General features: G+C 39.2%; 1 protein-coding gene across 1 annotated transcript; it reads right to left on the bottom strand.

Moving 5' to 3' along the window:
- Window positions 1-45,744: 45,744 nt before the first annotated feature.
- On the bottom strand, window positions 45,745-83,949 carry LOC128638704 (galactoside alpha-(1,2)-fucosyltransferase 2). Its single transcript, XM_053690826.1, has 3 exons — window positions 83,858-83,949; window positions 63,693-63,791; window positions 45,745-48,993 (listed from the first exon to the last, which is right to left on the bottom strand). The coding sequence occupies exon 3, from the start codon at window positions 48,977-48,979 to the stop codon at window positions 47,930-47,932; it is 1,050 nt and encodes a 349-aa protein (XP_053546801.1). The 5' UTR covers window positions 48,980-48,993; window positions 63,693-63,791; window positions 83,858-83,949; the 3' UTR covers window positions 45,745-47,929.
- Window positions 83,950-144,179: the final 60,230 nt, after the last annotated feature.

Here is a 144,179-nt window from a genome sequence, read left to right as displayed (position 1 = left end):
ACCTGAGGATCTCTCACGGCACACTAGTGGGCCACGGCACACTGGTTGAAAAACACTGCACTACTGAAACAGGAAAGGATTACATTTAAAACAAACGGCTAGATTACGAGTTGTGCATTAGGCTTAAAAAGCAGCGTTGGCCGGTCCCAACGCTGCTTTTTAACGCCCGCTGGTATTAAGAATCTTGCAGGTACAGGTTTACCGCTCACTTTTTTGGCCAGACTTGGAAATACCGCAAATCCACTTACGTCAATTGCGTATCCTATTTTTTCAATGGGACTTGCATAGTGCCGGTATTACGAGTCTGCCAAAAAGTGAGCGGTTCACCCTCTCCTGTCAAGACTGGTACCGTATTTTAAAGTCAGTAGTTAAGAGTTTTACACTACAACGCGGTAGCATAAAACTCTTACCTAAAGTGCTAAAAAGTACACTAACACCCATAAACTACCTATTAACCCCTAAACCGAGGCCCCCCCCCACATCGCAAACACTAAAATATTTTTTTTAACCCCTAATCTGCCAAACCGGACATCGCTGCCACTATAATAAATATATTAACCCCTAAATCTAAGTCTAACCCTAACACCCCCTAACCTAAATATAATTTAAATAAATCTAAATAAAATTCCTATCATTAACTAAATAATTCCTATTTAAAACTAAATACTTAACTATAAAATAAACCCTAAGCTAGCTACAATATAACTAATAGTTACAATGTAGCTAGCTTAGGGTTTATTTTTATTTTACAGGCAAGTTTGTATTTATTTTAACTAGGTAGAATAGTTATTAAATAGTTATTAACTATTTAATAACTACCTAGCTAAAATAAATACAAAAGTACCTGTAAAATAAACCCTAACCTAAGTTACAATTACACCAAACACTACACTATAATTAATTAAATTAACTAATTTAACAACAATTAAATAAATTATCTAAAGTACAAAAAAAACCCCACTAAATTACAGAAAATAATAAACAAATTACAAGATTTTTAAACTAATTACACCTAATCTAATCCCCCTAACAAAATAAAAAAGCCCCCCAAAATAAAAAAAAGCCCTACCCTACACTAAATTACAAATAGCCCTTAAAAGGGCCTTTTGCGGGCATTGCCCCAAAGTAATCAGCTCTTTTACCTGTAAAAAAAATTACAAATCCCCCCCAACATTAAAACCCACCACCCACACAACTAACCCTACTCTAAAACCCACCTAATACCCCCTTAAAAAAACCTAACACTAACTCCTTGAAGATCACCTTACCGGGAGAAGTCTTCATCCAACCGGGCCGAAGTCCTCAACGAAGCCGGGAGAAGTCTTCATCCAAGCCGGGCGAAGTGGTCCTCCAGATGGGCAGAAGTCTTCATCCAGATGTCATCTTCTATCTTCATCCATCCAGCGCGGAGCGGGTGCATCTTCAAGACATCCGATACGGAGCATCCTCTTCAATCGACGTCTAACACAGAATGAAGGTACCTTTAAGTGACGTCATCCAAGATGGCGCACCTTCAATTCCGATTTGCTTATAGAATTCTATCAGCCAATCGGAATTAAGGTAGAAAAAATCCTATTGTCTGATGCAATCAGCCAATCGGATTGAAGTTCAATCCTATTGGCTGATCCAATCAGCCAATAGAATGCAAGCTCAATCCTATTGGCTGATTGGATCAGCCAATAGGATTGAACTTCAATCCTATTGGCTGATTGCATCAGCCAATAGGATTTTTTCTACCTTAATTCCGATTGGCTGATAGAATTCTATCAGCCAATCGGAATTGAAGGGACGCCATCTTGCATGACGTCACTTAAAGGTACCTTCATTCTGTGTTAGCCGTCGATTGAAGTGGATGCTCTGCATCGGATGTCTTGAAGATGGACCCGCTCCGCGCCGGATGGATGAAGATAGAAGATGCCGTCTGGATGAAGACTTCTGCCCGTCTCGAGGACCACTTCGCCCGGCTTGGATGAAGACTTCTCCTGGCTTCGTTGAGGACTTTGGCCCGGTTGGATGAAGACTTCTCCCGGTAAGGTGATCTTCAAGGGGTTAGTATTAGGTTTTTTTTAAGGGGGTATTGGGTGGGTTTTAGAGTAGGGTTGGTTGTGTGGGTGGTGGGTTTTAATGTTGGGGAGGGGATTTGTAATTTTGTTTACAGGTAAAAGAGCTGATTACTTTGGGGCAATGCCCCGCAAAAGGCCCTTTTAAGGGCTATTTGTAATTTAGTGTAGGGTAGGGCTTTTTTTTATTTTGGGGGGGCTTTTTTATTTTGTTAGGGGGATTAGATTAGGTGTAATTAGTTTAAAAATCTTGTAATTTGTTTATTATTTTCTGTAATTTAGTGGGGGTATTTTTGTTCTTTAGATAATTTTATTTAATTGTATTTAATTTAGGGAATTAATTTAATTATAGTGTAGTGTTAGGTGTAATTGTAACTTAGGTTAGGTTTTATTTTACAGGTAACTTTGTATTTATTTTAGCTAGGTAGTTATTAAATAGTTAATAACTATTTAATAACTATTGTACCTAGTTAAAATAAATACAAACTTGCCTGTAAAATAAAAATAAACCCTAAGATAGCTAAAATGTAACTATTAGTTATATTGTAGCTATCTTAGGGTTTATTTTACAGGTTAGTATTTAGTTTTAAATAGGTATAATTTAGTTAATTATAGTAATTTATTTAGATTTCTTTTAATTATATTTAAGTTAGGGGGTGTTAGGTTTAGGGTTAGACTTAGGTTTAGGGGTTAATAACTTTAATATAGTGGCAGCGACGTTGGGGGCAGCAGATTAGGGTTAATAAATGTAGGTAGGTGGCGTCGATGTTAGGGCCGGCAGATTAGGGGTTAATAAAATTTAACTAATGTTTGCGAGGCAGGAGTGCAGCGGTTTAGGGGTTAATATGTTTATTATAGTGTCGGTGACGTTGGGGGCAGCAGATTAGGGGTTAATAAATGTAGGTAGGTGGCAGCGACATAGGGGGCGGCAGATTAGGGGTTATTAAATATAATGTAGGTTTCGGCGATGTTGGGGGCAGCAGATTAGGGGTTAATAAATGTAGGTAGGTGGCGGCGACATAGGGGCAGCAGATTAGGGGTTAATAACAATAATGTAGGTGTCGGCGATGTTGGGGGCAGCAGATTAGAGGTTCATAAGTATAATGTAGGTGGCGGCGGTGTCCGGAGCGGCAGATTAGGGGTTAATAATATAATGTAGGTTGTGGCGATGTCGGGGGCAGCAGATTAGGGGTTAATAAGTGTAAGATTAGGGGTGTTTAGACTCGGGGTTCATGTTAGGGTGTTAGGTGTAGACATAAAATGAATTTCCCCATAGGAATCAATGGGGCTGCGTTAAGGAGCTTTACACTGCTTTTTGGCAGGTGTTAGACTTTTTTTCAGCCGGCTCTCCCAGTTGATTCCTATGGGGAAATCGTGCACAAGCACGTTACACCAGCTCACCGCTAACGTAAGCAGCGCCGGTATTGGAGTGCGTTAATGAGCAAAATTTTGCTCAACGCTCACTTCTTGTCTGGGTTGTAAAAACCCATAATACCAGCACTGTCTGTAAGTGAGCGGTGAGCATAAACTGCTTGTTAGCACCGCACAGCTCAAAACGAAAAGGTAATCTAGCTGAAAGTGTTCTTAGAGCTTTAGGAATCTTTGCCTCCTCCTAGTGGCTAGGATTTGAATCCCAGGAGTCATGGTTTGTGGACTTTCATCACCTAATGAAAGAAATAACATTACATTACATTAGCGCTTATTTTAAAACTGAGGAGATTCTTTTAGAGAAAAAATAGATATTCAGAATACAATAAATATAACAGAACACATTATGGATAATGGTTGCCATTCAGTCTTTGTTTGACTGTTTTTTTTAGAATCCAGGTAGATTATAATGTATAAATACAGACATAAATATTCTAGGTATGTAAGAATCTCATTTTAAATAAATGCTAATTTAAATTCAGTATCATCAGATTAATATGCTGCATAATATATGCAAGTATGCTAATTAGCATGGTAGATATTTTTGGCCATAAAAGGTGACACCCCAATTATAGATGGATTCCAGAGTTTAAGTACTTTAAATAACTCTGAGGGAAATAATGTAAATTGAAAGTACTAGCATCATTTCAGATGAGGGCAAAATATTATTCTGAGCATTCTGGCAAAGTTTGTTTTTCTTCAATATATAAAGACCTTTAATTATTAGGGTTTATGGAAGCAGACAATGGGTATATTTATGTAAGTGCGAGCGGACATGATATGATGTAGCGTATCATGTCCGCTGCACATCGATAAATGCTGACTGCATACACTGTCTGCATTTATCATTGCACCAGCTGTTCTTGTGAACTGCTGGTGCAATGCCGCCCCTGTAGATTCGCCGCTAGCAGGGGGTGTCAATCGTATGCAATCAGGTTGATTTCTGTCCGCTGCCTCAGAGCAGGGGGACAAGTTATGGAACAGCGGAAACAGGTGCTTGATAAATTGGCCCACTAGTCTCAACATAAATAATGTGCCTGCCCACTGCTATACGGAGCTTGATTAATTGGCCCCAAAGTGTTAGTCGGCAAACCATAATTCACACCATGATACATAATTAAAGGAACACACAGTTTTCTCTGTTGAATCAGATAGTGTTTTCAGATATATTGTAATTTTTTATTGTTTTAAAATAGATATTCTTATACTGAAAACAATGTTTATATTTAAGAGGCATTTTACTGCCCACAAATAGAGCAGCCAATAAGTATTCAGTCCTAAAGGATCAGTTATAAACAGATATGCACTTCTTATTAGCTTCAAGATCAAAGGAAATGGCACAGGAACAACCTGTCATACATTGCTCTTTTAGATGCAAGGAACTAAAAAATATTTTTTGTGCTCTTTTACTATTCTAGCTATTCACTTTGTTAAAAGACAAAAATATTATACAGGGTCATGTAAATCATAGCATAAATTGTAAAATCAGCAAATATGAATAATTTATGTTATTCACGTTTATACATTTTCTAGCTGAGAAACGTGTTGCATGATGTTTTTATAGCTTGTTGGCTTTTAATTATGTTTAATAGACATTTGTTATACTACATTCTGGAGTCCTGGTATACAAGCAAGTTGAGGCCAGTCGATGGTTTTCTGTGCACATGTCTATTAAGACCCCCAGTTTGTTTAAGAGCATTGAATGCACCTGTGTTTCTTTGACTTGGATTTAGTGAGCTGAGCCATTGAGTGCTCAGTCTGCCCCATCCAGCACAGTCATATAGTGCATTCTGTAATTTGTGTCTTGTGGTTTATCTACAGAAAGCCTATGCTAATTGTCCTCATTTCTGCAAGCCTTTGCTAGGTTATCTCATTGCAGCAGGCCTGTGCTATTTATGACTACTACATCAGACCTGTGCTAGTATACCTATGATTACTACATCAGACCTGTGCTAGTATACCTATGATTACTACATCAGACCTGTGCTAGTATACCTATGATTACTACATCAGGCCTGTGCTATTATACCTTTGATTATTAAATAAGGCCTGTGCTACTTCACAGTAAATTTGTCTATCCACAGTAAAAGTGTGTTACCTGGCCTGTCAACAGTATACCTGTGCTAAAGGACTTGCTATAGAACGCCTGTGTTAAAGGTCTTACTATAGTATGCCTGTGCTAAAGGTCTTGCTACAGTACTCCTGTGCTAAAGGTCTTGCTATAGTACGCCTGTGCTAAAGGTCTTGCTATAATATGCCTGTGCTAAAGGCCTAACTACAGAATGCCTGTGCCAAAGGTCTTGCTACAGTATGCCTGTGCTAAAGGCCTCGCTACAGAACCCCTGTGCTAAAGGTCTTGCTATAGTATGCCTGTGCTAAAGGTCTTGCTATAGTACTCCTGTGCTAAAGGTCTTGCTATAGTACGCCTGTGCTAAAGGTCTTGCTATAGTATGCCTGTGCTAAAGGTCTTGCTACAGTACGCCTATGCTAAAGGTCTTGCTATAGAACGCCTGTGCTAAAGGTCTTGCTATAGTACGCCTGTGCTAAAGGTCTTGCTATAGTATGCCTGTGCTAAAGGTCTTGCTACGGTACGCCTGTGCTAAAGGTCTTGCTATAGTACGCCTATGCTAAAGGTCTTGCTATAGTACGTCTATGCTAAAGGTCTTGCTACAATACACCTGTGCCAAAGGTCTTGCTACAGTATGCCTGTGCTAAAGGCCTGTCTACAGTATGCTTGCACTAAAGGTCTTGCTACAGTACACCTATGCTAAAGGCTTCTCTACAATACCCCTGTGCTAAAGGCCTGTCTACAGTACGCCTTTGCTAAAGATCTTGCTACAGTACGCCTGTGCTAAAGGCCTCTCTATAACAGACATCCCAACTCTCCCTGAAGTTCAGGGAGTCTCCCTGATTGTAATAGCGGCTCCCTGAGGCCAGCAAATGGAATGCAATCTCCCTCTAACTCCAAGTACCATGATCCAATGTGGCCCAAACCCGGAAAAGTGTTTCTTTAAGGAATGCCTTTAGTTGCTGGGACGTTATAGAACTCTCAAAGCATGCATCAGTAACCAAAAAGCCCCCACTGATTTTAATAAAATAAAACACAAATACTACCTTATTTACTGCACGCAATTAAACTTCGTATTCTAAAATATTTAAGCATTCAACAAGCGTACGATTACTGGAAAAAAGGTTTGTTGTATGTGGCTGTGCAATAAAGCTACTTTTTTTAAATGTGACTTTAGTGGGAAGCTACTTTAATGATAAGTCCCTATCTTATTTAGGGTTTCAAGGTTTCCAATATATAACTGGGGGGAGGCGCGGTAGCGGGTGAAGCCACCTCCCTGAAATTAGTTTTTGCAGGTTGGGATGTCTGCTATAATACCCCTGTGCTAAAGGCCTGTCTACAGTATGCTTGCACTAAAGGTCTTGCTACAGTACACCTGTGCTAAAGGCCTCTCTAGAGTATGCCTGTGCTAAAAGTCTTGCCACAGTACACCTGTGCTAAAGGCCTTGCTACAGAACGCCTGTGCTAAATACCTCACTACAGAATTCCTATGCTAAAAGCCTCTCTACAGTACACCTGCACTAAAGGTCTTGCTACAGAACGCCTGTGCTAAATACCTCGCTACAGAATTCCTGTGCTAAAAGCCTCTCTATAGTACGCCTGCAGTAAAGGTCTTGCTACAGTACACCTGTGCTAAAAGCCTTGCTACAGAATGCCTGTGCTAAAGGCCTTGCTACAGAACACCTGTGCTAAAGGCCTTGTTACAGAATGCCTGTGCTAATGCCTCGCTACAGAATGCCTGTGCTAAAGGCCTCGCTACAGAACGCCTGTGCTAAAGGCCTCGCTACAGAACGCCTGTGCTAAAGGCCTTGTTACAGAACACCTGTGCTAAAGGCCTTGTTACAGAATGCCTGTGCTAATGCCTCGCTACAGAATGCCTGTGCTAAAGGCCTCGCTACAGAACGCCTGTGCTAAAGGCCTCGCTACAGAACGCCTGTGCTAAAGGCCTTGTTACAGAACACCTGTGCTAAAGGCCTTGTTACAAAACACCTGTGCTAAAGGCCTTGCTACAGAATGCCTGTGCTAAAGGCCTCGCTACAGAACGCCTGTGCTAAAGGCCTTGCTACAGAACGCCTGTGCTAAAGGCCTCTCTGACTGACTGCTGAGAAGAGTCCGTCCTGACTCAGACTGTGTTGCCAGGGAAGCTGTTGTTGTTACCACTACCAGCCCGTTGAGGCTGCGAATGGTTTGCTGGCGCTGTGATGTTACCAGGGAAGCAGCTGAGCTGTGGAGGCTGCGATGATTGGTTTGCTGGCGCTGTTACAGGGAAGCAGCAGCTGTGGAGGCTGCGATGATTGGTTTGCTGGCGATATCATCTGTCACTGTCAGAGTCTCTGACTTGTATCTGGGTCGGAGTTTTTTCACTCACGCAAAGGCACAGTGTCACTGTCAGAGTAGTTGGCTAAATTGCAGACAGTCTTCAGAGTCAGAGAGAGTTGCTTGTCAGACAGTTGCACTGCGCGGCACCGCACAGCACTACTTGCATATTAGCTGTCTCAGCCTCTCAGTCCTACTAAGCCTCCTATATAGTAGCAGCACGGTAAGTTAGTCGGTGGTAGTTAGTTACCTGAGGCACACACGACACACCTGACCTGCTGCTGGCATCCCCTCCCGGGCCCTCCTGTGTTGTCAGCTAAAAGACAAGTACTAATACTTATATAACTAGCACTGATGATCACATAGAGATCTATTACACAATCAGTTCTGATGCTCAGCAGTGCGTGCTATAAAGTACTAATATAACTGTAGCACTGATGATCACATAGAGATCTATTACACAATCAGTTCTGATGCTCAGCAGTGCGTGCTATAAAGTACTAATATAACTGTAGCACTGATGATCACATAGAGATCTATTACACAATCAGTTCTGATGCTCAGCAGTGCATGCTATAAAGTACTAATATAACTGTAGCACTGATGATCACATAGAGATCTATTACACAATCAGTTCTGATGCTCAGCAGTGCGTGCTATAAAGTACTAATATAACTGTAGCACTGATGATCACATAGAGATCTATTACACAATCAGTTCTGATGCTCAGCAGTGCGTGCTATAAAGTACTAATATAACTGTAGCACTGATGATCACATAGAGATCTATTACACAATCAGTTCTGATGCTCAGCAGTGCGTGCTATAAAGTACTAATATAACTGTAGCACTGATGATCACATAGAGATCTATTACACAATCAGTTCTGATGCTCAGCAGTGCGTGCTATAAAGTACTAATATAACTGTAGCACTGATGATCACATAGAGATCTATTACACAATCAGTTCTGATGCTCAGCAGTGCGTGCTATAAAGTACTAATATAACTGTAGCACTGATGATCACATAGAGATCTATTACACAATCAGTTCTGATGCTCAGCAGTGCGTGCTATAAAGTACTAATATAATTAGCACTGATGATCACATAGAGATCTATTACACAATCAGTTCTGATGCTCAGCAGTGCGTGCTATAAAGTACTAATATAACTGTAGCACTGATGATCACATAGAGATCTATTACACAATCAGTTCTGATGCTCAGCAGTGTGCGTGCTATAAAGTACTAAGACTTATATAACTGTAGCACTGATGATCAGATAGAGCTCTATTACACAATCAGTTCTGATGCTCAGCGTCACTCACCAGCATTACCGTTAGGACTTTAAGATGAGACAGGATTTGTCAATCATTGTGTACAGTGGCATGATGACATTGAATGATGTGACAAGACACAGTGGCAGCATAGATAGTACAGTTACAAGATGTGGCAAAGTGTGACAAGAACATGGTGTAACAAGATAGGATATGGTGTAACAAGATGTGGCATGTGTTTTGACAGAATATATGGTGACAGGATTCTTCTTTTTTTTTCCTTCAACATAAATGTTGTGCACAGAAAAATTTCATCTCGTCTATTTTCTGGTAGAACAGTTGAATGACACTACTATGTATCTATAGATATATACTTTAGTACTGTGCTATATTACTTAAGATTCCTTATTCTATCTGATGAAGTATGTCCCAGAAATTTCTCCTTTCCATCCATCTGATGCCTGATATAAACTGGCTGTTAGTATAAATCAGCTAGAATAAGGGATCTTAAGTAATAGCACAGTACTAAAGTATATATCTATAGATACATAGTAGTGTCATTCAACTGTTCTACCAGAAAATAGACAAGATGAAATTTTTCTGTGCACAATATTTATGTTGAAGGGAAAAAAAGAAGAATCCTGTCACCATAACATATTCTGTCAAAACACATGCCACATCTTGTTACACCATGTTCTTGTCACACTATGCCACATCTGTAACTGTACTATGCCACTGTCTTGTCACACTATTCAATGTCATCATGCCACACAATGACAAATCCTGTCTCATCTTATCACATCATCAGTCATCATCATACCTCTTTAGGCAGGGCAGTCAGCTAAGGAGCAGACATTTTCACGATCACCTCTGAATTCAAGGCACACACACCTGACCTGCTGGCCTGGCACCCCTCCCTCCCCGGCCCCTCCTGTCCTGTCACCATTACCGTTAGGAGCAGAGCTCCTTCCATAGCATGCTCGTTACCGTACCCAGGCTAGCTGTTATGCCTCGCCGTCCTTCATTTATTGCTTTGGCGACCAGAGTCACTTAATTGAACTGTCCAATATTTGTGCATTTCTTTCATTCCATATAAAAAACAGTTATACATAACCTGTTCAGTATCTATATACAATGTGTGTGTAGTAACTATATATATATATATATATATATATATATATATAATACTGTGCGCAGGTGCTTGTAATTACCATACCTATAACATGTAGATCAATAGCCATGTATAAGTACACAGTGTGTTGTGTATATACAGTCTGTGTAATAACTATACATTACCGCTAGGAGCTCCTGCCATTGTATGCTCGTACCCAGCTGTTATGCCACCCAAAAGGCATTATTCATAACAGTTCTTCCCACTCAAATACAGTCTGTGACACATTTTGACCTAGTGTCAAAGGACCAGTAAACACAGTAGATTTGCATAATCAACAAATGCAAGATAACAAGACAATACAATAGCATTTACTCTGAATTTCAAATGAGTAGTAGATTTTTTTCTAACAAATTTTAAAGTTATGTATATTTCCACTCCCCCTGTACCATGTGATAGCAATCAGCCAATTACAAATGCATATACGTATAGTCTGTGAATTCTTGCACATGCTCAGTAGGAGCTGGTGACTCAAAAAGTGTAAATATAAAAGACTGCCCATTTTTTTTAATGGAAGTAAATGGGAAAGTTGTTTAAAATTACATGCTGGCCTGTATCTGAATTATGAAAATTTAATTTTACCTGAGTGTCCCTTTAAGTGACAGTAATAGCCATAGAGCACCGCCCTACACATCCTCCTTTGTCAATAAGCTGCTGTCATTAGTTTGCAAACAAAAGATGCAAATACTCAAAGAAGCCCACACAGAGGTTAGTATTACAATAGAACTAACCATAACCAGCCTGACACAATTTTATACTACATTGTCTACATACCATCTATTTACTTGTAGTATATACATGGATAGTCTGATCTCCCGAGAGCGAGGACGCAGTGCTTCATATACATGTTGTTAACCCTAGCTCAGCCTCTAACTATTCTGTTTATAAAAGAAGGTCATTTCATAGCTCCAAACATACAGAGTAATGCTATGTGGCACCCCTTTGCTTTGTTTAAATTTAAAGATTATTATTCCATTATCTGGACGGAGTATTCTGAGATTGATGGGACTACTTAAACCTATTCTTTCAGGTTCACCTTTCACGGCCAATCAGAGTTAGAGGAAAGTGGGTCTCTTGGCAGAGAGTCGATTTGAAAGAATGGCGGAGGCAGCTCCAGATACCCCCCCCCCCCCCCCCCCGCGCCCAGCTCTGAAAGTTTCAGAGCTGAAACGAAAGCGGATGCAGAAGTACAGACGAGAGTGGGAGGAATCAAATAGTTGGCTGGAAAGTGTCAGTGGAAAGGAGTATCAAGCCAATTGCACAATTTGTCGATGAGTGTTCTCTGTGTCACACGGTGGCCTGTCAGATGTGCGGCAGCATGCCTCGGGAGAGCAACATTCCTGCAACACTAGAGCTCACAGAAATCAAAGCACCGTCTCACAGTTCTTCATACCTCAATCATCTCCTGAGGCAGATAGTGTAATGACAGTTTTTTAATCACCTCAATAACTTTCTGATTGATTACGTTAGATTTCATAGGCTGCCTATTTGTTACGAAATAATGTTAAAAATATAAATGAATCATGTTATGGTATGATTTGTTTATTAAAGGGACAATATACACCAATTTTCATATAACTGCATGTAATAGACACTACTATAAAGAATAAGATGTACAGATACTGATATAAAAATCCAGTATAAAACTGTTTAAAAACTTAATTAGAAGCAATCAGTTTAGCTCTGTTGAAAAGGTAGCTGGAAAGCCCACTGCAAGTGGGAAATATCAGACCCTCTCCCCCCTTCCCCCTTCTTTTTCATATGAAAAGACCCTTTACACAAACAGGAGCAAGCTGGAGTAGGTATCTGACGTATTCTCCTTTGGGGCTTGGTTAGGAGTCTGAAAATCAGAGCAATGTTATTAAAAAAAAATTTTTTTAAAGGGCTATATAAATAGATCATTTACAAAACATTTATGCAAAGAAAAAATGAGTGTATAATGTCCCTTTATGGTTAAGTTGTATACAGTCAGACACATAAGCATTATTTTAATAAGAGATAAGAGAGAGATATTTAATACATATTTAATATTAAAAATATAGTGCCTATGTGAAGCAAATAAATAACTTAGTTATGCTTCACCAATTTAAATGATTGCATCCTTCAATACTATAGAATTAACAATAGACTACATAAAATATATTAACTTGTGTGTGGTTTCACTGTTTGGATGGTGTTACTGCAAACAATGACAAATATTTTAGCCAAAATCTGTGTTCACACCACCCTATACAATTACTCAAGTTCATTAGCAATTTCTGATCCTTCTCCCATCTAGGTTACAGCAGCGGAGTTAACGCAGGTGTACCACACGGTTAAACACAACCTCAGCTATAACAGTGCTGACTGTGGACACAAGCTCAACCAAAAGATTATGCATGACTCCAAAATCATAAAGAAAATGTCTCTTGGGAGAACTAAGGCAGAAGCAATGGTTAAAGATGTCCTTGCTCCAAAGGCAGAGGCTGATGTTGTTGACGTCTTAACATCAGGTAAACAACCCCTCCCATTCTCCATACAGATGGATGCATCAAATAAAGGGAACAGGAAGATGTTTCCCCTTGCTGTACAGTATTTCAGGCCAGAAACTGGGATCTGCAACAAAATGCTTGATTTTGGAGAGAATGCAGATGAGTCAGCTGCTGGGATTATGGATTACATAGAACAATCCCTTGATAAATTTGGCTTATCGTTCGATCAAGTTACAGCATATAGTGCAGACAATACTAATGTAAATTATGGAATCCACAACTCTGTCTTCACCAACCTAAAGAAAAAGCAAAAAGATCTGCTGCAAGGAAACTGCCATGCCCATATTGTGCACAACACAGTGAAACATTCTCTCGACCAGCTTAGTGTAGATGTTGAAAATGTTGTGCTGAAGGTCTATGGCCACTTCTCCACATCTGCCAAATGAAGGGAATCACTCAAAGAGTTTTGCCAGTTCTGTGATGTGGAGTTCCGCGAGATTCTGCGACATGTTTCAACAAGGTGGCTGTCCCTCAATCCAGCCATCTCCCGGCTTATGCAATCCTGGACTGCTCTCAGGTCTTATTTCATCAGCCTGGGGGAAGAGTGTCCCAGACAGATCAGAGCTTTGTTAAAGCTCAGTGAAGCCTCAACTGAGGAAGATGCTGATAATGTGGAAATTTACCTCCTTTTCTCCAATAACATCCTCTCCCTCTTTGAGGATGTTGTAAAGAAGCTGGAAAATGATTCAACCACCTGTGTTGAGTTATATTCCATCATGTCTACCTTCAAGCTAAAAATCACGCAGAGAAGAGATGACCAGTTTTATGGCTACTTAACAAAAGTGAAGCTGGAGCATCTTCTCCCACATGATGCAGACAGGGCAAGGGCAGATTTCACAGCATTTCTCAACACAGCAATCTCATACATTGAGAAATGGTTTGACTTTTCAGAGGACAACTGGCTGTTCTCCCTGCAACCTCTCTCTCTGCACCATGGCATGCTTTCCTTCTGCGACACTGAGAGGATCACTACTAAGCTCAACCTCATCCAAAAAGTCAGCATGGATGAACTTTATGATGAATGCACCACAGCAAATAGCATTCTGAAGGGGCTTAGAGAAGGTGCAGAGGATGAATGGAAGTCCAAAGGCGTGGCTGCCAGGTGGATGACTCTCTTTCAAGTAGCTAACCTGCCTAACATGCTGTACATCATTAGCCACATCTTAAGTATCCCAGCATCTACTGGTTATGTGGAAAGGATCTTTTCCAGAATGGCTAACAAATGGAGTGACAGCAGGAACAGGTGCTCTGTGGAGCTTATTAGGAGTGAGCTTTTGATCACTCTCAACTTTGAGCAGTCATGTTCAGACTTTTACTGTAGCTGTTTTAAAGACAAACGGCTTCTCAGTGCTGCACGGAGTGACAAGAAGTACACTTATAAAAGGAAGTAGGCTTGACTTGCTCCAATACTGCACACTACTACTTCTGGTCTACTGATGTTATAATGTTCATGATGTTCATGGAAGATCCTTTGAAAGTCTCCTGCACTATATATATATATTTTTTCCAATACACTTTTTTGAGTATCAAAGCATTTGTTTAATTTAAAGTTAATACGTTATTAATCTGTTAATTTAATAAGTTAATAAAATATGGTTCACATCTCACAAGTTCCTCTAAAAGCCCATTTGTTGGCCTATGTATATTATCGTCATAGCTGTGTATTCAGCTATGACGACGATATGACCAGTGATAGAAAGAGACTGAGTGCATCTGTTCACACTGATTTCAGTAGCAGATATCTTTTTATAATGTCCATGTGTATCAATCTTAATATTTTTATGAAAACATGTTTTAAAGGACCAGTCAACACAGTAGATTTGCATAATCAACAAATTGAAGATAATAAGACAATGCAATAGCACTTAGTCTGAACTTCAAATGAGTAGTAGATTTTTTTCTGACAATTTTAAAAGTTATGTCTATTTCCACTCCCCCTGTACCATGTGACAGCCATCAGCCAATCACAAATGCATACACGTACCATGTTACAGCCATCAGGCAATCACAAATGCATACACACTTATTCTGTGAATTATTGCACATGCTCAGTAGGAGATGGTGACTCAAAGTTTAAATATTTTTTTTTGTGTTCACATTTTGTTAATGGAAGTAAATTGGGAAGTTGTTTAAAATTGCATGCTCTATCTGAATAATGAAAGTTTAATTTGATTAGAGTGTCCCTTTAAGTTGTGATTTACTACTGGCATGTCATTGTCATCGGTCCTGTGATCATCATCGTGGTCCAGAGGGGTGTGGCCCCCGCTGCGGCAGGCGTCCCTTATTTTTTTGTATTGAAGGTGGCAACCCTAGCTACAGAATGCCTGTGCTAAAGGCCTTGCTACAGAACACCTGTGCTAAAGGCCTTGTTACAGAACGCCTGTGCTAAAGGCCTCGCTACAGAATGCCTGTGCTAAAGGCCTTGCTACAGAACACCTGTGCTAAAGGCCTTGCTAGAGAATGCCTGTGCTAAAGGCCTTGTTACAGAACGCCTGTGCTAAAGGCCTTGTTACAGAACGCCTGTGCTAAAGGCCTCGCTACAGAACGCCTGTGCTAAAGGCCTTGCTACAGAACGCCTGTGCTAAAGGCCTTGCTACAGAACGCCTGTGCTAAAGGCCTTGTTACAGAATGCCTGTGCTAAAGGCCTTGTTACAGAATGCCTGTGCTAAAGGCCTTGTTACAGAACGCCTGTGCTAAAGGCCTTGTTACAGAACGCCTGTGCTAAAGGCCTTGCTACAGAACGCCTGTGCTAAAGGCCTTGTTACAGAACACCTGTGCTAAAGGCCTTGTTACAGAACGCCTGTGCTAAAGGCCTTGTTACAGAACACCTGTGCTAAAGGCCTTGTTACAGAACACCTGTGCTAAAGGCCTTCCTACAGAATGCCTGTGCTAAAGGCCTTGTTACAGAATGCCTGTGCTAAAGGCCTTGCTACAGAATGCCTGTGCTAAAGGCCTTGCTACAGAACGCCTGTGCTAAAGGCCTCGCTACAGAATGCCTGTGCTAAAGGCCTTGCTACAGAACGCCTGTGCTAAAGGCCTTGCTCAGGGGCGTAACTAACAGTGATGCGAAGGGCGCCATTGCGACCGGGCCCAGCAGGTCTCCCAAACAGGGGGGCCCAACAAGGCAGGTGGCTGTATTTTTTTTTATTATTTTTTTCCTCACACAAAACTTATTATGAACCTAATCGATTCACTAATATCACATATTTATAATATTTGTAATGACCAGGGGGCACTGGGGCAGCCAGGCGCAGCAGCACAATTGTCACTTTATTGATGTCTGGATGGTGGCGGGTGCTGTCTGCTGCCGGCTGCCTGCCCCGGCCGGAACTTTCCATTTTGGCGCGCACACTGATCTCTTCTCCCTCTTCCTCCCTCCCTCCTGACTGGCTGCACGCACGTTCTCAACAATTGAATCGTGACTGCACGTGCGGTGCAGCAGTCAGTAGCAGGAGTCGACCGAGTCTGGAGTGTGGTCTGTGGAAGTTCAGGGGAACATCTCTGGGTTCAGTGGGAGTCTCTGGCTAGCGCAGCAGGTTGGCAGCAGTGTCACAGCCAGAGTGGAGAACGGAGTGGGATCCGATTCCGAGGTAAGTTTAAAGCTGCTCAGATTGAGGGAGGGGGGGCCGCGGGGGCACACTGAGCTCCTCTGAGTCAGACTGAGGGGGGCTGCGGGGGCGCACGGTCACTCATGGTGAGCTGACACACACACACTGGACGAGTGGGGGGAGGATACAGCAGGGCAAGGAACCTGTGTATGTTGGGGGGAGTCAAACAGAGGAAGCTGGAGAGCAGGAGAGTGTAGAGGTCCATTCTGAGCAAGCAGGGACTGAGGGAGGGGGGGCGGGGGCAGTAAAGGTAACAGGAGAGAGGGATAGGGATGAATGGGGGATATATTTGTGTGTTGGAACTTGGAGACATCCCAGTGGAACAGCTCCAGAAAGATGCTACTAACCCATTCGCTGCAGGGACAAGTTATTTACTGTTAGGTCATTGCAAAATATATCATACAGCCATTCACTACCCTAACTTGCAGACTATCATGCTACTTAGTTATTTACTAACTTCCCTTTAATAAAGCAGCTTATGTGTAGCATATCAGTATATTCTAATGCTCTGGGCAGTGAGGTGCATATTACCATTTAAGACAAGAGATATGCAGATATATACAGAGGCTGTAAAGGGATTTGCTCAAAAGTATACAATCTACAATCATTTATTTACTAACTTGGACACAGAAAACCTTGCTACTTCTTATGTGACTGCCTGGTTATCCCTAGTGACAAACTACAGCACCTGGTATTCATCCATGTATCTCTACTGTGGTGATAAGCATTTCTGATATACAAGTTTGCAGTGTATTTCATTAACCATTTATTTGTGGGATATACTATAGCACATTTCAGTATTTGCAGTTGAAGTGAATTCCACCATTCAGCTTTAGAGTGTATGTTGTAGATTACATTATATTTGACCAATTTTGTCATATTCTGCTTACATGACAACATACTTTATTCCATTTGCTTTTGAAACAAGCTGCATGGTATTTGCAGCTTGATATTTCTTGTGTACTTCCTGTTATATGATGGCATTACCCATTTTATTTCAGACCAGCAGAGACCGTCTCTAGGTCTATTGGGCTATCAGTAGTCCTAAAAATGAATTGGTATACTAAAGCTCTTCTGTCTTGATGCAATGCATGTGCATTAAAAAAAGCTGCCTTAGCCTTTCTTAATTTTGAGATTGACATCTTGTGCACACAGCTGGTGCTGATGCTAGAGCCTAGCAGCCACTGATTGGTGTGTATGCAATATGCACTTGATTGCCTGTCAATCAAGCCCATGAAAGGGTGCATACTTACCAAGCAGCTGCTATGTAGGCTTCTAAATCAGCAAGGGGGGGGGGGGGTACACAAAGATGCTGATTCCACCAGAGTACACTTCTATGTCCCTTTAAGGTTATTACTTTGCAACTATAGAGAGCAGGTGGGACAATCTTTTTGTGACTTTCTCCAGTTTCACCATTTCCTATTTTATTCTGCTCCACTCATTCACTAAGCAATAGAAACTGTGTGTTTTTAGGGAAGGGGCTCCATAAAATAACACATGAATCAGAGAGACTAGAGACATTAGATATGTTGTTACTGAATCTAGTTCTCAGTCACAGTGATCAACTTACATGTGTTTGAGTGTGATTGATGCCCTTCCTTATCCTGTTTTTAGTAATCTAGAGCAGGGATGGCCAAGTAATGTCCTGAATAACTCATGTGGCCCTCTGCACTAGTTTTTGTGGCCCCAGGAAAAAACAAACAAAAAACATGTGCTTTGGGGTAGCCTCAACTCAAAACAGAGGGGATTAGTACCCTGCAACTTTACCTAAATTTGGCCTTGTGGCACTGGACATTTTTAGGAAATATATTTTTATTTGTGTGTTTAATAGCCATTAATGTATCTGAATCTTTTAAAAAGTCTTCTAAAATTTGATCTGACTGTATCTCCAAAGTGTTAGTAAGCTGCTTATAACTGAACTAGTGGAATGGAATACCACTGGTATCATTATTAATATTATCAGTATTTGTTTTATTTTAAGCGCAAAATGTAGTTTGGTACAAAATAAAGAAAAAAGTTTTCTATCCAACTATCCCACAGAACCCTCTGCTGCTCTCCCTACTTATAAACATCCTGGTATAATAAAATTACACCAATTCAAGCAGGGGTGGAACCAGGGGTGAAACTACAGGGGGTGCAGAGGTTTCAACTGAGGGTGGGGCCCAGCTTAAAAAAAATAGTTTCCCCCCCCCCCATAAAAAAAACGTTGACCTTCCACTGCATGCACTAACATCATGTGAATGTGACATGATGCTTCACTAGTGTCTCTGACTACATGGGTTAGTATTTCAGTTTTAACCATTGGTGTTTATGTGTATGTGTGTATGTATGTCACTATACAGTACCACTATATACAGTTAGGGATGCCACCTCAGCCATGTTTTCCTGGACACTTATGAGATACACATGCTGCAGGGTGTGCAGGGAGGAACATGTATTGTGTTTCTGGACAGCACTATTCATATTCCATCCTGCACACCCTGTAGCATGTGTAACTTATAAGTGTTCTGTATTTTAAGGGATGGGTGGCAACCCTAATATACAGTACGGGGGGGGGGGGCTGGACCATGTCACTGACTACTGTGGTCACTTTACAAAGTACTGGGGCGGGTAGGGTCAGGCGAGCTATCTCACCGGCAGATTACAGATGTCACTAACTCGCTTTATACAGTACTGGTGGGTTAATCAGTGTCACTATGTACAGTAATAGGGGTCAGACCATCTCACAGACTGTTGGCACAGGGTACCTCCTTTTGCAGACATGTAATCTGATTCACATTTTTTTTCTGAGTTAAATGTAAAAAAAAAAAAAAAAAAAGATATGTATCAAATTCACCTTTTTTTTTTTTTGGGGGGGGGGTATGGGGGGCCCTTCTTATATTCTTGCACCTGGGCCCTGTGGTTTCTAGTTACGCCTCTGGCCTTGCTACAGAACACCTGTGCTAAAGGCCTTGCTACAGAACACCTGTGCTAAAGGCCTTGCTACAGAATGCCTGTGCAAAAGGCCTCGCTACAGAATGCCTGTGCTAAAGGCCTTGCTACAGAACGCCTGTGCTAAAGGCCTTGCTACAGAACGCCTGTGCTAAAGGCCTTGTTACAGAATGCCTGTGCTAAAGGCCTTGTTACAGAACGCCTGTGCTAAAGGCCTTGTTACAGAACGCCTGTGCTAAAGGCCTTGTTACAGAACACCTGTGCTAAAGGCCTCGCTACAGAACGCCTGTGCTAAAGGCCTTGTTACAGAATGCCTGTGCTAAAGGCCTTGTTACAGAATGCCTGTGCTAAAGGCCTTGTTACAGAATGCCTGTGCTAAAGGCCTTGTTACAGAATGCCTGTGCTAAAAGCCTCTCTACAATACGCCTGCACTAAAGGTCTTGCTACAGAACACCTGTGTTAAAAGCCTTTCTGCAGTACGCCTGCACTAAAGGTCTTGCTACAGAACGCCTGTGCTAAATACCTCGCTACAGAATTCCTGTGCTAAAAGCCTCTCTACAATACAAGACAAGTAAGAACTAGAATTATGGAGCATAGTAGGAACATACGAAATGTTAAGAAAGACCTGGAAAAGGGAAGAATTATAACAAGTGTGGCAAAACACTTTTCCCTGAAACACAATAGCAATGACCAATTGTTAAAATTTGCAGTACTACAACAAGCAAAACTTGGAATAAGAGGAGGCAACATAGAACAATGTCTCCAAAAATGGAGTGTAAATGGATACACCTCCTACAAAGCGTGAAACCACATGGAATGAATGACTATAATAATTTCAATATATATCTTTAAATAAATAAATATTCATTCAATTCATTAACAATACAAATAATAAAATAAACCAAAAAAGACTTAATCTTCATAGTAATATTATGTAACAATTTGATAATCAAATAATATGTTCATACCAATAGATGTACCAATTCACAAAAAAAGTTTTTTTTATTATTCAGAAAAATAAGGACACAGTCCATATCATATTCACACCATCATGAGTAATATAATTTCCTAAGTTTTATTCACAAACAATAAAAATCTAAAATAATTTTAGCTTTAATAATAGTTAATAATAATGTACAAAGTATATCTAGTTTAGATGATAATTTAGTATCAGCACAAGTAACAAGCAATAGACAATAAAAAGGTATCTTATAATATATAGAACATCACTTATATCCTAGAATTTAAAGCACATATTACATTAATTTTTAATTTTTTTAGTTTTTAAAAAAAATATTTTTATTTTTAGTTAGTTATTTTAGTTTGTATAATCCTGCAATAATGCAGGTTATGATAAAAACTTTTAAATCAGCACTGTTTTTTCACTATGTCTATATCTATACACAACATATAGTTTAGTACCATCAAAGGACTTACACATAAGCATGAAATTTAATCAATCAACCTATATATTTCATTTTATCACACACAGCTCGATCTCTATAGTAGATGTTGTTCCCTTAAATTTTAATAATCTGTAATCACTTTCAACATGATATTTGATAGACTTTTGAATTTGATCTTTGTATCACAAAATTAATATTTTTTGCCACATCACCAATCTTTTGATATTTTATTTTTTCTTCTTTTTTAGTTTTCTTCATGCCATTCTCAGATTCAATTTTCTTACACTCTCATAACAATTAAAATGGTTAACGCAGGATTCCATTTTTTCCTAACTAATAGACACTCTGTTTTGCTGCACACAGTTTTATTATGAGCAACACTTATTTAGCAAAATGGTTAGTTATACCACAACGGCAAATAAGTATAAGTAAAACATCTCAAATCAAAGGGAAAATCATTTAATCAAACTGAGTGCATCCAAGAGACAATACGTTAATAACACTGAAACTGTGGGTAATGTTAATTAAAGAACACTTCTAACAGTAAAATATGCCATTGATATGATGAAGAGGAACCTAACCGGTCTTATGATTGACACCCGACTGAACCAATGAATAAATTGATAAGAAACCTATTTGAAAAATAGGCGTGCATCTTGAACCAATAAAAACTAACACATTTGCTGCCTCCCGTAACCCCCTCTGAGGAAGCGTATGTGAAACGCCACGTCAGGGGTTTCCTATTTTTAAACTTTGCTCTCCTAAGTTGAATGATAAAACAATAAGTTAAAAGTTGGTAAACTTAAATTATTTATGTTAACGGAAAGCAAAATATTATCGATCAATAGAAGTTAATGGCATGGAAGTGCTCATAGCCTAATAGTCAGCAAATGCGGCATAGAAATTAGGAATAACAGCACAAAAAACATAAGTAAAGAACGTACGCAATTTAGAAGTTAAAGTTAATATCAAGAACTACTTCTGAGCAAATTGCTTAAAGGAAAAGAGACTTTAATTTAACCGAATCACATATGATAGGTAAGAGAAAATAGAAGAGCTGGAAATTTGTTTTGCATACCGCGCTTTAAATACTATGACAAATACAAGCTGCCTTGCTAATAACAGTAAATATACATGGAGTGAATAATCTCCTTAGACTATAAAACTGTCTAGCAAGTGCAAAGCAAATAAGCAATCTAGTTGAAAGCGGATACATTAACAAATAGAACATAAGAGTAAAGTTGCAACACTTTGTTTCGGTCTGAAGCTATAAATATAACAGCATAACTAAATATCCAGACAATCACAACCAGCAATTTAATAACTATCTCTGTGGTACTAACAGTTCAGAATTCAAGATCAAAACAAAGGCTTTAAAGTAATAAGCCTACTATTGATCCATTAAAATAATAACTATGCACAAGTTATAAGTACAAAAAAAGAGAAAAAAAAACATATGTACAACAGTATTTAAGATATTAACATTTTTTTGTCATATAATCTGACGAAAATATTAAATCAATTTGTGCCTAAGTGAAAATACATGAACTCATCTTTTACTAGCTCCTTAGTAAGCAACAATTTATAGGAATATGGATATATTCTTAGCTTACTTTAAGATTTAAATAACCAAGTGTGCACAAACGTTATACCATATAGAACAATTCAAGTTGAAGTTCAACACAATTTACTCTATATTTATATAGCTACATTAGCCACCTTACCATTTCCTCTTACCTTTTTAGCATAAATCATATCAATGATACAAGTAAAATATACAGAAAGCTAAAACTATCTATAATACTTATGACCAGTACATAGTGACTTCTAAAAAACAAGCCATTTATACAGGCCATTAATAATTTAGAAGATACAACCCAAAAGGCATAAGGCTTTAAATGTTATATTTTACAATCCCTATGATGAAAACCAACTGAAGATTAGAATTAATAATAATAATTGTCAACTTAAAGGAGAAGTGTTTTTAACAAAACGAGTGAGGACAGCAACACAATATTAGCTGTCTATTTTAATCAATAAAAATAAAAGTTATATTTTATAACGTAATCTATTTCTTTGACATATGATGACAACTTTAATACAGTGCATAAAAGCATAACCTTTTCTAACATAATTCACACACCAGTAATAATTTGCATTTAATGCTTAAGCACTGCTCCTATAGGTTACCTACTTATTTCTATATTTTAGTTTGACAAGGTACCTGAGGAGAAAACAAGTTCCCTAACAAAGAAATAATAACTACCTATTTTTGGTTTGCTCCTAATTTCTTGACTCTCTACAGAACGCCTGCACTAAAGGTCTTGCTACAGAACGCCTGTGCTAAATACCTCGCTACAGAACTCCTGTGCTAAAAGCCTCTCTACAGTACGCCTGCACTAAAGGTCTTGCTACAGAACGCCTGTGCTAAATACCTCGCTACAGAACTCCTGTGCTAAAAGCCTCTCTACAGTACGCCTGCACTAAAGGTCTTGCTACAGAACGCCTGTGCTAAAGGCCTTGCTACAAAATGCCTGTGCTAAAGGCCTTGTTACAGAATGCCTGTGCTAATGCCTCGCTACAGAATGCCTGTGCTAAAGGCCTCGCTACAGAACGCCTGTGCTAAAGGCCTCGCTACAGAACGCCTGTGCTAAAGGCCTCGCTACAGAACGCCTGTGCTAAAGGCCTTGTTACAGAACACCTGTGCTAAAGGCCTTGTTACAGAACACCTGTGCTAAAGGCCTTGTTACAGAACACCTGTGCTAAAGGCCTTGTTACAGAACACCTGTGCTAAAGGCCTTGTTACAGAACACCTGTGCTAAAGGCCTTGTTACAGAATGCCTGTGCTAAAGGCCTTGTTACAGAACACCTGTGCTAAAGGCCTTGCTACAGAATGCCTGTGCTAAAGGCCTCGCTACAGAATGCCTGTGCTAAAGGCCTCGCTACAGAACGCCTGTGCTAAAGGCCTTGCTACAGAATGCCTGTGTTAAAGGCCTTGCTACAGAATGCCTGTGCTAAAGGCCTCGCTACAGAACGCCTGTGCTAAAGGCCTTGCTACAGAATGCCTGTGCTAAAGGCCTCGCTACAGAATGCCTGTGCTAAAAGCCTCTCTACAGTATACCTGTGCTACAGAATGCCTGTGTAACCAACTTTTCTACAGCTACCTTTATTAATAGAACTCTGTGAAACACACCTTTGCTATGAACCTCTCTGCAGCATGCCTGTGCTATTAACATGTCTACAGCATGCCTGTGGTACGACCTCTCTACAGCATACCTGTGGTACCAACCTCTCTACAGCATACCTGTGGTACTGACCTCTCTACAGCATACCTGTGGTACCGACCTCTCTACAGCATACCTGTGGTACCGACCTCTCTACAGCATACCTGTGGTACCAACCTCTCTACAGCATACCTGTGGTACCGACCTCTCTATTGCATACCTGTGGTACCGACCTCTCTACAGCATGCCTGTGGTACGACCTCTCTACAGTATTCCTGTGGTACCGACCTCTCTACAGCATGCCTGTGGTACCGACCTCTCTACAGTATGCCTGTGGTACCGACCTCTCTACAGCATGCCTGTGTTACCGACCTCTCTACAGCATGCCTGTGCTACCGACCTCTCCACAGTATTCCTGTGTTACCGACCTCTCTACAGTATTCCTGTGGTACCGACCTCTCTACAGCATGCCTGTGGTACCGACCTCTCTACAGCATGCCTGTGGTACGACCTCTCTACAGCATACCTGTGGTACCGACCTCTCTACAGCATGCCTGTGTTACCGACCTCTCTACAGCATGCCTGTGTTACCGACATCTCTACAGTATTCCTGTGGTACCGACCTCTCTACAGCATGCCTGTGGTACTGACCTATCTACATGCCTGTGGTACCGACCTCTCTACAGCATGCCTGTGGTACCGACCTCTCTACAGCATGCCTGTGTTACCGACCTCTCTGCAGCATGCCTGTGGTACCAACCTCTCTACAGTATTCCTGTGGTACCGACCTCTCTACAGCATGCCTGTGGTACTGACCTCTCTACAGAATTCCTGTGGTACCGACCTCTCTGCAGCATGCCTGTGGTACCAACCTCTCTACAGTATTCCTGTGGTACCGACCTCTCTACAGCATGCCTGTGGTACTGACCTCTCTACAGCATGCTTGTGGTACCGACCTCTCTACAGCATACAGTACCGGTATCAGGCGCTCAGCGGGTGTGAAGATGTTTCACTGTGTATGGCAAAAATAATGAATAAAAGCCGGTTTCACCTGATGGTGAGGTGTAGGGAGCTGATGTGATCTCCAAATAAAATGATCCTATGCTGTTTGTAAAATCCCACAAGGTTGTTTGCTGCCCGCAGTGGAGCGTGTGTATTTTGACATTAGCACCCAATCAAGGAGAAGCTGAAAAAAACAAGAGAAGACAGGCGCAGCCCGACTCAAGTGAAAGACATTTAATAAGCAAATGCACATACAGCTAAGTGGCAACTTACAGGAATAAAAAGAATAATGAGCACGTCAATGTATCTGCTCATGTAGCGGTTCCGGAATACTCGGGATCCAAATGTTTTCCACCACCTCGGTCGATGCTGTACCAAGTCTGGGGTTTGAGCTGGGATCGATCAGTATGGAGCTGGTTTGGAGAGTGCAGAGACACAACGTGAAAAATCTCTACGCGCTTTTCTTCCGAGTTTGTGGTGATCTCAATAAACTAATTTACCCATTAGGCAGTGTAGCTCATGAAGTAAACAGAACAGCATATAAGTCAGATCCCTGTGGTACTAACCTCTCTACAGGACACCCGTGTCACTGACCTTTTCTACAGCACACCTGTGTTCCTGACCTCTATACAGCACACTTGTGTTACTGGCCTCTGTACAGCATGTCCGTGTTGCTGACCTCTCTAAAGCATACTTGTGTTACCTAATCTCTACACAGCATGCCTATGTAACTGATCTCTCTACAGCACACCTGTGTTACTGATGATCTCTCTACAGCACACATGTGGTACCAACCTCTCTACAGCACGTCTGTGTTACTGATCTCTCTACAGCACATCTGTGTTACTTACCTCTCTACAGCACACCCGTGTCACTGACCTCTCTACAGCACGTCTGTGGTACTGATCTCTCTACAGCACATCTGTGGTACCAACCTTTCTTCAGCACATCTGTGTTACTGACCTCTCTACAGCACACTTGTGTTACTGACCTCTCTACAGCACGCCTGTGTTACTGACCTGTCTACAGCACAACCGTGTCACTGACCTCTCTACAGCACGTCTGTGTTACTGACCTCTCTACACAGCACACTTGTGTTACTGACCTCTCTACAGCACACTTGTGTTACTGACCTCTCTACAGCACATCTGTGTTACTGACCTGTCTACAGCACACCCGTGTCACTGACCTCTCTACAGCATGTCTGTGTTACCGCTTGCAAATTTGATCAACTGAAGCTTCATTCTTAAAAGCCCACTAAGTGGCGACTGAACTAGTAGAATGAGCTGTAATTCTCTGAAGCGGGGCCTAACCCAACTTCTATAAGCTTGAAGAATCAAAAGCTTTAATCAACAAACCAAGCAAATAGCAGAAGTTTTTCTGACCTTTCCTAGGACCAGAAAATATAACAAATAGACTAGAAGTCTTCCTGAAATCTTAGTAGCTTCAATATAATATTTCAAAGCTCTCACCACATCCAACTAAATGTAAAGATCTTTCCTAATAATTCTTAGGATTAGAACACAAGGAAGGAACAACAATTTTCTCTGCTAATGTTGTTAGAATTCACAATCTTCGGAAAAAATTTAAATGAAGTCCGCAAAACCGCCTTATCCTGATGAAAAATCAGAAAAGGAGATTCACAAGAAAGAGCAGATAGCTCAGAAACTCTTCTAGCAGAAGAGATGGCCAAAAGGAACAATACTTTCCAAGAAAGTAGTTAAATGTCCAAAGAATGCATAGGCTCATTATGGAGGAGCCTGTAAAGCCTTCAAAACCAAATTAAGACTCCAAGAAGGAGAGATTGATTTAATGACAGGATTAAATACGAACTAAAGCCTGAACAAAACAGTGAATATCAGGAAGTTTAGCAATCTTTCTGTGAATAAAACAGAAAGAGCAGAGATTTGTCCTTTCAAGGAACTTGCAGACAAAACCTTATCCAAATCATCCTGAAGAAACTGTAAAATACTTACAACTCTAAAAGAATGCCAAGAGAATTTATGAGAAGAACACCATAAAATGTAGGTCTTCCAAACTCGATAATAAATAAATATAAATAAAGGTCAGAGAAACCTCTATGACTTAGCACTAAGCGTTCAATTTCCATACCTTCAAATGTAATGATTTGAGATCCTGATGGAAAAACGGACCTTGAGACAGTAGGTCCGGCCTTAACGGAAGTGGCCAAGGTTGACAACTGGACATCCGAAAAAGATCTGCATACCAAAACCTGGGGGGCCATTCTGGAGCCACCAGCAACACAAACGATTGTTCCATGATGATTTTGGAAATCTCTCTTGGAAGAAGAACTAGAGGCGGGAAAATATAAGCAGGTTGATAACACCAAGGAAGTGTCAGCGCACCCACTGCTTCCGCATGAAAATCCCTGAACCTGGACAGGCATCTGGGTAGTCTCTTGTTTAGATGAGAGGCCATCAGATTTATCTGTGGAAGACCCCATATCTTGAACAATCTGAAAAAACAGATCTAGATGGAGAAACCACTCCCCAGGATGTAAAGTCTGACGGCTGAGATAATACGCCTCCCAATGTCTATACCTGGGATATGCACCGCAGAAATTAGACAGGAGCTGGATTCTGCCCAATCAAGTATCCAAGATACTTCTTCAAAGCTTGTGGACTGTGAGTCCCACTCTGCTGATTGACAAATGCCACTGTATGTGATATTGTCTGTTTGAAAATAAATGAACAGTTCTCTCTTCAACAAAGTCCAAAACTGAAGAGCTCTGAGAATAGCACGGAGATCTAAAATATTAATTGGTAATCTCGCCTTTTGAGATTTCCAAAACCCCTTGTGCTGTCAGAGATCCCCAAACAGCACCCCAACCTGAAGACTTGCATCTGTAGAAATCATAGTCCAGGTTAGCCGAACAAAGAAGCCCCTTGAACTAAACACTGGTGATTTACCACCACGTCAGAGAGTGTCAAACATTGGGATTTAAGGATATTAATTGTGATATCTCAGTATAATCCCTGCACCATGGATTCAGAAAATAAAGCTGGAGAGGTCTCATGTGAGAACAGGCAAAGGGAAATGCGTCCAATGCTGCAGTCATGAGACCTAAATTTTCCATGCACATAACCACTGAAGGGAATGACTGAGACTGAAGGTGCCGACAGGCTGCAACCACTTTCAAACGTCTCTTGTCTGTTAGAGACAGAGTCATGGACACTGAATCTATCTGGAAACCTAAAAAGGTGACCCTTGTCTGAGGAATCAAGAAACTTTTTGGTAAATTGATCCTCCAACCATGTTTCCAAAGAGACAACACTAGTTGATTAGTGTGATATTCTGCAGAATGGAAGGACTGAGCTAGTACCAAAATATTGTCCAAATAAGGAAACACTGCAATACCCTGCTCTCTGGTTTCTATAAAACAGGGCACCAAAAACCTTAAAAAAAGATTCTTTGAGCGGTTGCTTATCAAAAAATGGAAAAGCAAAGAATTGGTAACGCTTGTCTAGAAAAGAGAATCTCAGGAACTGATAATGATCTGAATGAATCGGAATATGAAGGTATACTACCTGCAATCCATTACGGACCTAAAATGTCCTTGCTGAATAAAAGGCAGAACAGTCCTTAAAGACACCATTTGAAAATTGGTACTCTTACATAACGATTCAAAATTTTCAGATCCAGAATTGGTCTGAATGAAATTTCCTTCATTGAGATAATGAATAGAATTGAATAAAAACCCCAGACCTTGTCCCTGAAAAGGAACTGGCATGACTACCCCTGAAACTCCATGTCTGAAACACACTTCAGGAAAGCCTGAGCTTTAACTGGATTTGCTGGGATACGTGCGAGAAAAAAATCTTCTCACAGGAGGATTTACTCAGAATCCTATTCGAAACCCTTGAGAGACAATACTCTGAAACCATTGCTTTGGACCGAATTATCCAAAACATTCTTGAAAAAAACCTTAATCTGCCCCCTACCAGCTGAGCTGGGAAGAGAGTCGCACCTTCATGCGGACTTAGGGGCTGGCTTTTTGGTTTCTTAAATGGGTTGGATTTATTCCATTTAAAGAAGGTTTCCAATTGGAAACAGATTCCATAGGGAAGGATTAGGTTTTTGTTCCTTATTTGAGAAAAAGAACGAAAATGATTTAGAAGCTTAATATTTACCATTAGGTCTCTTATTACCTTGGAAAGAAGAGATAGTAATCTAGACTTAAAAAATCATATCAGCATTCCAAGATTTAAGCCTCAAAACTCTTGTAGCTAAAAATAGCTAAATACATAGATCTAACATCAATCTTGATGATAACAAAAAATGGCATCAGAACTGATTAGTATGTTGCAGAAAGAGAACAATACTAGATAAATCAGAATCCAATTCTTGTTGTGCTAAATCTCCAACAAAAAAGTTGATGCAGCTGCAACATCAGCCAAAGAAAATGCAGGCCTGAGACGACCTGAATATAAATAAGCTTTCCTTAGATAAGATTCAAGTCTCCTATGTAAAAGAGCTTAAGTACTTATCTTCCATAGGAATAGTAGAAATAGCCCCAACAAGTTGAGGATCTTTTCCCAAAACTCTATAGAAATTTCTGGTAAAAGGATACAATTTTTTAAACCTTGAAGAAGGAATAAAATAAGTACCCGGCTAATTCCATTCCTTAGAAATCATAAGAGAAATAGCATCATGAACGGAAAAAAAACTCTGGAGCAACCACAGGAGGTTTAAAAACAGAATTTACTAGTTCTAATATCAAGAGGACTAGTTTCTATAATATCCAAAATAATAAACACTTCTTTAACAAAGAACGAAAATACTTCATTTTAAATATGTAGATTTGTTAGTGTCAATATCTGAGGAAAGATCTTCTGAAACAGATAGATCCTCATCAGAAGAGGATAATTCATTATGCTGTCGGTCATTTGAAATTTCATCAACCTTATGAGAAGTTTTAAAAGACCTTTATATTAATTAGAAGTCAGATAGCAGACAAAGCCTTCTGAATAGAATCAGAAATAAATTCTTTAAATTTCATAGGTATAACATGTACATTAAAAGTTGAAGGGACAACAACAGGAAATGCACTATTAACTGATGGATACAATATCTGCATGTATCCATATGGTTTAGTAAGTATACTTTTTATAATTACTGTAGACGAGCGAAATTAGATTGATTGAATTAATTCATTTACCAGTGCTAAACTACGCAATAATGGCTAAAAAAAATATATTTAATATTTGTTAAGACATAGAAAAAAAAATATTTTTATTTGGAAATGATATTATGATCTCAATAACGCTGTAATATAGGGGGTGGAGACGATGACTAGTAATAGAGGGGGTGGAGACGATATCGGGGGAAAAAAATATCCAGGAAGTTTTAAGGGGGCGGAGCTTTGGTAATACATAACTAAAATTTAAGTTTCAAGTTTTTTTGAAAAGACGGTTAGAAAATAAAATTATAAGTTAGCGACTATTAACAACATCTATTGATAAACGTTAATTGTTGGTCTGACTTAGTAAAAATTACCATCCCTTTAATATCTCTTTAGCCTAGATTTTCTTTTTTCTCTGCATCTCAGTTCTACGTTTATATTTCAGTTTGAGATTAAAGAAACTATTTAGGGGCAAAGAAAACAAAATTCAAGGCAAAAAGTTTATTAACAGGAGATATGCAGAAAAAAATAACCAGTCAACAAAATTATTGCAATCAAAGTCCAAAATTTTATGAGCTCACTGTATTTTTTTCAGTAGTATTTCAGATTCACAGAACATTGTTTACAAAGGGTTTTCTTTGTAATGTCCTAGCAGTTGAGACTTCAGGAGACTGAGCTGAAAATATTGTTCCACAATACTGGAAATAAGTGAGTGGGACCTATTACTTATATGACATAGCAGCTCAAATGCTTTCTCTCTACTATAATGCATTGATAATATACAGTATATGGGAAGCTTGATTTCATTTCATACAACAAAACCAGTCAATAAAAACTTTAAAAGTGATAAAGAAAAAGATTTTTTGGACCATAGGAGATAAAAAAAGTCAGGAAAAACATTCTATTCAAATAACAATGCTCAAAGAACTAGGATTTAGGCAACTATCAAAGAAAGGACACATTTAATTGGGTTTGCAATTAAATAAAGGTTTTAAGTTCAGCTATAGCACAATATTAGGTTAACTGTTATTTTGGTACATGTAGTGAAGAGAACATCCAAGTAATTTTAGCTTTTATAAATTCATAGCATATCAGCATTTCACTTTGCTTAATCATTTCTCTCGCTTGGATTAAGCAAAAGCTGACACCCATGGCTGCCCCCCTGGCCCCCCTGGCATGAGCTCACATGCTGGCTTACCGACCGTTGTGTGCACCTTCAACAGTGACTGTCTGTGTGGACCGGTGCTGCTGACTGAGTCTGATCTTGCGGGCGTGCAGTGTTGTGCTGCTCCTCTCTGCGGTGGTTGCCACTCAGTCTCTCACTCACAGTCTGCATCCTGCCACGCTGTAGACGTCACGTGACTCACGTCTCCCAGACCCAGTCCCAAATGTCCCAGACTCACATTCGACTCCAGTACTGACTAGACTGCACGTGCAGTCACGAGCCAATACACATGCAGTCTGGGCTGCTCTAGGATCTCTAGCCTATCTGCTCGGTAGTGCATGGCGCACACAAAATGGGAAGCCGAAGTTTAATAAAAAATAAAAAAAACTGTCTTCAGACTTGGAACCTCCTTGGCCCAGTCGCAGTCGCGATCGTCGCATCACCGGAAGTTCCACCCCTGCATGCACGCACATGTGAAAAGTTAAGTTTTTTTGCGCTATTCGGGTTACTGCTTGTGCAAAATACTTTTTTGGAACTTGTAATATGAACGCAACACTACTAGCGCAAAAAGCTTAAATTCGCGATCTCAAAAGAAAAAATACAGCGCCACAAAACACAGCGTAATCTAGCTCCTAGTGAAAGAGAAAGATGAGTTCTTCTAATTTACATTAAAAAGGAAGCAATAACAGTTAGGATAAGTAAAATGTATTTGCCTTTTCCTAATTTACATCCTTGAGCCATCGTTTATGATTACATTTATCATTGTACTTCACTAGATACAGGCAATTTTATTATATAAACGGATGGTACATGCATTAGTTAAAATGTCATAATGCCTGAAATCATTAAAATAAATAAATTAGGAACCAATTATCATATTTAATAAATAGACATAAGCCGCTGTACTATTAACAGCATAATGAAAACACACTTGTGTTTAACATAAATGCTGATGTTACTCTTCTGGGGGGGAAAAGACAAAACTATTTTTCACTTGTCTATGAATGTGCCTGCTTGCTCCTAATCTGCTGCAGGCATGCACTTAGCCAATCAGGAGCCTGTATAAAAGCAATTAACAGGATTTAACTATTGAAGGGCAGTGGGAAATTTAGGGCACCTTCAGTGTTTATATGCAGACTGAACAGTGATGACTTGTCTCTCAGTATCCCCATACATATTGCTGCATTCCTGAACCTTCCAAAATTTATGTTATCCAAACAAATATTAGATAGATAGAAAGAGGTATACTCTTATAATAAATATTTTCTTTTACTGGATTTTTAACATTATTTACATTATTTAACCCTGCAGTCTTAAAGTACTGGCCCCGGGGCCATATGCGGCCCTCAAGATAGTTTTATCTGGCCCTCCCTTGTTTAGCAGTTAAATCATAAATTGGGGCCTGTATTTTTTAAAGTGAAGGTCCATTTTGATGAATCAGTGCCCGGTTTTTAATAAACCGGATGGATAAATGCCCTATTTAAGATGTTATACAGTTCCAGTATAATCATTTTACTTGGCATTCACAATATAAAGATCACTGTGTGTGTCTGTTGTGAGATACAAATCCCACCATGCCATGTTACTACTTGAGTAAATGTCACTTCCAGTAAGTAGAATATCCAGTTCCAGAGCACTTACCCACGGGAGAAGAATACTTTGCCAGTGGCCCCCAGGTACATTAAGCTTGATACACCTGATTTAAACTGTATATTGTGAACCTGCTACCTGGCTACATTGTATCTGTCTAGGAGACCCTTAAACAAGATTGTGCCTTTGTGGTTTTTAAAGGGGACATCCCTCTATGCAAACTTATTCATGAAAGTCCAAACATATTAATGCAAGTGCCTTTCAAAATGCTTATGACTACATTAATCAACTTGTAAACTGGAACAAGCATTTCTTACCGTGAGTCATCAGTTATTCTGATTTCACAAGATGTAATTTAATAAGCAGTTAGTCAACTATAATTTAATATGATAGTTAAGTGATAAAATGAATGTATCTTGAGTGAGACATGAATGGCTTAAAGGGACATTAAACTTATGGGTACACGTACAGCAGAAGGGTTACTATTAGACATACAATATGCATAAACAGGGGAGAGATGGCTACATTGGGCCCAGGGGGCAAGTACAACCCAAGGTATAACTTTGTTCCTTTCAAGTTTTGAAAAATAAGAAATCTACAAAAAAAAATAAAGCCACATAAGATAGATACATGGGGGTAGATTTACCAGCATACGCGGTAGGCATTTATCATTGCACAAGTAGTTCTTGTCAACTGCTTGTGCAATGCCGCCCCCTGCAGAGTTGCGGCCGCTAGCGGGGTCTGTCAATCAACCCGATCGTAAAGGATAGGGCAGATTGAAGACCGCAGCCTCAGAGGCAGCGGACAAGTTATGGAGCAGCGGTCTTTAGACCGCTGCTTCATAACTGCTGTTTCCGGCGAGCCTGTTGGTTCACGCGAAAACAAGGGGAACAAGGGCCATTCGGCCCTTGTTAAATCTACCCCATGATCCCTATGTACCTTTTCTCAAATTTATGCCACATTAAATCCCTGTAATGTGTGGCTCTTATACCAAGTATATATTTGCATAAGACTCCAAAAGCGATACATGGTTTACTACATTTGCTTATATATATATATTTTATATTTCATATAAATACGTGATACTGATAAAGGACCTTCATTGTTCAGGGGTAGCATGGTAGCTCTGAACTCCAAGGTAAAATAAGAGAAAAGTCTCTAACTTTCCAAAACCTTACCCCATTCCTTAAAAAATAAAAGCATGCAGTAACATACAGCCCTAATACACATAATGGGGTAGATTTATCATAGTGCGAGTGGACATGATACGATGTAGAGTTGGACTTCGTTTGAAGAGGATGCTCCACGTCGGATGTCTTGAAGATGGACCCGCTCCGCTCCGGATGGATGAAGTAAATTTATTTAATTATAGTGTAGTGTTAGGTGTAATTGTAACTTAGGTTAGGTTTTATTTTACAGGTATATTTGTCTTTATTTTAACTAGGAAGTTATTAAATAGTTAATAACTATTTAATAACTATTGTACCTAGTTAAAATAAATACAAAGTCCTGTAAAATAAAAATAAACCCTGAGATAGCTACAATGTAACTATTAGTTATATTGTAGCTATCTTAGGGTTTATTTTATAGGTAAGTATTTAGTTTTAAATAGGAATAATTTATTTAATGATGGAATATTTATTTAGATTTATTGTAATTATATTTCAGTTAGGGGGTGTTAGGGTTAGGGGTAGACTTAGGTTTAGGGGTTAATAAATTTAATATAGTAGCGGCGACGTTGGGGGTGGCAGATTAGGGGTTAATAAATGTAGGTAGGTGGCGGCGGTGTAGGAGGGGCAGATTAGTGGTTAATAAATATAGGTAGGTGGCGGCGGTGTAGGGGGGGCAGATTAGGGGTCAATAAATGTAGGTAGGTGGCGGCGGTGTAGGGGGGCAGATTAGGGGTTAATAAATATAATGTAGGTGGTGGTGGGCTTCGGGAGCGGCAGTTTAGGGGTTAATAATTGTATTTAGTTGCGGTGGGGTCCGGGAGCGGCGGTTTAGGGGTTAATATATTTATTAGAGTTGCGGCGGGGTCCGGGAGCGGCGGTTTAGGGGGTAAACAGTATAGTATAGTGTGGGTGCTTAGTGACAGGGTAGCAAGAAAGCTGTGAAAAAGCCAAATAGCAGCGAGATCGATGACTGTTAGTTAGCAACAGTCCGCTGCTCATTGCTCCGTACTTGGTGCGCAGATTTTTGACAGCTTTTTTGATAATTTTGGAGAGCGTATTCAGGTCCGCGGCAGCAATGTTAGGCGATCTTAGGCGAGCGTATTGGTGCCGTCGAATGCAGGTAAGTTGACAGGTCATCATGCCCTAGTTCTGAATATAAAATATATCTCCTAACTTTCTGAACCAGATTCTGTCTTATTAGCATTTGTAGCAAGTACAACCAAGGAATGAGCTGAGAAAATAATAAACTTCATTCCTTTTTTTATGTATTATTGATATGACAATTCAGCATAAGGAACAAGAATAAGTTCCATTTTATATATTTCCCTGAAAATCATTTAACTGAAAAGCAAGCATTGTCCTTGCTTCTATGGAATTTATTGGTTTTGCCATATTGTGATGCAATGCTGTTCACAGTTCATCCATTGGCTTATAGACTACTGGCATTTTCCATAGATATTTCCCATAACTCATTCCTTTAAGAGGTGGGTGATCCAGATTCCAGATAGTATGTTTTAATCTTTCTTTGTTAAAACCAATTAGGATGGCACAACCCACTAACCACTAATGGTAAAATCACATATCTTATGGTGGTGGCCGTGGCTAATACCATATGATTTGACAGCTAAATAGCTAATATATACATATGGTGGCTAATACTCTGATATGACAGGCCAGCTAATATACACATATGGTGGCTAATACAGTAATAATGTATTAGCCCCCATATGTGTATAATTGCTGTCATGTCATATATGAGTGTATTAGCCAGTGCCACCATATGTGTGTATATTAGCTAAGCTGCCATAAATGAGTAGGGTTAGGGAAGTAAATATTAGCTAGTTTTATGCTAAAAAAAGTTAAACAAATAATAATACGGTCAGAGCCAGGAATTCTGTTATATATAATTAAATAAATCCGCCATATTTACCAGATCTACCTCTAACTTCACTAGTACCGCCGCCGATCTGGCCATCTGGGTGGGCGTCACTGTCAGTGACGTGACAGTTACTAACAACTCACGAGATGCCAGCATCCGACCACTGGTCTGCACGTGATGTTTATTTCCAACTTTTCCTCAGAGTCGGCTCCTCCACGCTATCAGTCTGCCCCCTCCAGGCTCCATGACACCACTGACTAACAGTCTCTCTATGTCAGATAGGCATAAGCGTTACGCACTGCTGATGCGCAAGTTAGAAGAAGTGAGCTACTGAGCTGCCAGCCTGCATGTCTGCCTTGTTCCTGTGACTGTCACTCCGCACGCTGCACAAGCCCTCCACTGCCCAGCAGCAGCGAGCAGCCCGTGCTGCATAATAGCATTGCTGCTCAGTGCGTGCCCAATAGCATATATATTAGCAAAAATGCTGCAAAATAAATTAATAAAATACAATTACACAGTTAGCAAGTATGGTTTATGTAGGAAGAAGTTTCCTGACAGTGTGTTATTCAGTCAATGTGCCGTGTGCACTGTGCACACACAAATTTTTCACTACTCAATGCCGGCAGCCAGGCAGATCTGGCGCCCCCCTGCTAAGGCCGCTCTAAGACGGCTGCCTAGTCTGCCTTACACAAGCGCCGGCCCTGGCTTGCATTACAGATAGTGGAAGCTTTACATTTGTGCATTTTAAAAGCTAAATAACACACACACAGTAGTGTTTGCTAATTGCTCTAAACAATTATTAAAAGGACATGCTTGTCAAAATCAAACTTTCATGATTCAGAGAGGGTATGCAGTTTTAAACAACTTTCTAATTTACTTTTATCATCAAATTTGCTTTTTTCTCTTGGTAGTCTTTGTTGAAAGCTAAACCTAAGTAGAAGAATCCAGGGGCTCTCTGGTGCAGCAGTGTATATAACACGCCAGTGCTTAAACCTTAAAATTAGCACAGCTTACGATAACCAAAAATCACTACCTGTATCCTTCTAATACAGGTGTGTGTTATCAGGCAACAGAAAAAGTTAGTGACGCAACAGTGGGAGTCGGAGGTATTTACTATAGTACAAAGTACAACTATTAGAACTCAATCCAGGTCTGTACAATTTTGTTTTTTACAATATCATTTAATAAAAGTTACATTTTAATAATATAAGCTGGATGGGACTTTTGTTTTCTACAAGGAAGACTATCTTTGTTGACCGCCATATATCTGTATATATAAACCTAAGTAGACTCATATGCAAATGTTTAAAGGGACAGTCTACACCAAAAATGTTCTTATTTAAAAAGATAGGTAATCCCTTTATTACCCATTCCCCGTTTTTGCATATTAATATGCTTTTTACCTCTGTGATTACCTTGTATCTAAGCATTTGCAGACAGCCTCCGTATCTAAGTGTCTTTGACAGACATGCAGTGTAGTCAAACAGTGAAGACTCCTAAATAACTTCACGGGAGTGAGCACAATGTTATCTATATGACACATGTGAACTAGCACAGTCTAACTTTGAAAAACTTTCAAAATTCTCTGAGCTAGGAGGGAGTTTTCAACTGTTTAGAAATCAGTTTGAGCCTAGCTAGGTTTAGCTTTTCAAAAATACCACCAAGGGAACAAAGCAAATTTGATGATAAAAGTAAATTGGAAAGTTGTTTAAAATTGCATACCCTATCTGAATCATGAAAGTTTATTTTTGACTTTACTGTCCCTTTAAGCCCTTAAAGACCGCCTGTTATTTCAGTATATTTTACAGTTTTTCACAGCTATGTTATTTCAGTATATTTTACAGTTTTTCACAGCTAGACATCACTAGTTCACGTGTGCCATATTGTGCTCACTCCCGTGGGGTAACCTAGGAGTCAGCACTGATTGGCTAAAAAGCAAGTCTGTCAAAAGAGCTGTATTAAGTAGGCAGTCTGCAGAGGCTTAGATACAAGGTAATTACAGAAGTAAAAAGTAAATTAATATAACCATGTTGGTTATGCAAAGCTGGGGAATGGGTAATAAAGGGATTATCTTATCTATCAATTTAAACAAAACCAATTCTGGAGTAGACTGTCCCTTTAACTGTTTCACTGCTGGTCTGCTCACAAAACTGGCCTTAGAGGGAACACTGATATATATATACATATATATATATATATATATAAATCCCTCGTAGGACAATATACAATGTGCTTCAAAAATGTACAGCTCCCACTCTGTTATTTGCTTGCTAAAGTGTACAAAATGGCTTGCCAAAGATACATCACTGTCAATAATCTGTGAATATGCACCACTCCAACAAGGGGTTTGAGAACACTTAATCACCAATGTGGCGGATCCCAGTGTAAAGATGCAGTTCTTCATTAATGATATGATGAAATTTAAGGGGGCACTTATATGACAGGATAAAGGTGTTAATAGTTAACAATATACCATATACAGACAACTATGTTAGGCATACATACAAATTTCTAGAAATCCAAAAGTCCAAAAATCAATAGGATGCACTTCTAAGGTGTAGTAAAAATCCTCCTCAAAATGGATTATCATATGTTGGCTGACTCCTCCACACAGACTGATCCGGATAAACTGCAGAGTACAAGAAAGAACAGAGGGGCGCCTCATGTGCGGAATCATCAAACATATGTATGAACTTGATACAGTATGAGCCAAATGGATACTCACATGTTACTGAAGCACCCTGGTATGCTAGTAAATGCAGGCTGTAGAATTATAGGGTGCAACAGCTCAGCCACAGCTGGAAATCCCTGTGTGCTGCAATGAATATATAAAGCAAAGAAGAAAAGAAGAGCACTACATGTGCAGATCAACCTGAGTATAACCATATGTAAATTATCAGTGCCAAATGGGTACTCATATGCTGACCAAGCACACCTATGTGCTGGTAGAGGCAGGCTGACAGATTTATATAAGGCATATCAGCTCACCAATTATGGTTCTCCCAATGATCAGGTCCAGGTGCAGGATTATACTCCAGTAGGTAGTCAGTATAAACAAGCAGGTAAGGTGTTTCCACTCAACTTGAATTTTTTAAAAAAACAATATTTATTAAAAAGGGTTTTAAAACAAGTACAAGTAGTGGAATAGGGGTATTCAAATACCCCCCTACGCGTTTCTCTGCACTATACGGCCATTTCATCAGGCATTCATACAGTTTCATATATGTGTTTGATGATTCCGCACATAAGGCGCCCCTCTGTTCTTTCTTATACTCTGCAGTTCTTCATTAACCAGCACTTGTAAGAGGGCAAAGAGGCACTAAAGTTAGAATTAAAGTTTCATGATTCAGATAATGCATATAATTTAAAAAAAAATCTGGTATACTTCCTTTATTAAAACATGCACATTGTTTTTATATGCACAATTTGTGAGGCTCCAGCTTCTATTGAGCATGTGCAAAAGTGAGCAGTATATACATATATGCATTTTGTGATTGGTTGATGGCTGTCACATGATACAGGGAGAGGGAAAATTGAATTAATTTTGAAAACAGAAAATATTATACTGCTCATTTAAAATTAAAATTAAGTGCTATTACAAAGTAGAGATGTGCAGCTGCGAAAAATTTATTTTGTCTGAATTTTTCGTAATCAATATTTGTTGTCTGTACTATTCGATATTCGTTTCATTTAATACTAAACAAATACTGAACATTCATTAAACATTACATTTATTTTCAGTAAGCAAATATAAATGTTTAAAAGCTACAGGGGAAAAAGCTCACCTGTAAACAAGTTTATAGTTAACTTTTGCACGCTGCAAAGTCGCGCTTAACCGCTCCTCTTCTAACAGAGCCCAGGCCACACAACTAGGAGCCTTAGTGCGGCCAATTTCAAAAGCTTGCACTAAAGGACCTTCTCCTTTAGTTCAGGACCTGGGAGCCGCAGCGCTCCCCAGCGCAAAAAGGTACGTTTTAAGTAATTTAAAGAAACTAAATTAATGCTGACGAAATTTGTCAATAATTTTTAATTTTCATTCATTTTCATTGGAGCATTCATTCGGATATTTGTTTCATTAAAAGGAAATGAATATCTGATTTTCGTTACGAATTTGCATTTGTAACAATACAAATGTATATCTCTATTAAATAGTCTTTTTATTTGTGTATTTGTCAGTTATTTAATTATATTGTATTTAGTGATCCTTTATAATAAGTAAATAGCTTTGAAGACAGAGCACAAGAGGAATATCAGTAGCATGGCAAGTAGAACCATGCTAATGTAATTGTACCCAGCAGTTTAATTTCCCTTTAACACAATTGTTTTATATAATCAACAGTAATTAAAATGTTCCAAACATGTATAAAATAGTTATCTGCTAATAAAGTAAAAGCAAGTATAACTGGTTTGGTTCATTTCCAACTCAACAGGTTTTTAAGTATTACCTAACCCTTTTAGTTACTGGAATGAGTTGTAAATGCAATGCTAGGCCAAGTTCTGTAGTGAAGAATCATGGGTAAAGAATCATGTAACTATTAAAACCATATAAATATTCTTCAAACAGGGGTCAAGTGAAGCGGGAACGCATGGGAACGGAGTTCCTGCACTATTTGTGCAGGAGGAACTAAGTTATCTCTGGACAGAAAACAGAAACACTTCAGTAAATACTGCTGCTGCTGCTGGTGGGATTAGCTGGAGCACAGTCTGGTTAGAGGGATAGTGAAATCCTTTAGTAATTGGCAGTAACACTTCTTACAATACACTAATTGTAAAACTGTCAGCGGCCCTGTTGTGTTATCACCCCTGTTATGAATATTATCTTTATTATCTTTTATTACACATGGTTCTTACATTTCTGTGTGGCTTGCTCTGGGGTTATTTAGCTCCCCTCAGCAGAAATAGGACTATTGCGCTTTAAATGGGTGAAACTCTGTGACAGAGGAGGATTCTCAGGCACAAAGGCAAATATTCAACCCTTCAATGGATTTAATTTCCTTTCATTAACCAAAGTGTATAGATTATATACATATAAATACAGTGTGTGTGTGTATGTGTGTGTGTATATATATATATATATATATATATATATATATATATATATATATATATATATATAAAACAATATTAATCCTGGGGGAGTTTCCACACTTTTTTTGTAGGACTTGACTCCTGGGTACCCTTCAGTAAACAAAGAATGCAGCATGGGCTAAATATTTTTTCAGTAAAAAAAGCTTTTCAAAAGATTTGTAATAAAACATGTTCATAGATAAGATTTTTTTTTCTCTAGCTAAATCAACATTATTGTCTCAACACTGTAAATTCCTTTTGAAAATGCAAATAAATGAGTCAGTCAAGTGTTTTGGGTTTCTCCCTATCTTAAAATTATTGTGCCAAGATGCACGTATCTTAAAACGCAATGAATATTTTATTGAATTCTATTGGTAAACAATAGTAGTTTAATTATGAACTACAATTTTCTAAATTAATTTCAAGTTGATAAAGCAAAATAAGTACAATTCTTAGCTTCCTGACTAAACCATTTTAAAACATTGTTAGCCTTTACCTACCATAGGAAGTTGCAATACACATCAATGTGAAGTGTTGCAGCATTGTCTAGCAGTTATGAGGTTACATAAATATTGAATAAGACACTTAAAAAGGAAACCAAACCCTTTTTTCTTCTTTAGTGATTAAGATGTAGCATAAAATGTTAAAAAAAACAGTTACAGTTTACTTCTATTATTAAATTTGTTTAATTTGTATGGTATTCTTTGATGAAGAGAAATATACGGCTAAATTACGAGTTGTGTGTTAAGGTAAAAAAGCAGCGTTATCAGGTCCTAACGCTGCTTTTTTACGCCCGCTGGTATTATGAGTCTTGCAGGTATAGGTGTACTGCACACTTTTTTGGCCTTACCGTAAACCAACTTACGTAAATTTCCTAAAGCCTTTTTTCTATGGGACTTCCATAGCGCTGGTATTACGAGTTTGTCCTGGGAGGCCAAAAAGGGAGCGGTACACCCTATCCCGTCAAGATTCGTAACGCATTCTAAAGTCAGTAGTTATGAGTTTTACGCTACAATGCTGAAGCATATAACTCATAACTAAAGTGCTACAAAGTACACTAACACCCATAACCTACCAATTAACCCCTAAACCGAGGACCCCCCACATCGCAAACACTAAAATACTTTTTTTAACCCCTAATCCGCCACTCCGGACATCGCCGCCACTATAATAAACATATTAACCCCTAAACCGCCACACTCCCGCCTTGCAAACACTAAATATTATTAACCCCTAATCTGCTGCCCCCAACATCGCCGCCACCTACATTATACTTATTAACCCCTAATCTTCCGCTCCGGACATCGCCGCCACCTACATTATATTTATTAACACCTAATCTGCTGTCCCAAACATCGCCGCCACCTACCTACATTTATTAACCCCTAATCTGCCGTCTCCAACGTCGCCGCCACTATTCTAAGTTTATTAATCCTTTAAACCTAAGTCTATCCCTAACCCTAACACCCCCTAACTTAAATATAATTTAAATAAATCTAAATAAAATTACTATCATTAACTAAATTATTCCTATTTAAAACTAAAAACTTACCTATAAAATAAACCCTAAACTAGCTACAATATAACTAATAGTTACATTGTAGCTAGCTTAGGGTTAGGGTTTATTTTTATTTTACAGGCAAATTTGTATTTATTTTAACTAGGAAGAATTGTTACTAAATGGTTATTAACTATTTAATAACTGCCTAGCTAAAATAAATACAAATTTACCTGTAAAATAAAACCTAACCTAAGTTACACTAACACCTAACCTTACACTACAATTAAATAAATTACATGAATTAAATACAATTAAATAAATTAAATACAATTAGCTAAATTACAAAAAAACCCCCACTAAATTACAGAAAATAATTACAAGATATTTAAACTAATTACACCTAATCTAAGAGCCCTATAAAAATAAAAAGCCCCCCCAAAATAAAAAAACCTCTAGCCTAAACTAAACTATCAATAGCCCTTAAAGGGCCTTTTGTGGGGCATTGCCTCAAAGAAATGAGTTTTTTTACCTGTAAATAAAAATACAAATACCCCCCAACAGTAAAACCAACCACCCACACAACCAACCCCCCAAATAAAACCCTAACTAAAAAAACTTAAGCTCCCCATTGCCCTGAAAAGGGCATTTGCATGGGTATTGCCCTTAAAAGGGCATTTAAGTCTATTGCTGCCCAAAGCCCTAACCTAAAAATAAAACCCACCCAATACACCCTTAAATCCTAACACTAGCCTCCGAAGATTCACTTACCGTGAGAAGTCTTCATCCAAGCGGCAAGATGTCCTCAATGAGCGGCCAGAAGTGGTCCTCTAGACAGGCAGAAGTCTTCATCCAGACGGCATCTTCTATCTTCATCCTTCCGACGCGGAGCGGCTCCATCTTCAAGACATCCAGCGCGGAGCATCCTTTTCAATCAACGGCTTCTTCGGAATGAATGTTTAATTAAGTGACGTCATCCAAGAATGGCGTCCCTTAGATTGCAATTGGCTGATCAGCCAATAGAATGCAAGCTTAATGCTATTGGCTGATTGGATCAGCCAAAAGGATTTTTTAAACCTTAATTCCGATTGGCTGATAGAATTCTATCAGCCAATCAGAATATAAGGGACGCCATCTTTGATGACTTCAGTTAAAGGTACATTCATTCCGAAGAAGCGGTCGATTGGAGAGGATGCTCTGCGCCGGTTGTCTTGAAGATGGAGCCGCTCCGCGTCGGAAAGATGAAGGTAGAAGATGCCGTCTGGATGAAGACTTCTGCCCGTCTGGAGGACCACTTCTGCCAGTCCGGAAGACCACTTCTGCCAGCTTCATTGAGGACATCTTGCTGCTTGGATGAAGACTTCTCCCGGTAAGTGAATCTATGGGGGTTAGTGTTAGGATTTATTTAAGGGTGTATTGTGTGGGTTTTATTATTAGGTTAGGGCTTTGGGCAGCAATAGAGCTAAATGCCTTTTAAGGGCAATGCCCATCCAAATGCCCTTTTCAGGGCAATGGGGGCTTAGGTTTTTTTAGTTAGGGTATTATTTGGGTGGTTGGTTGTGTGGGTGGTGGGTTTTACTGTTTGGGGGGTATTTGTATTTTTTATTTACAGGTAAAAGAGCTGATTTCTTTGGGGCAATGCCCCGCAAAAGGCCCTTTTAAGGGCTATAGATAGTTTAGTTTAGGCTAGGGTTTTTTTTATTTTGGAGGGGGCTTTTTTATTTTTATAGGGCTATTAGATTAGGTGTAATTAGTTTAAATATCTTGTAATTAGTTTTTTATTTTCTGTAATTTAGTGTTTGTTTTTTTGTAATTTAGCTAAATGTATTTAATTTATTTAATTGTATTTAATTTAGGTAAGTTATTTAATTGTAGTGTAGTGTTAGTGTTAGTGTATATAATAACTATTTAGTAACTATTCTACCTAGTTAAAATAAATACAAACTTGCCTGCAAAATAAAAATAAACCCTAAGCTAGGTTAGACAGGTTTAGGGGTTAATAAATTTAGAATAGTGGCGGCGACGTTGGGGGCGGCAGATTAGCGGTTAATAAATGTAGATAGGTTGCGGTGACATTGGGGGAGGGAGATTAGGGGTTAATAAATATAATGTAGGTGTCAGCGATGTTGGGGGCAGCAGATTAGGGGTTCATAAGTATAATGTAGGTGGCGGCGAAGTCCGGAGTGGCAGATTAGGGATTAATAAGTATAATGTAGGTGTCGGCGATGTTGGGGTGGCAGATTAGGGGTTAATAAGGGTAAGATTAGGGGTTAATAAATATAATGTAGGTGTCAGCGATGTTGGGGGCAGCAGATTAGGGGTTCATAAGTATAATGAAGGTGGCGGCGAAGTCCGGAGTGGCAGATTAGGGGTTAATAAGTGTAATGTAGGTGGCGGCGATGTCGGGGGCGGCAGATTACGGGTTAATAAGGGTAAGATTAGGGGTGTTTAGACTCGGGGTTCATGTTAGGGTGTTAGGTGTAAACATAAAATGTGTTTCCCCATAGGAATCAATGGGGCTGCGTTACAGATCTTTACGCTGCTTTTTTAGACCTTTTTTTTTTTTTTTAGACCTTTTCTCAGCCGGCTCTCCCCATTGATGTCTATGGGGAAATCGTGCACGAGCACGTATAACCAGCTCACCACTCACTTAAGCAGCACTGGTATTGGAGCGCGGTATGGAGCACAATTTTGCTCTACACTCACTTCTTGCCTTCTAACGCCGGGTTGATAAAAACCCGTAATACCAGCGCTGCAGGAAAGTGAGCAGTGAGCATAAACTGCACATTAGCACCGCACCCCTCATAACGCACAAATCGTAATCTAGCCGATAGGCAGGTAACATGCACATGTCTGTTACATGGCAGGAAACAATGCTGCCCTCTATTGCTATTGCAAGTGTATAACATTCTTGCAAAACTGCTGCCATATAGTGCTGCAGACTTGTGAACGCTCGTGAACTTTCCTTCCTGCTTTTCAACAATGGATTCCAAGAGAATGAAGAAAATGTGATTATAGAAAGTAAACTGGAAGGGTTTTCAAAATGACATGCTCTGAAACATGAAAGAAACTTTTTTGGGATTTGTGTCCCTTTAAAGGGATATGAAAGCTAACATGAAGCGCTACCTTTTAGATAGAGGATGCACTTAAAGTTTAATTTTGACTCTCACATACTTTTTGTAGTAACAAAATAAACACTTTGAATGATATAGTTTTGAACATTTATATATTAGTAAAATTGATAATAGAAGTAAGAAAGGATCCTAAGCACTTTTCCCCTTTACACCAAAATGATAAATCTGCAAGAGGGCCATTTGCAGTGAACACTTATTTTGTGCAAATATTTTATTCACTTATAAATTCAGCATTGCTACTTTTTCTCTGCTAACCACAAACTGCATGGTAAAAAAACAGACACATTCAACCTAATACCAGGGGGCCCAATGTGGACCTTCAGCACATATCCTGCCATCCACTTGAGAAATACAATAAGCAAACATCAAAAATAAATTAACTATAAATACGTATAACTATACCAACATGTCTTATGAAATCATTAGCACCCAGGAGGCAGTCCCTTCAAAACCACTTTTTTCTTTCATTAAAAAAATCAGGCTGGTCCCAGAAGGACTATCCAGCCCTAAACTACCCCTATGAATGAAATCATTCTACATATAACCCCATATGTACTTTGAGAGGTAGCTCAAGAGTTGGTGAGGTCTTTGGCAAAATTTAAATATGAGGCTTTTCTTATGCTTAATTCGTATTACCGGTTAGGTATATCCCTGTATTGTACACCTACTTGTGTATCATACTTTCCCCTCCTTTTTCTTCATTTAGATAACAATTTATGTTTTGGACAGAGAGAAAAGAGTGTGTGATGATAGAAAAAGATAGTTAAGGGAGAAACAGACAGGGTGAGAGAGGAGAGAGAGTGAATAAAGGGGGGGGGGGGGTGAAGAGAGAATAAAGAGAATGGTTATTGAAGGGAGAGAGAGAGTGAAGGAGAGATAAGAGAGAGTGAAAGTAAAGAGTTGAGAGAGAATATGGTTATATAAGGAGAGATAAGAGAGAGGGAGAAAGAATGGAGATAGTATGAAGATAATGTTATAGAAGGGAGAGAGATGGAAGACATAAGAGAGGGGGAATATAAGGAGAATGGTTATAAAAGTGAGAGAGAGTGAAGGAGAGATAAGAGAGAGGGAAAGTAGAGTTGAGAGAGAATAAAGATATATAAGTGAGAGAGAAGGAGAGATAAGAGAGAGGGAGAACGAATAGAAAAAGTATGAAGATAATATTATAGAAGGGAGAGAGATGGAAGACATACTGTATAGAGAAGGGAGAGAGAGGGAGAGACAAAGATGAGCTAGCAAGGTAAGGACAAGGGAGAGGGGGTGCATCAAGAGAACACAGAGATGAATCTAGAGAAGAGAGTTCAGATATAGTGGAAAGAAAATAGGAAGATCAAGTGAGCGGGAGAAAGAGAAAAAAGGGAGAGGAAGAAGGAGAAAGTCAGAAGAGATAATGGATAGAGATAAGAGAGGAGAAAGGAGGAGGAGAGAGAGTGGGAGAAAGGGGAGAAGGAAAACGAAAAGAGAGGAGGGGGAGATTGAGTAAAGAGAATGTTAAGAGAAGGGAGGGAGTAAGAGGAAAAAGAGGGAAGAAAGAGAAGGGAGAGAGATAAGAGAAAGAGAGGAGGGAGAGGTAAAGTTACAAAGGAGGGGGCAATAGAGGAGCTAGTGAAGATGGAATGAGAAAAGAGGGGAGTGAGAGAGAGAGAGAAAAGAGTAAAGAAATAAGAAGAAGAGAAAGCATGAGAGGACAGAGAGAGATAGAGTATACTGTAAGTTAATAGCAGCTTATTACTTCTGGTTGCAAATGGTTTAAATGCTTAAAGTGCAGTCCCCCTGCTCCTTTTACATGTTCATTTTTGCCTGTGTCACCTGTCTTCTGGTTATGCTGAGGCTGACCAGTGGCAGGCAGAAGGTGGAGAAAAGAAAAGAAACAAATCAAACGTTTTTCTGTGCCCCTCGATGAGGCCCCATCATGAGCAAGGCCTTAGGCAGTTGCCTATTTGGCCTAACACTAGGGCCACCTATGTGTATTTTTGTCCCGTTTGAGCCTTGTTAGTGTTCTTCTATATAACTTTAATGTCTTATTAATGCTCCTCTATTAGGAGAAAAGTTAATTGTCTCTACTTTAGATTATTGTAATTTCCAAAATGTATTATTTAAAAACAATATATATGTATATCTCCTATGATATTTTCTATACTATTATTTTGGGCATAAAAAAAACCACCACTGGTTTTGAAGATGGTTAGTAGGCTTCTTTTGCGTTAATATGTAAATTTTTTCATTATGTGATTAATTCTGTGGGAAGTCTCCTATTTCTTTAATATCTTGTCTTTTTCAGGAGAGGAGAGAGGTCTGCTGGGATCCCTATCCATTCAGGAAGAAAAGCTTTTTCGTATTTAAAAACTTTGAGGAAAGGAGAATTGGGCAATGTGAAATTTGTAAGGTAAACTGTTTCTCCGCCAACTAAATATCCAGCCCAAAACCCATATGTGCCTACAGTCATGATGGTGTGGTTGCAGTGTGCTAGGAGGGCAAAATCTCTTCCAGGAGAGCCTTCTTTGCCATCTCCAGCAAAATGAACATCCCCCTTTGAACTATCAATATTTTCCTTGCACCAATTCATACCATTACTGGTGACAATAAAAAGGGGGTTTTCATACTTGTTTCTGAAGTAGTCCATGGCTTTTTGCAAGTATCCCTTGTCAGCTATTACCCCTTTCCATGTGTTAGGCATAACTGAGACATAATCTCCTCTTCGGACATGTACCCCAACAAAGGTGATGTTTCTTCTGTTTCCTCGCAAAGTAGCAAGGTATGCATTGGTCTCCTCTTTAATAAAGTCATGGAAAGTAAATTCATTAAGAATCTCATCTCTTATGTGATGGAAGAAAGTCCAAGAACAAGGCGTACCATATAGTTTGACATACTGTCCTTCAATATGATTATATTCTGGAGACATCCAATCATGAAGCGTATAACCTTTCCACTTTATGATATTAGCAACTTCCTGGTGAAGCACAGGCATCTTGAGTTTAAATATGTTGGCAAGTTTGGAGTGCATCTCTGGCAACACATACGCTTTGTGTCCATTCAACTTTGCAAGAGCATAAAGAGTGGCATACTCTCCCATCATATTTCCAAAACGCGCTGAGGGATGCGCAGTCCATATAACAGTGCTTAGATCACAGCTGGTTGGTGACCTTCTATTGTCATCAGGATGTTCCTCAGAGTCGTTTGATAAACTGCTGGATTTGCTAATGCCTGTGAGTGACATTTTTTTCCTACTCACATATTGTATGTAGGATATATTCATTATAAGCAGAAAAAAAATAAAAATGGCAAAAATCCAACGGCAGCGTGTCGTCATTTTTCAAGTAGTTCCTGTAAAATTAATGCCAATGATAAAAAAGAAAATTACATCTGACTTATTTTATACATGTGCTTACAAAACATTTATACATTTGCTTACTTTATATTAACATCACTTTCAAATAAGGTCATAAAGTAATCTTTTGTAGAACTAGAATTGTTTGTTCATCATTCCTCTGAAAAACTCTTATTTATTTACCTATATAATAAAGTGAAAGCTGGGACATTGTAGTCAATTGTTCTAAAAAATTATGTTTAAAAATATGATATTGTTTTATTTTTATTTTTTTTAATGCTTATTTCTGTCAATACAGGTACAAAACCCTTTGGGCTTCATTTATCAACTGCTGGGCAGACAAGGTTGTCTATCATGAACTTCATTAACCCGGCCTTGCAGCGAGCAGGCAGCCTTTGCCGCCCCGCAATTAAAGGGACATTGTACACTTTTGAGCTGCTGGTGCAATGCTGAATATGGAGAGCGTATTGCTCTCCGCATTCAGCGATGTCTGTCGGACCTGATCAGGTCCGACAGACATTTGATAAATAGGCCTCATTGAATAGAAACATATTTGCAATATACACGTTTTGGCAAAAATACTTCTAGTAAAAGTTATCACTATTTTTGTGTCAACATTTTTCTCTGCACATGCATGTGAAGGAAAGCTAGATATTCTCAGTGCTCCAGCATTTTAAATACTACAGCTGCTCAGAGCACCAGTAGGGCTTGTATTATGCTAGCAATTAACAGATTTAGTAATTACCAGATGATACAAGCACCTAAGGCTCTATGAAAAAGTGCTATGTTTAAAATGCTGGTGTACGGTGCATACTTAAATACACATTTAAAACAGCTATAGCTTTTGTTAGAAGCATTTTTGCTAATACGTCTATATTATAAAAATGCTTCTATTGAAAACTGAAATGCATCCATGTGGATTCCAGTTTTGGCTGGAATGTCCCTTTAAGACTACGCTACTTAACTAGTTAATGCCAGGGCTCCAAAGCTGCACTCACAGCTAGATAATAATTGTATTTGGGCACCTTTAAAATGGGGCCAAGTGTAAACAACAATATTGTATGTCATTTAGGCAATGTTTGTGTGTCATTATTTCACTGTACATGTTATAAAAGCATTCTAAAGGAAGTTTTATGTCATAGTTAATACTTGTGAATACTTAGTACCATCAGAAAGATAGTACATTAGTGCAGTGATTTGCAACCTTTTTTTTGCTGTGGCACACTTTTTTACATTAAAAAATCCTGTGACGGACTTCCGGTGGGCGGGTTAGCTGGATGGCCGCAAGTATCTGAAGCTCTGCATCGCGGGGCCATTAAACAAGCTTCAACGCTATTTATTTCAGCCATCCAGCCCCCCACGACCTGTGACTTGCTGGGATAACGTCTGGGTGCATCGCTGGCTGATTCATATTTATAGTGTCGGGCACAACACCAGCCCGAGTCCTCGGAAGGACCGTGAAGGTGACATAGTCGACCCACCATCTTGGCGCATCAGAGGCATAATTTGCCTGAGTGGACAGAGGAGAGTGACAGGGCTTAAGGACTTACCTGCCCAAGCATACGAGACCCCTCGGCCTCCCTCTATCTATCAGCTGGTTCATGTGTCTGCAGAGCTGGGAATTTTGAGCATCAGCGCTGAGATACCGGGTGAGTCCACGTGGGTGTTTGAACTGAACTGCTGCTTTTTCTCTCTGTGTGTGACACGGGCGCAAAGCAATATAGACTAGCCCCTCTACAACATACTGTGCCCATATAGCTGCAGGTCTTTTTATTAAGGAACTGTGACATTTGGGCCGCATCATAAACACAGTGGGACAGAATCCTTTATAGCTGCTTGGGGCTTTTCTGGAGACGGGAATCTTACACCGTGTGGTTCAATTGTTCTTACATACACCTGGTGTGTGCTGATTACAAAGAATAAGCCTGGACCTAACAAGCATGATATAAGGGTACATAGTTTGGCCAGATTGAACAGCTTAATTGCAAACTTCTTTTTGGGCCCTCTCCTAGTGCCATTGACTGCTAAAGCTGTTCCTTAGCTGGATACTCTGATGAGAGTGGACAAATATTTTCACAGACTGCCTCCCTCTCAGAGTGACACCATGAGCCACAAAAACAAATCTGCTGATAGGAAATCCAAACACCATGTAGAGGCCCAGGCGGTGATTGAACTGACCCCTGAAACCTCAGCTAAAGGCAATGGGGACCAATCTCAACTCATGAAAGAACTGAAATCTTTTTTCCTCCCTAAAATGGAAACCCTGCAAGCAGGCCTAGACACTTTGACTAGTGAGGTCCGGCAATATTCCACACGCCTCTTGGATGCAGAGGGTCGCATCTCGGAAATAGAGGACAGGCAGGTGGAAGCCAGTAATTCTATTCAACAGATCCTTCGCCAGAACAAGATGCTAACAAGAGAGAGTTGAGGATCTGGAAAACCGCAGTCTCCGCAATAACTTGCGGGTGGTGGGAGTACCTGAGAGAGTTAAAGGAAAAGATCTGCTGGCCTTTACAGCCCTGATTCTCCCGAAGCTCCTGGGAATACCTCAGGATATCCTACCCCTGGATATAGAGAGAGCTCATAGGATTGGCCCTGAATGGTCCCTGGAAACTAGCAATATGAAGCCGAGGCAAGGGATTTTTAAATGCCTCAATTTCCAAGAAAAATTAAAAATCCTGCGAGCATACCGTCAGCAGAAAGAGGTTTTATATGAGGGCCATCGAATCCTTCTCTTTCAGGACTTCTCCTCAGAAGTCACCAGGCAACGTAAGGACTTCTCGCCAATTTGCTCACGGCTATATGAGCAGGGTCGGAAAGTGGCCCTGCTGTTTCCAGCCAAACTCAGATTGCAAACCTCATCCGGCCCTAAGTTTTTCCACTCCCCTCAGGCAGTGGAGAGCTATCTGGAGTCGGAAAGGAAGCATGCAGAGGCCAACGGAGGACCCTGATCATGACCCATTACATAAATATACCATGATTGATCTTCTTTATGGCTCTATTATTGATTTGTGACAGAACTATACAGAACTGTAGTTCACATAATCCTGATGGGACATACCAGAGGGTGGTTGATCCCGGGGAGATGTCTCAGCTGTGCACTCCTCTGGGCGCTCAAGGGCAGTGTGGGAATGCAGGCCCAGTGTTATTGTTTCAATTTTTGTTAAATTGTTCACTGTTAATTATGTTTAATAGTTGTTTAGTTTTTTTATTGTTATTGTTGCCCAATATACCTCAGAATTTACTTTACGGGTCAAAAAAAGATATCTATATCTGCCTATTTCTTTCTATTCCAATATGCTGCTATGTGTTCCTTTACGGGACAGATGGCTTTTTTGGGCCTACAATATGTAGATCCACATGGGAAGTACTATCACTATTATTATGAAGGCTTTAAATGTCAATGTGTATTTATCTATGCAATGCTATTATTTGTCTGTTGTATTAGCCGACTTCAATACTGTCTTACCCTTTATTACTTCCATGATTGCAATGTACCCCAAAGTTTGACCAAATGTCGACCAAACACACATTTATGTGTTAGTATCTTGTCATTACATTATGCCCTAGTCAAAGGCTTTAAGTATTGATGTATACTTCTATATGTCAGGTCGCTCTTTATATGCTGCACTATTCAATTTCTACACTCTATTGTTTGTTGTCACTCCCTGCGCCAGAGAACTAGGCTGGAGCGGTGTAAGCTGCAAACTATACTTATGGTCATGTGGTTGTGTGCGAGTGGGGGGGGGAGTGGATGGAGACTGTTTTGGGATATGAACCCCTGTGTTGTTATGTCTAATAGCTGTTTAGTTTTTTTACTTTTATTGTTGTCTAATATACTGCAAAGTTTGCTTAAGGGTCGACAAAAGATATGTATATTTGTCCCTATTTTTCTACTCCATTATGCTGCTGTATGCTCCCTCACGGGACAGACGGCTCTCTTGGGCCTACAATATGTGGATTCATATGGGAAACACTATCACTATTATTATGAAGGCTTAAAATGTCAATGTATATTTACCTATGCAATGCAATAACTTATCTGCTGTGTTAGCCAATTCCAACACTGTCTCACCTTTTATTACCTCCATGACTGCAATGTACCTCAAAGTTTGATCAAATGTCGACCAAAGATACACCTAGGTGTTAGTATTGTATCACCACACCATGCCTTAATCAAAGGCTTTAAATATGACTGCATATCTTTATATGACAGGTCACTCTATTCAATCCCTATTCTCTATTATTTGTTTTCACTCCCAGCGACAGAGAACCAGGCTGGAATGGTGTAGGCTGCAAACTTTACTCATGGTCGTGTGGTTGTGTGCGAGTGGGGGGGGGGGAGTGGATGGAGACTGTCTTGGGATGTAATCCTACGTGTTGTTTTTAGTGTAAGCTTGAGAACTCCAAAACGCATTTAATTTCAGCCTTACTGTGCACATGCTGATTTCTTCAGTACTACTGGGGGTTGGGGTGCGATAGCGGGGAGCACTTCTCTTCCTTCCTTCTGTTCCCCCCCTTTTTTTTTTTTTCTCTTCCCTTGCTTCCTTTGCCCTGACCAAATGTTTGGATAAATGACACTTAAACTAACGTCTTGGAATGTGGGGGGTATTAACTACCCGGTAAAGAGGAGAGCGATCCTGTACCACTTACACAAATTAGATTCAGATGTTGCGTTTCTTCAAGAAACCCACTTAACAGATGCTGAACATGAAAAATTGCAACAAACCTGGGTGGGATCGGTCTGCTATCTCTCATACACTAGCTCCAGTAGAGGCCTAGTGATCTTGTTTGGTAAGCGTTGCCCAGTTGAAGTCCTTCACACACATAAAGATGAAAATGGTAGATTTTTGATACTAAAAGTTAAATTTCAGAACAGTGTGTACATCCTTTGCAACATTTATGCACCAAACTCTAAAATTATGACCTTTTGGGATACACTGATCCAAACTCTGGCACCCTTCGCGGGTATACCATTTGTCTTATGGGGGGGGATTTCAATCTTACCCCAAGTCCCAGAATAGACAGATCCTGGCTGGCCCCTGTAGACAACAGTGCCAGGCTTTTGAGGGTTGGGTTTTTTCTAAATTGCGAGCGGATCTGGCGGTGTGCGACATTTGGAGAAGGAGGCACCCTATGGCTAAGTCTTATACATGCCCATCTAAAACGGCAGGCTCCTTGTCTAGAATAGACATGTTTTGGATATCGGATTGTCTGATCCCCAGAGTAGTTGATGACAAGGTCAATTTGATTGTGCTCTCGGATCATTCTCCAGTAGGACTGACACTGAAGCTCTTTACACCTGGACCAAATAGAAACACACTAAGGTTCCCATCATATTTGGTGACCTTGGAGGCCTTCCAAAGGCATCTTATCCACTGTTGGAATGACTATTACACGGGAAAACCGGCAGCATCTAGACAGACCCCAATTGTTTTGGGACACTGCTAAGGCTGTTCTCACGGGACACATCATCTCCTACGTAGCTAATTGGAAACGTAGAGCACAACTTAAACATTATGAACTGCAGAGTGCCTTGGAACACTCTTGCCAACAATATGAGGCAACCAAATCCAGAGAATCATATGACACACTCATAATAGCCAAGGAGGAGCTGGACGCCTTCTTGAAACAGAGAGCGGCGTCTGACTTGCTAAAATCAGCAAGTAAGTTTCATAGATATGGCAATAGATCGGGTAAGCTGCTTGCTCATCTGATAAATAGAAGAGAGGCGGGGCGTGAAATCGCAGCTATACAACTCCAGGGCACTGTATACAATACCCCATTGGAGATTGTGGAGGTCTTTGCATCATATTATAGACAGCTATATGCTAGACAGCCTGGGGCTCCTGCAGAAGCATTGGAGCAGTTTTGGAGAACAGTGCCGCTTCCACACCTGTCTGATGATCAGCTGAGTTCCCTGAACGCTTCCGATCTCCTTGGAGGAGGTGCAGATCACGACCAAATCACTTGCCTTAGGCAAGGCAGCGGGCCCTGATGGCCTACCAGTAGAGCTATATCGCATGCTCTTACTACAAGTGTCCCCAGTACTTAATAAATTATTTAATGGTCTGTTTTGCAGAAACGATTGCCCCTCTGACACCTTCTCCACTGCTTATATTACCCTAATTCCAAAGTCAGGAAGAGATCCCTTAGAGGCTCTTACTGTCCTATTTCACTTTTAAATTCGGACTACAAGATATTCACTAAAATTCTTGCAAATCGGTTGAAAGTTATCTTGACCACCCTCCTTGGTCCCGATCAAACGGCTTTGTATATCAGCGTACCCCGGTGACCAACCTGAGACGTGTACTCCATGTCATCAATCATTATTGGAACAGGGAGCAGACTTGTTCGGGGAAGGACAACTCGGAGGCCTTTCTCCTCTCCCTCGATGCGGTATCCAAAATAATTCAGTGGGCAGAGGCCCATTCTTGCTGCCGCCGGTCGGTGATCCGCATCCCAGTGGTGGACCCCAGGGGTGGACTACTGGGAGGCGGATTTCCTGGGCAGGCAGAACTTTCTTCAGGGGGAGTGGGAACTCCATCCGGAAGTGTTCTCCAGTTTTTTTCCTCCATTTGCTTTTCTTCCTCGGGTCATTGCTCGAATCAAGCAGTAGAGGGCATCGGTGATCCTCATAACACCGGCTTCACCTTGCAAGATTTGGTATGCAGATCTGGTGGACATGTCATCTCTGCCACCTTGGAGACTTCCGTTGGGAAGGACCTACTAATCAATGGCCCCTCCTTCACCCAAATTTGTTTTTTCTGAAACTAACTACTTGGAGATCGAACGCTTAATTATCTAAGCAGGGTTTTTCTGACTTGGTCATTGAGACCATGATTCAGGCTCGTAAGCCTGACATTAGAAAAATGTATCATAAGATATGGAGTAACTATCTCTATTGGTGTGAATCCATGGCCTAGGGTTTGGAGAGGGTTTGGAGAAAGGTTTATCGTCAAGTTCCCTAAAGGGTCAAATCTCAAGGGACAGAGATCTATTTTGTTACACAAACATCTGGCAGATGTCCCAGATGTACAATCATTTTGTCAGGCCTTGGTCAGGCCTGTGTTCAAACCAGTTGCTCCTCCATAGAGTCTGAATTTAGTTCTCAGAGTTCTTCAAGAGGCTCCGTTTGAGCCTATGCATTCCTTAGATATTAAGTTGTTATCTTGGAAGGTTTTTATTTCTTGTTGCTATTTCTTCTGTTCGCAGAGTGTCAGAGCTCTCAGCATTACAGTATGAGTCACCGTATCTTATTTTCCATTCAGATAAGGTAGTTTTACTTTCTAAATTAGGATTTCTTCCTAAGGTTGTTCATGATCGGAACATTAATCAGGAGAGTGTTGTTCTTTTCCTGTGTCCTAATCCTTCTTCTCAGAAGGAAAGACTTCTGCACAATTTTTACGGGGTCCGTGCTTTAAAGTTTTACCTGCAGGCGACTAAGGACTGTCATCAGTATTTTTCTTTGTTTGTGGTTTTCTCAGGAAAGGGACAGAGAGCTACAGCTATTTCTCTTTCTTTTTGGCTGAAGAGTATCATACGTTTTGCATATGAGACTGCTGGACAGCAGCCTGCCGGGAGAGTTATGGCTCATTCCACGAGGGCTGTTGCTTCATCATGGGTGTTCCAAGATGAAGCTTATGTGGAACAGATTTGCAAGGCTGCAACTTGGTCCTCTCTTCACACTTCCAAAGTTCTACAAATTTGACACTTTTGCCTCGACTGAGGCCGCTTTTGGGAGAAAGGTTCTTCAAGCAGTGGTTCCTTCCATTTAGGTTCCCTGTCTTGTCCCTCCCATATCATCTGTGTACTCTAGCTTGGGTATTGAATCCCATTTGTAATTAAGATGATCCGTGGACTCATCGTGTCTTTAAAAAAGAAAAGAAAATTTATGCTTACCTGATAAATTTATTTCTTTTTTCACACAATGAGTCCACGGCCCGCCCTGTTCTTTTAGACAGGTTGTGGTTTATTGTAAACTTCAGACACCTCTGCACCTTGGCTTTTCCTTTCTCTTCATAACTTCGGTCGAATGACTGGAGTGGGAGGGAAGGGAGAAGCTATGTAACAGCTCTGCTCTGCTGTGGTGCTCTTTGCCTCCTCCTGCTGACCAGGAGGTGAATATCCCATTAGTAATTAACCCATTAACAACCAAGGACGTACGCCACACGTCCTCAAAAAAAATACAGTAATGACAGAGGACGTGTGGCGTAAGTCCTTGGTCTGGAAAGCAGCTGGAAGTGATCCTGCTCGCTTCCAGCTGCTTTCCGGTTATTGCAGGATGCCTCGATATCGAGGCATCCTGCAATAACATTTTTCAGCCATCCAGTGCAGAGAGAGCCACTCTGTGGCCCTCTCTGCACCGGAGATTGGTGGCTCCATTCGTTGGTGGGTGGGAGCCGGCATGGGAGGCGGGTGGCGGCCATCGATGGCCCTTCTGATCTGGAGGGGACGGGATCGTGGGCGAGGATGTCCGGGGGTGCGCACGGACGAGCGCATGTGCACGGGGGGCGGGCGCGTGCACGGGGAGGGAGCGGGTGGGAACCGCTACACTACAGAAAATAAGTGTAGATAAATGAAAAATAAGTCAAAATAAAACACATCAGTTAGGTGGTGGGGGTTGGTCTGTGGGGAGGGGAAGCTACACTACAGAAAAACCGGGCAAAAAATAAAAAAATAAAAACATATTTTTTTGCAAACTGGGCCCCTCAATAAGGCAGAGAAGGAGGGTTAGAGAGCAGATTTGGGGGGGGGGGATCAGGGAGGTTGGGGGCTAAGGGGGGGATCCTACACAGTAGCATATGTAAATATGCTAAAAAAAATAAAAATACAAAAATTTTTTTTATTTTAGTACTGGTAGACTTTCTGCCAGTACTTAAGATGGCGGGGACAATTGTGGGGTGGGGGAGGGAAGGGAGCTGTTTGGAAGGGATCAGGGGGTGGGATGTGTCAGGTGGGAGGCTGATCTCTACACTAAAGCTAAAATTAACCCTGCAAGCTCCCTACAAACTCCCTAATTAACCCCTTCACTGCTAGCCATAATACACGTGCGAGGCGCAGCAGCATTTAGCGGCCTTCTAATTACCAGAAAGTCATATATGTCTGCTATTTCTGAACAAAGGGGATCCCAGAGAAGCATTTACAACCATTTTTGCTGTTTGTAAATGATTTCAGTGAGAAACCTAAAATTGTGAAAAATTTAAAGTTTTTTTTAATTTGATCGCATTTGGCGGTGAAATGGTGGCATGAAATATACCAAAATTGGCCTAGATCAATACTTGGGGTTGTCTACTACACTACACTAAAGCTAAAATTAACCCTACAAGCTCCCTAAAAGCTCCCTAATTAACCCCTCCACTGCTGGGCATAATACACGTGTGGTGCGCAGTGGCATTTAGCGGCCTTCTAATTACCAAAAAAAAAATGCCAAAGCCATATATGTCTGCTATTTATGAACAAAGGGGATCCCAGAGAAGCATTTACAACCATTTGTGCCACAATTGCACAAGTTGTTTGCAAATAATTTCAGTGAGAAACCTAAAGTTTGTGAAAAAATTTGTGAAAAAGTGAACAATTTTTTTTATTTGATCTCATTTGGCGGTGAAATGGTGGCATGAAATATACCAAAATGGGCCTAGATCAATAATTTGGGATGTCTTCTAAAAAATAATATGTACATGTCAATGGATATTCAGGGATTCCTGAAAGATATCAGTGTCCCAATGTAACTAGCGCTAATTTTGAAGAAAAAAAAAAAAAGTGGTTTGGAAATAGCAAATTGCTACTTGTATTTATGGCCCTATAACTTGCAAAAAAAGCAAAGAACATTTAAACATTGGGTATTTCTAAACTCAACAAAATTTAGAAACTATTTAGCATGGGTGTTTTTTGGTGGTTGTAGATGTGTAACAGATTTTGGGGGTCAAAGTTAGAAAAAGTGTGTTTTTTTCCATTTTTTCCTCAAATTTTATAATTTTTTTTATAGTACATTATAAGATATGATGAAAATAATGATATCTTTAGAAAGTCCATTTAATGGCGAGAAAAACGATATATAATATGTGTGGGTACAGTAAATGAGTAAGAGGAAAATTACAGCTAAAAACAAACACCGCAAAAATTTAAAAATAGCCTTGGTCCCAAACGGACAGAAAATGGAAAAGTGCTGTGATCATTAAGGGGTTAAGATGATCCGTGGACTCATCGTGTCAAAAAAGAAATAAATTTATCAGGTAAGCATAAATTTTCTTTTACATAAATATAGAATATCATTTACATTTTAGAAAGCACAAACCAAATCAAAGATACAGACAGAGAAGATTGTTACCTACTGGCAGAGGGAAATGTAGATTTTGGTTTTATAATTTTATATATTTTTAAAAAAATAAAAATGAAAAAGTTTGGATTTCTGAATATTTCTAGATTTTGGAATACTGGATTTTGGAATTTGTACCTGTATTTATTTTCAGGCTAGCAGATGAGTGTCACTCTCCACTAATATAGCTTTAAGAGTCATCATTCTGAGACAGTGAGTGTTAACAGGAAATGCACAATATACTACTGTATTAGTTATTATTTGAAACAAATCAGCTTTATTTTCTGCAAGCAAAATGATATTTCAACAAACTAAAATACTTATTTTGCATATGCTTAATTAAAGGTATTGAGAACAACATCCCTTTAAGCAGTTTTACAGAGATATGAAACCCCATTTTTTTCATGATTCAGATAGAGCATGCAATTTTAAACATTTGTTTCTAATTTACTTCTATTGTAACATTTTCTACATTCTCTTGGTATGTTTTGTTGAGAAGCAGGGATGTATGCTTTAAAGCCCTCCTACTTCTGGAGCAATATATAGCTGCAGTTTTGCAAGAATGTGTCAGGGTTTTTTCCCTGTTGTGTTTGCCATGTGCTGCTGGCAGCCATTTTACTCACCTCTCTTCTTGACTATGGTGCATTGTGGGGGATGCTGCTCATTTCCTGCACTTCCTTTTATGACCAGACTGGTGTACATCATCCGTGTGAGACAGGATGCAGTCTCAGAATTGTGATGTCATCACTTATTACTTAAAGGGCCTCTATTCATTATGCTTTGCCTTTGCGTTGTCTCAGACCTGTTTGTGAGAGTTCCTGTGTATTACCTGGCTGCCTGACATCCTTCCTGGTTCCTGATCCCTGGCTTGTTCCTGACTCTGCTGTTTTCCTTGTTCCTGATTCCGGCTCGTCTGACTATTCGCTTTGGCTCCTGACTTTGCTCGTCTGACTACCAACTCTGGTTTTGACTCCTGGCTTGTTATTTGACTTGTGGACTTTTTATTATTTTTTGCTATTAATAAAGGTGTGATTATGGACTTCCGGTGGGCGGCTCAACAAGATGGATGCAAGCTTTAGCAGCTCTGAGGAATAACACTTATAACTCTGATATTGCTGCCATCTATCCACGCCATCTGCGTCTCCCTTGATAGGCAAGCTGTCCGGGAATATCTGGCAGACAGAAGGAACAACAACTCTTCTACCCCGGATTGTCATTTTAAGGAATAAAGCCGCCGGGCTTCGTGGCCACATTGTATATACATATACCCAAGTTCCTGTTCGCTAACAAAGTTCCTGTTTATTAATGATGTCTAACTTAGTCACCAAAGAAGGCTCTGCTGAAACTCTCATCTTAGCGGGATTACAAACAGTGTTTTTGCCTAAACTGGAGAGACTCCTGCAATCCTGCGCTGACTTATGCGCAATGTTGTCAAATGGGATACAGCCTGGGCATCAGGGGAGGCCAGCCATTGAGCCTATTGCAAATACGGTCACATCCTTGTCCCTTACTGACAGCTACAAGACTCCACAACTAGTGGTAAGCGGAATGACCTCCCTTGCTACATATCTAGTGGTATCCGATACAGAAACAAGACCCAGACTAGAAGAAAGCCTGCCGACACCTCCATGGACCCGCCAACTGTGGATCTCAGCTTTAGAGCTTGATGTCCAAACGATCTGGTCGGGCGGTGCTGTGGAGCCGACTGTGCTTTTAAAGCATCCAGCTCGCCTGCCTACCGCCCCAGCTTCAACCTACAATACCGTCTACTCAGCTGTCATTCCAGCTGAGTCCTCTGATGCTCCGTTTGCCACTGCCGCTGTGTCGGAGGACCGACATGATAGCTATAACTATGGATCAAAGGCCAGGCTCGCTGCAGCTCTGACTGTAAATCTGGGAGACAACATACCCGGCATCATGGATGTGAGGGCTGTGGAGAAGCGGAGGCAGTGTAAGAATCGAGTGGTTATGGGTGTTGGCTAACTTTAACTCCTTACTATTTTTGCACCGAAGATCAACGGGAGAAAACAGCATAAGATTAAGACATCCCGTCTGATGTATTGTAGAAAATGCCGCTAGCCACTGTGTAAATAATTCAAATGCTGTGAATGTTAATGTGTTCTGTGTGCATTTTTCTTTCTGTTCATGCCATATGTTGTGCGTGATTTGAGCGCTACCCCAGGTATACTAGGCTGCTAGAGACTGCCGGGCATACTACTCTCTTGAGCATATTCACTATATGTTTGTCAGTGCCGAACATTAATTTTTTGTGGCCAGCAAAGGTATAACTCAAAAAACTAGGTACTCATGACTTTCGTATACCCTGCGTACCAATTCTCCAATAACACCTGCTCCATCTATTTTGCATAACTTCATGAAGCTGATTGAAGAATTCCGGAGATATGCACTCTGCTAGATGTATCTTAATTAACCATAACACTCCCGCAAACTGAGGCCCCAGCACATACATGAGGTCTCACCATGAACTTTGGCCAGACGAACTTGACCACTCTAAGCAGTCTACTCATATCCTAATTATATCTACCAAGAATTTACTAGGTCATTGCGGGCGGGTGGGCAGTACAAGGCAGCCACACTGTCCATAATGGGTTATTTTTATTTTGTTTTCTTATTATTATTATTTATTTTATTTTTTTTCCTTTTCTTCTCTTTTTTTTTTTTTTTTTTGACTTGTTAGTGTTGTTTTAACTTTACATATCTGTTTGATTGGAGTTATAAGACTTGAGACCCCCTGGTTCCTTCCCCTTTAGCCAATAAACCAAACACCCCTGAACATGCTTGTTATCAACATAACATCATTTTTAAAACCTGCAGTACAGATAATATATCTAGTTATCCTATTCTATTCCCATAGAGGTAATCTGCTTTAAACCAGCGATTAATAGCCTACTTAAATATATATAATTATCAAGTGCAGCTCATGGCTGATCCCCATTGTACATTAATTAGCACAAGATTGGTTGACCAATCTCTGATTTACAATACTGACAACATAGATCTCATCACTGTATTGTATGGGTCAGATGTCCTCAGCTACCCTATATCTGATGAAATTTCTTAATAAAAGTAGCATGTGACACTATGCATACAGATGGTTAGTCAGGCCAAGTATAATTTTGGGTAGATTTGGCTATCCCCTGTTTATTTGTTTGATTGCTTGTGTTTCATGTTTTGTGTAATATAGCTTGGGATGCTGCTGCAATTAGTCAGTACTTTGAGAAGAGGAAATTAAACCACATCTATACTGAGGATCTAACAAGATTTTATCAGGCATACAACATCCTTTAATTGGGTTACTCCTCCGAGTTATAAGACTTGAGACCCCCTGGTTCCTTCCCCTTTAGCCAATAAACCAAACACCCCTGAACATGCTTGTTATCAACATAACATCATTTTTAAAACCTGAAGTACAGATAATATATCTAGTTATCCTATTCTATTCCCATAGAGGTAATCTGCTTTAAACCAGCGATTAATAGCCTACTTAAATATATATAATTATCAAGTGCAGCTCATGGCTGATCCCCATTGTACATTAATTAGCACAAGATTGGTTGACCAATCTCTGATTTACAATACTGACAACATAGATCTCATCGCTGTATTGTATGGGTCAGATGTCCTCAGCTACCCTATATCTGATGACATTTCTTAATAAAAGTAGCATGTGACACTATGCATACAGATGGTTAGTCAGGCCAAGTATAATTTTGGGTAGATTTGGCTATCCCCTGTTTATTTGTTTGATTGCTTTTATACAACATCCTTTAATTGGGTTACTCCTCCGATTGGTCAGGTTAGGGAGCTACAAATTTTAGGTTAGGTTAGGTTTAGGTTGATTGTGTTAGGTTAAAAATAATAAAACCCCAACAATGTGGTATTAGTGAGAATATAAGCTAGAACATGTATCTGTCAGACTTGCGTTGTCATATACTATTGTATCATACTGTCTTATCAGTTTTGAATTGCTCCACAGCACCCTGCGTGGTGTGTCTTTGATTTGTTTCTTTCCACTGTACCATTTGTTGGTTATAAATAAAATGTAAAATAAATAAATAAAGGTGTGATTATTTTTGCACTTCTCGTCTCAGTCTGATTCCTGGCACCCTGACAGAATGTTATCTATTTGCAAGAGCACTAGATGGGAGCCCTATTTCCTGTCATGTTATGCTCCAGATACCTACCTAGATATATCTTCAACACAGAATATCATGAGAACAAAGCAAATTTGATAATAGAAGTTAACTGAAAACTTTTTTAAATGGTATGCTCTGTCTGAATCACAAAATACATTTTTTGGTTTTCATATCTCTTTAAATCTGAATTAATTAAGTTTTGCTATACAGCATGATATACCTTTTGAATAGTTAATAACACTTCAAGATCGTAGGATTTACAGCAGTCATGTCCAGCAGGAAAGTGCAGTCAGGGGAGGTAGAGGAGGCAGAGCCTCATCTGTCAAGAAAAGAAAAAAGAACTTAATATGAAATTAAAATGAAAATAAAAAAACTCACCAAATTTTGTGAGCTTTGCTGCAAAATATAAGGACAGAGACAGCGATGAGTCTCAGCCTCCCTTGATTGCACAACAGCTCTGAATATGAAGGATGGAGTGCCCACCCACTGTCTGACAGGTTAGATATCACATTCATAATTAGATCAATCATAAAAAAAGCTCCAGGGGAGGCAGCTAACACATCTGCCTCGTGGGGAGGCATGGCTTAAGTCTAAGACTGTGTCTTACTCTTACAGTCAGTAGGTCATTTATCTGGATATGAACTAGCTTGTGCCATATAAAGTTGTTTAAAATGACATGCTGTATCGGAATCATGAAAATTTAATTTAACCTGAGTGTCCCTTTAATGACAAAATGTGGAAATTATGTTTAGTGTGATCACTGATTAGACACTTTTGTTTAAATTTTGGTTGCATGAGTGAAGCTTCTATTGAAATTATTTGAGTAATGTATTTCTTTAATACCTAATACATGCAAATTATCCGCATTTGCTGCATTTTACACAGTGCTTGTTTAGATCCCAACAAAGCCTATAAAATAGTATCTACAGTAAGTATCATGGGTTGTAAATATTATCTTGGTAACTTTAAAGAGGTGAACACATGAGTAAATTTTAGTATTTGTGATGCCTTCTAATATATAAATATTTATTTTAGTGAGTATTTTTGAACTGGTGAGTGTGATTACATACAGGGGAGTAACTGCAGGTGTCACAACGGAGATTTGGCCAGGTCTTCTGACAAACTCACCTATCCAACCTTACAGAATTTCTCTAACTCCCACACTTTGCTGCAGTTTATATGTAACAAGAAATAAATGTTGCCCCCCAGTTTGGAAATATAACACAACACAATTATCTCCTCTTGTGATTGATTGCCTGAGAGCTGCCCTCTCAGATTGGTCTAAATTACTAAAAGGAGGAAGGGGAAAGGAGAGAAAAAGAGAAGAGAGAAGGAAAACATTTGTTTTTATGTGTGCTGTGTGATTGCTGAGTATTAATAAAATAAACAGTAAAAGTGATAAGAAAATGGAAAGAAAGGAAGAGTAGTGAAGAAAAAGAAAGGGAAAGATAAAAGAGAAATAGGGGTGTAGTTTAAAGGAACTAGCTAATTAAGAGATAATAGGTTAATGATTTGGAGATGTATGTTTGGATATTGCCATGACAAGATGTAAAATGGACCAGATTACAAGTGGAGCTCTAAATATCGCTTGGGCGCAAGCGATATTAGCGCTCCACCGAATAATACCAGCGCACACTGGTATTACAAGTTAAGCACAATGTGAACACAAGCTCGCATTCGCATTGCTAGGAAGCATTGCGCTCACGAGAGAGTGCTACCATAGGATCCAATGGGAGCCTCTAGTGGCAGACCTATTGAACAGAGGGCCCTGGTGCAAGTTTAAACAGCTTTCCAATTTACTTATATTCTCAAATTGATTTCATTCTCTTGGTATTCTTTGTTGAAGGAACATCAATGCACTATTGTGAGCTATCTGAACACACCAGGTGAGCTAAGGACAAGAGGCATATATGTGCAGCCACAGACTAGCAGCAAGCTCCCAGTGGTGCTTTGCTGCTCCTGAGCCTACCTATAAATGCTTTTCAACAAAGGATACAAATGGAAGAAAGGAAATAGGACAATAGAAGTTAAATTGGGAAGTTATTGCATTTAAATTGCATGCTGTACCTGATTCATAATATCAAATACATTACTGGGTACAATTTAACAAGTTGTAATATCATTTATGGAAATATTTAAAATAAAACATTGTTATTTTTTTTTTTCAAGGTGTACTCTTATTTTTTTTCTAAACATAATGTTTTGTATATCTTATGTATTCCTAAATTAATGGGAGTTTATATACACACCTACATACACACGCACACACACATATATATATACATAAATATACACATACACACACATATATATATATAAATATACACATACACACACACACACATATATGTATACACATACACACACACATATATATATATATATATATACACATAGACACGCACACACATATATATATATACATAAATATACACATACACACACATATATATATATATAAATATACACATACACACACACATATATATATACACATACACACACATATATATATATATACACATACACACGCACACACATATATATAGATACACATACACACACACACACACATATATATATACACATACACACACACACATATATATATATACAAACATACATATAATAGCTGTGTGACAATATAATTTATAACAGTGTTGAGGGTAAAAAAGCAGTCTGGCAACTAAAAGTTAAAGGGACAGTATACACTCATTTTCATATAACTGCATGTAATAGACACTACTATAAAGAATAAGATGCACAGATACTGTCCAAAACTGTTTAAAAACTTACTTAGAAGCTCTCAGTTTAGCTCTGTTAAAAAGGTAGCTGGAAAACCCACTGCAAGTGGGAAATAAGACACTCCCCCCTCCTTCTTTTGCATATGAAAAGACCCTTTACACAAACAGCAGCAAGCTGGAGAAGGTAGCTGACGGTATTCAAATAAAACTGGGGCTTGGTTAGGAGTCTGAAAATCAGAGCAATGTTATTTAAAAATAAGCAAAACTATACATTAAAAAAAAAACTTGTAGATAATCTACAAAACATTTATGCAAAGAAAAAAATGAGTGCATAATGTCCCTTTAAATATGTGTGAAGTAGTGAAGCAAGAAAACATTTAGGGGGTTAGTTATCAACGTGTCAACTTTCCTGCCTTCGCCGGCCCAATACGCCCGCCTAAGCTCGCCTCACATCGCCGCCGCGGACCTGAAAAAATTTGCCTGAGTTATCAAATAAAGCTGTCAAAAAGCCGCGGGGCGATGAGCAGCGGACTGTGAGAGTTATCACTCATCCGATCTCGCTGCTCTTCGGCTTTTTCCCAGCTTTATTGCTAGCCTGTCACTAAGCACTCACACTATACTATACTGTTCTACCCCCTATACCGGCGCCCCCGGAGCCCCCCCGCAACTAAATAAAGTTACTAACCCCTAAACCGCCGCTCCTAGACCCTGCTGCAACTCTGATAAATGTATTAACCCCTAAACCGTCGCTCCCGGACACTGCTGCCACCTACATTATACCTATTAACCCCTATCCTGCCCCCCCCCATACCGTCGACCCTCTATAATAAAGTTATTAAACCCTATCCTGCTGATCCCGCACCTCGCCGCAAATAAATAAATAGTTTAACCCCTAAACCGCCGCTCCCTGAACCCGACGCAACCTATATTAAATTTATTAACCCCTATCCTGCCCCCCCTACACCGTCGCCACCTATAATAAATTTATTAACCCCTATCCTGCCCCCCCTACACCGTCGCCACCTATATTAAATTTATTAACCCCTATCCTGCCCCCCTACACCGTCGCCACCTATAATAAATTTATTAACCCCTATCCTGCCCCCCACTACACCGCCGCCACTCTAATAAAATTATTAACCCCTAAACCTAAGTCTAACACTAACCCTAACACCCCCCTAACTTAAATATTAATTAAATAAATCTAAATAATATTTCTCTTATTAACTAAGTTAATCCTATTTAAAACTAAATACTTACCTGTAAAATAAACCCTAATATAGCTACAATATAAATAATAATTATATTGTAGCTATCTTAGGATTTATTTTTATTTTACAGGTAACTTTCAATTTATTTTAACTAGGTACAATAACTATTAAATAGTTATTAACTATTTAATAGCTTACCTAGCTAAAATAAAGAGAAATTTACCTGTAAAATAAAAACTAACCTAAGTTACAATTACACCTATCACTACACTATACTTTAATAAATTATTCCTATTTAAAACTAAATACTTACCTGTAAAATAAACCCTAAGATAGCTACAATATAATTAATAATTACATTGTAGCTATCTTAGGATTTATATTTATTTTACAGGTAACTTTGTATTTACAGGGAGTGCAGAATTATTAGACAAGTTATATTTTTGAGGATTCATTTTATTATTGAACAACAACCATGTTCTCAATGAACCTAAAAAACTCATTAATATCAAAGCTGAATAGTTTTGGAAGTAGTTTTTAGTTTGTTTTTAGTTATAGCTATTTTAGGAGGATATCTGTGTGTGCAGGTGACTATTACTGTGCATAATTATTAGGCAACTTAACAAAAAACAAATATATACCCATTTCAATTATTTATTTTTACCAGTGAAACCAATATAACATCTCAACATTCACAAATATACATTTCTCACATTCAAAAACAAAACAAAAACAAATCAGTGACCAATATAGCCACCTTTCTTTGCAAGGACACTCAAAAGCCTGCCATCCATGGATTCTGTCAGTGTTTTGATCTGTTTACCATCAACATTGCGTGCAGCAGCAACCACAGCCTCCCAGACACTGTTCAGAGAGGTGTACTGTTTTCCCTCCTTGTAAATCTCACATTTGATGATGGACCACAGGTTCTCAATGGGGTTCAGATCAGGTGAACAAGGAGGCCATGTCATTAGATTTTCTTCTTTTATACCCTTTCTTGCCAGCCACGCTGTGGAGTACTTGGACGCGTGTGATGGAGCATTGTCCTGCATGAAAATCATGTTTTTCTTGAAGGATGCAGACTTCTTCCTGTACCACTGCTTGAAGAAGGTGTCTTCCAGAAACTGGCAGTAGGACTGGGAGTTGAGCTTGACTCCATCCTCAACCCGAAAAGGCCCCACAAGCCTTTTCTTGTCTGAGTCGGACTGGAGCTCTCTGCCCTTTACCAATCCAGCCACGGGCCCATCCATCTGGCCCATCAAGACTCACTCTCATTTCATCAGTCCATAAAACCTTAGAAAAATCAGTCTTGAGATATTTCTTGGCCCAGTCTTGACGTTTCAGCTTGTGTGTCTTGTTCAGTGGTGGTCGTCTTTCAGCCTTTCTTACCTTGGCCATGTCTCCGAGTATTGCACACCTTGTGCTTTTGGGCACTCCAGTGATGTTGCAGCTCTGAAATATGGCCAAACTGGTGGCAAGTGGCATCTTGGCAGCTGCACGCTTGACTTTTCTCAGTTCATGGGCAATTATTTTGCGCCTTGGTTTTTCCACATGCTTCTTGCGACCCTGTTGACTATTTTGAATGAAACGCTTGATTGTTCGATGATCACGCTTCAGAAGCTTTGCAATTTTAAGAGTGCTGCATCCCTCTGCAAGATATCTCACTATTTTTGACTTTTCTGAGCCTGTCAAGTCCTTCTTTTGACCCATTTTGCCAAAGTAAAGGAAGTTGCCTAATAATTATGCACACCTGATATAGGGTGTTGATGTCATTAGACCACACCCCTTCTCATTACAGAGATGCACATCACCTAATATGCTTAATTGGTAGTAGGCTTTCGAGCCTATACAGCTTGGAGTAAGACAACATGCATAAAGAGGATGATGTGGTCAAAATACTCATTTGCCTCATAATTCTGCACTCCCTGTATTTTAGCTAGTTAGACTAGTTATTAAATAGTTATTAACTATTTAATAACTACCTAGCTAAAAGAAATACAAAATTACCTGTAAAATAAATCCTTACCTAAGTTACAATTAAACCGAACACTACACTATCATTAAATTAATTAAATAAATTACCTACAAATAACTACAATTAAATACAATTAAATAAACTAACTAAAGTACAAAAAATAAAAAAAGCTAAGTTACAAAAAATAAAAAAAATAAGTTACAAACATTTTAAAAATATTACAACAATTTTAAGCTACTTACACCTAATCTAAGCCCCCTAATAAAATAACAAACTCCCCCAAAATAAAAAAATGCCCTACCCTATTCTAAATTAAAAAAGTTCAAAGCTCTTTTACCTTACCAGCCCTTAAAAGGACCTTTTGTGGGGCATGCCCCAAAGAATTCAGCTCTTTTGCCTGTAAAAGAAAAATACAACCCCCCCACATTAAAACCCACCACCCACATACCCCTAATCTAACCCAAACCCCCCTTAAAATAACCTAACACTAATCCCCTGAAGATCATCCTACCTTGAGTCGTCTTCACTCAGCCGAGCAGCGATGGAACCGAAGTGGACATCCGGAGCGGAAGAAGTGATCCTCCAAGCGGCGCTGAAGAAATCTTCCATCCGATGAAGTGATCCTCCAAGCGGCGCTGAAGAAGTCTTCGATCCGGACGATGTCATCTTCCAAGAGGGGCTGAAGAAGTCTTCTATCAGGGCGATGTCATCTTCCAAGCCGGGTCTTGAATCTTCATCCCGCCGACGCGGAACATCCTTATTTACAGACGGACTAACGACGAATGAAGGCTTCTTTAAGGGACGTCATCCAAGATGGCGTCCCTTCAATTCCGATTGGCTGATAGGATTCTATCAGCCAATCGGAATTAAGGTAGGAAAAATCTGATTGGCTGATTGAATCAGCCAATCAGATTCAAGTTCAATCCGATTGGCTGATCCAATCAGCCAATCAGATTGAGCTCGCATTCTATTGGCTGATAGAATTGAATCTGATTGGCTGATTCCATCTTGGATGACGTCCCTTAAAGGAGCCTTCATTCGTCGGTAGTCCGTCGGTAAAGAAGGATGTTCTGCGTCGGCGGGATGAAGATTCAAGACCCGGCTTGGAAGATGACATCGCCCGGATAGAAGACTTCTTCAGCCCCTCTTGGAAGATGACATCGTCCGGATCGAAGACGTATTCAGCGCCGCTTGGAGGATCACTTCATCGGATGGAAGATTTCTTCAGCGCTGCTTGGAGGATCACTTCTTCCGCTCCGGATGTCCACTTCGGTTCCATCGCTGCTCGGCTGAGTGAAGACGACTCAAGGTAGGATGATCTTCAGGGGATTAGTGTTAGGTTATTTTAAGGGGGGTTTGGGTTAGATTAGGGGTATGTGGGTGGTGGGTTTTAATGTTGGAGGGGGTTGTATTTTTCTTTTACAGGCAAAAGAGCTGAATTCTTTGGGGCATGCCCCACAAAAGGTCCTTTTAAGGGCTGGTAAGCTAAAAGAGCTTTGAACTTTTTAAATTTAGAATAGGGTAGGGCATTTTTTTTATTTTGGGGGGTTTGTTATTTTATTAGGGGGCTTAGATTAGGTGTAAGTAGCTTAAAATTGTTGTAATATTTTTAAAATGTTTGTAACTTATTTTTTTATTTTTTTGTAACTTAGCTTTTTTATTTTTTGTACTTTAGTTAGTTTATGTAATTTTATTTAATTGTAGTTATTTGTAGGTAGTTTATTTAATTTATTTAATGATAGTGTAGTGTTAGGTTTAATTGTAACTTAGGTTAGGATTTATTTTACAGGTACATTTCTCTTTATTTTAGCTAGGTAAGCTATTAAATAGTTAATAACTATTTAACAGCTATTGTACCTAGTTAAAATAAATTGAAAGTTACCTGTAAAATAAAAATAAATCCTAAGATAGCTACAATATAATTATTATTTATATTGTAGCTATATTAGGGTTTATTTTACAGGTAAGTATTTAGTTTTAAATAGGATTAACTTAGTTAATAAGAGAAATATTATTTAGATTTATTTAATTAATATTTAAGTTAGGGGGGTGTTAGGGTTAGTGTTAGACTTAGGTTTAGGGGTTAATAATTTTATTACAGTGGCGGCGGTGTAGTGGGGGGCAGGATAGGGGTTAATAAATTTATTATAGGTGGCGACGGTGTAGGGGGGGCAGGATAGGGGTTAATAAATTTAATATAGGTGGCGACGGTGTAGGGGGGCAGGATAGGGGTTAATAAATTTATTATAGGTGGCGACGGTGTAGGGGGGGCAGGATATGGGTTAATAAATTTAATATAGGTTGCAGCGGGTTCAGGGAGCGGCGGTTTAGGGGTTAAACTATTTATTTATTTGCGGCGAAGTCCAGGATCAGCAGGATAGGGGTTAATAACTTTATTATTGAGGGCGGCGGTATAGGGGGGGCAGGATAGGGGTTACTAGGTATAATGTAGGTGGCGGTGGGCTCCGGGAGCGGCGGTTTAGGGGTTACGACATTTATTATAGTTGCGGTGGGCTCTGGGAGCGGCGGTTTAGGGGTTAATATGTATAGAGTAGCTTGCGGTGGGCTCCGGGAGCGGCGGTTTAGGGGTTAACATATTTAATATAGCTTGCGGTGGGCTCCGGGAGCGGCGGTTTAGGGGGTAATAACTTTATTTAGTTGCGGCAGTGTAGGGGGGACAGATTAGTGGTGTTTAGACTCGGGGTACATGTTAGGGTGTTAGGTGCAGACATCTCCCATAGGAATCAATGGTATGTCTGGCAGCAGCGAACATGAACTTTCGCTATGGTCAGACTCCCATTGATTCCTATGGGATCCGCCGCCTCCAGGGCGGCGGATTGAAAACCAGGTACGCTGGGCCGGAAAAGTGCCGAGCGTACCTGCTAGTTTTTTGATAACTACCAAAAGTAGTCAGATTATGCCGCACTTGTGTGCGGAACATCTGGAGTGATGTAAGAATCGATCTGTGTCGGACTGAGTCCGGCGGATCGAAGTTTACGTCACAAAATTCTACTTTTGCTGGGATCTAGCCTTTGATAACTAAGGCGAATCAGCCTCACCACAAATACGCTGCGGAATTCCAGCGCATTTGAGGTTGACGGCTTGATAACTAGGCCTCTTAGCCTTGATTTAAGGCAGGTGATAGGAGCAGTAAGGCTCTATAATGATTTATACAGGCAGAGCAGAATAGGTGGAAGTAAACCCTGATGTTTGTAGAGTTGCAGGTAGTACAGTCTGAGGGACTAAAGAATGGAGCATTTATGAAGACTGAAATAACTCAGAAAGTGATTTAAAATCAAACTAATGAGATAATGGGGCTGGTCCCTTGAAGAGGGCTTCAGTGGGTTACTGTGGATAGTGGGAGTTAACTCATTGTGAGGCATAACAATTTGCTTGCAAATCAGTGTTGCGTTAAATGGGTGAATGACGAGCTCAAGGAAAAAAAGTATTTGTCAGTGCTCTGATTTACTGTATCAGTGTGTAGCCTCATCATTGTAATAACTGACATGCACCTTAAAACTCTGAAGCACCATCTGTTTCCCTCACAACCAGGACTGAGGGTGAAGGGGGCGGTGGCTTCCGCAAGGAGGGGGAGGAGAAAGGGCTGCCGAACAACAGGCAGTAAAGGAAATGTGCACACACAAACACCAAATGTGCACTTTCAGAAAAACTCTGTGTTTACATTGAATAGTGACTGCTCCCAGTTCGCCTCTAAATGAATCTGGCTCCCCGGTCAGTAGCCCAATTTGCCCACCCCTTAAAACAGCTGTGGAGATGGCTCTGTTTTAAGGGAGACCTGGATGCACATTTACATTTAGAGTGGCACTGCCCATTTTTCCCCAGTGCCTGCATGATAGTGTGGTCACCAGGGTTGGCTGAGTTACACTTTTCACAGCTTGTTTCCCTGCAATGTGTTGAAACAAGTTTCATGCCACAGCATAATTACAAAATAAAAATACAAAAGCGCACACACTCGATCTCTTCTCCTAATACTGCTCACAGGGGCAAAGAGGCTGATCCCAAAGAAATGGAAATCGACAAAAAGCCCCCACAGTGGATGAGACTGCTTACCCTAGAGAGGGTGCATTACCTCATAACGAATCAAATAACTATCCATGAAATGATGATGGCACAGTGGAGGGGCTCCCCAATGTGAGTGTAGGGGCCCATAATAGCTTACACAGAAGGTCCTGGAGGTGAGTTGTGGTGGGCGGGTTTTTTTTTTATTTCCCCTCCTCCATTTTCTTCCCACCTCTTGTTTGTCTTTACTATTACCTTTTCTACTAATTATGACACAAATTTGAAGTTCCAGGATTTTGCAAACTGTTCTAGCTTTGTTCTTTGAAAAGGAAAACAAATGTTAAACTGTCAAGCTCCGGGAAGAATCATTTATGACGAACAGCTTTGGATTTTATTCAAAGTATGTCTATACCCCTGTATTTAAAATGCCAGATGTTTCTTCCTTATGTCAATTTGAATTATATGAACAATAAAGCTTGTTTAAAAAAAAAAAAAAAAAATATAGCTGCTCTCACACTGAGCCCCGCAGCCCCGGACCCCATTGCAGTGGCGGTTGTTGCATTGCTTATAGTTCCGTCCCTGAGAACCTTGTTCTGATGCTGTCAGAGATTAAACTTCGGCATTGAAAGCAGCTTCTGCTGCTTGTTAAATCTACCCTTAGCCTGAACTAAAGGTGGGAAACATAATTGCAGCTCGAACCTGCCAGCAGTGCTACTTACTTGACTCAGGTCTCTGGCCCTGTGGCAAGCTTCATCCAGTCTGCAGGTAAGGGGCTGTAGCTCTTGGGAAACTGTCCCAAGCGCGCATGCGAGACCGCTACACAATGTAGTGAGTACACACAATGTCTAAGGGGCAGGAGGAAGAAGGAGGGGGGAATAACTGTTGGTAAATGGATCTGGGGGGAGGGGTTAGGATATTGAGGGGGGTAAGGTACACTATGGAAAAATGGGGTTAAAAAAAAGAGCAAATTTGATTAGAAACTGGGTACTGGCAGACAGCTGCCAGTACCTAAGATGGCCACAAAAAGGAAGAGGGGGCGGTTAAAGGGACAGTTTACTCAAAAATGTTCTCCCCTTTAATTTGTTTCCAATAATCCACTTTACCTGCTGGAGTGTATTAAATTGTTTACAAGTAGCTCCTTTACCCTTATATTGGCATTTGAAATAATTGATTTAGCATGTGGTATCCCCACCTATTCTAAAAGTTTGTGGCCGCAGGTCCAAGCTATAGATAAACTTTGTAAACACAGCCAGCAGAAGAAATTACACTCCCAGTGGGATATAGAAGAGATAAGGTAATAAAATGTTGATTTTCCATTGTTCTTTCCAAGTACTGGTGATTGTTTTATGGACAGATATAAGATAAAGAAGGAGGTATATGTACACAGTGTGATACAGTAATGAGATCTGATTATACCTACAAGCTCAACCCATTTTATTAGGTTGTGGCTTCAAAACACAAAATCAGAGCTTTAATATACACAAATAAACCTTAAAAAGCTAATTTTCATACATTTTTTACTCTGCCGTTGGTAAAAAAAGCAATTGTAAACACATTAAGGGAAAAACTATTTTACAGTATACTCTCCCTTTAAGAGAGCAGTTTGGGGGGATCATGGAGGTTGGGGGGTTAGGGGGAAACATACACTGCAGAAACTATTTTCATATTTAAAATAAAATGTTAAAAAAAGGCTTTTATTTTAGTACTGGCAGACTTTCTGCCAGTACTTAAAGGGACACTGAACCCAAATGTTTTCTTTCGTGATTCAGGTAGAGCATGCAATTTTAAGTAACTTTCTAATTTACTCCTATTATCAAATGTTCTTCATTCTCTTAGTATGTTTATTTGAGAAGCAAGGATGTAAGCTTAGATGCCGGCCGATTTTTTGGTGAACAACCATGGTTGTCCTTGGTGATTGGACAGCACCAATAATCAAATGCTGTCCATGGTTCAGAACCAAAAATTTGCTCGCTCCTTAGCTTAAATGCCTTCTTTTTCAAATAAAGATAGCAAGAGAACAAAGAAAAATTGATAATAGAAGTAAATTAGAAAGTTGCTTAAAATTGCATGCTCTATCTGAATCATGGAAGGGAAATTTTGGGTTTAGTGTCCCTGTAAGTTGGCAGTGACAATTGTTGGATGGGGGAGGGAAGAGAGCTGTTTGAGAGGGGTCAGATGGGAGGCTGATCTCTACACTTAAGCTAAAATGAACCCTACAAGCTACCTAATTAACCCCTTCACTGCTGGGCATAATACAAGTGTGGTGCACAGCGGCATTTAGCGGCCTTCTAATTACCAAAAAGCAACGCCAAAGCCATATATGTCTGCTATTTCTGAACAAAGGGGATCCCAGAGAAGCATTTACAACCATTTGTGCCATAATTGCACAAGCTGTTTGTAAATAATTTCAGTGAGAAACCTAAAGTTAGTGAAAAAGTTTTTGATTTTTTTTATTTGATCGCATTTGGCGGTGAAATGGTGACATGAAATATACCAAAATGGGCCTAGATCAATACTTTGGGTTGTCTACTACAGTACACTAAAGCTAAAATTAACCCTACAAGCTCCCTACAAACTTCCTAATTAACCCCTTCACTGCTGGGCATAATACAAGTGTGGTGCGCAGAGGCATTTAGCGGCCCTCTAATTACCAAAGAGTAATGCCAAAGCCATAAATGTCTGCTATTTCTAAACAAAGGGGATCCGAGAGAAGCATTTACAACCATGTGTGCCATAATTGCACAAGCTGTTTGTAAATAATTTCAATGAGAAACCTAAAGTTTGTGAAAAAATTGGCTATTTTTTTTATTTGATTGCATTTGGTGGTGAAATGGTGGCATGAAATATACCAAAATGGGCCTAGGTCAATACTTTAGGTTGTCTAGTAAAAAAAATATATACATGTGAATGGTTATTCAGGGATTCCTGACAGATATCAGTGTTCCAATGTAACTATTGCTAATTTTGAAAAAAAAAATTTTGGGAAACAGCGAAGTGCTACTTGTACCCTATAACTTGCAAAAAAAAGGCAAAGAACATGTAAACATTGGGTATTTCTAAACTCATGACAAAATTTAGAAACTATTTAGCATGGGTGTTTTTTGGTGGTTGTAGATGTGTAACAGATTTTGGGAGTCAAAGTTAGAAAATGTGTGTTTTTTTCCTTTTTTGTATCATATTTTTTTAAAAAAAATTATAGTAAATTATATGATATGATGAAAATAATGGTATCTTTAGAAAGTCCATTTAATGGCGAGACAAACGGTATATAATATGTGTGAGTACAGTAAATGAGTAAGAGGAAAATTACAGCTAAACACAAACACCGCAGAAATGTAAAAATAGCCCTGGTCCTTAAGGGTAAGAAAATTGAAAAATGGTCTGGTCACTAAGGGGTTAAAAATTTACCACTTTTTTGCATAGATATTAATTTGGTAAGCTTAGATGTTGACATGCAGCAGGTATAAATTTGCTGTGTTTAAATTAGACATGTGCGTTTCGTTCCAAATCAAAATTCAGACACATTTTTCAAATTTGGAGCTTTGGATCGATTTGAATTTCTGAATTACCCTAGCAATGAAACTAAAACCGATTGCATTTGTAACAAATAAATCCGAATTAGCTCAGATTTATTCATTACATTCGAATGGCCATGAACTATCACAATTACACTAATATTGTACAGTATATTAGGTTATATCACTCTGCTAACGCTGTGCAGGGCACTTTAAGTAGCTGGTACCTGTCAGGTTGGTACTTAGGTGGGATGTGCTGTGCATTACACTAGTATTATGTACTGCATATTAGGTTATATACCTCTGCTAGCTCTGTGCATATTGTTTTTGTAGCTGGTACCTGTGAGGTTGGTACTTATGTTAATTCAGATGGGTTACACCTAATATACAGTACATAATACTAGTCTAATACATAGCACATCATACCTAACACATACCGTACTTCCGAATTTATGAATTGAATCCAAACTGAATACATCCAAATTTATTTGAATCTGAATGAATCCGAAACGAATACATTCGAATGTATCCAAATTCGAATCGATCCAAAAACTAAATTTGAAAAAATTTGAATTGGTCCAAAACGAACCAAAAAAATGTTTCCGCTGTGCACGTCTAGTTTAAATATTAAACAAAAATTAAAATGGATATTATGTTTTTCTACAATGCGTGTGTATGTTCCTGTGTGTATTTGTCCCTGTGTATGTGCCCCTGTGTGTATGTGTCCCTGTGTGTGTGTCTGTGTGTGTGTGTCTGTGTGTGAATTCCTCTGTATGAGTGTCCCTGTGTGTGTGTCCCATTGTGTGAGTGTGTCCCATTGTATGTGTGTCTCTGTGTGTGTGTGTGTGTCTCTGTGTGAGTTTCCATCTGTGTGTATTCCTATGTATGAGTGTCCCTCTGTGTGTGTGTACCTGTGTGTGTCTGTGTCCCTTGTGTGTGTCCATCCCTGTGTGTCCCTGTCCCTGTGTGTGTGTGTGTGTGTGTGTCCCTGTAAGTGTGTCCCCCCCTGTAAGTGTGTGTGTCCCTCTATGTGTGTGTGTCCCTCTATGTTTGTGTGTCCCTCTGTGTTTGTGTGTGTGTGTATGTTCCCCTCTGTGTGTGTGTGTCCCTGACGGGCCGGGGCTTGTATAAGGCCAAACAGGCAGGTACAGAGAGCAGGAAATTGGGAGGTGGAACCACTGACGCTGCTTGAGTGAAAATGTTTCCAATATGCGGCTTCCTGTAGTGCGGAGACATTGTTAAGCTGTGCCTGCCACTTCCAAGCTATGCACGTGTGGGGGCATGGTGCTTGTGCTAAGCCTATCTGTCCAGTCTGAGCAGGAAATCAGGAGGTGGATGCCTGGTGCCGCGTAACTGAGTGGCGCTTGGACCTGTACTTGAAGTGAAGAGGTAGGATGGCAGGTATTTGGGGGCAGGCAGAGCACAAAGGTCATAAGAACCGGTAGCCGTGTGGCCCGGGGCTGCATGTGACATCAAAGTGAGTGGGTCAGTGACACAGCAAGGGCCAACGGTGGCACTGATATAATCTAGTGGCAACTTCAACTTGGCATGTGATAGTGAGGTGGCATTGGCAATTACCCCCAGGCAGCTGAAGTGTTGAGACAGAGCAGAGGAGGACGGTGAGTAACAAGTGCACTTTCTGACAGCCCCATTGGTAACCCCACAATTTCCTTAAAGGGACAGTTCACCCAAAAATGTTCTCCCAATTAAATTGTTCCCAATGATTCATTTTACCTGCTGGAGTGTATTAGATTGTTTACAAGTAGCTCCTTTACCCATATTTTGTCCTTTGAAATAGCTGATTTAGCTTGTGGTTTCCCAAGCTATACTGAAAGTTTTGATACTGGAGTATCAGCTATTGAATAGTCTAAGTAAACACAGCCAGCAGAAGAAATTACACTCACAGTGGGGTACAGGATAGTTAAGTAATAAAATGATAATTTTCCATTGTTCTCTCTATGTATTGAGCTTTAGTTTTCCAAACAAATATAAGATAAGGAAGCTAGTGTGTGTACACAAAGTGATAACATAATGAGATCTGATATTACCTGAAGCTCAACCCATTATAATGGGCTGTGGTTAAAAAGCACAAAACCAGCTACTTCATATACACAAATAAACCTGAAAATGCAATTTCTCATACATTTAATACTCTGCAGCTGGTATAAGTCATTAAAAATACATTCATATAAAAACAATTTTACAGTGTACTGTCCCTTTAAAGACACAACAGAATCAGTCACGACTCACTTTATTTAAATATATTGGCCTTTTTTTACTAGAACTGACTGTTTATATAATTTACATAGGGGATGGTAAACTTTACCCTGGGGAGGTCATTGAGGCGTATTTAGACTTCTGTTGTTGTTTTATCTCTTTGCAGGGGTAAGGTAAAAGTAAACACATAATTACATGGAAGCATTTGTGAGAGACTACAATGCACAGTCATATATAACAATACAATAATAAAATGCTCTAATAACAAAGTGCATTGTATTCTCTCACAGATTCTTCCATCTAATTATGTGTTTACTTTAACCCCAGCAAAGAGATAAAAAAAACAGAGTGCCCAAGCAACTATTCACCTGGGAACTGGTTGATTGAATTTGCATTTAAGTTAAAGGAAAAAACATACCTGTATATCAAGTTGTCAAAAATGCCAGATTAGACCAACCTCCTAAACAAGTTAATGAAGCTCAAGCAACAGTGCAACAATAAAATGTTCTAAAAGTCTTTTTGCACTTCAATATTTATTTTATAGGCATCATTTAAATAGCAATTTAGGTACTAATAATGAAAGTGTTACCATTGGTATGTAGAATATATGTTTGCTTTTTTTTGGTGGGGGATTGAGGGGGGGAGTCAAAATGCACCCTCGCCCGTGTAGACAAAAATCCTTGCACCGGCCCTGGGTCCCTCTGTCTATCCATCTTTGTTTCTCTGAGTCCCTCTAGGTGTATAATTTTATAGTGTATAATATCTCAGCACTCTGATACTAGCGGGTGCCTCCCAAGCCATTGACCTCCCCGCACATCACTGATGCCCAGACTAGTATTTTTGGGAAGTCTGTCATATTGTGATCTATTTGTCCAAATGCTAAACAAAAAGAGAAAAAACTTCCCTATGTTGTATTCAATAGCAATTGTTGACCTGTTGTAAGGGATACATGAATGCACATTTGCATTTACAGTGGCACTGCCCTATTTTCCCCAGTGCCTGCAGGGCTGCCTGAATTACACTTTTTACAGCTTGTTTCCCTGCAATGTGGTGAAACAAGTTCAACAGTATTGTGTGTCTCTGTGTGTGGGTAAATGCACAACAAAAGAGTTCCTGTCACTATCTATTGTTAATGTTCCTGGGTAGGCTGAGGCAGTAAGGGCATATAGAGTTCAGTATATATACGATAAACCTCTAATTTTACTCTGGTAAAGGGTGCATAAATTTCTTTCCCTCAGTCCTTTGATGTGTGCCAGCAGTATGAGGTGCCGAACTCGGTGGATTTGCTGTGCCTCATTGCAGAGTACCCTGAAAGCGAATCCTTTTGCCGGTAACTCAAGTTTACCCCTCTGCTGCTTCAGCTTGTCGTGTGTGGAGCTTGCTTGGCCTCAGTAGTGAACCGGAAGTACTTTCCAAACTCTTCCGTTCATTGGTCCTCTCCCACGCTTGCTTTTTGGATGAATGTCGTCCTCGATAGCTCCGTGATGCTGTAAACTCGTAAACTCACGGAGCTGAAGATGGGGATATCTTCTGGTTGTGCTACACTCTGGTGGTCAAGTACACGTAGCTTCAAGATGAAAGAAAGGAGCACCAGCCAGGAGACAATACGTAAAACTTTCAAATTCTTTATCTTTATTTCTTCACAAGATAAAATCACATGCCTGTCACACAGGCCATTGACAATGGTAATGAAGGTAGCATTAGAAGCGCTAGCTGACACGTTTCGGCTGTTGCCGTAGTCGTAGCTTGCTAGCTTCTAATCCTGGGTCTCAACTATTTAAAAGAAAAGTGCTGCTTCTGATTGGACATCGAATAATTGCTTAATTGTACCACAATTACTGTTAACTATATCGCAATGTAAGAACTTGCCTGCACAAATCCCTATTCTCAATTAACAAAAAGAAAACATAATCTGTGTGTGTCCCTCAGTGTGTGTGTGTGTCCCTCAGTGTGTGTGTCACCCAGTGTGTATGTGTGTCTATGTGTGTGTCCCTCTGTGTCCCTGTGTGTGTGTGTCCCTGTGTGTATGTGTGTCTCTGTGTGTGTCCCTCTGTTTGTGTGTTCCTGGGTATGAGTGTCCCTGTGTGTGTGTCCCTCTGTGTGTTCCTGTGTGTGTGTGTATCTCTATGTGTGTGTCACACAAAGCAACACACATACAGAGGGACACAGTGTGTTCCTCTGTGTGTCGCTGTGTGTGAGTTCCTGTGTATAAGTGTCCCTGTGGGTGTGTCCCTCTGTGTGTGTGTGTCCCTGTGTGTATGTGTCCCTCTGTTTGTGTGTACCTCTGTGTGTGTGTGTCCCTCTGTGCATGTGTGTCTCTGCATATTTGTGTCCCTGTGTGTGTGTGTGTTTCCCTCTGTATATGTGTTTTGTGTGTGTTCCTGTGTATGAGTGTCCCTGTGTTTATGTGTGTGTCCCTTTATGTGTTCCTATGTGTGTGTGTCGCTCTGTGTGTATGTGTGTCCCTGTGTGTGTGTGTCCCTCTGTATGGTTGTCGCTGTGTGTGTTCCTGCGCATGAGTGTCCCTGTGTGTCTGTTTCATTTTGTGTGTTCCTGTGTGTGTGTGTGTGTGTGTGTCTCTCTGTGTGTGTTCCTGTGTGTGTGTCTCACTCTGTGTGTATTTGTGTCCCTCTGTATTTGTGTCACTGTTTGTGTGTTCCTGTGTATGAGTGTCCCTGTGTGTGTGTCCCTCTGTGTATTCCTGTGTGTGTCTCTATGTGTGTCTCTGTGTGTTGCATACAGAGCGATACACATACAGAGGGACACAGTGTGTTCCTCTGTGTGTTGCTGTGTGTGAGTTCCTGTGTATGAGTGTCCCTGTGGGTGTGTCCCTCTGTGTGTGCGTGTCCCTGTGTGTATGTGTCCCTCTGTTTGTGTGTCCCTCTGTGTGTGTGTGTGTGCATTCCTGTGTATGTATGTCCCTGTGTGTAATTCTGTGTGGTCCTGTATGTGTGTCTCTGTGTGTGTGTGTTCCTGTGTGTGTGTGTGTTTGTGTGTGTCCCTCTGTATGTGTGTTGCTGTGTGTGTATTCCTGTGTATGTATGTCCCTGTGTGTCCCTCTGTGTGTGTATTTGTGTGTGTCCCTGTGAGTGGGGGGGGTCCCTGTGTCTGTCCATCTGTGTTTTTTTGTGTCCCTCTTTGTGTATCATTTTATAGTGTATTTAAAGGGACACTCAAGTAAAAATTAAACTTCATGATTCAGATACAGCATGTAATTATAAACAACTTTCCAATTTACTTCCATTAACAAAATGTGCAGTCTTTTAATATTTACACTTTTTGAGTCACTAGCTCCTACTGAGCATGTGCAAGAATTCACAGCATATACGTATATGCATTTGTGATTGGCTGATGGCTGTCACATGGTACAGCGGGAGTGGAAATAGACATAACTTTGCAATTTATTTTTAAAAAAATCTACTACTCATTTGAAATTCAGACTAAGTGCTATTGCATTGTCTTCTTATCATGCATTGTTGATTATGCAAATCTATTGCATACTGGTCCTTTAATATCTCAGCATTCTGGTACTAGCGAGTCCCTCCCCTGCCATTGATCATCACTGATTGCCCAGATTAGTATTTTTGGGAAATTGTGCAGTAGAAGGTTAGTGTGTGACTGATACTACTAAACAACAGAACAACCTACCTCACTGGCCACACCTCTCACAAAAAGTGCAGCAATAATAACAAACAAACAAAAAACAGACTGTCGTAGGCGCCACCTCCTTTTGTTTTTTGTAGTATTTTTGGGAAGTCTGTCATTGTGATCTATTTGTGCAAATGCTAAACATAAAGAGAAAAAACTTCCCTATGTTGTATTAAATAGCAACTTTAGCAAAATGCTTGATTTTTACTTGAGGCCACTATTGTAGTAAACATATTTAAACATTTCTTTTTTAACTGGAAGTCATATCACTCCTGTTTATGTGAAAAAGACTGCTATATTGTATCTACTAGTCTAAATGTTACTTTGTTTAATTGTTTCATATAATAAATGTATCACTTTGTTAAATATGCAACTGAGCACTCATTTAGTACAGTCATCTCTTTGTTTCCATGGATTTTATCATTAAAGGACCAGTCAACACTGTAGATTTGCATAATCAACAAATGCATGATAAGAAGACAATGCAATAGCACTTAGTCTGAACTTAAAATGAGTAGTAGATTTTTGTTAAATAGATTGCAAAGTTATGTCTATTTCCACTCCCCCTGTATCATGTGACAGCCATCAGCCAATCACAAATGCATATACGTATATGCTGTGAATTCCTGCACATGCACAGTAGGAGTTGGTGACTCAAAAAGTGTAAATATAAAAAGACACTGCACATTTTGTTAATGGAAGTAAATTAGAAAGTTGTTTAAAATTGCATGATCTATCTGAATCATGAAGTTTAATTTTGACTTGAGTGTCCCTTTAAGGAAGTAGAATTTCCGTCTGACACATTTACTCACAAAAAAAAATCTACCTTCATGTGGTATTTATTAGAAAAGACAGCAGATAAGCTCTTTAACTGAGACACATTCTACCCCAGTGTTTTTACTCATAATAACTCAGAATTTTCTATTCCAAAATTTCTAATCCATGAAACGCTTTAAAAACATTAGCTAATCCCAATAACAAATTCAACAATAGGTAAATACACAGTAGGTTCTAACATATTGTAGTTAATTACAAATAAAACTCTTTCTACTTACCTTGCTCAACTGCTGTATGAGACATCTATAATGAAGAATTTACTTATCTGTTATGTACATCTGTCAGGTATAAGGAAATTCTTGAAAATGAGACTCTTAACATGTCAGTTTAGTTTTACCTAAGGGGTGGTTACTATTACATAGTGGGTGGGAAGGATGTACTGGGAGTGATAACTGCTTTATAAGATCATTCCAAGTTCAAAAGACAAGCATAACACAAGGAAACTCTTTATATTTATAATACTTATCGCAAACAATTGGAACATTTTATTACCTCTAACAAATTATATAATAAAGGCAAAGTTTAGCAGAACACCAACATTGTCTTATTTTATAATTATAGTAGAGCTCTTGTTCTGTAGAAAATATATTATCATTTAAAGATCACAGGAATTAAAGGGACTTTATCCTCAATCACTAAATCCACCCAGAATGTTTCATTATGCAGAGAGAGAAAAAAACTTTACCAATTACATTAATTGCCCTCTAGAGTGTTTGTTTTTTTTAGCTGTGCCTTATTGTCCACAGGAAAAAATCAATAGAAAAAAAAGATCAATCTAACAAAAAGATTTTCAGCGTACATCATATGTGGCAAAGAGAAGCAAATAAACATATTAGGGTAGATTTAACAAGCAGCAGAAGCCGCTATAGCGAATTATATCCGCTCGCCATTTAATAAATTAACCCCATTATGTTAGATCAGGGTGCGCTATCAATATCGCTGGACCGCACTAGGATTAGCATGTAATCTGCTATTACAAGTCCATGGTAAAGCAAAATTACCAGAGAATATTAAGCTTGCATGACATTTCTTAGGAGGGCCTTATACTTTCTTTTGGATATCATGGCCGTACTAAACATTGTTCATATTAAGTAAAGTGTTAGGACTGCAAGAAAAGTAGTAAACATTTGAAAATGAAGTATTACACTCATATACACACATATTAAATATAAAATATATGTTTATTATTAAAATAAATGTATAAAAAGGGGTTTAAACCCTTCGCTTCCAGGAGAAAAACTAGCCCAAAATACCTGAGAATTTTGTAGTATTTTTGCTCTCGCTACTTTTAAACAGAAAATAGCAAATAAATATATATATATTTTTTTTTAAAGTAGACATCCCAAGGTATTGATCTAGACTCATTTTGGTATATTTGATGCCACTATTCTGCAGCCAAATATGATCATTTAAAAAAGAATTGTTAACTTTTTGCAAACTTTGGGTTTCTCAATGAAAATATTTACACACAACTACTGCAGTCATAAGACAAATTATTGTAAAGGCTTCTCTGGGATCCCCTTTATTCAGAAACAGCAGACATGCATGTTTTACCATTGTTTTTTAACAATTAGAAGGCTACTAATTGCAGCTGCACACTACACATCTGAAATTCCAGGCAGTGGAAGGGTTAATCAGTTAGCTTGTAAGGGTAATATCTGCTGTAGTGTAGGGATTACCCTCCCACCTGACACCACCCTCCCCCAATCCCTCCCTGATCTCCCCAAACAACTCTCTAACCCACCCTCTGCTTCCCACCAGGTTTGTTACTAGCAGCCAGTGTTCCAGTAACAAATATTCTTATTTATTTAATTTTTTTTATTTCCGCAGTGTAGGGACCCTCCCTAGATATTTTTTTCCCGTAGTTTAGGGTCCCCCCTCCAGCCAATATTGTTCTATAGTGTAGGGACCTATCCCTCCAACCCCCTTCCAAACCATTTTTCATAGTGTATGAAACCCCTCCCCCCTCCTGCACTGCCCACCCGCCTCCCTCCGTCACTCCCTCTTCTCCCACTGGCCACCAATATAAGATTGTTAAAGAGAGTGACATTGATAGTGTCACTCTCTATAAAAATTGGTGATCTTGCTTCATATGGTAAAGTAGCATGAACAGTACTACCATATGAAAGCAGATGCCTTCTATCCCCTGGTTGCTGCTTCCGCTATATAAAATTACAGAGATAATCATTATCTTGTTTAGATGAAAATGTTCTGCGTTCTATGGCACAATTCACTAGCTCCGTCTAAAATGATTTAAGATCAAGCATGACTCTAGTACATTTAGGTCGAATAGGCTATTAAACAAATGCTGACTGAATGTAACTTTAGAGTTACACATTAAACTGAATTTTTTAAACTGATTGCTCATTTTAGCCAGGAAAGGGAGCTACAGATATCTCAAAATATAAAATACCCGATAGCAGGAACTTGCTTCTTAAGCGATTTATTATTTGTACATAGTTACATTAAAAAGTACTTAAAACAATAAAATCTGGACTTCCAGGAGGCGGAGCTAGCGGGTGAAAGCAGGGACACGGAGCTCCATGTTCATAGAACACAACTTGCTGAGAAAATCATTTAACACCTGCTCTCCAACACGCAAACCTTGCTGGACAACTTTGCCAGACCAGCTGGTCAAAGTAGCGTGAAGGGCCTCTTCTGCTCCAGGGAGCCCACACAAGATTGCGGCACAACCGCCCAGGCGTTATCTTGATAAGGCCAATACCTACATGCTGTCACTGAGCGTGCATCAGGCACAGACTGCGGACCTCAAAGCAACAAGTGCTTGGAGGCAGAAGGAAAGCCTGCTAACAATGGTGATATTTTCTGCTACTGCTAAACCACTTCAGAAGTGAACAGACACTTTGTCTGCAGTCTTGTGAACTATACAGACTATACAGACACCACAGGGATCAGAGGGAGAGGACTCAGGATATACTGGTGTTGAAGATAAGTACTCTGCACGCATCAATACTTATTTCTATACCTAAATATAGCTAACTCTTATTATTTGAGCAGAACAATATGGATAGGCAGCTGCTCAATAAGGAGTGAAAACAAGGGCATCCAAGGAAAAAAAGGGTAAAAGAATAGAATCTTTATTTACTCATTTAAAATACAGGCAGTACAGGGCACACAAACTCCCTGACTAGTTTCGTGCTCTGTTGAGCACTTAATCATAGGGTGAGTTTGTTCAGTGTTCATAGCCTATTTAAAGGCACAGAACACCTGAAGACAATTACATATTAAAAACTGCAAAATATTAAAAATACATAGCAAAATCTACTTCTTAACTAACACTGTATATGGCATATGTTAGAAGGAACAAGTGAACAAATGAACAAATGAACAAGCAACTCAAGTGGGACCAAGATAAATGACATTATCCCACTCATAATTACAGAGCAAACAGTATTCTCATAAAAACTTATAAACTTGGAACACTCTTTAAATTACTGTGAATTACGTTAGAAAATAAATGCCAATCCCTAGTAGGATCAGTAATACATCTTTCTACACCACCTGTTGTATAACAAAATTCCTGGAAGACTTACTAATGTTATACTTATGTTATATTAGTGTTATATTTAGCTCCCAAGGGACATTAGTAGTACATATTAGTAAATATATATATATATATATATATCTCAAATGCAAAATATAAAACATATATATATAATCTAAACCAAAAGCCTATATAGGGGATAGATACAAAAGGCCCATGTAGGGGATAGATGAAAATATAAATCTAAAAATAAAAATAACAACCCATGTAGGGTGATAGATTAATTGCTAAATAAACTAACATAATAATAAAACAATAAACCCAATTGATTATTCTACAAAATAACTCATATCCCATTCACGGTTTAAACCTAGGGGGGTTATAGTTCTCAATTTGTATATCCAATACAATTCTTGCTTTAGCAACAACCTGTTCCTTTCACCACCCCTAGGTGGAAACATAACACGGTCTATTATCTGAGCCCTCATATCAAATATATTGGTCATGTGTACCAAATTGAAATGCCTTGCTATCGCTGATTCCTTTACATACTCCTTGGTGTCCCTAACATGTTCCCTGACTCTGGACCTCAGTTCCCTACTCGTTTGACCTGTGTATTGCAGGTCACAATGTTTGCATTCCAGGAGATAGACCACAAAGGTGGTTCTACAATTGGCATAGAATTTATGTTTAAATTCTTCTCCTCAGTACCTCTGTCCTCAAGTTCATGTTTGTTTCACATCTTGCCCGGTAAGCTGACCTTACCTCAAAAACTGTTCTGTATCTACCTGTTCCTGGCCGTTAAACTGGCTGTGGCCCGTATGTGGCTAAAACGTGTTGCACCCTCTTGGGAGCAAGTGACCGACATTTTGGACTTTGTTAAGAAAATGGAGTCCTACGTCTCTCACATCCATGGATCAGTGGACCTTCAGATCAAAACTTGGGCATATTGCCCAAAGTAATTCTCTCTGCAAATAATACGGGGTGATTGTGGTTCTTTGGTGTTGGACCAACTTAGCACTATATGAACACTTCTACCCCTCCTCATCCCCCCCCCTTACTGAACCCTCCCTAAAATTCCATCCCTATACCTTTTTCTGGTCTGTGTGTGTGTGTTTTTTTTTTTTTTTTTTTTTGTTTTTTTTTTTGTTTTTTTGTTTTTCTTCTCCCTTTTTCCCCTCCCCCGCCTATTAAATAGCTCGGCACAGCCTGCATTTGTTTCGACTAATATACCTGATCTGTAATGTTTTATGGTTAAGTTATGATATTAGTATGCACAACTATGATAAAACATCTATACTCTCTTTTATTATCTGTGATTGCTTTACATATTGTAATTTTCTGTTAATATTGTAATATGTATTATTGATATGTATGTACATGCTTTTGATGCTCTTATGTTCATACATTTTTTCAAAAACAATAAAAATTATTCTCAAAAAAAAAAAAAAAATTCTTCTCCTGTCTGGCTACTCCTGAATCCATCTCCCACCTGCACAAAACCACAAGTTATACAAGAACCATGGCCACATTTATAGGTACCTCTCCTTCTAATCCAATCACTCCTATCAGAGTTTTTGGAACAAATTAGACTAGGGGACAGCTTGGACGACAATGTGGGTGCCCTTTTTGGCACGAATTTGCATGAACCAATAATTGGTCTTAGAACATCATCATTTTCTAACAAATGTAAGTTCCTCCTCAAAATAGAGCATACCTGATAATATTGTTTAGAGTATTCAGTTGAGAATACTACAGTATCATGTTTTATAATATTTTGTTTTCTGGTCCCTCTAATTAAATCCTGCTGGGATTTTTGTCTCACCTCATTAAAAGCCTGATCCAAGAGATTTTCATCATAACCCCTTGATTTAAGGCGCTCAATAAGGGTCTTAGCTTGTGCGTCAAAAAGACTGTCTGAATTGGTATTTCTTCGAAGTCTCATAAGATGACCCCTGGGAATAGACTGTACCAAATGCAGTGGGTGACATGATCCAGCATGTAGGATTGTATTCCCAGCTGTCAACTTACGATAAGTGTCACTAATTACCTCACCAGTTTCAACATTTCCATTTAGAGTAAGATCCAAGAAGTTCACCACTGTTTCATACACATCTCCCACAAACTTTAGATTAAACTCGTTTTGACACAAATAGGCGAGGAAATCTTCATACACAAATGATTCCTTGACTATGAATATCAAATCGTCAATAAAACACATATAGAAAACTATGTTTTCTTTGAAAGGATTATTTTCAGTGTACAAGTAAAGATCCTCCCACAATCCCACATACAGGTTTGCGAATGAGGGGGCAAATTTAGCCCCCATAGCAGTTTCGCAAACCTGTATGTGGAATTCCCTGTCAAACATAAAAAAATTATGTTTCAATAGAAACTCAATAACTTCACATAATACAAACTTTACTTCCTCAGTGAATCTTGTATGTTTGTCAAAAAAGTGCCTAATTGCCCGTATCCCCATGTGATGGGGTATACTCGAGTAAAGTGCAGTGGCGTCCACCACTATCCACTTATACTCCTTTTCCCATTTAAGGTTCTTTAGCAATTGTAGGAGATGTGTAGAATCTCGCAAGTAACTCTTAAGACCCCTCACCAGGGGTTGCAAGATAGAATCTATCCACTCTGAGGTGGGCTCAAGCAAAGACCCAATCCCCGAGACAATAGGTCGTCCCGGGGTTGGGTCAGGCTTTTGTGCGTTTTAGGTAAGTAATGGAAAATCAGAATCCGTGGATTCTCAGGAATCAAACTTCGTCTGCAGTCTTGTGAACTATACAGACTATACAGACACCACAGGGATCAGAGGGAGAGGACTCAGGATATACTGGTGTTGAAGATAAGTACTCTGCACGCATCTATATTTATTTCTATACCTAAATATAGCTAACTCTTATTATTTGAGCCACAACTCAAATCACGCTGCATTACCATATAAGCAGCAGGCAGGATCCAGTTGCCCCACATTACAGAAACCTCATGGTATAGCCCTGAAAGGGGGGAAGTAGCACAGCCCACAAGTTTATATCTCAACAGTAGGACATCATTTAGTGCACAATTAACATCACTTGGGATGTGCAGCTCTAAAACTGAGGGGGCCACCTGGGATATCATTAAAACTATTTTAGAATTGTGATCTGAGAAACTCTTTTTAAACATCACTGCATATATGACATAGAACATAATGAGATAGAGATGCCCTTCACTGTTCTTTTGGTTCTCACTTTTTACCAATTCTGTAATTGTTAATGGACAAATTCTTGACCTCACAAAGGATGTCTCACAGAAACAAGCCACAAGAGAGAAGGGGGGAGGGAACCCCTGAATCTATATCATCTGCGGCGAATGATATTGTCCAGACCGAGGCTCCTTCACAGCAGGTAAATTCTTTGCTTTTGGCCATGCTAGATAACCTACAAAAAGGTATTGACACCCTCACAACTGAAGTAAAGCAGTTTAATTCTAGATTGACAGTTGCAGAACAGCGCATATCCAATCTAGATGGTCATAAATCTGCTTCCAACCAATTACAAAATACTTTCTACATCAAAAGATTGATGATCTAGAAAATCATTCTCGCAGGAACAACATTAGACTGGTGGGCCTGCCGGAGAACGTTCGACCCTCTGAGCTGCTATATTTTGCAGAACACTCCCCAATCATCTAAAAGTTCCAGCTATATTTATCCCAATGAAGGCAGAGAGAGCGCACCGAATTGGAGGAGATAGGACCCACTCTTCTGAAAAGAATGCCCTGCCAAGAGGGGTTATGATCAAATATCTGAACTTCCAATCTAAAATACAGCTCCTAAGGGCCTATCGTAATCTTCAAATGCTCCTCTATGATGATAAATGTCTATACATGTTCCAAGACTACTCAACTGAGGTACTGAAGAGGAGAAAAGAGTTTGCACCACTGTGTACCTGACTCAACAAGGAGAATAGGAAAGCTACATGCTCTATCCAGCCCGTCTCCACATCCACACACTACGAGGTCCAAGACTCTTCTACACGCCCAAAGAAGCGCAAGAATTTCTGGACCAGCATAGGACTGCTCTCTCACACTTTTATCAGAGCAGCAATGAGACTCCCCTGGTTGATGCTTGAGATTACATGTTTACTTCTATAAAGTATAGCACCCCACTGATGGGGTACGTTGAAAGTACTCTATTTGAAGGATACTCATGGATGAAGATCCTTTCAGGTTGTATGAAAGTTTATATATAAATTGTTTATTATGCTCTGTATTGTTTGAAATGGTTTAGATGTGAGAGATTGCCGATTATTGAATAACTTGTCCCTGGTTGCCACCTTTTCTGGAGGAACATAGATAAAGCCCCCGAATACCCTGTACTTATGCTTGTATCTATGTCTTTATATTACCAATTGTTAAGAATACCCGAATGGCAGCTAAAATAATATCCTGGAATGTAGGAGGAATAAATTCCCCAAATAAAAGAAAAACAAGATTATAGACCCGAATGGCAGATTTGCGATACTCAAATTTAAATGGCATGGCCAATAGTACACTATGAGGCTGCTGCTTCATAACTGGTGTTTCTGCAGGCTCGCCAGAAACACGGGCCCTCAAGCTCCATTCAGAGCTTGATAAATGGGCTTCTATATGTAATGTTTATGGTCCTAACCAACGCAACCCAGGTTTTTGGCGGACACTAATTCAGCCCTTAGTTCCTTTCTTGGATACTAGGCTCAACCTTGCTGGTGACTATAACATGACTCCTAATCCTGTACTAGATAGGTTCAGAGACCCAGAGAGACCTCATGTAACATCTCAGTCCTATACACCTAACTTGTATTCACAGAAGATATTTGACACTTTATATTCCACACTAGATATCCAGGATAACTGGAGAAGACAAAACCCTACAGAGCGAGACTTTACATGCTCTTCTAAAGCAAATAACACACTTTCTCGTATAGATCTTATTTTGACTTCAACTTCATTAGAACTCCTCATTCAAAATGGGCAAATACCTTGCCTCGCTAAACAAGATTAAACAAGCCATTAGGGGTATCCCAGTAATTAAGAGAGGAGACTCTTTATCCCATAATACAACTGACATAGTGGCGGAATTTACAGAATACTATACAAATCTATACTCAGGACAATCTAACAATCTAGACGCACAAAATAGCTTCTTTAATAGAATTATCTTACCCAAACTATCTCCCAACCAAAATGATATACTTAATGCTCCAATAACACTGTTTACAGTAAAATCCCTAGCTTTAGGGAAGGCACCAGGTCCAGACGGGCTCCCTACAGAATTTTATTGTATGCTCACTGACCAGATTAACCCCACACTAGCTCACTTATTTAATCACTACTTCACCCACAACGACCCTTGTGAACTTCTCAGCAGCCAACATTTCGGTTATCCATAAATCGGGAAGGGACCCCATATTAACTGAATCTTACAGACCCATCTCCCTCCTTAATGCCGATTATAAGGTACTGATGAAACTCCTTGCCAACTGTCTTAAATTCTTTTTACCTACGGTCCTGCATACCAAACAATCTGACTTCACAGTGAGGCATACCTCCGTAACCAATATTAGGCATGTCCTTCATGCTGTTGCCCATTACTTGTGGAAAATAGAGGGAGGAATGGTCAGGATTTGCCGGAGGCCTTCCAACTGTCACTAGACACAGAGAAGGCCTTCGTTAGAGTGGAGTGGAATCACTTGTTCTGTGCCATGGGAAACTTTGGAATAGGTGGCTGCTTTATTTATTATTATTTATTAAAAATATATATAGCAGTCATGTTGCATATCTATTAATTAATAACCAATACTCCCCCCTGTATTACTGCATAGAGGCACCCGGCAGGGATGTCCCTTATCCCCACTCCTATTCAACCTAGCCCTCAAGCCCCTAGCACTTTATTTGAGAAATATATTCCCTGGTATCAAAATACAGTCTCACAAAATGCAGATCGCCCTCTATTCTGACGACAAGCTTTTGTTTGTCTCAGACACTGAAACCTATATACCTAAAATACTAGAGGCCATTCAGATGTTTGAGAGATTTCTGGGGTTTTAAGGTGAATGTTGGCAAGTCGGAGATATTATTGCTTCGACGTAGGAATGGAGGGAGATCATTTCCTTCTCCGTTCCGTACGGTTGATAACTACTTAACTTACCTAGGGATCTACATCTCAGCTAACCCTGCCAAGTGGTATGAATATAACTTTACCCCGATAATACGTAAAATCAAAAATGATTTAAATAACTGGCAACACTTGCCTCTCTCATTGATGGGGAGAGTGCATATAATTAAAATGATTGTGCTGCCCAGACTGCTCTATCCTATGTAAATGCTCCCAATCCTATTGAAACATGGAGATACAACAACTCTACAACGTATGTTCTGCAGCTTCCTGTGGAAGGGGGGAAAACCAAGAATCAGCCTAGCTAAATTATACTTACCTTATATGAAAGGGGTTTTAGCCCTCCCTAATATCATATACTATAACTGGGTAGCCTGGGTAGTGGACTGGCAACTAAACACATAGTACTTTTCCTCCGCACAACTGGAGGAAACCTCTCTCTCACAGATTTCTTTATCTTTTATACCTCACGCCTCCTATGTGGGGCTACCCCAACAGATAAAATGTCATCCTATGTTTCAAGACATAGTGCAAGCATGGACACTACTGCATAAACATATGGGACAGACCCTTCACAATCTTGCTACCCATATGCGGAAATCCTAGATTTGCTCCAGGTTTGATATACCCAGTTTTCCGTAAGTGGGAGAGTTTGGGTATCACTAATATTGGCGTACTCTTGGACATCCCTACAAAATCCTTATTGCCATTTGACACACTATGTAGAAAAAACTCTATTGTTCCAAATCAAAGATTTGCTTATTTTCAACTGCGCCATTACATTAATCAGATTTTACAAACGTGTGCTACATTTTGGAGCACTACACCATTAAAAAAAGTCCACTCTAGATTTAAAATGAAAAACGTTGCCATTTCCCCAATATATGAATTGCTGATTCAGTCCAGATATCCCAAATCTCAGCAGGAAATGTTACGCACTCGGAATAAGGACATGTCACGTATACACACAGCAGATATGATATATTTTAGCTTAAAATTGACTTGGACTGCCACACTGGTGGCAGATTTTAGGGAATCTCAGATTAGGGTTATATATCAGGATTACCTCACCCCAAATAGACTGAGTAAGTGGAGAAGGACTTCTCTAATGTTTGTGGCATATGCTCTTTACCAGATCCCAACTTTCTACACTACATGTGGTACTGCCCCAACATTTTTAGGTACTGGAATTGTGTTTCTTTTTAGTTATCAAAGCTTTTGGGTCAATCAATCTCACTCAGATTGCACAATGTGTTGTTTTTAGATATGCAGCCAGATGACCAGTGTAATCCGAAAATGCTGACTATTTGTGTACTTCTAGCCATAAAATGTTTATTTTGTAAATGGATAAATAGCTGTGCACCATCCATTTCACTCTTGAAACACATGATACTGAAATATGTAATGTATAAACAGCAAGATACCATGTCAGACATAACCCTGAGAACCCCACACTTCCTGACTAAGTGGAAACTTTATTTAGAGAGCTTAGAACTTCCACTTAGGAGACAACTTCTAGTACCCTTTAAAAACACAATATATATATTGGAGACAAATCTGAGAATAGAGTGGGACATTTGGGGAGAGTAGTTGGTTAGAAGATCAATACATAATAAATGTACTTATATATGTTTGCTCCGGTGATCTCTCACAATCTTATTTAGTTTCTTTAGTTTACTAACGGCTAGATTTAGAGTTTTGTCAGTAACGACCCACGTAGCTAACGCTGGCTTTTTTCTGGCCGCACCTTTAAAATAACTCTAGTATTGAGAGTCCACAGAATGGCTGCGTTAGGCTCCAAAAAAGGAGCGTAGAGCATATTTAACGCAACTGCAACTCTCGATACCAGAGTTGCTTACGGACGCGGCCAGCCTCAAAAATGTGCTTGTGCACGATTCCCCCATAGGAAACAATGGGGCTGTTTGAGCTGGAAAAAAAACTAACACCTGCAAAAAAGCCGCGTTCAGCTCCTAACGCAGCCCCATTGTTTCCTATGGGGAAACACTTCCTACGTCTGCACCTAACACTCTAACATGTACCCCGAGTCTAAACACCCCTAACCTTACACTTATTAACCTCTAATCTGCCGCCCCCGCTATCGCTGACCCCTGCATATTATTATTAACCCCTAATCTTCCGCTCCGTAAACCGCCGCTACTTACATTATCCCTATGTACCCCTAATCTGCTGCCCTAACACCGCCGACCCCTATATTATATTTATTAACCCCTAATCTGCCGCCCACAACGTCGCCTCCACCTGCCTACACTTATTAACCCCTAATCTGCCGAGCGGACCGCACCGCTATTATTATAAAGTTATTAACCCCTAATCCGCCTCACTAACCCTATAATAAATAGTATTAACCCCTAATCTGCCCTCCCTAACATCGCCGACACCTAACTTCAATTATTAACCCCTAATCTGCCGACTGGAGCTCACCGCTATTCTAATAAATGTATTAACCCCTAAAGCTAAGTCTAACCCTAACACTAACACCCCCCTAAATTAAATATAATTTTAATCTAACGAAATTAATTAACTCTTATTAAATAAATTATTCCTATTTAAAGCTAAATACTTACCTGTAAAATAAACCCTAATATAGCTACAATATAAATTATAATTATATTATAGCTATTTTAGGATTAATATTTATTTTACAGGTAACTTTGTATTTATTTTAACCAGGTACAATAGCTATTAAATAGTTAAGAACTATTTAATAGCTAAAATAGTTAAAATAATTACAAATTTACCTGTAAAATAAATCCTAACCTAAGTTACAATTAAACCTAACACTACACTATCAATAAATTAATTAAATAAAATACCTATAATTAAATACAATTAAACCTAACACTACACTATCAATAAATAAATTAAATACAATTCCTACAAATAAATACAATGAAATAAACTAACTAAAGTACAAAAAATAAAAAAGAACTAAGTTACAAAAAATAAAAAAATATTTACAAATATTAGAAATATATAACAACAATTTTAAACTAATTACACCTACTCTAAGCCCCCTAATAAAATAACAAAGCCCCCCAAAATAAAAAAAAGCCCTACCCTATTCTAAATTACTAAAGTTCAAAGCTCTTTTACCTTACCAGCCCTGAACAGGGCCCTTTGCGGGGCATGCCCCAAGAAGTTCAGCTCTTTTGCCTGTAAAAAAAAACATACAATACCCCCCCAACATTACAACCCACCACCCACATACCCCTAATCTAACCCAAACCCCCCTTAAATAAACCTAACACTAACCCCCTGAAGATCTCCCTACCTTGAGTCGTCTTCACCCAGCCAAGCCAAATTCTTCATCCAAGCGGAGCAAGAAGAGGTCCTCCATCCGGTAGAAGTCTTCATCCAAGCGGGGCAGAAGAGGTCTTCCATCCGATTGAAGTCTTCATCCAAGAGGCATCTTCTATCATCATCCATCCGGAGCGGAGCGGCAGCATCCTGAAGACCTCCGACGCGGAACATCCATCCTGGCCGACGACTGAACGACGAATGACGGTTCCTTTAAATGACGTCATCCAAGATGACGTCCCTCGAATTCCGATTGGCTGATAGGATTCTATCAGCCAATCGGAATTAAGGTAGGAATATTCTGATTGGCTGATGGAATCAGCCAATCAGAATCAAGTTCAATCCGATTGGCTGATCCAATCAGCCAATCAGATTGAGCTCGCATTCTATTGGCTGTTCCGATCAGCCAATAGAATGCGAGCTCAATCTGATTGGCTGATTGGATCAGCCAATCGGATTGAACTTGATTCTGATTGGCTGATTCCATCAGCCAATCAGAATATTCCTACCTTAATTCCGATTTGCTGATAGAATCCTATCAGCCAATCGGAATTCGAGGGACGCCATCTTGGATGACGTCATTTAAAGGAACCGTCATTCGTCGTTCAGTCGTCGGCCAGGATGGATATTCCGCGTCGGAGGTCTTCAGGATGCTGCCGCTCCGCTCCGGATGGATGACGATAGAAGATGCCTCTTGGATGAAGACTTCAATCGGATGGAAGACCTCTTCTGCCCCGCTTGGATGAAGACTTCTACCGGATGGAGGACCTCTTCTTGCTCCGCTTGGATGAAGAATTTGGCTCGGCTGGGTGAAGACGACTCAAGGTAGGGAGATCTTCAGGAGCTTAGTGTTAGGTTTATTTAAGGGGGGTTTGGGTTAGATTAGGGGTATGTGGGTGGTGGGTTGTAATGTTGGGGGGGGGTATTGTATGTTTTTTTTTACAGGCAAAAGAGCTGAACTTCTTGGGGCATGCCCCGCAAAGGGCCCTGTTCAGGGCTGGTAAGGTAAAAGAGCTTTGAACTTTAGTAATTTAGAATAGGGTAGGGCATTTTTTTATTTTTAGAAATATGGAAAGGAAAAGAAGGCGCCACCATAGTGTACGGTCAGTGGATACAATCAGGCCACAGCTGCGCAAGAACAACTGATACTTACAAGCTCCTAGACACTTGAGAAGTGTCACAATCGCCTTCTGGAACTATTAGGAGTCGTCCAGCTGGACGACTCCTAATAGTTCCAGAAGGCGATTGTGACACTGTGGCCTGATTGTATCCACTGTATCTTGCGCAGCTGTGGCCTGATTGTATCCACTGACCGTACACTATGGTGGCGCCTTCTTTTCCTTTCCATATTTCTACAGATTTCTTTCTTTTGGGACACCAGCAAAAGTTTTGAAGAAGCCGCAAGCCACCATCAGACAGAGCCTGAGGGAGGAATCTGAACACCCAGGTGTTAGCGATATCCACCCAGTGATATCAAGCTAAGACATTTTGAACTTTGATTTTCTCACAGACTTTTATTGTTTTGCACATTTATATAGAGTACTTAGATGGCTATATATAATTGTTTTTAGCACTGTATTCTATACCTCTATGGTAAAGAATTGTAGTACACTACATTCCGGAGCACTGTATTTTGGCGCACTGTTCATTTTTATCATTTATGTTGTTCATTTTTTTATTTTGGGGGGCTTTGTTATTTTATTAGGGGGCTTAGAGTAGGTGTAATTAGTTTAAAATTGTTGTAATATATTTCTAATGTTTGTAAATATTTTTATTTTTTTTGTAACTTAGTTCTTTTTTATTTTTTGTACTTTAGATAGTTTATTTCATTGTATTTATTTGTAGGAATTGTATTTAATTTATTTATTGATAGTGTAGTGTTAGGTTTAATTGTAGATAATTATAGGTATTTTATTTAATTAATTTATTGATAGTGTAGTGTTAGGTTTAATTGTAACTTAGGTTAGGATTTATTTTACAGGTAAATTTGTAATTATTTTAACTATTTTAGCTATTAAATAGTTCTTAACTATTTAATAGCTATTGTACCTGGTTAAAATAAATACAAAGTTGCCTGTAAAATAAATATTAATCCTAAAATAGCTACAATATAATTATAATTTATATTGTAGCTATATTAGGGTTTATTTTACAGGTAAGTATTTAGCTTTAAATAGGAATAATTTATTTAATAAGAGTTAATTTATTTTGTTAGATTAAAATTATATTTAATTTAGGGGGGTGTTAGTGTTAGGGTTAGACTTAGCTTTAGGGGTTAATACATTTATTAGAATAGCGGTGAGCTCCAGTCGGCAGATTAGGGGTTAATAATTGAAGTTAGGTGTCGGCGATGTTAGGGAGGGCAGATTAGGGGTTAATACTATTTATTATAGGGTTAGTGAGGCGGATTAGGGGTTAATAACTTTATAATAATAGCGGTGCGGTCCGCTCGGCAGATTAGGGGTTAATAAGTGTAGGCAGGTGGAGGCGACGTTGAGGGGGGCAGATTAGGGGTTAATAAATATAATATAGGGGTCGGCGGTGTTAGGGGCAGCAGATTAGGGGTACATAGCTATAATGTAGCTGGCGGCGGCGTGCGGACGGCAGATTAGGGGTTAATAAGTGTAGGTAGCTGGCTGCGACGTTGTGGGGGGCAGGTTAGGGGTTAATAAATATAATATAGTGGTCGGCGGTGTTAGGGGCAGCAGATTAGGGGTACATAAGGATAATGTAAGTGGCGGCGCTTTGCGGTCGGCAGATTAGGGGTTAATTATTGTAGGTAGCTGGCGGCGACGTTGTGGGGGGCAGGTTAGGGGTTAATAAATATAATATAGGGGTCGGCGGCTGGAGTTTTGTCGTTAGATTTCTAACGCTCACTTCAGACACGACTCTAAATACCGGAGTTAGAAAGATCCCATTGAAAAGATAGGATACGCAATTGATGTAAGGGGATCTGCGGTATGGAAAAGTCGTGGCTGAAAAGTGAGCGTTAGACCCTTTTTTGACTGACTCCAAATACCGGCGGTAGCCTAAAACCAGCGTTAGGAGCCTCTAACGCTGATTTTCACGGCTACCGCCAAACTCCAAATCTAGGCCTTAGAGTGCTAGATTTTGTTTAGGAATTGTTTAGAACCTATTGTTAGTGCAGTGTCTACTGTTATGTTTAGTTTATAAAAAAAAAAAAGCAATGTCAATGGTTGAAGACATTTGAAAGACTCTTAATGACTTTAATGGCGTATGAAGAGAGTGCTGCATGCTTCTGCCATATGAACTCTGTTTAATATCAGACTGATTTCAAATGTGGATGATTGATATTGTATAGATTATGCAAATGACTGACATGTCAAAAATAAAAGTATTAAAAACAATAAAATCTTTAAAAAGTCGCTCGGGATACGCTGCTGTTTAAATTTAAGCAAACATGTTTTAGGGACTACAGTATTACTTAGTCTTATGTTTGCCGCATTGCATCGACTACAAATGTTGCAAAGTGCATATCCCTGTGTTATGCTTAAACTTCAGTAACTTCTCATTGTCAGTAATGTGCAGTAATAGGAGGCAGGGGAGGCAGTACCTCCCCTGTAAAATCATGAAAAGAAAGTTTTTAATTATTAATTTAAAAAAAGTTGAGTGTTTTTGTGCATACTTTTTTCTGACCACGCCTCCCCTTTCCTTACTCCGCCAGCACCACGAGATGCAATCCCAAATTCAAAATCATCCCACATGAATCAATCATCCATGTTGCACAATTGATAGGCAGTGAGCCATTCCACTGCCCTCAATTGATTACGCAACATGGATGCTTCATAGTGTTACTAGCTAACTATGAGCTATTGGCACCCAGTGGTATCTCACTGGGCCCATACCACGCTCCAATAGAGGCGGCTCTCCAAACCGCCTCTATCATCAGCTAATCGAGACAGCCAATCAGCTATCAATGCTGCCGGGGAGGCGTGCTGGGCGTGAACATCATGTGAGTGACGTCGGACTCACTGTTACTGGCGTTGGCGGGAAGCAGCGAAACAGGAGGGAGCTGCTGCATGCTGTCGTCGGTTGGACTAGTGACTGATAGTTACAGTATAGTCAGTGAGTTAGTCCCGCGATGTCACTGTTTTTTGCAGCAGCGGCAGCCTGACTGAGACAAAGACTGAGAGACTGAGAGGGTGGGGTGTCAGCCAGCCAGTTGCAGACCGGACTTGCGGTGCGGAGCGGATTCCAGAGCTCAGCTGCAGCTGCCCAGTGCCAGGTCACTACCCAAGTGCCCATGATTATTATTACCAGGCCCGCAATTTATTTGAGCAAAGTATGCCATGCCCAATTGCCCATTGCCTTATTGCCTTTTAAGCTAGCACTCATAGCAAGCTGTTAGAATTAGCAGCAGCAGCAGATATTGATTAATAAAATATATAATTATTTATCAGCCCTTATCAGGCTCAGCCACTATGGATATGAATCAAGGTTCATACTGTGTGATGTAGAATATCTCACATCCATGCCATCACAGCATGAACCTTTGATATCCATGAATGGTGGCTGATTTACTTTTTATTTATAATTTTATTAAGCAACCTGATAATGCTAACAGCTATTATTAGAGAGTTAGAGACCATAATTTAATGTTAGAATATATCAATATCTCACATCACAGCACTCACAGCAGCAGCATGGACCTTGATATCCATATAATGGTGGCCAGGCTGAGCCTGATTTCTATAATTTTATTACGCAATCTGCTAATGATAACAACTATTATTAGAGACCATAATTTAAATGTGTATGTTAGAATATCTCACATCATGTGAGATATTCTAACATTTAAATTATGGTCTCTAATAATAGCTGTTATCATTAGCAGAATGCAGACTGCTTAGTAAAATTATAGAAATCAGGCTCAGCCCCCATTTATTTTGTCACTTTATTTTACTCCTATACAAAAAAAATTAAGAATAAACTGTAACACTTTAACTGAGAATGTCACATAGAATAATGAGCCTCAACTAAAGCAGTGTCCAGATTTTAGTTGGAATGGAAAGATTTTTTGTAAAGTTTGTCAGCATAATCTACATGAGTGGCCATGCTACCCAGTGGCCATGCTACGTGCCATGGTGATTGACAGAATACCCCCTCTTAAAAGAGAAGGTAATAGGGATGAGGAATTGCTCAAAAGGGAAACACAGTGGATACATAGACTATGCACACTTGCCCCAAGGGGACTAAATATGTACATTGATTACTCATTGTTCTACTAATGGGGTAACTCCTGTTTTACTTAATGCTGTTTAACATAATGTGGTTTATCTTTTTTATCCATTGTTTTCATGTAAAACTTTGCGAGTACTGCTTAAGTTTGTTATTAACTTGTAATACCTAGGGGGTTGTGCACACCTACCAAGAACCACTTGAACATATATGGATCTGTATAAATATATGCTTGATCTGAGAGAAGAAACAGTTATAAGCCGAAACGTCGACCTTGCCTTTTTGCTAAAACATATTGATGAATAAATCATTTCTATCTAACCAAGTCCTGTGAGTGCCCTCATGGTTGAAGTTTTTTGTATGAATACATTAAGGAGGAGACACCCGGGCAATTGAATAAATGATGGTAGTGAGAGCATGAACTCGGAACACTATATATATATATATATATATATATATATATATATATATTTATATATATATATATATGTGTATATATATTTATATGTGTGTGTATATATATATATATATGTATATATATATATATATATATATATATATATATATATATATATATATATGTTTGTGTGTGTGCGTGTGTGTGTGTGTGTGACCAGAGTGAATGCAAGCCCTGGTGAACATCTACTTAAAAAGACATTAAAAAAAAAAAAGTTACACCCTGACCAAAAATATTATGGCTAAAAAAAAGGCATAAAACATGGGGGTGAGGGGGGCAGCAGAATTTTGAGTGCCTAGGGCAGCACAAAGCCTAAATTCGCCACTGATGCATACATAAACATATCTAAATATGTGTATGTATGTGTATAAATATATATTTGTGTTTTTATGCGTATAAATATATATTTGTGCCCACCGTCTTCACGCCACGCCACATACACCAGCTGCAGGAGAGCCGGCTTTTTCAACCTAGCAGTCTGGTGCAGTATGGGCTTTTGGCGTTTCATTTAGTGATATACTTTATTCACGAACCTTTATACTGTGAACTGTTTTTAACCTCTGTGGTTAAACGCACATTCGATTGCTGGGGACAGTTTGTGTGCTGGAATTTCATCACGATCTGACTGAGCATTGGATTGCTTTTTATTGCTGGGATTGCATATACCTCATATGTTTGAGGGTCTAGAGTGTGAGTGTGTATTTGTCATATGTTTTAATAAATCTACTGTGATCTGACAGTCTGCATTTAGAGGTGTTTTGCGCTGCCCTTTCCTTTTTGTATTTTCATATGTAAATTGACACTTGTCAATACAATGCAAATGTATAAATGTTAATGTCAATAAATAAAAAAAATGTGTTTGTGGATATACTGTAATTATTTATATATATATATATATATATATATATATATATATATATATATATATACAGTATCTCACAAAAGTGAGTACACCCTCACATTTTTGTAAATATTTTATTATATCTTTTCATGTGACAACACTGAAGAAATGACACTTTGCTATAACAGTGTAAGTTTGCTGTCCCCTCAAAATAACTCAAAACACACACAGCCATTAATGTCTAAACTGTTGGCAACAAAAGTGAGTACATCCCTAAGTGGAAATGTCCAAATTTGGCCCAATTAGCCATTTTCCCTCCCCGGTGTCATGTGACTCTTTAGTGTTACAAGGTCTCAGGTGTGAATGGGGAGCAGGTGTGTTAAATTTGGTGTTATCGCTCTCACACTCTCTCTTACTGGTCACTGGAAGTTCAACATGGCACCTCATGACAAAGAACTCTCTGAGGATCTGAAAAAAAGAATTGTTGCTCTTCATAAAGATGGTCTAGGCTATAAGAAGATTGCCAAGACCCTGAAAATGAGCTGCAGCATGGTGGGCAAGACCATACAGCGGTTTCACAGGACAGGTTCCACTCAGAACAGGCTTCACCATGGTCAACCAAAGAAGTTGAGTGCACGTGCTCAGCATCATATCCAGAGTTTGTCTTTGGGAAATAGACGTATGAGGGTTCAGACCATACGCCGCACACTGCATCAAATTGGTCTGCATACTTAGTTGGTTCTATCTATATCTATGTAATATATACAGGTATAGGTATATATACAGATGTATATAGAAATATATATTTAAATATAAATATTACATCTACTTCAAAGTAAAGAACATTGGAATGTGTAATATTAATAGCTCAGGTCAGATTGGAGCAGTGTTTCTCAACCACGGTCCTCAAGTACCCCCATCAGATCAGGTCTTCATTATAGCTAAACTAGAGCAGAGGTAAAATAATCAGCTTATCAATAACCATGGTAACTAAACTGCTTTCATCCATGAGCTAATTATTTCACCTGTGCTCTAATTTAGCTATAATAAAAACCTGGCCTGTTAGACGTATCTAGCCCTTAGTAGTAGTGATACATCATATACTTTTAAATACGGATTCTCCATGTTAGATCATTCTATATGTTGTTGGTTTACAATTACAAAGCTTAGATGTGATTGGTTATAAATTCAATTAATGCTAAAAAAGTAAATGTGTCTAATAGGAGAACAAATATTTAGGAAACAGGAGATGCTAGTATGTCTGTTTACCAATAATTTATTGGATGATATAAATGGGAAACAAAAAGAAGAATTACAGAATACTATTAGACTATGCATTCTAGATACCGTTAATCAAACTTAAATTTTTATAATTTAGCAATTTGTCTTAAAGGGACAGTTTACTCAAAAATTTTCTCCCCTTTAATTTGTTCCCCAATGATCCACTTGCCCTCTGGAGTGTATTAAATTGTTTACAAGTAGCTAAATTACCCTTATATTGACATTTGAAATAGTTGATTTAGCCTGTGGTATCCTCACCTATTCTGAAAGTTTGTGACCGCAGGTCCAAGCTATAGATAAGCTTTGTATACACAGCCAGCAGAAGAAACTACACTCCCGGTGGGATATAGAAGAGATAAGGTAATAAAATGTTGATTTTCCATTGTTCTTTCCAAGTACTGGTGATTGTTTTATGGACAGATATAAGATAAAGAAGCAGGTATATGTACACAGTGTGATACAGTAATGAGATCTGATTATACCTACAAGCTCAACCCATTTTATTAGGTTGTGGCTTCAAAACACAAAATCAGAGCTTTAATATACACAAATAAGCCTGAAAAAGCTAATTTTCATACATTTTTTACTCTGCAGTTGGTAAAAAAAGCAATTGTAAACACATTAATGGAAAAATTATTTTACAGTATACTGTCCCTTTAAAGTTTAAAACTAACCACACAAGCCCAATCAGTGTGCCAATCAAGTGTGCCAATCATGTATGCTTTTTAGGTAAGTAAACAATTTTGTTCAGAAATCTGACTCATTAGGGGACAAACACACATTTAAAGGGATAGGAAAGTCAAGAGTAAACTTGCATGATTCAGATAGAGCATGTCATTTTAAAGGGACTGTCAAGTCCACAAAAAACTTTCATTTTTCAAATAGGGCAATTTTAAACAACTTTCCAATTTACTTTTATCACCAATTTTGCTTCATTCTCTTGGTATTCTAAGTTGAAAGCTAAACCTAGGAGGTTCATATTCTAATTTCTTAGACCTTAAAGGCTGCCTCTAATCTAAATGCATTTTGAAAGTTTTTCACCACTAGAGGGCACTAGTTCACGTGTTTCATATAGATAACATTGAGCTCATGCATGTGAAATTACCATGGAGACAGCTCTGATTGGCTAAACTGCAAGTCTATCAAAAGAACTGAAATAAGGGGGCAGTCTGCTGAGGCTTAGATACAAGGTAATTACAGAGGTAAAACGTGTGTAATTATTACTGTGTTGGCCATGCATAATAGGAGAATTGGTAATTAAGGGATTATCTATCTTTTAAAACAACAACAATTCTGGTGTTGACTGTCCCTTTAAGACACTTTTAAATTCACTTCTATTTTCAAATGTGCTCGGTTCTTTTGGTATCCCTTGTTGAAAATTAATACGCCCATATCCTGCACTAGTGGAAGCTAGCTGGTGATTGGTGCCTGCACACATTTATTTCTTGTGATTGGCTGACTAGATGTGTTCAGTCAGCTGTCCGTTGTGCAATGCTGTTCCTTTAGCAAAGGATAACAGTGCCCCTTGCTGTGCATGTACAAGTTCCAAGGGCATATAGGAGAGTAATTGACCAGAAAAACAAGCCTTCAAGAATGCAAATGCCTTTACATGACATAGGGGCACTCTCATCCTCACACAGCGTGCCAGCTTTGCAACTTACCTGCACATCGGCCACTGGCGCCGCTTATACTACAGTCTCTTTACATTTACCGCTTCCTCTCTGCCTCCACACTGGTGCACCATCCAACATGCTAGGTTTCGCATTGTGAGTGAATGTTGATTCAATATTCAGCCATCATCTTTCACTCGCCCAAGGGGAACAAGTGGAAATTTTGAGCTGTGGGCAAGATGATCTCAATCTCTCTGGGCTTGTGAGATTTTCTAAGAAATCTCCCCATACTATAAAGGCAGTTTTACCTTAAAACCAGTGTGTCTCGGAAAGGGGTGTTCCCTGCTTTCTAATCTATAAAGACGATGCATACATTATAATAGTGAAAACAAAAAAAAGTATTCTAAAAATTATATAAAGCAAATAAATTAAATTTTTAAACTTAAAAAATACAGTAAAACATTGTGTTGTTCACTTTATTGTCAAATGTGTTTTCCCGCCTCTGCAAGTTAACAGGGCTGTTCCATGGGTGTAGCTGAAATTTCTCCACCAGGTTTGGCATATTCTGTAAACAATTCCCCTGCAGTTCTTGCTGTTTTTACTCTCAAATTTAAAGGTGGCACAATTGTGCCAAAATACAAAAATCACTTATTACCTTAATAGAAAAAAAAACTACATACAAAAACAAAGGCAATAGTAAAATTATCATGAACTGCTGTTCCTATAGAGATATTTGGTTTTGTAGCTATTCACTTGAGTTCAGCTCATATGGGGTTAATGAGTTGAAGCAACCTGGGATAGCAGTTCTTATAAGTAACTGAGAGTTAGTGTGGTTCACTTTGATATTAATACAGATAAAAATCAGAGTGAGAAATAATGAGAGAAACTTATCCTGCTTCAAAATGATTCCCTCACATAAATTACAATAGTAAATGCAGTTCTTAGAGGTTAACACTTGGCTTGTACCTTGCTGATCCTATTCCTCTGAGCTAAAAGTTTAACAGAATATGACAGGCAGATTTGTTACGTACCGCTTGCGGAATTGACTTGCAACAAAGTATCTGTTTACTTTACAGAGGAGGATATCACAATAATAGGCAGAATGGCAGTCCGTGCAATTAGTGTGAATAACAGGCAGATCAGTAAGAGAACTTACTTGGTTTGAGTTCCGTAGAATTACCGTCAGAAAGGATGGGCTGTTGTATAGGAGGTCAAGACAGTATGGGAGCGAGGAGTGGCACTGCAACCTGTATGGCGTCCGGCGGTAAAGGCAAAGACTCAGCTGAGATTCGGGTTCAGATGACGTCAGAAGTTCCAGTATATGGGATTGCAGAGGAGATTAAGAGGTACACTGATTCCGCTTTAGATGACTGTAGAAAACGTCAGGCACACGGAAAGGCTGAAATAGGTTTCTGAAGTAGTTTGGGTTAGAGAGGCTTGACAAGGCAGAAAAGGTAATGTGAAGGTTTCAGCTTCAGCTACACGATTTCAATAATCAAGCAACTAACAGGTGTTGCTAATAGCTATTTATAGGGAAGGGGATGGAGGCGGATACTATAGATTTAAAGGGAAATCATGACAGATCCCCCTTCTCAAGGTGACCCTCCCGGGTTCACCGACCCCGGTTTGGAAGGGAATTGAAGATAAAACTCACTAAGCAGGTCAAGAGCTTGGATATCACGTAGATGTATCCAGGAGTCCTCTTCGGGACCATATCCTGTCCATCGAACAAGGTATTCCAACCTTCTCCAACGGATGCGAGAATCCATAATTTTTTCAACTTCATACTCAGGCTGGTTTGCGAGTATTGTAGTATCGGAGACATCATCCCCTAGCTGTCAGTCCATGTGTCCAGAGTATGGCTTTAGGAGTGATACATGAAATGATGGATGAATCCTTAGATTTGATGGTAAATGTAGAACAACTGCATTGGAATTAAGGATTTTCTATATCTTGAATGGACCAATAAACTGGTCAGCCATTTTTTTACATGGAACCTTTAGTTTTAAGTTTGTGGTGGATAACCAGACGAGATCACCAGGTTTGTACAGAGGAGGGAGTGCATGTTTCTTATCAAAGTAAAGTTTTTGTTTGGTCTTTGCAGTTTCCAGATGGTGTTTCAACAATGTTAATGAGTTTTTTAATTCAGTGAAGTATTCAACAGCATATGGTGAAGAAGAGGTGATTAAAGAGGTAGGTTTCGTTTTCGGATGATACCCATAAGAGGCATAAAAAGGTGACATTTTAGTTGAGGTGTCGATTGAATTGTTATAGGCGAATTCCGCCATCAGTAGCCAATCTGACCAATCATCCTGGATGTGTAATATGTAGCACCTAAGGTACTGCTCCAGTGTTTGGTTAAGACGTTCCATTAAACCATTCAATTGGGGGTGAAACGCTGTTTAGAACCTAGGGGAGATCTTCAATAAACGACACAATTCCTTCCAGAATCTGGAGGTGAATTGTGTTCCTCAATCTGTTACAATTGAGAGAGGAAGGCCATGTAATTTGACAATATGAGAAAAGAAAACATTAGCAGTGGTTGTAGCAGTAGGTATCTTTTTCAGTGGGATAAAATGTCCCATGCGTGTGAGATGATCAACAACTACTAAAATACAAGTGAGGTTCTTGGATGGTGGTAAATCCACTATGAAGTCCATCGCTATCATTTGCCACGGTGAGTCAGGAATGGGTAGAGGAGTAAGCAAACCAAAAGGTTTATGAGGTATTTTTTTATTTCGAGAGCAGGTGTGACAGTCTGTGACATAATCATAGACATCCTGTTTCATCTTTGGCCACCAGTATTCCCTATTCAATAATTCATGTGTTTTAGTAATACCAGGGTGTCCAGATAAAGGTTTATCATGGTAATGATGAAGTAATTCCTTTCTAAGAGATGGAGGTACATAGATATGCTTTCCATAATGAAACAACCCAGAAGTCAAGTCTTTGTTACAGATAGATGGGATATTTGAATCAATGATTTGAGCAGTTAACAGATCCGAATGGAATGATGTGATTGAAGCTAAGAATTTCTGAGAAGGAGTAATATTTTGTGCTTCTTCCCATTCGGGGACACTATGGAAGGTTCTGGATAAAGCATCTGCTTGTGTGTTTTTGGATCCCGGTCTATAGTGTATCAGAAAGTTAAAACGATCTAAAAAGAGTGACCAGCGGACCTGTCGTGATGATAGCGTTTTGTTTTTCTTTAGATATTGTACATTTTTGTGATCTGTTAGTACCAGAAAAGGTTTAAGTGTTCCTTCTAGTATATGCCTCCAGTGTTCCAGAGCGGTTTTTATAGCCAGAAGCTCAAGGTCACCAACTGAGTAATTCCTTTCTGCAGGTGTCAGAAGTCTTGAGTAAAATGCAATGGGGTGGCAATTTGGTGATCCTATGCGGTGTTGTGATAAAATTGCCCCTACATCTATGTTTGAGGCGTCCACTTCAAGAGTGAAATCTGCATCAGGATCTGTAAGTTGTAAAATCGGAGCTGAGGTGAAGCTTCTTTTTAGGTGGTCGAAAGCTTCTTGTGCTTCATTTGTCCATCGGAATCTGTTTTTCCCCGTCAGTTTAGTTAGTGGTTGAACAATTGAAGAATATCCCTGTATGAATCTCCTATAAAAGTTGGAGAATCCTAAAAACGTCTGAAGAGACTTTAAAGTAGTAGGTGTAGGCCATTGCAAGACAGCTTTTACCTTTTCAGGATCCATGTGTATGCCATTTGGGGAGATGATATAACCCAGAAATTTGATTGTCTTTACATGGAACTGACACTTCTCAGATTTGGCAAACAGTTGATGTTCTCTTAATCCCATTAAGACCCATCTTACATGTTTGATATGTTCGGTCATGGATTTCGAATAAATTAAAATATCATCTAAATAAATTACTACGCAAGTGTCCATTAGATCCTTGAATATCTCATTAATAAAAAATTGAAATGTTGCTGGAGCATTTATCAAACCGTATGGCATAACATTATACTGAAATAAGCCATAATGTGTCTTAAATGCTGTCTTCCACTCATCGCCCTTTCTCATGCGTATAAGATTGTATGCACCCTTCAAATCAAGTTTTGTAAAGATACATGCATCTGTCAATCTTTCAAGGAGTTCGGGGATGAGTGGGAGTGGGTATCTGTTTTTAATTGTTATAGCATTAAGACACCTATAGTCTATAATAGGGTGCAAAGTGCCATCTTTATTGGTGAAAAAAACATTCCAGCGGCTGCTGGGGAAGTGGAAGTAGTAATAAAACCTTTTCTGAGGTTTTCATCGAGGTATTCTCAAAGATGTTGCAACTCTTTTTTAGACATGGGGTATATCCTCCCAAATGGGATAGTAGTGTTAGGCTTAGTATCTATAGGGCAATCAAATGGCCTGTGAGGGGGGAGGTTTTCTGCCTCTTTAAGGTTAAATACATCTAAAAATTCAGCGTATTCTGTGGGTATTTGAGTTTGTAAGTGATTTAAAGAAATGAAAGGAAAACTAGTGGAGGTATAGTAATCCGAACCAAACTGTATTGTGTTCGAAACCCAATCTATTACTGGGTTATGTTTCTGTAACCAGGGGTAACCTAGTATAATGGGGTGTAGTGAGTTAGGAAGAATGTCAAAAGTGATGTACTCTGTGTGCCCATTGCCTGAAGTGATAAATAAAGGTATGGTGTGGTGGGTTATAGGTCCTTTTAAATGAGTAGACCCATCAATAACTTTTACATGCACAGGAAATTGCTTAAGCAAACTAGGTATTTTATTTACAGTTACATAAGTTTGATCCATAAACATTCCGTATGCCCCTGAATCGACCATTGCCTCATTCCTGAGAAGGTGTTGATCCCACTGCAAAGACAATGAAATGGTTAGGTGAGATTTCATGTTAGAGTTAATTTGTGGGTTAACAATAAATATCTTACCCCTCTTTTGGCGCATCAGAATTGGACATGTTGACACTGCATGTTCCTTGTTCCCACAATACATACATAGATTTGAGATTCTTCTACGTTGTTTTTCCTCGTATGACAGTGGACCTTTTATTGTTCCAATTTCCATTGGTATAGGACTTGGAGGGTTTTTCTCTATTTGAGGGGTTTGATATCTCTTTGGATAGGGTTCAGGTGGTTGCTTTTCTGCTCGACGTTCCCTGTATCTTTTATCCATTGAGATGGAGATCTTTATGAGTGAATCTAGAGTTTCAGGAAACTCTATACGGGAAAGTTCGTCCTTTAAATGTTCAGAAAGTCCCAGTCGGAACTGATTTCGTAAAGAGACTGAATTCCACTGTGACTCAGTAGCCCATAACTGGAACTCCGCAACGTAGTCCTCGACGGGTCTCTTACCCTGCTTCAGGGTTCTCAGGTTGTTTTCTGCAGTGATCTGGGTGTTGCGATGTTCATACAGTAAGGCCATTGCTTTAAAGAAGTAATCTAAGGATCCTAGAATGGGGTCACTGGCTTAGAAGAATTTATCGGCCCACAACCTGGGTTCACCGCTAAGATAGGATATAACTGTACATACTTTAACCCTGTCTGAATAATAAGTTTTTGGTTTCATGGAAAACATTAATAAGCAAGCATTGCGAAACTCACGATAATGTGAGCGTACTCCAGAGAAAACACATGGGGGATTAATTTGGGGTTCAGGATGTTCTGCAGCCTTTTGAGTGAAAAAGTCATTCATAATCTGTTTTAGAGTATTATTTTCATTTTTTAACTTTGTAAGCCCTTGAGCAAGTATCTCTACTTTCTGATTTAAACTAGTGATTTTGTTGGCCATAGCAGTAGGATCCATTATCACAAATAGATTCCTAAGATTTTGTTTTTAAAAGGCTTGATTATTCTATCATGAACTGCTGTTCCTATAGAGATAGTTGGTTTTGTAGCTATTCACTTGAGTTCAGCTCATATGGGGTTAATGAGTTGAAGCAACCTGGGATAGCAGTTCTTATAAGTAACTGAGAGTTAATATAGATAATCAGAGTGAGAAATAATGAGAGAAACTTATCCTGCTTCAAAATGATTCCCTCACATAAATTACAATAGTAAATGCAGTTCTTAGAGGTTAACACTTGGCTTGTACCTTGCTGATCCTATTCCTCTGAGCTAAAAGTTTAACAGAATATGACAGGCAGATTTGTTACGTACCGCTTGCGGAATTGACTTGCAACAAAGTATCTGTTTACTTTACAGAGGAGGATATCACAATAATAGGCAGAATGGCAGTCCGTGCAATTAGTGTGAATAACAGGCAGATCAGTAAGAGAACTTACTTGGTTTGAGTTCCGTAGAATTACCGTCAGAAAGGATGGGCTGTTGTATAGGAGGTCAAGACAGTATGGGAGCGAGGAGTGGCACTGCAACCTGTATGGCGTCCGGCGGTAAAGGCAAAGACTCAGCTGAGAGTCGGGTTCAGATGACGTCAGAAGTTCCAGTATATGGGATTGCAGAGGAGATTAAGAGGTACACTGATGCCGCTTTAGATGACTGTAGAAAACGTCAGGCACACGGAAAGGCTGAAATAGGTTTCTGAAGTAGTTTGGGTTAGAGAGGCTTGACAAGGCAGAAAAGGTAATGTGAAGGTTTCAGCTTCAGCTACACGATTTCAATAATCAGCAACTAACAGGTGTTGCTAATAGCTATTTATAGGGAAGGGGATGGAGGCGGATACTATAGATTTAAAGGGAAATCATGACAAAAATACTATACAATGAAAGAAGAGTAATCTGATTTGTGTTGGCTACAAAATTTAATATTTAAAGTGCACCGCCTGCTTACTTCCCTCTCCCCAGCAAAGTTTTCCTTTCCAGCGAGCTCCAATACTTTTTATGGGAGACATCTTGCAACTCGCAGGGACACACACTTTTTTTTTTAAGATAATTCACTAACAGTAGCCCCTGGCCCAGCAAAGTTTGAATCATCGGGCCCTTAGAGAGACACAGGAGCATGTAATTAAAATATGTATTTAACCTCTTTGCAGAGATTAAACACATAGTAAAAGAAAGGGATCTATTTTAAAAAGACTATTACTAGTAAATAATTCTAATTTTTTTTCTTTTTAAATATTTATTTTGTTTGTTATTTTACATACTGTATGTATACCGTTGTACGGGAGCTGCCTCATTAACATGACAGTAAGATGATTCTGTTGATGCATCTGTTTTGCAATAGAATGTATAACCTGCCACTATTACCTAAGATCTTAAACTTGCATCACAACTGAAAACTGTTAATGCCTTGGGTGTGTGAGTCTGACCTTATTCCTCTCTGTCATACTAGTAAGAAGTATTTTGAAGTACATTGTTCTAGTCTAATAATTTGCAGGTTTTATTTCTCTTTTAACTATGTGGTATATTTTTTTGCAGCTGAAATACTGAACTTGCTTTTTTGTTACACATGGCAACTATTTGTTTTCTAAACTGCTCTTTAAGATGGCGCTTGTGATCACTTTTAATGGGGAAAATCAGTATAAATGCAAACTATTATTATTATTATCCGGAACTGTTGTAAAATAAAATGTCCAGTCTGATTGGATTCTTAATATTGAATGTTGCAGGTTCAGGACCTTTTGTAACGTTTATGGAATATTTTGATGCCCAAAATATGAAGTTACTAGTTTTTCAAATAAAATATTATAAACTAGTTCTAAAGACTGTGTACACAGGCCATTTTTTTGCAGTACAGCGGTCCCACCCCTTGCTCTCTCTCCCCCCTCTCTTTTGCTCTCTCTCTCCCTCCTCTCTTTTGCTCTCTCGCTCTCATAGGGTTGCCACCCGTCCCTTAAAATACAGAACACTTCTACGTTAAACATGCTGCAGGGTATGAATAATGCTGTCCAGAAACACAATACATGTTCCCCTTTGCACACCCTGCAGCATGTGTAACTCATAAGTGTCCAGGAAAACATGACCTTACTCTCTCTCCCCTTTCTTTTGCTCTCTCCCCCCTCTCTTTTGCTCTCTCCCCCCTCTCTTTTGCTGTCTCTCACCCTCTCTTTAGCTCTTTCTCTACCCCTCTTTTTTGCTCTCTCGCTCCCCCCTCTCTTATGCTCTCTCTCTCCCCTCTCTTTTGCTCTCTCTCTCCCCCCTCTCTTATGCTATCTCTCCCCCCTCTCTTTTCCCCCCTCTTTTGCTCTCTCTCTCCCCTCCCTTTTGCGCTCTCCCCCCTCTCTTTTGCTCTCTCTCTCCCCTCTCTTTTGCACTCTCCCCCTCTCTTTTGCGCTCTCACCCTCTCTTTTGCTCTCACCCTCTCTTTTGCTCTCTCTCTCCACTTTCTCCTCCCTCTCTTTTGCTGTCTCTCTACCTCTCTTTTGCTCTCTCTCTCCTCCCTTTCTTTTGCTCTCTCTCTCTCCCTCCCTCTTTTGCTCTCTCCCTTCCTCCCTCTCTTTTGCTCTCTCTCCCACTCTTTTGCTCTCTCTCTCCCCTCTCTTTTGCACTCTCCCCCTCTTTTGCTCTCTCTCACCCTCTCTTTTGCTCTCTCTCCCCTTTCTCCTCCCTCTCTCTTGCTGTCCCTCTCCCTCTCTTTTGCTCTCTCTCTCCCCCTCTCTCTTGCTCTCTCTCCCCTCTCTTTTGCTCTCTCTCTTCCCATTTCTCCTCCCCTCTCTTTTGCTGCCTCTCTCCCTCTTTTGCTCTCTCTCTCCCTCCCTCCCTCCCTCCCTCTCGCTCTCTCCCCTTTCTTTTGCTCTCTCCCCCCCCATCTCATTTGCTGTTTCTCTCCCTCTCTTGTGCTTTCTCTATACCCCACTCTTTGCTCTCTCTATCCTCCACTCTTTTGAGCTCTATTTCTCACGGCCATGGCGCCCACCCCTGTCACGTCTACCACGCCCTGTCAGCTCTGTCCAACCTTACGTCCACCTGGCCTCACCCATGTCACACCCGACTGGCCCCGCTCTGTCCCGTCATGCCTATTATTCTTCCGGCGGAGGATCCCAGATCAACAAATGCCACGTCAGACTGCTTTATCTTCTCCCTCTCTTTTGCTCTTTCTCTCTCTCTTAGGGTTGCCACCTGTCCCTTAAAATACAAAACACTTCTACGTTACACATGCTGCAGGGTGTGCAGGGATGAATATGAATAGTGCTGTCCAGAAACACAATACCCCTTTGCACACCCTGAGAGAGGCTGGACAGATAGCTCAGCATGCTAAGGCACTGTGGCTGAGCTCTGTAGCAACCCAAGGGTTGCAGGTTCAATCCCCGGCAAGATCCACTCAGCCTTTCCTCCTTCCAAGGTCGATAAAATGAGCAGCGCCTTGAGACCCTTACGGGTGATTAGCTGCGCTTTACAAGTATCCAATTCATACATACACCCTGCAGCATGTGTAACTCATAAGTGTCCAGGAAAACATGGCTTATGTGGCAACCTTACTCTCTCCCCCCCCTTTCTTTTGCTCTCTCTCCCCCCTCTCTTTTGCTGTCTCTCTCCCTCTCTTTAGCTCTTTCTCTCCCCCTCTCTTTTGCTCTCTCTCCCCCCCCTCTCTTATGCTCTCTCTCTCCCCTCTCTTTTGCTCTCTCTCCCTCCTCTCTTTTCCCCCCTCTTTTGCGCTCTCTCCCCCTCTCTTTTGTGCTCTCCCCCCTCTCTTTTGCTCTCTCTCTCCCCCTCTCTTTTGTGCTCTCCCCCCTCTCTTTTGCTCTCTCTCTCCCCTCTCTTTTGTGCTCTCCCCCTCTCTTTTGCTCTCTCACCCTCTCTTTTGCTCTCCCTCTCTCCCCCCTTTCTCCTTTCTCCTTTCAGCACTGTCTTAATCCTCTTTTGCTCTCTCTCTCTCTCCCTCCCTCTCTTTTGCGCTCTCTCTCTCTCTCTCCCTCCCTCTCTTTTGCTCTCTCTCTCCCTCCCTTTCTTTTGCTCTCTCTCTCTCCCTCCCTCTCTTTTGCTCTCTCTCACCCTCCCTATTTTGCTCTCTCTCCCCCCCTCTTTTTTGCTCTCTCTCCCCTCTCTTTTGCGCTCTCCCCCTCTCTTTTGCTCTCTCTCACCCTCTCTTTTGCTCTGTCTCTCTCTCTCCCCTTTCTCCTCCCCTCTCTTTTGCTGTCTCTCTCCCTCTCTTTTGCTCTCTCCCTCCCCTCTCTTTTGTTCTCTCTCTCTCCCCTTCCTTTAGCTCTCTCTCCTCCAACTCTTTTGCTGTCTCTCTCCCTCTCTTGTGCTTTCTCTATACCCCACTCTTTGGTCTCTCTATTCTCCACTCTTTTGAGCTCTATCTCTCATGGCCATGGAGCCTGCCCCGTGAAGTCCACCTGGCCCCGCCCCTCCCCGCCCGTGTCACGCCCAGTCAGCTCCGTCCGCCTTACATCCGTCTGGCCCAGCCCATGTCATGCCCGACCGGCCCCGCCCTGTCCCGTCATGCCTATTATTCTCCCGGCGGAGGATCCCAGATCAACAGATGCCAGGTCAGACTGTTGAAGGCCAGGTGTATTTGTCCTCGCACAGTCTCTACTGCGTATGACAGCTTCGGCAAACACAATTGGCCTTTTATATTATAGGATAAAATATTATTTTTCTTGCACTGCATTTCTTTGTTCTTCTTTGTATAGCAGCATATGATTGGGGGTATGAAAGACAGTTAAAACAAAAAATATGTCCCCAGTGCTTTAGGATGGACAAACCTGCTGTATAAAATACTGCTCTCATGGCATAATGTCAAATACAAAATAGTATACATTATGTGTGTTTTTATTTGTTTAGTTTTTCTTTTAGTTGGCAGGTTTGTATAATATATAAATATTTGGTTGCTATTTGTCAAACTGTATTCTGTTCAAGCAAGTACCATATGCAAACACAGACACCAGCTGAGCCTGTTTCTTTTTCCTTTCACCCTTTCTTCCTGAAACATAAAATTATTATTTTTCTTGTTCTTCTTCCAAACAACTACCACCACCTACTGGTAGTTTGGCATATTGCCGTTATACTCTTTCATCTTGTATCAATCTGCAAATCTAAGGAAACATATTTTGACAGAAGATAATTAGAAGGGCCTTCTATTCTGTTATATTGTAAAAATGTAGTTTAAATAATATTTATGATTGGAGGCATTTCTGAATTTAATTTATTGCATTTGTCTTCCCACTCCCAAGCAATTCTGCCTCTCAAGTACATCTTTCTATATATAGAAATATATTATATATAATAATTGAAGTCTTCTTTTTGAAACATTATGTTTTTCCATTTTTGTATTTGACATATGCTCTTATATCTAGATATCAACCAAATAAATGAGGGATCTATGCTTTTTCACCTGGATGGCAATATCACAGCACTACTGTTCGAGGTGCGATACTGCTAATACCACAATGCCTCAACTGACAGTAATGCCACCAATGCATCAATGTTAGAGGTAAATAATACAGACAGACAGTTGTATACATCTTTACATGCTATAAAAATATATATATTTTTATATATATATATATATATATATATATATATATATATATACAGTATCTCACAAAAGTGAGTACACCCCTCACATTTTGTAAACACTGAAGAAATTATACTTTGCTACAATGTAAAGTAGTGAGTGTACAGCCTGTATAACAGTGTACATTTGCTGTCCCCTCAAAATAACTCAACATACAGCCATTAAGGTCTAAACCGTTGGCAACAAAAGTGAGTACACCCCTAAGTGGATATCTCCAAATTGGGCCCAAAGTGTCAATATTTTGTGTGGCCACCATTATTTTCCAGCACTGCCTTAATCCTCTTGGGCATGGAGTTCACCAGAGCTTCACAGGTTGTCACTGGAGTCCTTTTCCACTCCATGACAATATCATGGAGCTGGTTGCTGTTAGAGACCCTGTGCTCCCCCACTTTCCGTTTGAGGATGCCCCACAGATGCTCAATAGGGTTTAGGTCTGGAGACATGCTTGGCCAGTCCATCACCTTTACCCTCAGCTTCTATAGCAAGGCCTTGGTTGTCTTAGAGGTGTGCTTGGGGTCGTTATCATGTTGGAATACTGCCCTGCGGCCCAGTCTCCGAAGGGAGGGGATCATGCTCTGCTTCAATATGTCATAGTACATGTTGGCATTCATGGTTCCCTCAATGAACTGTAGCTCAGCAGTGCCGGCAGCACTCATGCAGGCCCAGACCATGACACTCTCACCACCATGCTTGACTGTAGGCAAGACACACTTGTTTTTGTACTCCTCACCTGGTTGCTGCCACACATGCTTGACACCATCTGAACCAAATAAGCTTATCTTGGTCTTATTGGACCACAGGACATGGTTCCAGTAATCCATGTCCTTAGTCTGCTTGTCTTAAGCAAACTGTTTGCAGGCTTTCTTGTGCATCATCTTTAGAAGAGGCTTCCTTCTGGGATGACAGCCATGCAGACCAATTTGATGCAGTGTGCGGTGTATGGTCTGAGCAATGACAGGCTGCCCCCCACCTCTTCAACCTGTGCAGCAATGCTGGCAGCACTCATACGTCTATTTCCCAAAGACAACCTCTGGAGTTGACGCTGAGCACGTGCACTCACCTTCTTTGGTCGACCATGGCGAAGCCTCTTCTGAGTGGAACCTGTCCTGTAAAACTGCTATATGGTCTTGCCCACAGTGCTGCAGCTCAGTTTCAGGGTCTTGGCAATCTTCTTATAGCCTAGGCCATCTTTATGTAGAGCAAGAATTCTTTTTTTCAGATCCTCAGAGTTCTTTGCCATGAGGTGACATGTTGAACTTCCAGTGACCAGTATGAGAGAGTGTGAGAGCGATAACACCAAATTTAACACACCTGCTCCCCTTTCACACCTGGGACCTTGTAACACTAACGAGTCACATGACACAGGGGAGGGAAAATGGCTAATTGGGCCTAATTTGGACATTTCCACTTAGGGGTGTACTCACTTTTGTTGCCAACAGCTTAGACATTAATGGCTGTGTGTTGAGTTATTTTGAGGGGACAGCACATTTACACTGTTATACAGGCTGTACACTCACTACTTTACATTGTAGCAAAGTGTCTTTTCTTCAGTGTCACATGAAAAGATATAATAAAATATTTACAAAAATGTGAGGGGTGTACTCACTTTTGTGACATATTGTATAGATAGATAGATAGATAGATAGATAGATAGATAGATAGATAGATAGATAGATAGATATAATTTTGAACACTATACCGTATATATTTCTTAATAATAATTATTATTTTAAAATATTTTATATGTACTATTTCAAGAACGTGCATTGAGGTTATCAATTCTTCATATGCGATAACCCAACACTTTGTTAGACCTAAAGCATAAAAATGCAAAGCAAGTTACGCATATTTTACAGGCCTATGTTCTTCACATAAAAATTACTTTTTATTAAATATATATACCTGTATTTCTATATATATATTTGATAAAGTTAATGGAAAATAGATAGCTATACCAATATATCTATAGGAATAGATAAACAGGTATATGTATATACAGATATATATATATATATATATATATATATAGTTATAAATATTTACAAGGAAAATTACATTTTTCTGTATGTGAAGAACATTGGAATGTTAAATATGTACAGTATATATACAGTAAAATACATAAATACATCTGTGAACACATCTATACATATATATATATATATATATATATATAATGTGTGTGTGTATATATATATATATATATATATATATATACATACATATATATATACTGTATATAGATACATACACATATTTAGACATGGAAAAGTAAAGGAGATTAAACACCCAGGAAGTGGCGCACTATAAATAACTAGTGAAAAAAAGGGGAAATGGGGAAAATGTTTGTAATGTGAACTGGTCTCCACCTTGATACAGGATCAGTATCCAGTTAGCTGACTACTGCAAGTGTCAGCTTGCCTGTTTGCACTATCTAGTGCCTTCAAAAATTGTGAGTTTTACTATTTACTTTCTTTATTATATATCACATATGGATTTCACTATGAGGTGCCCATTTTCTTTCTAACCTACATATTTAGACATGTTTATGTATGTTTATATACATTATAGCCAACCATTATAATTTTTTTGTAATATTTATATAAATATTTTTTTTATGAGATAGGGCGCCATGTACTAAGGCGTCAAAATTATTGCAATAAGCGTATTGAATTTACCCGCTGGCATTCGCACATAGCGGATTCAACTTTGTTACATGAATGCACTAAAAATCAACCCGTGAAATATCGTGCCTGATATGTCTCAAAGACAATCGGATTATTGATAACTTTGACGCTTTGCTCGGTGCGAAAGAACAAATTTACAAAGCAGTCTACAGTCTATTGGTCCATTTCTTAACTAACGTGACCAGATAGGTGTAATATTCATCATACAAGCGGCAAGATAAGCTGCTCACATGTATAAGAATGTGAATTCCCCAGAATTCTTTAAAAACATTTTTATTCCTTTTGTTTTTTACCGTGAGAAGCAAGTTCATATGGCTTCCACCAGAGATTCTGGTACTTCCAAGAAGACTCGCAACCCAAACTTCTCACATCAACAGAATGTGGTACTTGTTGATCTCGTACTGGATTATTATGAAAATATATAAAATTTGCGTCAAGCAAATCCCCGGTTCCAGCAAAAAAAAAAATTATTTGGCAAAAAATTAGTGATGGTGTAAGTGCTCAAGGACCAACAAAGAAAGATATTGAATCGTGCAAAAAACGTTTCAATGATATCAAGAATCAAACAAAAGCCAATATCTCAAAAGAAAAGCAATCTGCACATGGAAAGGGCGGCGGCCCACCTTATGTCGCCGATTTGACAGACTCGAAAAAAAGTCCTCCAGAGGCTGGGTACGGAGGTCATCGAGGGCATTACTGAAGACTGTGATAGTGATATCAGAGGTAAATAGAATTAGATTAAATTAAATTTATATGTATATTTAAATTTTCAAAAAAACATATATTTTGGAGTTCATATTAACACTTCTAAACCAATTTTAAAACTGTTGTGTGACGTGTTCAATTGTTATATACTTTTCATGATTGATGCTATGAAACATCATTAGATAGCTATTTCCCATGTGGCAAAATTATAAGCTTGTGCATCATGACAATAGCTGTAGCATTGAAGGTGGTAGTTCATGTGCGCTATACTCATGTCCTTTTTATTAGTAATGCTACATAGAACGTTTTATTTACTCGATTTCATGTTTGGCAAACTAATGTCATTTGCTGACAGAAATGCTACATACAACCATTTAACTACTGATATTCAATTTGATCCATTTTAATGTACATTTTCTAATTAATGTGATATTAATTATCTGGTACATTGCTAGTTCATGTTTACCAACCCAATGTTCTATTTCTTACTGATAATACGTAGGCAGGTTCAAGACGTTCTCTCTGCGCATTTACAAAGATGGGACAACTACAGACAACAAAGATTAGAACTAGACAGGGAAATCTTTGAGTGGCAAAGGCAAATGGAGACAGAAAGAAAGCAACAAATTAGCAGGGCATTGACAATAGCTGAAAATAATATGCATATTCCTCAAAATATTATGCAGTCTCTGATAGAAATTATGAGAGATAGACAGCAGGCCAGAGATTCTCGTGATCCAAAGCGTCAAAGGTTTTAGTAGGTTGCATAGGCTTAGTTATGTGAATGGTATATATAACTTTTCTTGTTTGTGTTTTTTTTTTTGTTATGGATTTTTTATTTTATTTATTGTTACTTATTCTGATTGATATTAAAGTTCTTTATTTTAACTTATATTTTATTTTTCAAAATCTTTCTCAATCATTAATATGTTTATTAATAAGAGACCAATCATTAAAAATGCTTCTTAAATATTTATTAATAACATCATCATAAATAAATTAAATGCACAATACCAAAAAAAGGTCAATATGACATGATAATCTTCATTCCCCAAAAAAATTCTCTTATTTTGAAAAATAGTATTTGAAATAAAATTTGAAAATAGCGTCAATTCTTAATTTGTGTGTACCCTAAAAAAAAGTCATGATAGTGTTCATGACATAAAATTGTCAATGTCAACTTAAATTATTTTATTTTTTTCTAAATAAAAAAACTCTTACATCTTCTCCATAACATATTTGTTGTATAGCTTGTGAACCAGTGCATTTAAATTATTTAGAGAATCCATAATATTTATGATTTGTTCTTAAACAGATGACTGTACTTGGGATCCAACTTGCACACCAGTATCTTTAAAAAATAGAAATAATTTAATATTATATACATTTTGAGATATTTTTAGAAAGAGTGATGGAAATGCAATAATCTAAAAATGATTACCAATATGACAAGATGATGGAGGTGTTGAAGTTGTAATTGTCTGTGTATATCTTGAAAGATTTGCAGCTTCCATGGCAGCATTATTTTCAGATTAATTTGGTGCGTATATTTCTTTACTTTCATCTGTTATATAGATATATAAATAGATAGAAAGAAAGAAAGAAAGAAAGACAAGCATTTTTCATTATAAAACAAACATAGACAAACCATACATTTACCTAATTGCATCGATGGCAAAGTTAATGAAATTTTGTTTTGGACATTATTTTCCTCTGTTTCACTACCTATGCACAATTATATAATTACAAAAATGAACACTTTCTAATTTAAAATATACATTCAATTGTAGTAATTATATTAATACCTTCAGGAGAAGATAAATCCCTTATTCTCTGGAGCCTCCTTTTCTTGGCTATTTGAACCAATTTATAAATGATCAGTTTCTACAATAATAAAATGATAGAAATGAGGATTATGGTAATAAGATCAATACCTTAATAACTTAATTGCTGGTTTCATTTTGTACCTTGAGGTGTATGGACTATTGTTAAGGGTCTGACACCTCCTGGTTGTGGAGACAATTCTCTGTCAAGCAAAGACACAGGCAAGGGCGGAGATATAGCCTCACTGCGAGGTGTCAAATTTAAAATAGGCATCACATAATGTGAAGGAGGGGCACTACAAATTCTTTGTTTCTTCTTATCTGAAGTAGTGTATATAGATAGAAAAAATAAAAATAATGTATATAGTTACTTTAATGTTATCTTTGTTAAAGGGCCATGAAACGCTACATTTTCTTTCATGATTTAGGTAGAAGATACTATTTTAAACAAATTTCTAATTGACTTCTATTATATAATTTCTATCATTCTTTTGTTATCATTTGTTGAAGGAGCAGCAATACACTACTGGTTTCTAACTGAACTTATGGGTGAGACAATGACAATCTGTAAATATATGCATCAAACAACCAGCTGCTAGAACCTAGGTTCTTTGCTGCTCCTGAGCTTTCCTATATAAATCTTTCATCAAAGGATAACAAGAGAAGGAATCAAATAAAAATATAAGTAAATTGTAAAGTTTTTTAAAATTGTATTCTCTGTCTAAATCATAAAACTAAAATTTTGGGTTTCATGTCCATTTAATTAATTATTAATTTATAATTTAGACTATTGTTAGTTTTTATGTTATTGTTTATGTTATTATTAATGAATAGTTAGTAGATTAATTTTTTGGTTATATAGTAAATAATAAAAAATAGTTAGAATGTATTTCTTGATTGTTGTTACTAATGGTTCATGTAGACTTCAAAAGTCTTATATTTTACAAATATATATATAGCTTTAATATACATGTTACTCTATTTTGGAATGGCCGACATAATAATAAAGAAAACATTGAATAGCAGTGTGAATTGATTGTTTCTATGAGCCTGTGTTGGCAGCCTCATGATCAAAATTGAAGCAATTTTTAATTCTTTTTCTGGGCTTTAACACTATAATTGTAAAGTGAAGCATAGCTACACCGGATAGAGTACAATGTTATCTATATAGCCCACATTGAATAGCTGTCTCTTGTTTCAATAAGTTAGTACAAAAAAAAATTAAAATAGGTTGTCTGTAGTGGCCTATAAACAGTCACAAATTCATATATTTAAACATCATGAAGTATATTTATATCAAAATTTTGGTTTTGCAAAGCTGTGGAATAGCTATTAAAGGCAATATCTAACATTTAAAATAATACTATTTTTGGAGTAGACTGTTGCTTTTATTATGAAAATTAAAAAATAAATTGGTAATGTGATGACTAATTGAATGATAAAAATTAAGGTTCTTTGTCATTATTAAACTTACATGTCTTTAGAAGGCTCCTAATGGAATCATAATATTCTGGTTCTCTGCGTCTAACATCAGTATATCTTTTTAGGCATTGAAGTCTGGGTTTTTTTAATGTTAGAAACACAATATATTCTGCGTATCATTTCATATATAGTTTTGTCCCTCTCATCTTGGGTTACTCCACGGACGCCCCCTAAGCATTTTGGAACATAATGGTCCATCACATAAACTAAAATTATCATTTCACCGGATGTGAAAGGTTTGACTCTCTTCATCCTTTTTGGTTGCATAGCAACTATGTGAATGGGTGTGTTGCATCTATAAATCTTGTAAATCTCGCGTTATTTGATAATCAAATGTTTAAAAACTTTATTTTATTTCGACAATTGCATATATTGATATAGAATAATGACACAAGCTTAAGAAATTTATATTAGATTGATCTAATACTATTTGTTTATACAAACTTAAAATATTGTGACAATCTCATTTTTTTGTTTCACAGCACTATGAAGATAGGTGGTAAATAAAAAACAATTACAGGGATCAAATGGGTAGAGGGTCCTGCCGAGAGTTGCACCGTTGTAGTCGGCTCTTATAAATGTGGACTATAAACAGCTGGGCTCATAGGCTTACATGCTATGGGGTTTAAGGGGATAGCAGTGGAGATAGGAAGGTTAGTGTAGGTTGTATGCGTCCCTGAATAGTTGAGTCTTCAGGGAGCACTTGAAGCTTTTAAAACTAGGGGAGAGTCGTGTGGAGCGAGGCAAAGAGTTCCATAAGATGGGAGCCAGTCTGGAGAATTTTTGTAAACGGAATGTGAGGAGGTAACAAGAGAGGAGGAGAGTAGGAGATCATGAGTGGAGCGAAGGGGATGGGAGTTAGAGTATCTGGAGACAAGGTCTGAGATGTAGGGGGGGAGCAATGCAATTGAGGGCGTTGTGTTTCAGAGTGAGAATTTTGTGTTTAATCCTGGAGGCAAGAGGAAGCCAGTGAAGGGATTAGCAGAGAGGTGCGGCAGATGAAGAGCGACGTGTAAGGAGGATGAGCCTGGCTGAGGCATCCATTATGGATTGTAAAGAAGCTAGGCGGCAGCTGGGAGACCAGAGAGGATGTAGTTGCAGTAGTCGAGGCGGAAAAGGATGAGAGAGTGGATTAAAATCTTAGTTGAGTCTTGTGTAAGGAAATGTCTAATTTTAGCAATGTTTTTAAGGTGGAAGTGGCAGGCTTTAGCCAAGGGCTTAATGTGAGGAGTGAAAGAAAGATCTGAGTCAAGTGTGACCCCAAGACATTGGGCATGTGAAGTTGGGGTAATGATAGAGTTATCAACAGTTATAGAGACATGGGGTGGTGGAGATTTTGGAAGAAGGTTGGAAAATAAGGGACTCAGTTTTGGAGAGATTTAGCTTGAGGTAGTGAGAGGACATCCAAGATGAAATATGAGAGAGACAGTATATAAAAATATTCACTAGGATACATCTTTTTTTTATTTATTGAAAATACTACTGTTAATATACATACATTATCCCCCAGGACTACTAAACAAGGAATGCTGTGATGTGTATATTTCCTATTTTAAATTTCTCTAATTCATATACAAGAGCATTTTTGATAATGGCGATGACTCATTATTTTGTCTGCATAACTGAGCTTAAAGGGACATTAAACCAAACATTTTTCTTTCATGATTCAAATAAACTATACAATTTTAAACAACATTCGACTTTACTTCTATTATCTAATTATCTTCTTTCTTTAGATATCCTTTATTTTTAATAAATACCAATGCATATAAGTGAGAAAATCCCAAGAGGCATCTATGTGCTGCCACCAAACATGAGCCTATCTAGATATTATTTTCAGCAAAGGATAACAAGAGAATGAGGCAAATTAGATAACACAACTAAATTTGAATGTTCTTTGACATTTTGTTTTTTTATCAATATTAGCATTGCTCACATTTGAAAATCTAAAATATTTAAACCTTTGACAAAACCAGAGATTTATATTTCTATCCAATCTATAATGGAAACGCAAAAATTGATACATTGCAAGATAGAGAAATTTAACAATAACAAAATGAAATTGAATGATAATAATATATATAGATCTACAACATGTGAACAGAACTGTTTCGGTACCATTTTTTTTTTTTTTTTAATTCAACACAGTCACCCCAACAAAACAAAACCAAGAAAACCAAAAAAAACCTTTTACATACATCCTGCCTTTCCCTCGCGTCCCCACCATCGACGAGATCTATTCCCTGGTATTATCTGGTATAACACGTTTATGCCCATTCAGGGGGTAATCTACCTGTCTGCATCAATGTATCAAAAAAAGTTGTTTTCTTTATAATAGCTATAAATTGTTGTTGAGTTGGGGTGGGATAGGTTTTCATTATACCCAACTACTTTTGGAGATACTTCTCCAATTTCCCTTCTATGTATAAGTCACTGGAATATTGCTCAATAATAATTATATTGGCAATCGAAGATTTATAATTTTGAAAAGATAAAGGTCTGGTGGCTTTCCAGTTTAACAGAATTAAATTACGAGCAGCTAAAATCATTGTATTAATTGTCTTGTATTGTTTGTTTTTCGTATAACTGCACATAAAAAAACCTCCTGTGGGCTTAATGTGAATGATTAATCTAAACTTCGAGATATCCAGAAATTTACCTTATTCCAGAACTGAATAATTATCGGGCAGCTCCAAAAACAATGCATAATATCCGCGTTCAGATTACCACATTTCAAACAAGCGTTATTACCAGTAGGGTACCACTTTTTAAGATGTGCAGGCGTAACATATGTCAAATTAAGAAGTTTGCCGTGTGATTCTCTCCATGAGATAATACTAGTTGTTTTTCGTAATCTTCTAAAACTGCCCTCAAATTCTTCAGGGCTAATTAGAGGGAAATTTATTTAGTGAGTCTGGCCGGCCTTTTTAATTAATAAATTATACATTAAAGAAATAGACATATTGCCCTGTTTGTAAATGTTAACTATTGGGTTAATATCTCCCAACTTCCAATCAGTTTTGTTATCCTGCCACAATATTTCATACATATGTCTCAACTGTAAGTATGCAAAAAAGCTATGCTTGTGTAGCCCAAATTCTTTCTGGAGATCTGCAAATGATTTTACCATATCTAGCGTGGTGTCCAGGGATAGGCACAGACAAAGGCTGTGGCGGACATTTTCCAAAGTACAGACCTTAGTGAAGGACACCAAGGTACATTTGAAATTAAAAACATTATTTTATAGTGCTTGGTATTATTATACTGATAACCAGCCCTCCTCTGGCTATACCCATGAGCCAGTGTCACTACTGTGTCTTTGTATAGTTCTGAGTGTTATGCTGATGCAGATACCACTGATCCTATAACTAGCCCTCCTCTGGCTATACCCATGTGCCAGTGTCACTACTGTGTCATTATATAGTGCTGGGTGTTATTATACTTATGCAGATACTACTGATCATATAACCAGCCCTCCTCTGGCTATACCCATGTGCCAGTGTCACTACTGTGTCATTATATAGTGCTGGGTGTTATTATACTGATGCAGACACCACTGATCCTATAACCAGCCCTCCTCTGGCTATACCCATGTGCCAGTGTCACTACTGTGTCATTATATATTGCTAGGTGTTATTATACTGATGCAGATACCACTGATCCTATAACCAGCCCTCCTCTGGCTATACCCATGTGCCAGTGTCACTACTGTGTCATTATATAGTGCTGGGTGTTATTATACTGATGCACATACCACTGATCCTATAACCAGCCCACCTCTGGCTATACCCATGTGCCATTGTCACTACTGTGTCATTATATAATTCTGGGTGTTATTATACTGATGCAGATACCACTGATTCTATTACCAGCCCTCCCCTGGCTATACCCATGAGCCAGGTTCACTACTGTGTCATTATATAGCGCTGGGTGTTATTATACTGATGCAGATACCACTGACCCTATAACCAGCACTTGTCTGGCTATACCCATGTGCCAGTGTCACTACTGTGTCATTATATAGTGCTGGGTGTTATTATACTGATGCAGATACCACTGACCCTATAACCAGCCCTTGTAGTGACACTGGCACATGCTTATAGCCATAAGCATGTGCCAGTGTCACTACTGTGTTATTATATAGTGCTGGGTGTTATTATATTGATGCAGATACCACTGACCCTATAACCAGCCCTCCTCTGGCTATACGCATGTGCCAGTGTCACTTCTGTGTCATTATATAGTGCTGGGTGTTATTATACTGATGCAGATACCACTGACCCTATAACCAGCCCTTGTCTGGCTATAAGCATGTGCCAGTGTCACTACTGTGCCTTTGTATAGAGATGGGTGTTATTATACTGATGCAGATACCACTGACCCTATAACCAGCACTTTTCTGGCTATACGCATGTGCCAGTGTCACTACTGTGTCATTATATAGTGCTGGGTGTTATTATACTGATGCAGATACCACTGATCCTATAACCAGCCCTCCTCTGGCTATACCCATGTGCCAGTGTCACTACTGTGTCATTATATAGTGCTGGGTGTTATTATACTGATGCTGATACCACTGATCCTATAACCAGTCCTCCTTTGGCTATACGCATGTGCCAGTGTCACTACTGTGTCATTATATAGTGCTGGGTGTTATTATACTGATGCAGATACCACTGACCCTATAACCAGACCTTGTCTGGATATACCCATGTGCCAGTGTCACTACTGTGTCTTTGTATAGTGCTTGGTATTAATATACTGATGCAGATACCACTGATCCTATAACCAGCCCTTGTCTGGCTATACCAATGAGCCAGTGTCACTACTGTGTCATTATATAGTGCTGGGTGTTATTATACTGATGCAGATACCACTGATCCTATAACCAGCCCTCCTCTGGCTATACCCATGTGCCAGTGTCACTACTGTGTCATTATATAGTGCTGGGTGTTATTATACTGATGCACATACCACTGATCCTATAACCAGCCCACCTCTGGCTATACCCATGTGCCATTGTCACTACTGTGTCATTATATAATTCTGGGTGTTATTATACTGATGCAGATACCACTGATTCTATTACCAGCCCTCCCCTGGCTATACCCATGAGCCAGGTTCACTACTGTGTCATTATATAGCGCTGGGTGTTATTATACTGATGCAGATACCACTGACCCTATAACCAGCCCTCCTCTGGCTATACCCATGTGCCAGTGTCACTACTGTGTCATTATATAGTGCTGGGTGTTATTATACTGATGCAGACACCACTGATCCTATAACCAGCCCTCCTCTGGCTATACCCATGTGCCAGTGTCACTACTGTGTCATTATATATTGCTAGGTGTTATTATACTGATGCAGATACCACTGATCCTATAACCAGCCCTCCTCTGGCTATACCCATGTGCCAGTGTCACTACTGTGTCATTATATAGTGCTGGGTGTTATTATACTGATGCACATACCACTGATCCTATAACCAGCCCACCTCTGGCTATACCCATGTGCCATTGTCACTACTGTGTCATTATATAATTCTGGGTGTTATTATACTGATGCAGATACCACTGATTCTATTACCAGCCCTCCCCTGGCTATACCCATGAGCCAGGTTCACTACTGTGTCATTATATAGCGCTGGGTGTTATTATACTGATGCAGATACCACTGACCCTATAACCAGCACTTGTCTGGCTATACCCATGTGCCAGTGTCACTACTGTGTCATTATATAGTGCTGGGTGTTATTATACTGATGCAGATACCACTGACCCTATAACCAGCCCTTGTAGTGACACTGGCACATGCTTATAGCCATAAGCATGTGCCAGTGTCACTACTGTGTTATTATATAGTGCTGGGTGTTATTATATTGATGCAGATACCACTGACCCTATAACCAGCCCTCCTCTGGCTATACGCATGTGCCAGTGTCACTACTGTGTCATTATATAGTGCTGGGTGTTATTATACTGATGCAGATACCACTGACCCTATAACCAGCCCTTGTCTGGCTATAAGCATGTGCCAGTGTCACTACTGTGCCTTTGTATAGAGATGGGTGTTATTATACTGATGCAGATACCACTGACCCTATAACCAGCACTTTTCTGGCTATACGCATGTGCCAGTGTCACTACTGTGTCATTATATAGTGCTGGGTGTTATTATACTGATGCAGATACCACTGATCCTATAACCAGCCCTCCTCTGGCTATACCCATGTGCCAGTGTCACTACTGTGTCATTATATAGTGCTGGGTGTTATTATACTGATGCAGACACCACTGATCCTATAACCAGCCCTCCTCTGGCTATACCCATGTGCCAGTGTCACTACTGTGTCATTATATATTGCTAGGTGTTATTATACTGATGCAGATACCACTGATCCTATAACCAGCCCTCCTCTGGCTATACCCATGTGCCAGTGTCACTACTGTGTCATTATATAGTGCTGGGTGTTATTATACTGATGCACATACCACTGATCCTATAACCAGCCCACCTCTGGCTATACCCATGTGCCATTGTCACTACTGTGTCATTATATAATTCTGGGTGTTATTATACTGATGCAGATACCACTGATTCTATTACCAGCCCTCCCCTGGCTATACCCATGAGCCAGGTTCACTACTGTGTCATTATATAGCGCTGGGTGTTATTATACTGATGCAGATACCACTGACCCTATAACCAGCACTTGTCTGGCTATACCCATGTGCCAGTGTCACTACTGTGTCATTATATAGTGCTGGGTGTTATTATACTGATGCAGATACCACTGACCCTATAACCAGCCCTTGTAGTGACACTGGCACATGCTTATAGCCATAAGCATGTGCCAGTGTCACTACTGTGTTATTATATAGTGCTGGGTGTTATTATATTGATGCAGATACCACTGACCCTATAACCAGCCCTCCTCTGGCTATACGCATGTGCCAGTGTCACTTCTGTGTCATTATATAGTGCTGGGTGTTATTATACTGATGCAGATACCACTGACCCTATAACCAGCCCTTGTCTGGCTATAAGCATGTGCCAGTGTCACTACTGTGCCTTTGTATAGAGATGGGTGTTATTATACTGATGCAGATACCACTGACCCTATAACCAGCACTTTTCTGGCTATACGCATGTGCCAGTGTCACTACTGTGTCATTATATAGTGCTGGGTGTTATTATACTGATGCAGATACCACTGATCCTATAACCAGCCCTCCTCTGGCTATACCCATGTGCCAGTGTCACTACTGTGTCATTATATAGTGCTGGGTGTTATTATACTGATGCTGATACCACTGATCCTATAACCAGTCCTCCTTTGGCTATACGCATGTGCCAGTGTCACTACTGTGTCATTATATAGTGCTGGGTGTTATTATACTGATGCAGATACCACTGACCCTATAACCAGACCTTGTCTGGATATACCCATGTGCCAGTGTCACTACTGTGTCTTTGTATAGTGCTTGGTATTAATATACTGATGCAGATACCACTGATCCTATAACCAGCCCTTGTCTGGCTATACCAATGAGCCAGTGTCACTACTGTGTCATTATATAGTGCTGGGTGTTATTATACTGATGCAGATACCACTGACCCTTTAACCAGCCCTCCTCTGGCTATACGCATGTGCCAGTGTCACTACTGTGTCATTATATAGTGCTGGGTATTATTATACTGATGCTGATTCCACTGATCCTATAACCAGCCCTCCTCTGGCTATATGCATGTGCCAGTGTCACTACTGTGTCATTATATAGTGCTGGGTGTTATTATACAGATGCAGATACCACTGACCCTATAACCAGACCTTGTCTGGCTATACCCATGTGCCAGTGTCACTACTGTGTCTGTGTATAGAGCTGGGTGCTATTATACAGATGCAGATACACATCCAGTATTTCACACAGGCTTTATTTATTCCATAACTTAACACCCAATATCGCGAGCAGTCTCTTGACAAGCCACTAACTTTATTCACACTTCATATTTTTTTATTCCTATTATTTTATCAGAAAGAAAAGATATACTAAGGTTGTGGCGGACACTGGAAGGGCTAGTCACGGACACCAGTGTCCATGTATGGACACCTTGCCTATCCTTGGTGGTGTCCCTAATTTGTATCACTTCTTGCAGTCCTTTGCTAGACCAGTCCTTGAAAATTCTAGAGGAAATTCCGGGTGGGAATTTAGGATTACCACAGATTGGAAGATATTTAGAGGATTTCCAATTAGTTTTTAGCTCATCACATAATTTATGCCACGCCAGGATGGGATTCAACAATGTCCCCATTCGGGTCAGCCGCTTGGGTAACTCCTTCTTATCAAGATGTATCAGGGCTCTTAGGGCATATGGGGCCACAATTTCTGTTTCTAAAGGTAAATTTGTTGAATATTCTTTTTCCGTGATCCAATCCAAAATATATTTACTTTGTGTAACTAAATTGTAGTATCTAAGGCTAGGAAGTGCCAGGCCTCCTACATTTATGTGTAAAGATAGGTTATATGTAGATATTCGTCTACGCTTTTGTTTCCAAATAAATCCTGCTGTGATACTATTAAATAAGGCTGTATCTTTACTCTTCATCAGAAACGGGAGATTTTGCAACAAATATAATAATTGTGGAAAAAAGATAGTCTTGACCATGGCAACTCAGGCTGATAATGAGATAGGGAGCAAGGTCCACTTATCTACCTCATTTTTATATTTACACAGATAAGGTGTAAAATTTAATTTATACCAAACATTAGGATCTTTGTGGATTTTGACCCCTAAGTAAATTATAGTTTCTACTGACTTAAAAGGATATCTACATGTTGCGGTATCATTTTGGGTGATCCACAGGATTTCAGATTTTTCTGGGTTAATTTTATAACCAGCAAAAGACCCGAATTGTTTCGCCAAAGTCAAGAAGTGTTGGATCAAAGAATCAGATTCATTCACAAATAGAAGTAAATCATCCGCGTATAAGGTGAGGACTATTTTAATTTTACCGACCCTTATCCCAGATAGTTCTTGCCTTAATTTAACCATGAAGGGTTCCAGCGCCAGGTTGAACAGAAGGGGTGACAGAGGACAGCCCTGATGAGTACCTTTTTCTAGAATAATGTCTTGCAAGAGTTCAGAGTTAATTAATAAATTCGAAGTTTGATATTGATAGATTGCATGTATCGTATTTAGAAAATTGCGCTTAAGTTCAAAACTCGTTAGTGAATGAAATAGATGGTCCCAATTAATGAGATCAAAAGCCTTTTCAGCATGAATCACCAATAAAGCCATGTTAGATCATTCTCGGAATACTTTACCCCTATCTTTGGTCCAAAAAAAATCTAGGACCGTCAGAACCCGGCGTATAATTTTAGACACATTTCTGCCTGGCATAAAGCCAACTTGGTCTGAGTGGATTAACTTCCCTATATAAGCTTTCACCCTGTTCGCAATATTTGCTGTAAACATTTTATAATCACAGTTTAATAGTGATATTGGTCTATATGAAGACATGTTTTCTGGGTCTTTATTCTTTTTAGGTATAAGAGTGATAGTAGATGCCGAGAAGTATCTAGATGTTTTTTTATTTTCAATATAGTAAGAATTAAACAACTTCACTAGAGTATCTGGAATATGCTCAAGTAAGATTTTGTATAGTTCTATTGGAAGCTGATCGGGACCAGGGGCTTTGTGAGTTTTAACTGTACTAATCTGTTTTATAACTTTCACTGCTGTAATAGGCGCGTTTAATAATTCTAGCTCTTGAGCGGATATTTTAGGAATTTTAAGATTATTCCAGAAGCTTAATTTATTTTGTATATTTATTTCTCCCTTCTTATAGATCTTTTTGTAAAATTTGAAAAAAAGCTTCTTTTATTTCATTAGAGTTAGTAACACATTTACCCGCCAATCGAATTTTATGGATTCTTTTACTGCTTTGTCTATTTTTAATTAGGATAGAAAGATATCTGGCCGATCTCCCGTAATTCCCATGATGTTTAGCTCTCAATTTTAGGTCTTCTTGTATGGTCTTATGTTTAATAAATAAATCCCTTTCATTTTTTTTCTCAGCATAGTTATCCCAGGCGAGTTTGACAGGGTTTTTAATATATGCTTCATAAGCGTTCCTAACTTGATTTGTTAGTTGAGTTTCTCTGGCCTTACTTTTCCTTTTCATTTTACATAGATATGCTCTTATTTCGCCCCTAATAAACGCCTTAAATGCTTCCCAGAATATTTATGGTTTAGACGAATAAGTATTATTAGTATTTTTATATTCGTTCCACTTCTCAGTCATCCAGTTAGTAAATTGTAGGTTATTTATTAAATAGGAGGGAAAAGAAAGCCTAGAGAAATTTGGGCCAAGATCTGATCCAATCTTTATCAACAGGGAAATAACCGCATGATTGGAAATGACTATATCTTTAATGCTTGTAGTAATAACTTGGTTTAGTACCTGTTCTGAAACCAGAAACATATCTATACGTGAGAGTGTATTAAAAGTTTTCGATTCGCATGTGAATGCTTTAACGTCTGGAAATTGTGCGCGCCAAATATCCGTGAGCCCTATATCCAACATAAAATCATAAAGAGTCCGATTCTTTCCGTGTTCACATTTGTTTACACATTTGACCCTATCTAGTCGCAGCCTATGGGCAATATTAAAATCTCCACCAATAATAATTCTCTGGTTACTATGATACATCAATTTAGCCTTCAGATTATCCCAGAAAGTTTTATCAGGTTTATTGGGACCTTATACATTACATAACCCCATTTTCACTTCATGGATCAATACTTCTAAGATGATATATCTCCCACTCTGATCTATAGTTTGGGAGAGAATATCCCACTGCAAATATTTGTTAAATAATATCGCCACTCCCTTTTTCCTCCCACAGTATGGTGAGTGAATTATGTTACCCACCCATTTGGATTTTAATTTTAAAGCTTCCTCTGGTTTTAAGTGTGTTTCTTGCAGAAAAACTATTTGTGGGTTGAAAGAGTTTAGATGTTTTATTATTGACTTTCTTTTTATTGGAGATGTTATTCCACCCACGTTCCAAGATAACAAGTTAAGTTTGTTTATATTCATTCTTTCATTCTGTTCTATTAAAAGAGGGGTATCGAAGTAGGGAGGCGAGGGAAAGGATAAAAAAAAAAAAGGGATCCAAACATTCATCAACATCACAACATTCATACCTACATACAAACCAAACGCCATTCATAATTGGTGCTATCAAAGAAATAAAACCTGATATTCAAGTCCTTCTAATTAAGTTTAAGTTCTTTACATAACGCTTGAGCTGACTCAGCTTCTGTAATTATTCGGGTAGTACCATTCACATTAATTATAATTTTAGCCGGATAGACTAATCTTGCTTGTAAGTTAGCATTAATAAATTTTTACAATATGGTGCCATTATTCTTCGTTTTGCAGTGTTTTCTGCAGAGAAGTCTTGGAATAGTAATAATCTATGTTGATTTATTTTACACTCCTGAGTTTTACGGTAGTTCTGCATTATAGAGATCTTATCTTGGAAATTAAGAAACTTTATTATGATAGTCCTAGGTCTGGGATTATCCTTAATTGATCCCAATCTATGCACCCTTTCTATTAACATAGGTTTCTTATGTAGGCCCAGGGATTGGGGCAACAGAACTGATGCAAAGAATATAAGGTCACTAAACTCTGTATTTTCGGGCAGGCCAACTACTTTAATATTGTTACGTCTGGACCTGTCTTCAAGGTCTTCAATCTTAGCCTGCATAGCAACCATTCTTTTTTCGTGTTCAGATACCATTGTTTCTTGACTATTTACCTGGTCCTCTAAGCTAGAGATTCTAAGCTCTGCTTCATCGAGCCGATTGGAGAACTGTCTAACTTCTGTCACAAGATTAGTTATCTCCAGTTTAATCTCGGTAAATTGTGGCGTAAATAAATCGGACATATGTTGTAATAGCTGTTTACTCTCTATAGGCATTGGCATAGACTCCTCGTGAGAACTTAATCTAGTCCTAGGTCCCTTTTTATCCTTAGACTTAGCTAGAGGTGTATAGGAGGAAGAGGACAAGAATTTGTCCATTAAGTGCTACACACAGAAAAAAAAAAAAAGAAAAACCGTGAAAGTGTGTCGAGGACCTAAACTAGGTCTATTGTACAAGTCAAATATTGGGAGCCAAGACAGGCCCCTATAGAAAAGTAGTGCACGTGAAGTGAATTATACAGTGAGAAAAAAGAATTTTCTAAGGCTATGCCGTCACTCTTATTATAGCTATTTAGGTCAGCTAGGGTTAATTCTTTGACTACACCTTAGATTATAGAAAGGCCTGGCCTTGTTGTACAATTACACAGTATACTAGGCTTATCCTAATGTTATGTAACTCCAAATACCAGGCTATATAGTCAGGAGCCTACACTTATATGCACTAACTCATACATACATAAGATATGGCTATAATCTCAAGCGTCAATCACTTCAGTATAACTGAATCCAGTGGTTTATCCTAGTTCCTCTTTCCCTTTAACAAAGAACTATTCAGATAAGCTGTACCATCGGCTAAGACATCAATGGTGTACAGTTAATTCAAAACTCTATTGGTTTAATACTCTGCGTAGTAAATATATATAATGCCAAAAAATTCTACACTTAGTAGTAGTATTCAGCTACTGTTATCGTACATCATATGAGATAATATGGAAAATAAAAAATGAGGAAGAGTATTTTTCCAGAAATCTGATAGATTATAGAAAGGCCTGGCCTTGTTGTACCATTGTGCAGTATACTAGGCTTATCCTAATGTTATGTGGCTCCAAATGCCAAGCTATGTAGTCATGCGCATACACTTATGTGCACCAACTCAGGCATACATACAGCTAAGACTATAATCTTATGCGTCAATCCCTTCAGTATAACAGGGTCCAGTAATTTATCCTAGTTCCTTTTTCCCTTAAACAAAGAACTGTTCAGATAAGCTGTACCATCGGCTAAGACATTAATGGTGTAAAATTAATTCAAAACTCTAGTGGTTTAATACTCTGCATAGTATATATATATATATATATATATATAATACTGAAAAATTCTACACTTAGTAGTACACTTAGAAGTTTTCAAATACTGTTATCATACATCATATGAAATAATATGGAAAATAAAAAACGAGGGAGAGTGTTTTTCCAGAAATCTGATAGGGTATTAACAAGATTGACAAAATTTACCAGTGGCTATTAACTAAGCCATCTATATATCTGCATATGACATATAACAAATAGGAAATATCCTGTTTGCAGCATATCAGATATTTGTTAGCAGACATCTATCAGGCATTAATCTCTTATTGGAACATTCTTACAGCATTATTAACCAGCATTTATCAAGCTTTTATTAACAAGAGATTTCAAAGTGCTTTGTTTCTCAGAGCTTCATCTGTGTAATTAAGCAGGATAAAGCAATATTTTAGAGCTCTGGAAACTAGGTACTGCTGCTTCATAAAGAGAAAATGTGTTCCAGCATTTCAGCTAATAAAAGTTCCAGCAGCACTCTTGAAAAGTTTATCCGTAGTTTTATCCTAGTGAAGCAGCCAGAAAAATCTTCACAGCAGGTCTTACCATTGCTCATGTCCCATAGCATCTAAAGCACATACACACATATTCATGATCTCTAAGTAGTACTTAGACCAGGTGCTTTGGATCACAGCAGCGTAAGCTTCCCTGCAAGGAGTTTCCTTATACACCCCGCTGCTGGTAGTTAACAGATATCCAGCCGCTATGTAGGCTTATAATTCTAGCAAGTCACTTAACTTGATAACAAAGTACTTAATCCCCCCTGAATCATTCTATATGGGGCTTTTCTTTTATGGTGGTATTCAATCCGCAGCACAGTATGGGTCCCTGATCCCTTATAGAAAACCCACCTTACCTTCACCCTGTGTGCCTCAGGGCCTTACTCCGGCGGTTGTACCAGTCGCTGATTCAAAAGAACAAATGCAGGGAACCTTCCGTCAGGTAAGCCTGTACCTCAGGCAATCCGGGAAATCTTGCTAACAACTTTGTACAGGGGACGCCAAAAAACACATCCTGTACTGTAGGCTGACCGGTCCTCATCCGCTGCTTGCAGCCAGCTACCGCCGTTTGGTGGGGTTGTTTGTGCTGACTTGCCACTCCTAGTGCCACCAGGAATCAGTGATCCCTCCTCCGCTTGACTTGACCAGGTTTAGCCTGTATCTGGCGTTCAGGTGCTCCGTGCCGGGGCGTAGTGCCGGGGCGTATCGGCTAACAGCCCGCTCGTGACTTCCGCTCGTCTGGACCCACAAGAGTGAGGCTTCTAAGTATCCGGGCCGCCTAACTTGGAACATGGCCAAGGAATCAGGCGAGATGACGATGGTGCTGCTCTAGCTCTGGTCGTGCTGTGGCTGAGCAAGATCCAACAAACCGCACTACGTGCGCATGCTCCACCCACCGGAAGTCCCAGTCGACCTCGGTACCATTTTTATATCAATTAGTAGCAATTTAAATTTAAAAATATAATAGATGTTCATGGACAATTTTTATTCAGTCATTAAAATAATTTTCTGCAACACAATTCTTTGCAGTAATGGCCTGTCTAGTTGGTGCATCATTGCAAATCACCTCTGGAAAGTCCTCAATTTATATGTAATTAGCATCATCTTCAATTTCACATCCTCTACAAATTGCAATGTTATGCAGTATACAGCAGACCAGAATTATTTTGGCCATTTTTTCTGGAGCATACTGCATCACACCACCAGAGTGGTCAAGACAACGAAAGCATATTTTTAGCAGTCCAAAAGCTCTCTCAATGATTCCTCTGGTGAATCTATGTGCCTCGTTGAATTTAACCTCACATCTTCTTCGAGGATTATTGTAAGCTGTGAATAACCATTCTCTACTAAAATAACCAGCATCCCCTGTGTGAAAAAAAAGAGAAAATAAATTGACATTTTTAATTATAATTTAATTGGAAAATGCTAAATTTTAAAATAATTGACTTTAAGATCTTACTATCTAGTTTTGATACATAATTAAAGGGACAGTGTACTTAAAAGTACACTTATCTAATACAGATTGAGCATGCATTTAAAAAAAATTACAATTTCTCTTTTATCAATTTAAATAGGTTCTCTTGTTATCTTTGATTGTAAAATAAAAATAGATAGCTTTATAATAACTCTGTAATGTGCACGTATATTGATACTCTGTGGCCGCACTTTGTTTGCGATATAATAGAAACTATGCTAGAAAAAATTTAGCAAATCCCTGATGTCATTGGGTAAGAATGACATGTGCACATCCCTGACCACTCTAGAGTCTACCTATTTTTAATCTTCATTAAAAGATATTTAAAGAACAAACTATGGCAAAGATTTAGAGTTGGACGGTAGCCGTCAAAACCAGCGTTAGAGGCTCCTAACGCTGGTTTTTACCGCCCGCTGGTATTTGGAGTCAGTCATCGCCGCCACTCTATTTAAATTTTTTAACCCCTAATCTGCCGCTCCGTACACCGCCGCCAGCTACGTTATCCCTATGTACCCCTAATCTGCTGCCCCTAACATCGCCGACCACTATGTTATATTTATTAACCCCTAATCTGCCGCCCCCGCTATCGCTGACACCTGCATATTATTATTAACCCCTAATCTGCCGCTCCGTACACCGACGCAACATACATTATCCCTATGTACCCCTAATCTGCTGCCCCTAACACCGCCGACCCCTATATTATATTTATTAACCCCTAATCTGCCGCCCCCAACGTCGCCTCCACCTCCCTACAATTATTAACCCCTAATCTGCCGACCGGATCTCACCGCTACTCTAATAAATGTATTAACCCTTAAAGCTAAGTCTAACCCTAACCCTAACACCCCCCTAAGTTAAATATAATTTAAATCTAACGAAATAAATTAACTCTTATTGAATAAATTATTCCTATTTAAAGCTAAATACTTACCTGTAAAATAAACCCTAATATAGCTACAATATAAATTATAATTATATTGTAGCTATTTTAGGATTAATATTTATTTTACAGGCAACTTTGTATTTATTTTAACCAGGTACAATAGCTATTAAATAGTTAATAACTATTTAATAGTTACCTAGTTAAAATAATTACAAATTACCTGTAAAATAAATCCTAACCTAAGTTACAACTAAACCTAACACTACACTATCAATAAATTAATTAAATACAATACCTACAATTATCTACAATTAAACCTAACACTACACTATCAATAAATTAATTAAATACAATACCTACAAATAAATACAATGAAATAAACTTACTAAAGTACAAAAAATAAAAAAGAACTAAGTTACAAAAAATAAAAAAATATTTACAAATATTAGAAAAATATTACAACAATTTTAAACTAATTACACCTACTCTAAGCCCCCTAATAAAATAACAAAGCCCCCCCAAAATAAAAAAATGCCCTACCCTATTCTAAATTTAAAAAGTTCAAAGCTCTTTTACCTTACCAGCCCTGAAAAGGGCCCTTTGCGGGGCATGCCCCAAAGAATTCAGCTCTTTTGCCTGTAAAAAAAACACATACAATACCCCCCCCCAACATTACAACCCACCACCCACATACCCCTAATCTAACCCAAACCCCCCTTAAATAAACCTAACACTAAGCCCCTGAAGATCTTCCTACCTAATCTTCACCTCGCCGGGTATCACACCGATCCGTCCTGGCTCCGATGTCTTGATCCAAGCCCAAGCGGGGGGCTGAAGATGTCCATGATCCGGCTGAAGTCTTCATCCAAGCGGGAGCTGAAGAGGTCCATGATCCGACTGAAGTCTTCTATCAACGGCATCTTCAGTCTTCTTTCTTCCGGATCCATGTTCATCCCGCCGACGCGGAACATCCATCTTCACCGACGACTTCCCGACGAATGACGGTTCCTTTAAGGGACGTCATCCAAGATGGCGTCCCTCGAATTCCGATTTGCTGATAGGTTTCTATCAGCCAATGGGAATTAAGGTAGGAAAATTCTGATTGGCTGATGGAATCAGCCAATCAGAATCAAGTTCAATCCGATTGGCTGATCCGATCAGCCAATCAGATTGAGCTCACATTCTATTGGCTGTTCAGATCAGCCAATAGAATGCGAGCTCAATCTGATTGGCTGATCGGATCAGCCAATCGGATTGAACTTGATTCTGATTGGCTGATTCCATCAGCCAATCAGAATTTTCCTACCTTAATTCCGATTGGCTGATAGAATCCTATCAGCCAATCGGAATTCGAGGGACGCCATCTTGGATGACGTCCCTTAAAGGAACCGTCATTCGTCGGGAAGTCGTCGGTGAAGATGGATGGATCCGCGCTGGAGGTCTTGAAGATCAGCTGGTCATCATCGGATTGAAGAACATAGAAGATGCGGCTTGGATGAAGATGTTTGCCGGTCCAGATGTCCTCTTCTCCCCGCTTGGATCAAGACTTCAGCCGGAGGATGGACGTCACTCTTCAGCCCCCGCTTGGGCTTGGATCAAGATTTCGGGGGCTTGGATCAAGACTTCGTTGGACGGATCGGTGAACCTGGCATGGTGAAGATAAGGTAGGAAGATCTTCAGGGGCTTAGTGTTAGGTTTATTTAAGGGGGGTATTGGGTTAGATTAGGGGTATGTGGGTGGTGGGTTGTAATGTTGCGGGGGTATTGTATGTTTTTTTTTACAGGCAAAAGAGCTGAATTATTTGGGGCATGCCCCGCAAATGGCCCTTTTCAGGGCTGGTAAGGTAAAAGAGCTTTGAACTTTTTTAATTTAGAATAGGGTAGGTCATTTTTTTATTTTGGGGGTCTTTGTTATTTTATTAGGGGGCTTAGAGTAGGTGTAAATAGTTTAAAATTGTTGTAATATTTTTCTAATGTTTGTAAATATTTTTTTATTTTTTGTAACTTAGTTCTTTTTTATTTTTTGTACTTTAGTTAGTTTATTTAATTGTAGTTATTTGTAGGCATTGTATTTAATTAATTTATTGATAGTGTAGTGTTAGGTTTAATTGTAACATAGGTTAGGATTTATTTTACAGGTAATTTTGTAATTATTTTAACTAGGTAACTATTAAATAGTTATTAACTATTTAATAGCTATTGTACCTGGTTAAAATAAATACAAAGGTGCCTGTAAAATAAATATTAATCCTAAAATAGCTACAATATTATTATAATTTATATTGTAGCTATATTAGGATTTATTTTACAGGTAAGTATTTAGCTTTAAATAGGAATAATTTATTTAATAAGAGTTAATTTATTTCGTTAGATTTAAATTATATTTAACTTAGGGGGGTGTTAGTGTTAGGGTTAGACTTAGCTTTAGGGGTTAATACATTTATTATAGTAGCGGTGAGCTCCGGTCGGCAGATTAGGGGTTAATTATTGTAGGTAGCTGGCGACAACGTTGTGGGGGGCAGATTAGGGGTTAATAAATATAATATAGGGGTCGGCGGTGTTAGGGGCAGCAGATTAGGGGTACATAACTATAATGTATGTTGCGGCGGTGTACGGAGCGGCAGATTAGGGGTTAAAAAAATATGCAGGTGTCAGCGATAGCGGGGGCGGCAGATTAGGGGTTAATAAGCGTAAGGTTAGGGGTGTTTAGACTCGGGGTACATGTTAGAGTGTTAGGTGCAGACGTAGGAAGTGTTTCCCCATAGAAAACAATGGGGCTGCGTTAGGAGCTGAACGCTGCTTTTTTGCAGGTGTTAGGTTTTTTTTCAGCTCAAATGGCCCCATTGTTTTCTATGGGGGAATCGTGCACAAGCACATTTTTGAAGCTGGCCGCGTCCGTAAGCACCGCTGGAATTTAGAGTTGCAGTGGCGGTAAATATGCTCTACGCTCCCTTTTTGGAACCTAACGCAGCCCTTCTGTGAACTCTAAATACCAGCAGTATTTAAAAGGTGCGGGAGAAAAAAAGCCAGCGTAGCTAACGCACCCCTTTGGCCGCAGAACTCTAAATCTAGCCGCTTATTTGATATCTGAATTAAATTGGACAATTTTATATAATTGCATTCTGTATCTGAATAGATCAATATTTATTGACGATAATAATATTATTACAGTATTAATAATTACCTAGAAGCCATCCTTCGGGCATCTCTCCATCCTCAAACTTTCTATATATACCAGACTGACGCAAAATCTAGGAATCATGGCAGGACCCAGGGAAGTTGGAACGGATTACAAATGTGGCAGCTAGCCACTCCGAACTCCTCACTGGGCGCCTCCTGGGCTCACGATAGTGACGTCAGACGCCACGGATACCGGCATAAGGGCATAGCAAATGGGCAAAAGGTGCAATGTTCAAAAAGCAGAAACCAACTGCTGTAGAATACATAAAAATAGAAGCAAGAGCAGCACGGCAGTATTAAAGCAAAATACTTTTATTTCACATGTAGAACATACATGCAAGAAAGGACAAAACGTCTGACATGTTTCGCGCCCTCTAGTGGCGCTTCATCATAGCCTAAGGATAGTACTCTCCGCACAGGTAATTACAGACAGAACACCTGGCACTTATACAAAACAGTTAAAAACAAATACACTTCATATTATTGACACCATTGTTCCATTACTTACCCAAAGTTCATAAGAACCCTGAGCGGCCTCCAGGTAGGCCCATAGTCTCAGGCATTGGGTCCTTACTTGAGCCACTATCTGAGTGGTTAGACTCTGTTCTACAGCCGTTGGTTAAAAATTTGTATAGCTTAGAGATTCGGCCCATCTTTTAGAATGTCTAAAAAACATAGAGTGGGAAAGTACATACTCTTGGGCGGTTGTAGATATTGCTTCGCTCTATACCTGTATACCCCATACATTAGGTATTAGGGCAGTGAGGTTTTTTCTTGATAAATTCACAGCATATAAATTTAAGGTAAAGATGTTTATTTGTTCTATATTGGAGTTTGTTTTAACTCATAATTTTTTGATGTTCAATGATAACTATTGCCTACAATGCTGTGGAACAGCCATGGGGGCGAAATTTGCCCCCTGTTTCGCAAATTTGTATGTTGGTTTATGGGAGTTGAGATTTTTATACAA

This window comes from Bombina bombina, chromosome 8 (genome assembly GCF_027579735.1).
Source record: "Bombina bombina isolate aBomBom1 chromosome 8, aBomBom1.pri, whole genome shotgun sequence".
Classification (NCBI taxonomy): domain Eukaryota; kingdom Metazoa; phylum Chordata; class Amphibia; order Anura; family Bombinatoridae; genus Bombina; species Bombina bombina.
The sequence above is the reverse complement of the archived record's forward strand: the minus strand, read 5'-3'. Positions and strand labels throughout refer to the sequence as shown.

Coding starts and splice junctions, on each gene's coding strand:
- LOC128638704 (XM_053690826.1), bottom strand. CDS start 48,979: ATGACGACACGCTGCCGTTGGATTTTTGCCATTTTTATTTTTTTTCTG.